The following is a 144,179-nucleotide window of genomic DNA, read 5'->3' as shown; positions in this document are numbered from 1 at the left end:
TGCACAGTATGTATTACAAAATTGAGAACCATTAAAACTGGAACCCCCTTCCGTCACCTATCAGATAAAAATCACAACTGTTATGATTCGAATTGATGACTGGTTTTTGAATAATGCAAAATATTGAAAAAACAATGCAGTATAGTATTAAAAAATATTTTATAAGCAATAATATTAATTAAAATGTTAAATTTGCTGCGAAATTTTAACAGTTGATATTTGTAAACAGTAAAATAACGTTAGTATAACTCGAAACGGTATGGCTTCCTAGGAAAACCATGTAAACTGAAAACAGCTCAATTCCAATTACCAGAAGCCAAAAAGGACCATCGTTTCGAGATTTATTAATGTTATTTTAGTGTACACAAATATCAACTGTTACAATTTCACTGCTAACTTAACATTTTAATTAAAGTTATTGCTTATAAAATATTCATTAATGATATACTGTTGTTTTTTTCTCATGTTGTGCCTTAGTTAAAAACCAGTCATCAATTCGAATCATAATAGTTATGATTTTTATTCGATAGGTGGCAGTAGTTTCAGTTTTAATGATATTTCTCAATTTTACAATACTTACTGTAGTCGAGGGCATGTTTCGGCTGATAAAAAAAAAAAAAAATTTCACCCCATTTCTTGGTTATGGACAAAAACGACTAAGAAAAGCGTCATTTTTTTCATAATGAATAAAATCGCAAAATATGGACGTTTAGAGTCTGAGATTCAGTGTTGCTCATTGATTATTTTTGTTGCACCACGGTCATTTTCTGCACACGAGGGCTAACCTACAATTTATTGTCGATTCCGAATGATTAATACCCACCGAGAGGTTGGTGCGCTAACACCTCGATTTGCGACGGACTCTCTGCATTAGAAATCCTCGTCTGTGGTCATGTCGCCATTTCTGTTGCGCCCCTGTGTCAGAAAAGTTTCTGACAAGGACGAACCGGGTATCGTATCGAACTCCCAAACTCTATATAACAGCTTTAAACATTACTTTAGACGAGTATCCTATCGAGCTGGGATACCACGCCCGAACCAATGTCGTCCGAAAAGATAATTTTATAAAGAGGGATTTCTCATTCTTCTCCAAAATTTTAAGGTGTAGTTTTATGAAAAGAGGGATTCTTTATTCTCAAAAAACAGAGAAATTAAAAATGAAAATTATAATGGACATAAAAATGAATATTATGATGATGAATATTATAATAATGAATATCAAAAATTAAATGAACTAAAATTTGAAGGAGTATTTTTACTCAACAAAATTTGGGGAAGTAAAATTGAATTTTGATGCGTGAATATATCGCATCAAGATACGTATTGGTGAACACTGCTGAGAGGGTGCGTACAGGCTATAGCCTGTATATCTGGAGAATAAACAGCATCCTTGGTACCAGCGAAATAAAACCTTCAGCGGCATTCAGCTCATCTTCTGCAGGGGGCCCCCAATGTAACGATATCACCTATTATTTATCTACTCAATATCCGAATGAAAGCTTTCAAAAATGAATGAAAGCTTAGGATTACCAGAAATTTTCTCAAACTTGGAAATGAGGGTGCATGCTCGCGCATCTTTGGCTTGTGTTCCTTATACATGCGCCAACTACATCAACAATTGTTTTCTAACCAAAACGAAATCACATCAGAATGCTTTTGAACGGAGGGGTATTTATTAATTATTTTACTCATGTGCACGGTAGCCAAGACCGATAAGATAATCGCCTAAAGTACCAAAGCATGTTCAGAGGTGTCGCGAGTTCGATCGGCATTCGGTTCCTCCTTGTCAGAAACTTTTCTGACGCAGGGATATGACAAACGGTGACATGACAACAGAAAAAGTACCACACCGAGAGCTTAATGCACCAACCTTCCCCATGATTCTAATATTATGCTGCCCTTCGGAACCGACGATGAATTGTAGGTCACGGCCTAATTAGCTCTCGGGTGCAGAAAATGACCGTGGTGTGACAAAAAATTATCAGTCTCATTCATTTTGTTTGTGTCTGAATTGAAAAAAAGGGAGATATTACCTGATTCTTTAATAAACTACCCCAGGGCAGTCTTAACTCATGGGTCCCGTCAAATACGACTCGCAAGGCATTCTCGGGTACATGGGGGCACACCACAGTGATTGGATCAAGTGCTGTGGTAAATAACAGTTGCTGCTTGGGCAAATGCCTCATTTTTCCCCGCGGAAATTCGAGCAATTGACAAGGGCCACATAGTTTTTGGGCCCTTTCTGGGGGTTGATTTATTGTATTGTGATTTTTGGGCTATACAAATTTTTCCGTCCTTCACCCATTTCTTGCCTAGTTTTCTTGAATACTCATTTCCCCCAAATTAGCTGCTCTGGACTATAGCCTGTATAATTAGTTCTCTCCCTCACCGTAAATATGCCTCTGTGTCTAAGTAACTATTACGGTCGCTCACATGCTTTCACACCCTCTAGGTCACTGTTTTCGTTTCTCCTCGCTCTCCTCGTCGTTCTTTTTTCTTTTGGTTCCTCAGATGCTTGCACACTCTGTTAGTTTGCCATGCAAGTCATTTGGGCTTTTTTACACACACACACACACACACACACACACACAAAGTAGAGGTTTACGAGTATCAGTTCCGTGGGGTTTGATCCTCCGGAGAAGCAGAAATGATGTCATGGAGCCCCAGGTTTCCGGAAGCAACAGTTCGAAACCCGTGAACTATAAAACCACTTGCAACACGAATGACATATCTGAGTACTATTTGGCATTTTGGGTAATTTTCTAATTGAAAGTATGCCTCTAGGACAGCGGTACCCAACCGGTGCTTCGAGTGCACTTCCCAGGGGCTCCGCGCCCACTCGAGAATAATAAAATAAATCAGAGTAAATTTGATAAACAAACAAAAAAAGAGGCCTAAAGGGTACCCTCATATAAATAATATACTAAAAAGGGCTCCTCCAGTTATACAGGGCTCCGCCAGAGAAATTATTCACTGAAAAGGGTTCCGCGAGTCAGAAAAAGTTGAGAACCGCTGCTCTAGGACATAGTTTTCCGAACTTTTTATTCCATCGCCCCCCCCCCCAACTCAAGTGAATCCATAGGATCCTATGTTAAATCCGCAGCTTCTGTCGCCCCTTTGGACCACCGTCGTTATGTTGTTACCGTTCAAGAGAATTTGGTCCAGCTTTGTTATCCTGCGTCCTCCGGGAGTGCTCTCGTATTCAGTAACGTCCTCCAGCACCATATTTACGAAATCATCGAGCCCAAGTAACGTTCCGACGATTTCTTTATCGTTCTTCATTATTATATGAATTTTCGAACCGATACACTTGTCTATCAATTCTAGCGGCAGCAGCGTTGACGGGTTAGGCCAGTACCCCTTTGGACCATTCCTTCGCACGCTAGTGGGCGATATTGCCCACTTTGGGAAACACTGCTCTAGGATCAACGGTTCACCCGTAAGCTACCATAGGTCCTTTTTACCTGTGCACCATGGATATTCCAGAATCGATGGAATTTTTTTTCCAGAATCAAATCAGAGTGGAATCTCAGAAACATTTGCTTACTACAACTTTTAATATGCATGTATTGTTTTTTCACTTCTTTTCCGTAAGTGCGGGGCCTGTTGCGACCGCACCCGTCGCACACTCCTATGGGCTGCTCTAATACCCTGGGGGGAAAACAGGCATTACAGAGGCTATCCCTTCCCAAGCGTGCTCTCCTCCCCTCGAGAAAAAAAAAACGAATCCTGAGAAAATGTCCATATTATTCATTCAGGAATCGGGCTCAACCTCTATAGTAGTGGTTCTCAACCTGGGGCCATATGGCTCCCTTGTGGTCCTGGGATATTCTAGGGAGGCCACGAGAGAAAATCAGGAGAAAGGTCGTCCACGACAGGTGGTGAAGGGAGTCATAGAGAGCTGTGAAGAGAAAAGCTTTAAAAGTGAAACATTGGTTGAAAAATATTACTTCTTTCAGAATCTATCAGATCCGTTCATAGAACCAGGGGCATCTTAACCCTTGGGTCTATGTGGGCATGACCCGGGTCTTCATGTCTATAATGAAGGGAGGGGGACTGCACTATATGGGATTTGGTACTAGGATTTTCATACGTAAGCAGTTATTTCCAACTAAGTATGGAGGGCCGCCAGAGCAACGGTTGATGTGTTGAGAGGGTCGATTTATCGTGCATGTTCGTTGAATCGTCCCGTATTTTACACAGATCGTTTTTACCATATAATTTGACGCCTGGAAGGGATGATAATCCACCATTTGAATCCGTGCCTAGCCAGGATTCCAGAGATTGATCTGATTTACTAAAAATTTCATTCATAATGAAAAAATAGAAAGTATATCACTCTTGAATGAGGGTAGGTGGGGCCCTGGACATAGGACAGGGGGCCACGAGCTGAAAAAGGTTAAGAAACACTGCTCTATAGCCATCTCACTTACAATCTCCCCCAACCAGCATATTTTAAAATTCGCCAAACATAACATAAACCGCCAAGTTGGAAGCTATATTGTTTGTTGATATTGGCGGTGGGTTCCCACAAGGGGGGAAAAAAATGGTATCCTTGACGAAGAAGAAAGTCCGTTTACAAGCCATAGGAAATCGTTTAACCCCTGTTATTTGGAGGCAATTGCGCAAAAACTGCCACAGTGCCACCATTATGATGAGCCGTCACCATTGCTCACCCACCTCACCTTTCTAAAAGTAACAGGTGAATTATCATCGTATCTTATTACGTGGTGCGAGGAAGGCACCACGAGGGAAACTTCCTCTCGCTCTCACCCTCGCAACATCCGCCGTGGCCCCCTGTGTATGGCCGTCTCGTAGAAAAAGAAGACTCAAATCAGCATCAATCACACGCACCCATGGCTGGTCAATTAACATTTCCGGAATCGGCTAATTGCATCACCAGCGGGACGGTTGCGGGGGGGGGGGAAGAGCAACCACTACACAACCTGACTCTTTTTTTACGCCGTGTATGTTCGTATATGATTATGACCCTCTTAACGAGCTTTGAATTTTGTACTCCTATAAAAGCAAACCACCATGAAATACATAGAGGGCGTAGTCACCATCTTGAAATGCATAGAAGACTTTTTTACATATCTAAAAATACGCAAGAAGCTTTCATACCGCTACGTATGCACTTGCGTACGCCTTCCACACACGTAAAAGTGTATGAGGCTTCCCGTGCCGCCGCCCCCTCCCCTCCTTACGGAGTACGTAGAACATATATGCTCAACCCGCGGGCCAAATGCGGCCTTCAGAGTCATCTGATATGGATCACGACCTTAAAGGTAATTTTGAAAAATCAACTAAGCGCATGAGTTAAACAGATTCGTTATGTGACCACAGGTGCAGTTTCACGCCCAATTAAGAAGTGACAATGTAGCTCTATATCACTTAAGTGATCAGTGACACATTTATATCATTTGAATAACGTACGGCACATTTCCAGATAGCTTGAGTGACCTGAGGTACGGTTCCAGATCCGCATGCGGTACATTCGTATTTCACCTAAGCGACTAGGCGTGGCCGCGGCACATTTCCAGGTAACTTGAGTGACCTGCTGTTCATTTTCAGATAAATTAACGGAGCCGTGGCACATTTACAAAATACTTGAGTGACCCGCGGCACAGATGTCTAAGCGGCCAATGGTGCAGTTCCATATCATTTAAGTTACCCACCTGCGGCACAGGTCCACATCACTCAACCGGCCCACGGCACATTTCCACATGACAAGTTACCCGTGAGGAGTTTTCAAACCGATGAAGTGGCCCTTCACTATCGTGAAAGGTTGAGCACCCTTGGTAAAGGCTATACAACGTAGCAACTATGCTCAGTATCAACTACACGTAATTGTGGGGGGGGGGGGGTTCCGAAATCGGGGGCCCGTTTTAACGAATACCGTCAAAGCGAGATTCTCGTTTTAAAGAACACTTTTCTAATCCCCCCAAATATGTTTACTTAGGGAAAATGCAAAAACCTGGAACTCCCGTATAACGAAGTGATTTCTCCGGTCTCTTGGACTTTGTTGTAACGAGATTCGACTGTATCTTCACTTCTATAACATTATCCCAGGGATACCAAAAACAAGAAAAATACGGGATCTTCCTGAATCAATATTAACAATATTTGTTAATATTTCTCATATCGATAATTTCATTGAGTTAATTACTATTTATTTTGCAGAATATTGTTCTCTACAAAATTTATTAACTATAAGTACTAAATTTTTTTTAACAAATCGCTACTTAATCAACATTATTCATTAAAAAAAAAATTCTTAATTTAAAATTAATCGAAATTGAAATTAATGAATTTCCCGGAAACTAAATGAAAATTTTGGTAATTTTTTTTCTACATGTTGTATTTTCTATCTAATTCTGAAATTATTCGTTTGAAAAATTCAAAAATTATTTCTTTCAGTAATTCTGAGTTTTCATTAATTTGCTTCAGAAGAATTTCTTCCAGAATTTATGTCTTTCATTAATTTCGTAATCATTTATTACGTTAATTCAGTGATTGTTTACTGAATTAATTCCTTATTATTTCTTTCATTAATTCCTTATTATTTTTTTCACTTATTCTTAGAATTATTTCTTTCACTTATTCTTAGAATTATTTCTTTCACTTATTCTTAGAATTATTTCTTTCACTTATTCTTAGAATTATTTCTTTCACTTATTCTTAGAATTATTTCTTTCACTTATTCTTAGAATTATTTCTTTCACTTATTCTTAGAATTATTTCTTTCACTTATTCTTAGAATTATTTCTTTCACTTATTCTTAGAATTATTTCTTTCATTAATTCCTTATTATTTCTTTCATTAATTCCTTATTATTTCTTTCATTAATTCCTTTCATTAATTCCTTATTATTTCTTTCATTAATTCCTTTCATTAATTCCTTTCATTAATTCCTTATTATTTCTTTCATTAATTCCTTTCATTAATTCCTTTTATTAATTCCTTTCATTAATTCCTTATTATTTCTTTCATTAATTCCTTATTATTTTTTTCACTTATTCTTAGAATTATTTCTTCCATTAATTCCTTATTATTTCTCTCATTAATTCCTTATTATTTCTTTCATTAATTCCTTATTATTTCTTTCATTAATTCCTTATTATTTTTTTCACTTATTCTTAGAATTATTTCTTCCATTAATTCCTTATTATTTCTCTCATTAATTCCTTATTATTTCTTTCATTAATTCCTTATTATTTCTTTCATTAATTCCTTATTATTTCTTTCATTAATTCCTTATTATTTCTTTCATTAATTCCTTATTATTTTTTCACTTATTCTCAGAATTATTTCTTCCATTAATTCCTTATTACTTCTTTCATTAATTTCGAATCTATTTCTTTAAATCCGAAATTATATTTCTTTCATTAATTCTAGAATTAATCTTTTTTTTTCAATGTTTTCAACCGTTTCATGAAAATGATCGACGGGCCATCTCTGGGGGAGACGGGCCATCTCTCCCGTCTCCACGACGGGAATCTCTGGAAACCAAATTTCTCCCGCGGGACATTTACGTTGAAGGAACCCCCCCCCCCCCCTCCGCCGCCTCGGCCTATGCGAATTCTGAATTCCAGAAAATCTAAGAAGAGATCGAAGATTTTAAGAGACAGAAAAACGGCAATGAGAGAAAAGAGAAATCTCTCTCTCGACATAATAATCTCATGGGATTCTTTCTCTCCGTGATGGAATTCCTAAAGAAAAACCAACATATTTTTCATGTTTCATTTTTTGTTTCCTTCTATGGGAATAATCTCATCACGATCATGATGATCGTTGGGGGGGGGGAATCTTTTCTTCTGTTTCCTTTTCTGTTCGTCGTTTTCTTGAGAATTGCCTTTTTAGCCATTTCCCTGAGAGAAAGATCGGACATACTTGGGTGACCATCGACGGTGTTTGAGAGAGAGAGAGAGAGACGAACGAGATCCTTCGTGATCGACAGTCGGCAGCGGAACTACGCACCTTTTCAAGTCCAGCTCCAATGATTCCAACGAAAAATGAAAACAAGAAAAAACAATCATTTTCACTTTTCCTGGCTTTTTTCACGTAGTTTTTCCACGAGCCTTGGGTTACCATAAACGGCCACTTATCCCGCAGTCGGATAGTGCATGCAGAGAGGCGAACAGTTATCTTGCTTCGGTGACGAATCGGTTATTATGCGTGATAAACAATTGCCGTTGGTAAATTTGATAAATTCCCCCTATAAATTAATCTAGGGGAATTCTATCTTTTACCTGAGAGAGGCTACTACTGCCTCTACTTCAAACTCCTCGCGCCACAGTGCGTGGAGAATAAGGAAGGTAGGGCCGTGTCTTCAGTGGTGTAGATCAGTGTTTCGTAACCTTTTTCAGCTCATGGCCCAACCCAATGATCACATTTTTTTCTCGTGCCCCCCCCCCCTGTCTTATCCAGAGCCACCCTCTACCCTCATCCAAGAGTGAGATACTTCCTATTTTTTTAATTATGAATGCAATTTTAATAAATCAGATCAATCTCCGTGATCCTGGCTAGGAACGGATTCAAATGGCGGATTATCATCTCTCCCAGGAGTCAAATTATACGGTAAAAAACGGTCCCAAGAGAGATAAGGTAAAGATTTTGGTAAAGATCCAACGAACCTGCATGATAAATCGACTGTCATTGTGACTGCCCAACTCATCAACCGTTGCTCAGGCGGCCCTCCATACTTAGCTGGAAATAACAGCTTACATATGAAAATCATAGTACCAGATCCCATACAGTGCAGTCCCCCCTCCCTCCATTATAGACATGAAGACCCGGGTCATGCCCACATAGACCCAAGGGTTAAGATGCCCCTGGTTCTATGGACGGATCTGATGGATTCTGAAAGTAGTAATATTTTTCAACCATGTTTCATTTTTAAAGCTTCTCTCCTCTTTACAGCTCTCTATGACTCCCTTCACCACCTGTCGTGGATCACCTTTCTTCTGATTTTCTCCCGTGGCTCCCCTAGAATATCCCAGAACCACAGGGGGGGGGGGGGCCCATATGGCCCCAGGTTGAGAACCGCTGGTGTAGATGATAGGACGCTTACCCCGGTATGCAAGAAGGCCTTGGTTCGAGTCCTGGCGAAGACGAGATGGCTTTTCTTTCCGAGTTCACCCCAGCATAATATCCAGAAAATATGTGTTTCCGTAATCACTTTTACCGGCGAGTATGCATAATACCCAAGAGTCGAATCGTTGGTAAACACGATAAATAGTAATATATGATATATGCGGTATATTCAAGTTCTATAAAAAAAACTTTTATAGTGTAATCTCGGCCTTATATTGTCACGTTTTTATGATCCCTTATTATGAGTGTGATTCTCTAATAATTTTCCAAAAATTATTTCCCCGAGCGCTCCATGTGCTCTAATGAATAAAATTAATTAATTAATTAATTTCATATGTTTATACAGAGCACGCAAGATCGAACTTTGAGGGGGGGGGACACAATAAGCTTGGGGAGGGAGAAGAAGGAGCCCAAAAGTTTTCTTCCCGAGGAATTTTGAGTTACCATCACCATTCAAAAATCATCTGAATTCACTGAAATTGGTTTACATAGCATATAAAGGGTATTTGTTATGGGTATTTCAATCTTTTGACCGAAATATTTCATTTTTTCCCACAAATTTCTGTTCGATTTGGCGGGGGAAGGGGGGGGGGGACACCCTGAGCACCCCCGCCCATCCTGCGTGTGACCTCTGGTCAGTGCCGTCTTAAGGCATGGGTCCACCCGGGCTTGGTCCGGGGGGGGGGGGCTCAGGAGAAGAGAGGGCCTCGCAAAACAGACATGTGGTGGAAATTTTTAAGAATTTTTTTTTGGCATGGCCTCAGAAAAATCACTTGGCCCGGGGGCCCCATGATGCTCTTAAGACGGCCCTGCCTCTGGTTCAACATATTAATACAATTTGGCAATACTCTTATGATTCTTCGATTTACATAATTTTTGACTTCCTTGCACTATATGTAATCTTTGATGTATCAATAAATTTTGGTTTTGCTGAAGATGCCCTGGTCTCCCCCCCCCCCGGGGGCCGGGTGCGTACGTTGCTTCTTGCGACGGAGCCTGGGGTGTCTCGAATGATATTGTGGAACCATACTTTACAAGAGTGCTACCTTTAGGATACCTTTGGGAGAGTGCGGGCCACTTCATCGATTTGAAAGTGTGTCGCGGAACACTTATATTAAGTGATTTGGAACTGTACCGCGGGTCACCTAAGTGATCTGCAAATGTGTCGTGGACCACTTGAGTGATCTGGAACTGTGCCGCAGATCACTCAAATTATCTGTAAATATGCCACGGATCAGTTAAGTTGTTATGAAATTTCAAACTTCCGACCCCTCTGGTCCGTCGCCGGGGCACCAGTTCCACATCTCCCCTTCAATCACGGCCCTGTCTGGAACTGTGCTGCGATGATCTGTAAATATGCCGCGGATCACAGAAACGATCTAGAAATGTGTTGCTTATTTTTTTTTTTTACACAAAATTAGTCATGAGGTCGTGAGCAACGTCAGATAACTCTCAGATTTTGGCCCGCGGTACATGGGCTGAGCATGCATGTATGCTTTACGCACTATACATATTCAACCAATCGCCCGTGGGGTCATATGCGGCCCTCGAAGTCATCTGATATCGCCTACGACCTGGAACTTAATTTTGTAAAAACTAAATAGGCGGGACAATTATATATCGCTTATGTGGCCCGCGGCACTTTTGCAGAAAACTCAAGTGGCCCGTAGCATATTTACAGATTGCTTGAATGACCCGCGTCACATTTCTAGAACTTTTAAGCCGCCCGCGTTGCAGTTCCACTTCATCCAATCTCCCACGCCACATTGACACATTACTTCAGTGGCCGGAGACGCATTCACGGATGACTCGAGTGAACAGCGGCACAGTCCCAGAACACCGGAGTAACCCGCGGCACATTAATCGGACACTCAAATGGCCCGTTTTCACACCAATTAAGTTGCCCCCGCACTGTCTTGCTTCACATCGAATGTGTAGAATATATGTGATTAGTGAATTAGGTAATTACTAATTAGCAATCATATCAGATGATCGGGGGTACGGTAATCAGGGACTATGTTTATGATTGTTAATACCCACAAACTGGCCCCGAAACTGTTAAAGGCTCAATTACGTACATATGAAAAAAAAATTTATTATTTTATGAATTCTTAATTTCTAATAATTCTGTAATTTTGGACAATCTTGTATTTTTGAATCATCAAAATTTTTAATAAATCTAAATTTATTTGTTTTTTTAATTCGCTGTGAATTATGTATCCCTAATAATTATTCTGGATATTCTACAATTACGTATCTCCAATTATTCTGGATACTCTGCAATTACGTATCTCCAATTATTCTGGATACTCTGCAATTACCTATCTCCAATTATTCTGGATACTCTGCAATTACGTATCTCCAATTATTCTGGATACTCTACAATTACGTATCTCCAATTATTCTGGATATTCTACAATTACGTATCTCCAATTATTCTGGATATTCTACAATTTCGTATCTCCAATTATTCTGGATATTCTACAATTACGTATCTCCAATTATTCTGGATATTCTACAATTACGTATCTCCAATTATTCTGGATATTCTACAATTACGTATCTCCAATTATTCTGGATATTCTACAATTACGTATCTCCGATTATTCTGGATATTCTACAATTACGTATCTCCAATTATTCTGGATACTCTACAATTACGTATCTCCAATTATTCTAGATACTCTGCAATTACGTATCTCCAATTATTCTGGATACTCTACAATTACGTATCTCCAATTATTCTGGATGCTCTGCAATTACGTATCTCCAATTATTCTGGATACTCTGCAATTACGTATCTCCAATTATTCTGGATACTCTGCAATTACGTATCTCCAATTATTCTGGATATTCATTTGTTCGAAAATTAATATTCACTCCTTATTTACATCTGGATATCCTATTAGTTTGAAAATTGTTTTGGTCACGGGAATCATTTCTTTAATTAATTCTGAATTTTTTTCGTTCATTCTGATTTTTTATCCCGTTAGTCTTTATAATAATGGATTGTTTTTTCTCATTTACTAAAAATTTTCGTAAATTCTGAATTTTTGCGCATTCATTCTGACAACATTGCTTGCAATAATTCTGAATTTTCAGGAAATCTGAAATAATTTTTCTCATTAGTGTTCCTTGTTAATTCTGAAATTATGTATCTTTATTTGTTCTTAAACTACTTACGTTTAGTTGTTTTGAAACAATTTCAAACTACTTACCATTATTTGTTTTGAAATTATTTATCTAATTTTTTCTTAAATTATTTATCTTATTTACTTTTTTTGATTATTTATCTTATTTTTTTTAAATTATTTACCTTATTTGTTCTGAAATTATTTTTATCGTATTTTCTCTGACATCATTTATCTTATTTGTTCCAAAAATGACATTTTACCTTATTACTTATTAATTCTGAAATTATTCCTTTCATTGATTGTGAAATTATTCTTTTCATTGATTGTGAAATTATTCTTTTCATTGATTGTGAAATTATTCCTTTCATTTATTGTGAAATTATTCCTTTCATTGATTCTGAAATTATTCCTTTCATTGATTCTGAAATTATTCCTTTCATTGATTCTGAAATTATTCCTTTCATTGATTCTGAAGTTATTCTTTTCATTGATTCTGAAATTATTCCTTTCATTTATTGTGAAATTATTCCTTTCATTGATTGTGAAATTATTCCTTTCATTGATTGTGAAATTATTCCTTTCATTGATTGTGAAATTATTCCTTTCATTGATTCTGAAGTTATTCTTTTCATTGATTCTGAAATTATTCCTTTCATTGATTGTGAAATTATTCCTTTCATTTATTGTGAAATTATTCCTTTCATTGATTGTGAAATTATTCCTTTCATTTATTGTGAAATTATTCCTTTCATTGATTGTGAAATTATTCCTTTCATTTATTGTGAAATTATTCCTTTCATTGATTCTGAAGTTATTCCTTTCATTGATTGTGAAATTATTCCTTTCATTTATTGTGAAATTATTCCTTTCATTGATTGTGAAATTATTCCTTTCATTGATTGTGAAATTATTCCTTTCATTGATTGTGAAATTATTCCTTTCATTGATTCTGAAGTTATTCTTTTCATTGATTCTGAAATTATTCCTTTCATTGATTGTGAAATTATTCCTTTCATTTATTGTGAAATTATTCCTTTCATTGATTGTGAAATTATTCCTTTCATTGATTGTGAAATTATTCCTTTCATTGATTCTGAAGTTATTCTTTTCATTGATTCTGAAATTATTCCTTTCATTGATTGTGAAATTATTCCTTTCATTTATTGTGAAATTATTCCTTTCATTGATTGTGAAATTATTCCTTTCATTTATTGTGAAATTATTCCTTTCATTGATTGTGAAATTATTCCTTTCATTTATTGTGAAATTATTCCTTTCATTGATTCTGAAGTTATTCCTTTCATTGATTGTGAAATTATTCCTTTCATTTATTGTGAAATTATTCCTTTCATTGATTGTGAAATTATTCCTTTCATTGATTGTGAAATTATTCCTTTCATTGATTGTGAAATTATTCCTTTCATTGATTCTGAAGTTATTCTTTTCATTGATTCTGAAATTATTCCTTTCATTGATTGTGAAATTATTCCTTTCATTTATTGTGAAATTATTCCTTTCATTGATTGTGAAATTATTCCTTTCATTTATTGTGAAATTATTCCTTTCATTGATTGTGAAATTATTCCTTTCATTGATTGTGAAATTATTCCTTTCATTGATTCTGAAATTATTCCTTTCATTGATTGTGAAATTATTCCTTTCATTGATTGTGAAATTATTCCTTTCATTGATTGTGAAATTATTCCTTTCATTGATTGTGAAATTATTCCTTTCATTGATTGTGAAATTATTCCTTTCATTGATTCTGAAATTATTCCTTTCATTGATTCTGAAGTTATTCCTTTCATTGATTGTGAAATTATTCTTTTCATTGATTCTGAAATTATTCCTTTCATTGATTGTGAAATTATTCTTTTCATTGATTCTGAAATTATTCCTTTCATTGATTCTGAAATTATTCCTTTCATTGCTTCTGAAATTATTCCTTTCATTGATTCTGAAATTATTAGGGCTTCAGAAAAAAAGTCAACGGGCCTCCTGACTATTTGGGACGGGCCTGTGTGTGCCACGATTGGTCACAGAAATATCCGGGACGGAAAATTCTGACAATAATATAATCAGTGTCAGAAATATGAAACCAACATTTGGCGACTTAATTCCTCGCCAAAGTAGTAAACACGCGAAATAGCAAGCGTTCGATTTCCCAAATGCAACCCTGTTCCATTTCATAGCGATCACTTCTTTCCTACCCATCGGCCATTATCGTACCACGTAAGCAAGGTTGCGTGTCCACTTGTTTCCCATCTTTGTCTCCGAAATATCCACTAGATTTTATACGTGGACGCCAAGGTAAAACCACAATATTGCGTGCTGGTGGGTGTTGGTTGCCACCGGAAAAAAAAAAAAAAATTACGGTTTTTTTTATTTTTTCTCACAGCCCTCACCATCAAAAGAACCTGATCTTTATCAAGACATTATTTTACCTCATAATCCCCTGTTTCTTTCTAAAAATAAATAAATACATAAACCGCGTTCACACAGAGGAATACGATCCGGGTAACGAGCGCGTCAAAGAATTTCTGCCCTATGGGAAATTGCCCCCCATGAGATAGATAGGGTAGATCCATGTGGGACCATCAAAATCGGTGACGCTTATTATAATTTCCCAGGAGAATAAAATATTCTCATGCTGATTTTCGGCTAATTGCACGAGAAAGAGAAAAAGCTTCTAGGGAATTCGAACGCATCCTGTGCACGTTGAGCTGTGGGTGACTTATTTCATTATGGAAATTATACCAGAGAAATGGATTCGTGGGGGGATCCCACAGACACATTGGGAATCTTTCACTTGAATCGAGTGTTGGATTATTAGGCATTATGTGTTCTCGTGAGATCCGTACGTGTTGAGAACCCTGATACTAATAATGTGGCCTTTTGGATTCGAAAAGTTGTGACGTGTTTCTGCTTCGGTAAATGTGATAAATCGGTTATTATGCATGATAAACAAGAGTCGTGTTGGTAAATTTGATAAAGTCCCCTAAATTCATCATTTTTATCGGCGATTATGCATAGTTACCCAAGCGTCGTTCGTAAATTTAATAAGTACAGTAGGATTCGAACTATCTGAATATTATCCGGAAGGACGACCCGGATAACTGAAAAGCCGGATAGGCAAGAGTTGTATTCATAGAGCTCATTTCTTACCCCAACCATACCATCAAAAACACGATTTTAATGCCAAAAACTGGTCCTGTTCATATTTTGTGACCTCTTGGTACAAGTCAGTACTTTATACATACTGTACATGTAATGTACTTTATACATACTGTACATGTAATGTACTTCATACACAAATGCATGCATAATGTAAATGTTTGTTCTGAACTGTACGCTTTAAAAATTTATTACAGAAATAGTAAGTCGTCCAAGATTGTTACAAAACGTATATTGTTACAAAAATTATGTAAATAGTTCTTATCATTTATTATGACATTTTTTTGCGTGTGGATAGTCATTATGCTATGTAAAAATGAAAATTAACGCATTCCTCTGTAAATATTGCCAAATTGGCAACAAACTTAGCGAAGTTTGGCAACAGCTCCGATGATTTGGCGACGTCACGGCACCAAGAGACGCGATAGTACGGAGGTCGGATAGTCGCTAACCGGATAGCCGAGATTCTACAGTAATAAAAAAAGTAACATTTTTTATAGGCGATTATGCATAATATCCAAGCATGGAGTCATTGGTAAACATGATAAATCTCACTACATAATATACGCATTTTTGAAGCTTTATAAAAACTTTTGTAAAACTTTTATAATGCAATCTTGGCCTTAGTGCCATTTATTTATTATTTATGATTAATTATCACTTATATTGTGAGCGCGATTCTCCGAAAAAAGTATTATTTTCCAAAATATTTCATATGCCGGCGCTTTATAATGAATAAAATTAATTAATTACATGTTTGCAAACAAGCAATTCATCGAATTTTATGTTGGTAAGCATTTTTTTTTGTCGTATGTGACAATGAAAATGGTTTCTCTTTTCTACCGCAGTGAGCACTGAGTGCTGGCATCGCCACTGTCAAACCACCTGAGGGTGTTGCATCATCCATTTTAATTTCAGTGTGACAAGAGCTCCCAGAGAGGTAGGAAAGCAAGTTTCCTGATGGTATTTCGTCTCACTCTCAGAGTAGTTTTTTAATCTGTGAAGCCCATGAATATTATGAGACGTTTTCATGAGTTCTGATGGGTAAATCGGTCGATAACTATTTCATTCAAGTGCTGGAATGCTTCATAAAAATCTCGTGGAGCAGTGAGGCAGCCCTCTTGGGTAAAGTGTCATGTTGGGGCAAGAGTTGGCATCCCAGCTGAGAGGCAGGTTGGCATAGAGCACTTCTCACATGCCAACTTACCCATTTGGTATAATCGAGTTGAATTACAACCACCAGTTCAAGTGAAGGATCGACCTACTTTCTTGGTGGACATGAAGTTGTGAATGATGTAACTTTTCTTTTTGCACACATTCATATTACAGTCGAATCCCGTTATAACGAACTACAAGAGACCGGAGAAATCACTTCGCTATAACGAAATTTCGTTATAAAGGAATTCCAGGTTTTTTGCATTGTTCCTATATGAAAACTTATCTATGGGATTAGAAAGTGTGCGTTAAAACGAGATTTTTTCGCTATAACGGTATTGGTTGAAACGGAATTCGACTGTATTATAACAAAATATTGAGTGCTTCTTAAGCACATCATTTCTTTTTTGGGCATTTTTGCATTACAATAAAAGTTTTGTAGTTACTCACTTACGTTTTTACCTCAGATTCTATTAACCACCATGTTATGACAACTTACCCAGAGGTTTTGCCTCACATCTGGGGTAAGTTGGCATGAATGAATGAACGCCAGAACTTTGCCACTGGACTTATCCCAGCCCAGCTTCGTGGCAGAGTCTGGAACACTTTATTTAGTGTCAAAAAAAAAACAAAAAAACATACAAACTTTTTTACAACATATTTTCCCCGGACAATTGTGTACTGTCGCGATTAACAAATTTTGTGGTGATTACAGACGAGATGGGATTGGGAGTTGGAGAAGTTTCGGGGTTTAGTTAAGACGAATGTACACATATTAGGATGGAGGTATGTTTTAAAAGCAATTGAGCGCCCCCCCCCCCATGCCATCTCATCTGTTATCTTACACTTGCCATATTATATACACAGTATACAAAAAGAAAAATAAATTAGAATCTTATTGTGAAATAATATATATATATATCCATCGGAGCGAGTCATCTCGCTTAACACCTTATTGGTGAGCAAATGGGTTTGATAACTTGCGACTAGAAGCCAGCGTCAGTTTTATTGGGTTGAGTTCACTCGCTCCGGCGGATTTAATGAAAATATACAAAATAATTTCAACTCGTTTTTCTGTTGCAGAGAAAATAGCAGGTCGGGGGGAATCGCAGTCTTTGTACGGAAAAATCTTATTTTTAATCAGATTGATATTCATTTCACTACGGCTGAATGTATCCTATTATTCAGTAGGGAATTTAATATTGCACTCTTATCTCACCAATTCACAATAGCTGAATTTAATAATGAGCTCCAATCTGTTTTATCCAACCTTAATTTCGATAATATTATAATTATTGGGGATTTAAATATAGACATTTTCACAAACAGTATTGACGTCCTTGATTACCTGAACTGTCTAAGCCAATATGGTTTTAAGTGTCTGATAAATAAGCCTACTAGAGTGAGAGATACATCCACTTGCAACGATCATATTTTTTTTAAATCACAAAATAACCCATCCACTATTTCTTCTGGAATAATTATTAATAATCTAACTGATCATTTTCCCATAGTTATGAAACTGAGCCATAATACAGTTCCAAGCTCAAAAATTTCTGATTGTAGGTATTTTACAGTAATCGACAAAAATATGCTTTCTAATTTTCTAAATAATTATAAATACAATTGGAGGGATAATGTTGATATCGATACGCAATATAAAACTTTTGCATTTGCATTGAATTCTATTAAAAATAATTTCAAATATCGCACTAGGAGAACGCATAAATTTAATAATAACTGGATGACAAACGAATTGTTACGTATGGTTCGTAGAAAAGAAAAACTGTATAAAAAAATTGCGGAACTATCAATTTGACAGAATCTGCAGAACAATGTATCAATGCACAGCCAATGAGCTTAAAATCCGTATTCAATTAGTTAAAAATGAATATTACAAGCAACAGTTTATGAAATGCGATACTAATAAAAAGAAATGGGAATTTATTAACAGTATTGTGGAAAAACAAAATAAAGCTATTGTGTTGCCAGATTCTACTGATACTCTAGAACTTGCAAATCAATTCAACACCCACTTTGATCATATAAGCCACAATACGTCTTTATTTGGTAACAATGATGATTTTAAAAAATACCTTGCGCCTACCATAAATTCCTTTGCCTTTTTTGATGTAGTCGATCTTGAGGTACATAGCACTTTAAATTCTTTTTCTAAAACTAATTCGTATGATTACGATGGAATTAATATTTACTTGATTAAAGAGTTTGCTGCAAATAATGTCGCATTTATCACAAAGTTCATAAATACCTCATTTCAACTTACTGTATTTCCTGAGTCACTGAAACGAGCCACTATCACTCCTGTTTTTAAAGCTGGCGATAAAAATTCCCTGCTGAATTATAGGCCTATCTCAATTGTACCGATTTTTTCTAAACTTATTGAAAAAATTCTTTCAATTAGAATATATAATTTTTTGTATTCTGTGAATTTTTTTGCTGAAAACCAATTTGGTTTTCTAAAGAGACGAGGTGCTGAAAATGCCCTTTTGGCCTTTTCGAAATTTATTTATAATGGCATTGACAAGAGCAAATTTACTGTTGCAATATTTTTAGATATTTCAAAGGCTTTTGACAATGTGAACCATTATATTCTCATTCAAAAACTTAATTCAGCTGGTATTCGGGGTCATATTTTAAATTGGTCCACTTCATATTTATATAATAGAGAACGAAGAGTCAAAATACAGGATAATTTCAGTAATTATGTCCATATAAATAGAGGAGTCCCACAAGGATCTATATTGGGTCTTTTACTTTTTCTGATTTTCATTAATGATCTTTGTAATTTAGAATTTGACGGTTCCATGATCACTTATGCCGATGATTCTGTTTTAATGTATTCATGTGATGATCTTGACAGCCTTAAGAATCATATCAACCACGATCTAATATTAATTCAAAAATGGTTCTATGCTAATGATTTAAAATTAAATTTACAGAAGACAAAATACGTTAATTTCAATCTTATGCAATCTGATTTACATCTTAATCTAAAATTTCATACCCTCGCTTGTGATTTTCAACCTCATTGTCATTGCGATGCAATTCAAGAAGAAAAGAGTATTAAATACTTGGGTTGCCGCTGTGGTGGTCGAGTGGTTATAGTGCCGGACTCGTGATGCGAGGATCCGGGTTCGAACCCCACAGTGGTGGTCGGCTGAAGTTGGTTTTCTGTGGTTCCCAACTTCAAGGCGCAAATGCGAGCCGATCTCCCCGTTAAAAAGTCTCGCCACAGAGAGCAACAGTCCTACAACGGTAAATCATTCAACCATAACACTTCACTCATAGTTAGTAAAACTGGGGGCAGATGACAGCACTACACATAACAAGCATTACACAGAAACAAACTTTACGTCAGGTTGCACTACACGTACACGCACATTCCCGCATGTACCGATTCGTTGGGGGGTTCCGCGGGGGGGGGGTGCATGTGTGGTGTAGCAGTAGTAGGTAGGGGATCGGGGATCCATGGTGTTCTTAAGTCAGCCACCTCGTTGGGCAATTTGCCTGTTGTGGCGTTGTATTTGTATTTGTATTTGTATTTAAATGTAGACAGCAATTTAAAATGGAAATCTCATGTTCATGAACTACTTAAAAAACTTCGTTTTGTTTTATATAATTTTTATTATATAAGTAAGAAAGTTTCCGCTAATTTCTTAAAAGACCTTTACTATGCTTGGTTTTATTCACTTATAAATTATGGTGTAATTATATGGGGTGGTGATTATAAAACTAATTTATTGCCTTTATTTTCAATACAAAAAAGAGTTTTCAGAACTTTGAATCGGGGTCAGCCTCATTCCTCTACAATTTTTAGAAATCTTAATCTACTTCCTTTACGCCATAATGCTATTTTTCGTATTATTCTGTTCTTAAATCGTAATAAAGGCTTATGCAGTTTAAAAGATAATGTTTCCGAGCGTAGACCTCATATGATTTACCGTATTCCCAATTTTAGGAAAGAAATTTTTCGTAAACATTTTTATTATTTAGCTCCGAAATTATATAATTCACTACCGCTAGAAATACAAAATGTGCCCACACACGCGGCATTTAAAAAATCATTATTCAAATTATTAATTTCAATAGACGATGTAGACTCTTATTTTGACCTTTAGGAGGAGCAATAAAATTTATTCAATTTAGCTTTGCCACTTTAATTATGCATATTTTTTCAATAAAAAAAATTTGTTCTTGTTTGTGTTTGTCTATGTATGTGCGAGTTTAATTTTTTTCCTCATATATTTTTTATCTATAATGTTTTGTTTTATTTTACATTTCTCGCCATGCATTAAGAACTTTGTCTTTTTTTGTGTTGTGTACGTTTTTTCGTTCTTGATTTTTTTTTATCTTTACGTATTTTTTTATTTGACAGTGATAATTTTGTCCCTTTTATGTTGTATATCTATCTCTTTTTTTTTTAATGTTTCTGTTCATGTCGTATGTTTTTAGATATTTTATTCATTAATTATGTAAATTTTCAATCATCCGTACAGGCATCACAGCCTCTGGATGATAAATATGTTTTGTTTTGTTTAAACTAATCTAAATCTCTGTATGTTGTAAATGAATAAATTGATTTGATTTGATTTGAAATAGAAGTATTGTGTGGGGGAATATATACAATTAGGGAGCACCCGTGGCATCTCGCTTAGCACCTTATTCGGTGAGCAACATGAATCCGATAATATGAGTACGCACGTGTGTTGTGGACATGAAATGCATGGACAACTTGAATGGAGGAAAGAGAAATACACACATTTATATATATATATAACTGCCAGGTCAAGTCGTCTCGTCCTAAACCTATTTTGGTGAGCAATGTGGGCTTGATTTAAATGGGGGATTGTCTGGAGAGAGCCTTAGCTAAGGATCAGCTTCGGTCTTGGTGTTTTGGTTGACTCGATCTAGCTGGTTATATTTATATTTAAAAAGAAAAGAATATATATATAATATAAACTACATGTGTAGTGGTTATTATGAAACCATTCGTGTCGTCCCGCCTAGCACCCTAGCTAGAATAGCGGCATGAAGGACACTTGCGGTTATCACATTTACATCATTGTAACGGGAATGTCATAAAAATTCTTGTTCGGGTCCCCTTAGTACATGCTATATCATGTATTAGTAGTGGCAGTCATGTGGATATGATTTTTGTTGTTGTTTTTATCCATTTCTGTTTTTTCTCCCACTTATTTTTGTAATATTTAAAATATTATTTTATAAATCTGGTGGACAGATTTCTTGTTTTTCGTTGGCGTGTATATATCTGACAAGGCTTGTAATCCTTGCTGCTGTGTTTTTGTTTTTGATTATTTGGGTGAACCATTGTTTTCTATTGTTTTCGGAATATTTGTACATGTGTAGATGTTTTGTAAATTTGCACTTTGTTGCATAGTGAACAGGAGTACCCACCATACCGCAAGCACATTTGTCTGTTCGGCGGCGTTTCCGTTCGTGTAGATATATAGGGAATGGGCCGTGTCCTGTTATGAAGATAGTCACCTCCCTATTCCAGTTTAGTGTGTTGTATGTGACTCGAGGGACAATTTCGTGCACTTTCCAAGCTGTTGTTCCTTGGTCCCAAATTTGCTGCCATTTCTGGAGGGTTGCTTGTTTAAGTTGTCGCTTCAGGAGCGTTAGTGGGAAAGGGTTATCAAGTTTATTGTCACAGTTGATTGTGACAATAAAGTTTTTAACAATTTTTCAAACATATTTGACGAAATTAGCATACAATTGCAAGTGTTACTTTCATCATTCATTTGTAGCCAAGGAATAACGCTATCCTTTCTTTCTTTCAAACTGAGCACAACTCAGTCTATCGCTATCTATGAGCAATTAGCTACCAAGTGAGTTGTTCAGAAAATGTAAGTGTGCGTGTGAAAAGTGTAAATATTGTGTCTGATTTTTCAATGCTGCCATCTATATTTCAGAAGTGAATTGAGTGAAGTGTGATTGAATGTTTGCACCGTTTGCAGGCCCGTCGCTCTCTGTGGCGAGACTTTCTAACGGGGAGATCAGCTCGCATTTTTCTACGGCTTGACGCTGGGAACCACAGAAAACCAACTTCAGGTGATCACCACTGTGGAGTTCGAACTCGCGAGTCAGTCACTACAACGGACCACTCGAACACCACAACGGCAATACCGTTATCAGCTGGATCAGTCACATTTTCTTCAAGTATTTACAGGAAAAAATAGAAACATCAGAAAGTAAAAACTATGTCAACTGTTCCCAGTCTCCCGATTGTTTCCCCTTTCTCCAGCATGGTGCAGGTCCTCGACTACCTGCTCATATCTTTTCGTTGATACAGAGCGGCGGGGCCACACATGTTCTGGTTAGGAGGAGGAATCTCCCTACTGTCTCTCTAAAACGACAAATTTTCTTTCCAGGTGTAACTATAGGAACTAGGGGAACAGTTAATAAAGTGAAACCTCGTAATTTGTTCAAAGATCGATTTTGAACAAATTACGAGGCATTTTGTTTCGGGATTTTTTAGAAAATATCTGAACGATTCGTTTAGAAATTTTACTTGGTGTCACCAACGACCCACGGTACTCCGATTGAGAAGCAATGATTAACAGAATCTTTGCGGACGATTGCAGCCGTCTTCGGGACAGCGTGAATTGAAACTTTCCCCCATGTTCTTTTGCGCCATCTATTTTTTTAAGAAAGATGAAGCGGAGCTAAAGAACAAGAAAGGGGGATTCAAAATGCTTCAGTAGACAAAGTACATGTAACAGTAAATGTAATAAAAAAAAACGCGCGGTTACTATGCATAATCGCCAATCTTCTCTGTAAGTTTGATAACTTTATCACTTACCGGTGATTATACGTAACACCCAAGCATCGTTGGTAATTTTGATAAGCAATGAAAAAAAAATCATTTTTATGGGTGATTATACACATAGTATTTTTAGGGGTGATTATACATAATCATAGACAGTATTAGAGAAATTCGACGTCCCCCCATAGACGCTTCTATGCACGGCTTAGAAACGCACATTTCTCTACTACTCATAATACCGAAGCATGACTTGTTAATTCAATAAGTACTTGAAATTTATTGCTTTTACTAGTAATTATGCATAATTGACTTCAGGGGTTGTGGCAACCCCTTAAATCGGAGTAAGTCAATCCTACTGGATTGATTTGGAGTTTTTTTTCATATTTATCGAATTCATCAATTACAATTGGTTATTATTCATAATCAACGCTAAAAGCGATAAATTTGAACTATTTATGAAATTAACCTGGTAGTCTGGGGTATTATGTACAATCACTCGCAAAAATGATAATTTTTTTAGTGTTTATCAAACTAACCAGCGATGCTGGGTATTATACATAATCACCGGTAAAAGTGATAAATTTATCAAACTTATTAGGCAAAAACAGATTTAGCACATTACAAAAGCATTTTAAACCCCTTGCATCTTTAGCCCATCAAGCCTTGTCTTTTAGTGACGTAACAATGATCTTGGCCAATGAGCGTAACCCCATGCTAAAATCCTTTGTATAGGATAGAATAACGCAGCCAGGACCGTCTTAAACGCATCGGCCCACTCGAGCAGTTCCCGGGGCATCAAGTGTATGAAGAGTTTCATGATAATGAAATTTAATAGCAAAATAATTATAGAATTCCTCTCAAGGACGTACACGGGATCGACCTTTGAAGGGGGCATAAACATCTTATAGGGGATCTTGTCCCCGAAAAATGTTGACTTTCCACCGTTGAAAAATCATTTAAATTGTCAAAAATTGGTTAATACAGCATGTAAAGGGTATAAAGAAAATATTTTCTTTCGATCTTCTAATTTTTTGACCGAAATATTACTTTGTTTCTCTAATTGTTTGGTCGACTTGAAGGGGGGGGGGCAGCACGGGTCCCCTTAAGCAACTCCCGCATATGCCTCTGATTCCACTTATTTAGTGAACCACAAACAAGTGACAAATGATTGACACCAAACGAGGGCAAAACCACTTCTAGTTATTTATATTTTTTTGCAATGACCCTCCTCGATGACAGCTAAAACGATGGCTTCCAATAACCAAGTATTGAAGATATCGCAAACTTTGAAATTTAATGCCTCGCTTAATATTGTTGTATGGCCAGTGAGATTTACTTCGTTTGCCATATTACTGCAAGGACAAACTTGTTTTGAGGTGGGGGAAATACAAGTCGATTCTTTTCATAGTGAACAGTATCGTTTTCGTATTCGGGATATATAAGCCCCCCCCCCCCCCCCAGTACCATTTGAGAGCATTTTTGTAAGAAAAAGGAAGTGATATGAAGATCGGAAGTAGTTTCGAAATCAGTGACTATCCTAAAATGATTGATTTTCTAAAAAAACAAGATCCTAGTGAAGAAATTCCATCCGATAAAGATGGAGCCTTAATTTTTCTATTGTATTTTATATCTAGCGAATAGGGGAGTGAGTTGTTAAAGTTTATTGTTAAATACCGCCTGGCAGTCCAGTGGTTAGGGAGCCAACTTCTGACTGTGCAGGACTTGGTTCGAATCCCGGTTCGGGCATGGATGTCTACTAGCACACACACTAACAAATTCCCTGGACAGATCGTAAATATCTTCTGGGAATACGTAGTGATTACATTATTTAAAAAAAAAAATTCTGGATACGTATTCTCTCAAAATCTCTAGACTTCAACTCGTTCATTGAATCAAAATTTAACTGGGCCTCAGACGTCAAACTGTTACTTGAAAAACTTGGCTATGGGTTTGTCTGGTTTGCTCCAGGATCTATGCTCCAAGCTCCATGTTAAGTTTCTGCCACAGATTCTGCAAACATATGTAGACCAAAATAGTAATGACCACCCTCATTATAAGTTTCACAAATCGCACACATTTGTTGAGGATTTCATGACATCAAAAATTGACATCACAGTGAAAAGAGTCCTTTTTCAATTTAGAATGAAACACAATTCAATCTTTTTTCATGTCAAAATTTTTGCAATATCTTCCCATAGTTTCTGCAACATGTGTAATCTGAACGAACTCGAAACCTGGCACCGTTTTTTTTTTCAATTGCTCAATCTATCGCTCCGTATAGACGGAAATATCTGTCTAACCTCATAAGTCATTTTGAAATTTGAATGTGGTCTATTAAAATTATCTCATTTAAGAACATCATTCAATTTTCAACTTCATTGTAGCTGCTCAAGGACTTAAAAGTTTTATTCTCGCGGGAAGTGAGTATGCGAATGAATCCTAGACATAAATATATTTTGATACACTCTTTCATATATATATGTCGGCCTGTTTGATTATTCTATTTTAATTACTATTATTCTATTACTTTTATTTTATTACTATTATTTTATTTACTTTTATTCTATTTTATTACTCTGTTTGATTATTCCCGTTGCAGTGCAGGCTCTGTGTGAATTCTGTGTGTGTATATTGCATATTCTGCAATAGGACAGGCAAAACTGCTCAGCACTGTGGACGGAGGCTTCGTTTCTTCGTTTCCCGTCACAGTCGAGGCGCTGTATATATGTAATTTGTATACATTGTGTATTGTGTATTTTGATCATTCTCAAAGCTCTCTCACTTCAACTTGCCAACTTCTTCCTCTTCTTTCTTGCACACAAGTCTTTTCCACATTTCTTTCGGCTGCGGTCTCCGGCCCTTATGTGCCACTGGGCGCACGTGCAATTTTTCTCCCTAGTCATTGGATTCAGTCACCCATTTTTGTCAAATGGCTTGTACGTTGCATTGGTTGATGGCTGTCTTCCTGGGGAGAACGACGCGAGTAATTCGAAACTTGCGGGCACGGGGCAAGGGGAGCCACCACTATAAATCTTTGCTAACTTTTCCGACACAACTCTGCCTCTTTTGAGGGAACGGACGTAAGGTGCTTTGCATCAGTCCGGGGTTGTGAGCTGTTCTATCTATCTATCTATATATGTAGGCCTATATATGTGTATATATATATATATATATATATATATGTATGTTTTTTTTTTCTATTTAAAGTATTTTCTAATGTTCCTATTCAATGCGTTTTTTTTAACATTTTATGTGTATATAAATATATTTTTCTTACTTTATTCAATATATTGTTTATGATGTATGTGTCACGAATGTATTTAACTCAGTGCAATCCCCTTTCCCCCAATCTCAAATTGATGTATTGTCTCATTCACTCTTCAGTGTATTCAAATGCCACCAAATTGCAGATAGATAGATAGATACAACCGCTCACAGCCCCGGACTGATGCAAAGCACCTTGCTTCCGTTACCTCGAAAGAGGCAGAGTTGTGTCGGAAAAGTTAGCAAAGATTTATAGTGGTGGTTCCCCTTGCTCGCGAGTTTCCCACCAAATTGTAATAGGCTCACGGCCTAACAATAAAGTTTGTCTTGAATAGGGGAGGGAGAGAGAAATGAGAACAAAATATATTTTTGTAGCACATCAATTAATACAATGAAGTTGTCTAATAAGTGTTATAAACTAATAAATACTATACGCTCCATGTAGGGGGGGGGGTGCTACTTAAAAAGTATTGGATTAAAATTGAATTCATCGGTCGATTAAGGCTGATATACGTTGAGAACGTTATATTGAAAGAAAATATCAATTTTTTATGAAATCCCTGTTTTTTGTTATTCCAAAACACGCCGTGTTTCGTTTATATGACGCTCACAGAACCGGAAGTTACGTTCACTTTAGTGTTGCGTTTAGTGCATTTGATGAATACGAAAAGGATTTTCTGATTTAGACTGGATTAGCGTATACCATTTTTTCAATGTAAAGTTCTCACTTTGATCTTTTTTGTTGCCGAGTTATACTGTAAATTTTAATAATACGTACTACAATTTTTTTTAAATTTATGTCATATACTGATTTTTTACGAAAATATGTAAACTTTTGTTCGTGATAGCATGTGTGTAGCAGTGCACATAAAATATATGTTAATATCTAATACATGGTTACAATGCATAAAATCGACTGAAATATAACTTGTAGTACAGTGTTCTTCGATCTCGTGCAAAATTAGCTGATTGACGGACTGATTTGCTTCGTGTATTTCAGCTGACCTGATGTGTGTATAGGTTTTTTTTTTTTTTTTTCTTTCTTTCTTTTTCTCTTTTTTTATGTTGAAAGATCAAATGATTGTCGGACTCATGTGTGATATGTGAATGTGTATCTACAGTGTGATAATTACAATGTAAAATATAATACTTAAGTGAAGCAATTATTATAAACCCCAGGGACACTAAATTGCTGCTCGCGAGTTGTTAATGGTTGCTCCCTGGGGCAAGATGTAAAGTTGATTTTTTTTTTTTTTTTTTTTTTTTTTTTTGTGGAGAAAATAAATGCTCCCTTCGGGGAACCCCGTATGGCGAACTATGTTTGCCGGGCCGGGGGTTAGTATCTCTTAGTGTTGCGTTTGTACATGCAAGTAAACCGTAACTGAAAACTTCAAACATGTTTTATGAAGAATGATATTTTTTTCACATTTTACTCGAGTTTGCGGCATTATTTCTAAAAATTTATCCATTGCATCATTACGAAATTTTAATATGATATTCTGCTGAATATTGTTGAGGTTATGAACCAAAATGTATGGTCTATCACATATATTTTTTGAATTACAGTGTTTTATAGATGAAATTTCAAAATATTCACATGTTCATTAACGTATTTGAGTGTAAGTTATGAGCATATCATGCGATCCTTTAAAATTTTGTTCATAACCTGCAAAATAACTAGCTAAATGTACTGTAAAATAATCACAAAACATTTCAATAACAAATTTTATTTCTAATCGTGGTTCGAGTATTACGTGAATTTTGACTAAAATTTGACATAAAAAAATTACTTTTCATAAAAAAATTACAGGTAGGCCGAAACTGGTCAGTTTTCACCATTTTGAGGCACTTTCTATCGAAAAATGCTGTTAAGGTTCACTCCGGTACCATTTTGTAGAAAAGTGCTCTCGGTCGTAGCAGGGCCGTCTTAAGAGCATCACGGACCCCCGCGCCAAAGTAGTTTTTCTGGGGCCTACCAGGTAAATTCTAGAAAATTTCAACCAAATCTAATTTTTGTGAGGCCTCTTTTCTCTTGAGGCCCCCGGTCCCATGCGTTAAGACGGCACTGGGTCGTAGTCGGATAACAGACTGTGTTTTTGATTAACCAGTTAAAAATTTAAAACAGATTCCCAGCCAAACCCGACTCCGCATAAAGAGGAAAAAATACTAGTGCTGCTATCTGTCTGACAAAAACAAAACTAAAGTTGTCCGTCGAGAGTAAAAAAGATTCCGAAACTAATGCACTTTCTTGCCGCTAGATGGCAGATGAACGGAATCACACAGGCGGTGAAAACAAGACGCCGTACGCCGTGTTGCCTAGCAACGAAGGAGAGTTAATACGTATATATATATGCGTGTGTGTATGAATGGTGCTGGGAGGATGTGGTGCTTAAAAAATTTGCCGACTTCACTTTTCCGCTTTATCCATAAATAAATTTTGATCTCGGGAGAAGAGATGCCGCTACTCTACAGGCGATACCTGCATCACAAATGGGCCGCAAGGTAAATTTTATTTACTTAAACAATATCTATATAATATATCATCCATGATTGTCGCTTTCAGTAATGTATATCAAGTACCGGTATTAATTTAAATATGTCAAAAGATTAACTACGATGAAACCTCACTACAGCGATACTCGGCATAACGCTAAATCCCTCTACAACGATATTTTTTCAAATCTTATTTGGAATCGCCCATAGTCTGATGTTAAACCCCTCTCGATACGACGATACGCTTTTTACGGTAAACCGCTGTATAACGATATTTTTTGACGATATTTCGAAATCGGCTACAACGACATTAATTGTATTTCATTCAAAATCATCTTCGATATATTTTTAGAAATTCCTGACTGAATGTTTTTCGCGGGTGTTTAATAACATCGGTGTGTTTTGAACTATTTTTCCCCCCGAAAGGTAAACAAAGTTGCCATGAAAAGCTAGTTTCTGTGTATTACACAGAATTCTTGTGCGGCAAAACACTTTGCTGCGTGGAATTAACCAACTGCATTTAATTAAGCAATTATTTTAAACTTTATGCTGCGGATAAATGCATTACGGTGGTATCAACAACACCAATTCAGAAGAGATTTAAATTTGATAGTGACTGAGATGGCAATGCCACCTCTCGATATGACTGCGGCGATAAATCCAATAACCGGTTATTATGCATAATTGCCTAGCATTTTTGCAAGTTTGATAAATTTCCCTAAATTTATAACATTCGCCTTCAATTATGCATAGTACCCAAGTGTCGTTGGGTAAATTGGATAAATTTCCCCCCTAAATTAATCACTTTCATCTGCGATTATGCATAATATTAGAGAATTGTGTCGTTGGTAAACATGATAAATCGGACTATGTATATGATACACTATACATGATAATTCATACGTGTGTTGTATCATTATATCGGGGTATGATCGTAAAATTTTTCATTATTATATCGGAGTCCGACTATATTCATCACACATACCAGACTCATTTGGATTTTTTTTTTTCACATTTATCATATTCACCAATTACACTAGAATATTTTCCGTAATCACAGATTAAGACGATAAATTTCAAGTATTTATAAAATTTACCAACGACACTTTGGGTATTATGCATATTCGCCTGTGAAATTGACAAATATATCAAATTTACCAAGATGATTGATAAGTATGCATAACAACCGATTTATCACATATTCACCATATCGTAACTGTACAACGATATTTTTTCTTGATCGTTAGAGAATCGTTATATCGAGGTCTCACTGCCTTTGTATACCACTATTTCGAACTTCTAGATCTTGAAAGTTGGTTGCCAGTCTCGAATTCCCATAATCGAAATTTATCAGGTTTTTTATTGGATAATATTGTTCGGGTCTGCAGTGGATTTCATCAACTTCACCATCGGGCCGAATTAGAATGAATTTTTCAATTGACATGGTTATTATTGATGGCGGAATACACAATTTTTGGCTTTATTTTACTGTTACTTTTAAACTGTTAAAATCTTGCTTAGCAAAATCACCTATACTGATATATCGATTGAAACACGATAATTTTTGTTTTCTTTCAGCTGTTTTGTTAACGGTAATATATGACGATGCTTCAGAAGCATCATAAAGACTTACTGTGTATGTGTACCGTATGCAGAGAGACATATACCTCTCCAAATGCTTACAATGCATTTTTTCCCACCCTCTGGGAATAACGGGAGAAAAAAATTCTGAAAGGACATATGGCCGTCAAAACAACTGAAATCCGTGACTTTGGGGGTCGCCGCGTCTAGCGTATTCTCAGGAACAAGCAATGAACAAATCACTTGAGTGTTCATTCGAAATGGCCATCAGCCAGCTCACTGGGTATTTCCGTAATACTTATTTCAACAATTACCCTAAAAGTTACGGCTTTTGCGGTGACATTATGCAGGAAGAACTGTTGCACCAATGCGTTTTCACTGCATTCACAAAAAGTGTACGCATTTGATGGATATCAATGACGTTTTTTTTTTTTTTTTGCACAAGATTCGGAGTGAGAATTGAAAGTGAAAACGTCGAATAATTGAGGTTTTGCGTTGAATAGATAAACTATTCTAACATTAAAACGTATAGGAACCAATTGTGACCTAACCCAAACCAAACATCTAATAAAAGTGAAAGTCGTACAACTGAGCGACGTATAAACGCGATATTCCACTGCAAAACAAATAATTAAAATTAATACGAACAATTTTTTCCTCATTATAATGAGATACGGTCGGCCATAAAACAAAAAAACATCACAGTGTTGAGATAAACCAAGTTTTAACTCATAATTCAAGCATTACAACAATTTTTCTACCCTTAATTACCAAACACAAACCATTATAAATATCAAATCTTAAATATAATTTGAACACAAAATCATTAAAAAAACAATATAAACCTGGAAAATAACGTATAACGAGCTATATATATATACAATTAATCCACTTCAAAGAACGAATTTCGAAATCAAAGCACTCAAACTTAATCTCAACACATAAATATATTAATACTCGAACGTTCCCTATTTCAGGCAATAAACAAGATGTAACTAATTAAGCAATTATGTGGGTTTTTTTTTAATTATATTTTTTACAAACGCCATCTTGAAAGTCGTTATCGTATCATTTTTTTTTTTTCTTTAAATGAAAAGTATATAACGTAATAATAAAATTTTAATCGGAAATAAGCGATGCGAGGGGCTCTTTTACCCGAAACAAATTTCACACTCCAATGGAACGCTATTGATAAAATTCTAAAAACAAAAATTATCCCTTATTCGTGAAGTACTTACTTACTTGTTCGCTCTCCACTTGCGTTAAACTATCTTTTTTTACGAGTATAAAGGAGCCTTATTAAATATATATATATTCCAATACTCAATCCTATAAACTTGAAAGAAACAATATCAATTTGTTTTTATAATGTTTCGCAATGTTTTTCAAAAAAAAAAAAATGTTTTCTGTGTTTCCTAAATGGAACGTGAAAATAGATTCTTGTGGGTGAACAATTGTAATGAAATAACTTTAATGTTTAACGGAGGAAACTCTCTCGAAAGAAGAGGTTTTTTTTTCCTCATTTTTTTTTCATTTTCATTTCTTTTTCATTTTTTTCTCATTTTTTTTTCATTTTCATTTCTTTTTCATTTTTTCCTCATTTTTTTTTTGTAATGGAGGGAAATATTTTTATTTCGGATGCTGGAAATACTTTCCTGTTATATTTAAAACGTGGTATCAATTTGGCGTTCAGTTAAATTTATTTGAAAGTTTTCATTCGATATCACTCTTTGTTAAGGAGTATCATAGTGTTTGTTTGTTTGTTTGTTTGTTTTTTCCAAGTTTTATAACTAATTTTATTGTTGTTGTGTATTGAACTCAATAGAAATTAATGTTTATTTGGGAAATTTTGCGAGTTTTTACTTTTTAGGTATGTTCGTGGTGTTCGGTATCGAGGTTTGCCATGCTATGTTTGTGGAGCCGAAGTCCTTGGGTAATGCCAACGACCATTTTTTTGGGGAGTCATACTTGCTAAACCAAGGCTGTTCATGTTTTGGGATGGTGCGGGACATTTGATACGAAAACATGTCGTGAGTGACTTAATTGAGCGATCTGTAAATATGATGTCACCTGGTAAAATGAAAGGATGACGTTACTTTCCGCCATACATACGAAGGTTTTTAACAACTGGCTGTTGCGAAGATGAGGAAAGAGAGAAAATCCAACTGCTTTTTTGCGGGGAATCGAACCCACGTCCTTTCACTTGCCCTAGACTACAATGGCAGCGAATCTCTCAATCTTTCCTCGGAACTCGTGTTGCACTGAAAGGGACCGTACATGGACGGCCGGACCGGACTCAGGCCAAGCTCACGACTGCTGACGCTGCCACCATATATATGAGTGCACAAGAGCTCCAAGGAAAGATTGAGAGATTCGTTGCCTTTGTAGTTTAGTGGTCTAGGGCAGTGGTTCTTAACCGGGGGCCACGATTGAAAATCTCGCAAAAGGGGAGCCACGGCTGCTGATAAGGGGGCCACGAAGAAATTTGTAGAAAAGAGTGATAAAAAAAATTAATTTCAAACAATGCATAGAATATTTTTTTCGCAATTTTTACCTATTTCAGTAACATTAACAAGAGGGAGGGATAAAACAGCATTGCATGTACTATGGGTGATATTTCGAGTTAATACTTTTGCGATGTAACGTTGTAGGGCAGGCAGAATAGGCCATTACACAAACTAAATAAGAAGCTTCAACAAAACTGGAGCAACTGGAAACTGTGTGTGTGTTTCAAGACTTTTCGTACGAAGAGGCTGCCATTGAAAAAGCAGACAGAGATTTATTGACCATTTATCGACATTCTTTTGAGTGCTAGTTATAGTGATGGTAAATTTCCCGCATAGTACAAATTATTTTCATGGTTCCAATTAATTCTCAGCAAGATTTCCCGTTTGAAGCGTTTTCTCACTTACAATGCTTTTCATGACATTTTTTTTTTAAAAAAAACGTTATAAGTGGGATCCACACACTGTATCTCAATGAAATTGTCACAAAAATACAATTATTTTAATTACATCTTAAACTCGCGATATAAAAACAATACATGAGAAAAAACCCTAAAAATTAATATTTTTTAAACTAAGCTCGAATCCCGTTTTAACGAATACCGTTGTAGCGAAAATATCGTTTTAACGAACACTTTTCTAATTAAATAAGTTTACATAGAAACAATGCGGAAAACCTGGAATTCCTTTATAACGAAATTTCGTTACAACGAAGTAATTTCTCCGGTCTCTTGAAGCTCGTTATAACGGGATTCGACTGTATATTGCCGCATAATTTAAGAAACTGTGACATGAAATTAATTTCAACTATTCGTACGCTATTCTATACAATTTAACAGGAAAAAATAATTTTAAACATATTTTAGAAAGTCTTATCATTTAGTTTGCTGATTGGTTTCTTTATTTAATCGAAGCAGCTAATGTATCGAGACTTACTTTGAGATTCTCACTAGCACTTCGAAGGTTTTTTAACCGATATTGTGTGTACATATTTTCCATTCACAGGTCTGCAGAATCCAAAATAATTTCAGTGCTCTTTTCGTCCTCTGTAACAACAATGCTGTGAGCATTAAAAAAAAAAAACTCTGAAAGGGCGTATGGCCACTTTTCAAACTATTTAACCCTTAACCCTCTTAACGATCGCGTAATTTTCAAGAAAACATTAATAAAAGTGCCTATTTTTTTTTATCCAAGAAAATTGTATATAAATAAGTGTATGGACAATATATGTATTCATTTTTAATTTTTGGAAATTTTTTTTCAATTTGAAATCAAGAAAATTTAAATTTTCAAGAAAAACCAACAATCAGGGTTATTGTGACTGAATGTTGGTTTTTCATGAAGTAGGAAAAAATGAAAAATATGTGTTTTAAACATTAAAAGGAAATTTTATGAAACTTACACATAATACAAAATGAATATCAATAGTTTTTTCTTGTATGATAAATTTCAGAGCATTAGATGCAAAGTCCAACGTCACAATCTGGACACAGTAGTACCGAGTTTCCTTCCTACATCTCTTACTGCTTGCATCTCTTCTCGAACAACAAACTTTGCATTCTCTTGATGGTTGCCTTTTCTTTATCAGATGGAGATTATTTGTCTAAGAAAATGCCTTTCAATCAAACGGTTAGGGTTATCCTCCAAGCATGGAATGGTGTCTGATGACCGATACGTTTCAATAAGTTCATCTACTAAAGACAAACGAAAAATCAAATGAGATTTTTCCCCACCTTGTAAATAAGATAGGAATGCAAAATTATTTGATCTAACAGATGAAAAAATATTTTCTTATAGTATTTCTTTCCCATTTTTCGAGCAGTAAAGTAATCTCCAAGATATTGGTCTAAAATATCTACTGCTCCCATATTTTTGCTGTAATCTGTTACAACTGTAGGTTTTTGTCACAACTTTGCCATGGCACTGTACAATGCACATACATCTACCATGCCATTTGTTTGGACAGTAGATAACATTATAAATAGTCTGGCATGTAAAATAAGAAGTACAAAATTTTCCGGGTATAAGAAATGGGTTGTTTTTAATCTTTTCGGTGCGTTACTTTGAATACTCCAGCCCGGAAATATCACGGGCACGAGAAATAAAGGGCGAAACCTCAGCCCGTCAATTTGACGGACGCGAGAGGGATGGGGTTAAAGAGCGCAATCCCGAGATATCTCGTCAGACTTGATTTGCTACATTTTGGTCACCCCGAAATATCTCGGGTTCTTAACACGCTTTTATTTACAATGTGGCAGTCATAATGCCGATCAGGAAAATTAAAAAAAAAAAACGGCTTAAAGGGTTAAATCCGTTCATTTGATATTCGTTGCTTCCGCTTATTTCTCAGAAAAATGCAATAAATTGTCACTTTCAGAGAGAAATGCCCATAAATAGCTGAATGTTCCTCTTCGCATCAGTCACATTATAGTTGTAGTTTATGATTTTTGCATTGATAACACGCTTGCAGAACTAGTTCAGTGATGTGTTTTCAAAATCTTCAAATATTGTGTGGATTTGATTGTTAGGAATGATGTTTATAGATTCCAAAGATTTGGAGTTCGAGTCGAATTGAAAATGTCAAATAATTGAAATCGTGAGTCGCATAAATGAAATATTTTAACGTTGAAAGGTATAGGAATGAATCGCGTCCGAAGTCAAATCTCATAAATGTGAAAGTCGTGTAAGCAGGGGACTTATAAATAGGGTCTCACTGTGGCACGGATCCTCCTGCGCACAACTGGAATTTATTGGCATTTCTGCACAACTGAGCACCTCTTGGCCATTCTTCCCCCCCCCCCCCACACCTTTAATTTATTTCCTTGCTAAAGTTATGAGGGACTATGCTCACATTAAATTATTGAAATTCAACTAATTTAGCGCAAAAATGTAGTTTATTTCCTTGGAATATTTCATCTCAAACTATTTCTTACGTGTGTATATAGGGTGCATAGGTAACAGGGCGTATGGTATTTTCCTGGTGAACCGTTGGCAACAACTTTGTAATTGGATTTTATTCTCGAGCACAGGGTGTCCATATAAAAAAATTAAAATTTTTATTTTGATAACGTTACAACCCCTTGCAACATGAATGACATGTCTGATTAGTACACGTTATTCTGATACTTTTTCCTAATTGGAACTATGCCTCTAGGATCAACCATTCACCAGCAAAATACCATACGCCCTGTTACCTATGTACCCTGTATATCAAATGTAGTACGAACTCGGTTTTGTGAAATATTGTGTTGTGTTTAAGCCAACTCCTCCACTTGGAGGCTGCTTGTCATCCAACGAAACATCATATTTTCACGATAAATGCAAATCTCACCGTGTTGAAATTAAAGTCAACAAACCAATAATATTATTTGAAAACTGATTATTTACAATTTCGGATGGATTAAAATTCTGGTAATGAATCATTATATGCATATAGAAACGTCCTCTCCACTTGTCAATACAAGATTCATCGAAAGACTGGTTATTTGTGGAGATGAAGATTACAAGCAAGAAAATATGCATATGGCCATCTGGTTGGCCTTTGTCATTCACGAGCTATTAGTTGATTGTTGACGCCGTCCATGTACGGTGCCTTTCAACACATATATACTCTCCAAGGTTGAAATATTCTATCTGCTTCCATAGATGGTAGAGCACTCGTCCGGCAAGCGAGAGACCGGGGTTCGAGTCCCCGTGGGGGCAGTGATGAATTTTCTTCCTTGTAATCTTCATCTTGTAAATTCTGGAATTATTTCTTTTCTAAATTCTGGAATTATTTCTTTTGTAAATTCTGAAATTATTTCTTTTGTAAATTCTGGAATTATTTCTTTTGTAAATTCTGGAAAACTATTTCTTTTGTAAATTCTCGAACTATTTCTTTTGTAAATTCTCGAACTATTTCTTTTGTAAATTCTCGAACTATTTCTTTTGTAAATTCTCGAACTATTTCTTTTGTAAATTCTCGAACTATTTCTTTTGTAAATTCTCGAACTATTTCTTTTGTAAATTCTCGAACTATTTCTTTTGTAAATTCTGGAATTATTTCTTTTGTAAATTCTGGAATTATTTCTTTTGTAAATTCTGGAAAACTATTTCTTTTGTAAATTCTCGAACTATTTCTTTTGTAAATTCTCGAACTATTTCTTTTGTAAATTCTCGAACTATTTCTTTTGTAAATTCTCGAACTATTTCTTTTGTAAATTCTCGAACTATTTCTTTTGTAAATTCTCGAACTATTTCTTTTGTAAATTCTGGAATTATTTCTTTTGTAAATTCTGGAATTATTTCTTTTGTAAATTCTGGAAAACTATTTCTTTTGTAAATTCTCGAACTATTTCTTTTGTAAATTCTCGAACTATTTCTTTTGTAAATTCTCGAACTATTTCTTTTTTAAATTCTGGAATTATTTCTTTTTTAAATTCTGGAATTATTTCTTTTGTAAATTCTGGAATTATTTCTTTTTTAAATTCTGGAATTATTTCTTTTGTAAATTCTGGAAAACTATTTCTTTTGTAAACTCTGGAATTATTTCTTTTGTAAATTCTGGAAAACTATTTCTTTTGTAAACTCTGGAACACTATTTCTTTCATAAATTCTGGAACTATTTCTTTTGTAAATTCTGGAATTATTTCTTTTGTAAATTCTGGAAAACTATTTCTTTTGTAAACTCTGGAACACTATTTCTTTCATAAATTCTGGAACTATTTCTTTTGTAAATTCTGGAATTATTTCTTTTGTAAATTCTGGAAAACTATTTCTTTTGTAAACTCTGGAATTATTTCTTTTGTAAATTCTGGAAAACTATTTCTTTTGTAAACTCTGGAACACTATTTCTTTCATAAATTCTGGAACTATTTCTTTTGTAAATTCTGGAATTATTTCTTTTGTAAATTCTGGAAAACTATTTCTTTTGTAAACTCTGGAACACTATTTCTTTCATAAATTCTGGAACTATTTCTTTTGTAAATTCTGGAATTATTTCTTTTGTAAATTCTGGAAAACTATTTCTTTTGTAAACTCTGGAATTATTTCTTTTGTAAATTCTGGAAAACTATTTCTTTTGTAAACTCTGGAACACTATTTCTTTCATAAATTCTGGAACTATTTCTTTTGTAAATTCTGGAATTATTTCTTTTGTAAATTCTGGAAAACTATTTCTTTTGTAAACTCTGGAATTATTTCTTTTGTAAATTCTGGAAAACTATTTCTTTTGTAAACTCTGGAACACTATTTCTTTCATAAATTCTGGAACTATTTCTTTTGTAAATTCTGGAATTATTTCTTTTGTAAATTCTGGAATTATTTCTTTTGTAAATTCTGGAAAACTATTTCTTTTGTAAATTCTCGAACTATTTCTTTTGTAAATTCTCGAACTATTTCTTTTGTAAATTCTGGAAAACTATTTCTTCAGCTGTTAAAACCTTCGTACGGATAGCGGAGAGTGACATGATCCTCGTATAAGTCGCCATCTGGTGGTAGTGTCAGCAACTGTGAGCTTTGGTTTGAGTTTGTTCGACCATCCATGTACGGCCCCCGTTCAGCGCACACGAGCTCCAAGGAAACTTCGAGGCATTCGTGGCGTTGTAGTCTAGGCTTTTGGGCGTTCACCCGCAAAGTGAATGGACGTGGGTTCGATTCCCCGCAAGGGCATTTGAATTTCTTCTCTTTCCTTAATATATCTTCGCATCAGCCAGCTGTTAAAACCTTCGTACACATTTAAATATACCGAATCCTTCAGGTCTTATGCAATTTTAGATCATTTACGAATTTTCGGGGCATCTTGTAAATAATCACCGTTGAAAGTAATATATAAATGTTATGAAATTTACTAATCGATGATTACGAATAATTACAGATTTATCATTTTTACTGTAACATATACAATTTTCATTTAAAACCACTAACGAGAATAAACAAAAAGTTTTAATTCGACAACAATGAACTTAATATAGTGAGTATACATTATCGGCGAGTAGCTTGTGTTGAATATCGATTATCATTATGTCTTTATTGTTTTACCTGAAATGACCATCATTTAAGAAAAACGGTTATTGGTGATGTTCAAACACAGTTATCGCCGCAGGAGAAATTCACTCATTAAAGGATATTGAACATGATAAAATGTAAATAGGTTGAGGCGACATGAAAAGCGACATGATTTCTATCTATAATTAATGTAAGGTTGTCTCGGTATATTTACAGCTGGTTGAGTTGAGTAAACCTTTATTTTCAATATTTATTTTGAATAATATGTTTTTTAAATTACACTGCTGGCCACCGTAAATGCAACACCCTGAAGGAAGCATGCAAATAATATGAAATTTACAACATGCATTAGCGGAGGTGAGATATGCAAATGATTAGAATTTCAGCGCAGACGCACATCACGCGCGCCTGTGGCGCCACTTCAAAGCGCTATTTAAGGCTTGGAGATTTCGACGATTTGAAGTACGGCAATTGTGTTTTTCTTGTGGTTTTTTCAAAAAAACGATCATCTTTTGATCAAGTATCCGAGTTCGACAGAGGAAGGATAGTGGCCTACCGAGATTGTGGATTATCTTTCAGGGAAATCGGTAGTCGTGTTGGACGAAACCAAACAACTGTAATGTGGATATGTGATCGTTGGATGCAGGAGGGTACGACGGACCGACGTGTTCGATCGCATCCACCTCAGTGCACCACTTCACGTGATGACTGGCGTATTGTGCGTATGGCAGTGACGGATCGCTCAGCCACATCACGAACCATACCACAGCACATTCAGTCTGTACCGCATCATCCAGTGTCTGCGCGTACCATTCGACGCCGTTTACAGCAGAGCGGTCTGTCCGCAAGACGCCCATTGCTTCGTCTACCCTTGACGCAGAACCACAGACGTCTCCTCCGCCAATGGTGCGATGAAAGAAGGATGTGGACGGCACAATGGAATGAAATTTTCTTTACTGACGAGTCACGCTTCTGTCTGCAACACCACGATGGTCGGATTCGAGTCTGGAGACACCGTGGAGAGAGGATGCTGAACAGCTACGTTATGCACCGCCACACTAGTCCTGCACCGGGTATTATGGTATGGGGCGGTATTGGATATCACTCTCGCACTCCTCTAGTACGCATTGCCGGTACTTTAAAAAGCCAGCGCTACATCTCCGAGATGTTGGAGCCAGTTGTCCTTCCTTACCTTCAGGGCTTGCCCACAGCCACATTTCAACAGGATAATGCGCGATCACACGTGACACGCATTGTCCAAAGGTTCTTCGTCAATCGCCAGATTGAATTGCTTCCCTGGCCAGCTCGCTCTCCGGATCTTTCGCCGATAGAAAACATGTGGTCCATGGTTGCTCAACGATTGACCCAGATTACATCCCCAGCTGCCACACCAGATCAACTTTGGCAACGCGTGGAAGCTGCTTGGTCTGCTGTACCCCAAGAACACATGCAAAGTCTCTTTGAATCAATGCCGAGGCGTGTGGCAGCGGTGATCTCCAACAATGGCGGCTACTCTGGCTACTGATTTTGGCAGGAACCACACTTCACAGAAGTCTATAAATTTAATCATTTGATGCTTGGTCAACATGTTATCTACAAAATAAATATTGTTGCGATATCTCTTGTCTTTCTTGGTGTTGCAATTTGGGTGGCCAGCAGTGTATTTCAAAACATTTCTATCGTGATTGATAGAGCCATATGCAATTGCATATTTTAAAATTTTTTTTTTTTAGTTCTTGCATTCCGAAATTTTAGAACAAGTGCATATTTTTGGAATTTTTTTTTTCTATTAATCGCATTGCACTGATGTTTTCAAGATAAATTCCATCTTTTTATTCTTCAAATTTAATTAATTCCTTTTTTATCACGAAAATATTTTTAATATATTTAAATTTAATATATTTTTATTTGTAAATTATTTGTGATCGCTACTAAATTCATTTTAAGGCACATTTTCAGGCATTTTTAAATGAATATTTGTGAACTGATAAATACGTGTTTTGTCATTTCTTGAGCATGTTTTTTCAGTTTTTACTGCATATTTTTCTTTTCTCTTAAAATTTCATGCATCAGTGCTTTTAGTATACTTTTTTTTTCATTTTCCTGCATTTTTTTACAAGTATTTTTATAGTTATTTTGGTGAAATTTCTACATTTCCAAAAATCCACGGTTATTCTTTTATATTTTTACGCATATTTTTCAACTTTAGGGAAGCCAGTATTTTTAACGCATTTTCTTTTCATTTAATGTATATTTTTCATTATTCCCATGGGATATATTGAATAATTTTTAGACCAAATTTTTTTACTTTATGCATATTTCGGTACTTTTAAATCATATTTTAACAATTTTTATGAAAGTTTTTCATATTTTAGTACTTTCACATGCATTTTGTTTTCATTTTTGCGCATATTTATTTAATTTTTAGTCCCCATATTTTGGCATTATTAGATGAACTTGTTTCCGTACATATTTTTGATTTCATATCACATCTCGGCAATTTTACATAAAGATTTACTTTAATTTTTAGTGCATATTTCACGAATTTTCTAGTGCTAATAATCCAGGCTCTAGTGATTGAAAATAATTTAAGCATTTTTTTTTTTGCAAATTTTTCTTTTCATCATTTTTTAAAGAAAATCAAAACATATGTTAAAATATTTTGTCAAAAATTTTATACACATTCTTTATAAGACTATTTAAAAATATAAAAAAAACAGATAAATATACTTTTATTGCATTGGAACAACTTTGATAAATGCTTCAGTCAGTACACTATTACAACCATAAAATGCATTTAAAAAAAAAAAATCGCTGTATCCGAATTTTATCGCGTAGAAAGCAATATAATTTATTGTTATTAAGTTACATTGCGCGAATACAAATAAACCATTATTCTCGAGCGGTTTATTTCCGCGACCGCGTAAACCGTCGCTATATAACAAAACGTTAAAAAAACATCAAAATTGACTTTTATAGCGATGACGTGCCCATTTCCTCTTCCATACTTCTTAACGTGTTGCGATTTATTCCGCATTTGAACATGATTATACCTGCGGTTGTGGAGGGTTTTAAAACATGACTGAATTACCTCCAGTGTGAGAATAAAAGAAATTAAGTAGTACCGTGCTGAAGTATTTATTGCTTGAAAACGAAGATATTTACGACAGAATTTACTCGGTGTTTTTCTTTAGAATGAATGTATTTAGGACCGTAATTTTTGAAACATGTAGCGTAAAAAAAAAAAAAAAAAACCTCCAGGGAAACACGGGAACTTTTACGCAAAATTCGGAATTTATCCCCGGGTACTAAATTATGTAAGAATAACGGCAAATAAATGTAATACACCGGAAAGAACCGTACTGCGATGTTCTCGTTGAATATTCCAGTCGTTTTATCGCAACATTATTTTTACATTTATTATTTTTCTGTGGGAAGAAACGCTCTGTATTTATTTACTTAGTTGTGGAAAGATTCAATAAACGAATGCTTGTGTGGTATTTTAATAATAACCGAGATATACAGATTGAAACTAGAAATCTCGTGTATGTACTTGAAGTATGAGGAATACCGTATTTTTCCCGGATTCCGGGGAGAAATGATTTTAATGGAAAAGGCGTGCTTTTTTGAATTTTGAACAAATTTTCTGTTTTATTTTTATCATTTCAAGTTATAAGATATTCACCGATGCACTAATTATACAAATATGTACGAGTGTATACGGAAAAATGAGAACTATTTGTATGGGACTTCTATATTTTTGAGATAAATTATACTTGAAATGTTTTGAGGGGGGTTTTTACTTATTTTCGTTTCAAACTTATTTGTTTTTCTAGATTTTAATCTCTATGAGATTTTCCATGCAAATTTATATCTTCTCAATTTAATACATATTTTAAAGATTTATATGCTGTTTGTTATATACAAGGTTGTCTTTAAATTTTATCATGATTATTGTTTCTCTATTGCTGTTATTAAGTTGCTGTATTTTTGATGTAATTTAGATTTGTACTGGACTTCTCAGCATTTTTCAGCCATCTCGTTGGGCATTTTGTCTGCTGTGCCCTTTGTATTTGTATGAGGGGTCATTCAAGTATTACGTCAGCATCGAGGGGGTTTCGGATTTGCTGACTTTTGATGACAAGAGGGGATGGGTGGTGGTTTGAAGGTTGATTACGTCATCAACCACCCCTTTTTGAAGATATGAAATATTCTAAGCTGCTGACGAAGTTTTGCTGACGGGGGGAGGGGGGGGGCGTCAGTGTTTTGCTGACTTTTGCTGACAAGGGGGGGATCAAAAATGGTTAAAAATTTACTTACGTAATACTTGCACGGCCCCTAAGCGCTAATGCGGACTCTATCTCGTCAACCGTTTGTCGTAGAGGTATGCTTTCAATCTAAAAACTGCTCAAAATGTGTTAAGAAATCATCCAGTTCTGAGAGTTGAAATACAGTGTGTCACTGAATATAAAATTTTTATACAGTCCCCCCCCCCCCCTATCTTTTAACTACCAGTTAGAAACTTGTTGCCTTGGCTTTTATGAGTCCAAAAACAGTTTCCCATGTTTTTAACTGCAATATTCGCAGAGATATTCGAATTCCAAAACCAGAGAAAGTTGCGAAAAGACAGCATAAATGAGGGGAACGAGCGTTGTCCGTTAGTTTTACTGTTATTTCTAACTTTTCTCCGATTTTTGAATTAAAATATCTCAATGAATATTGCAGTCCCTTTTTTTTGTTTTCTGGGCTCACAAAACACAGGGCAACAACGTTTCAATTTGAAGTTAGAGGACGGGGCACATTGTATAAGCCGTCTATCTCTCTCTCTAAACTGTGAAATGTTCTTATTTTTCATCGTCTTAGACTCATTATTTATTTACAATAATTTACAATAACCCCAGAAGGCATGAAATGCACTTATTGGAAGGAAAGGAAAAAAAAAATAATAAATAATAATAATAATAATAGTCAGTACGGGAAGCACTTCGCATACGGAGCCAGGTCGAAATCCCCAATATTGGAAGCAAATCTTGCGTAGGAGGCACATACAAGTTCTGATGGAAGACTGTTCCATATTCTTGCCACACGGCATCTATATCCGTGGAAAAAACAATCCCTTCTAGCCATTGGTACTCTTATTTGGAAGCGATGCCTACGTAGGTTAACTCGCCTGTCTATGATCTCAAAGAAAGGCTCTCTCGATGGTAGATAAACATTTTGGTGAACTAGTTTGTAGCACATCTTCAGATCCGCAGCGATTCTACGCCATTCCAGCGAGTGTAAACCCAGAAATTGAAGTCTCTGGCAATAAGATAGACCGCTCATGCCAGGTATTCGTTTAGTAAACGACCTCTGTGGCTTTTCGAGGAGCTGTATGTCCTTGATTTTGTAAGGGCTCCATACTTGCGAACAGAACTCCAGGGTCGGGCGAACGTACACACAGAAAGCATATGACAACGTATGCGCATCACACTTACGGTATGCCGTACGTAACATATATGAAATTCTATTAGCTTTGCAGACTATGCCATGATAATGATCAGTGAAATCCAGAATGCGGCTCATTGCAATACCTAAATCCACGCATGTATCCAATTGCTGTAACGTTTCATTACCTAGTTGGTAATATTCAGGATCGGTGCGTCTACCTAAATGCATTGATCCACTTTTTGATGATGAAATAGGTAGCTTATACTGACAACTCCACTGGAAAAGTTGTTGGCATGCAATTCTTAAGCCCCTAGTGTTTTCCACTGGAGAGAACAACTTCACGTCATCAGCGAATTGCAATAGAGAGATGGGTGACACAGCCTGAGTAATATCGTAAGTGTACAAAGTAAATAAGATCGGGCCTAACACCGATCCCTGGACAACTCCGCTTGGCACCTGACATTCTCTAGACATGACGCTGGCTACGCGAACCTGATGAACTCTGTCTGACAGCAGTTCTTGAATTATCCTCACAACTTTATCCGGAACCCCCATGCAAGCTAGCTTCCTCAGTAGTAGCAATCTGTCTACTTTATCAAATGCCTTTTGGAAATCGACGTAAATTACATCAATCTCTTGTCCAGAGTCTATAGCACTCTCCCATATATCATGACAAATCAACTGCTGCACTGGTAAGGAGCGGCCAGGAATGAAGCCAAACTGAACTGAGGGGATTAAGCCCATATCGTCGGCAAATGGAAGTAACTGATTGACGATGCATCTCTCGAAAATTTTGCAGGATATATCGGTTAACGATATCGGGCGATAATTATTCGGATCTGCCCTGGAGCCTTTATTCTTATAAATTGGACTAATAACTGCAGATTTCCAAGAGCATGGGATAGACCCGTAGTCATAGAAGGATGTGAAGATGGAGCTAAGCAGAGAAGATATCGGGTCTGAAAGACGTTTGTAGAAACAACTGGGTATTCCGTCAGGACCCGGAGATGATCGACCAGGAAGAGAAGCAATAATGGCTTTTATCGTCTGAGTGCTGAACATGTCACGAAAGAAGGGATGATCATTCATAAGGCCTTGATAACGATAGTCGTAACCGGAACAACTGAAATTATATGAACCAGAAAATATGTCCGCAAAAACGTTTGCTTTCTCATAATCTTCCGTTATCGTGGTGCCATTCACAGTTAGCGTTGGTATGTCCCGGGATACACGAAGTCTACTGCGGACATCTCGGTGGAAAAAGTTCCGATCACGATTTTTACAGAGGTTGAGGAGATGTAAACTCTCTTTCTCTTGGACGTAATTTGCATAGTTCCTAGCCATGACCTTGTATTGTTCTTTAGTGGTTTGACTAGGTATTGATCTATATTGACGCCAAGCATGCAATTTCCTATTGTTTAGCATTCGTAAAACCTTATCTTTTTTTCTAAATCTCATTTGACGGGGAACATGTTCACGAGACCGCAGAAATAGAGCTGGCAAAGCATCCGCAGCTGAGATAGTTCCAGCCAGTACTTGGTTCTGCAGATCTTTTACAATAGCTGATAATCTTGGATAATCTGCATTGTGATAGTTTAGTGTTGATCGGCAATCTAATCCTGTTGTAATATGCAATGAGAAGTGTATCGGCAAGTGCGGTGGATTATCGCTGTTGCAGAAGGGTGGAAGTGCATATACGTCGTAGACCACCGAAGGATCGGTAGCAAACATAAGATCTAAGAAGTTTTCCCCTTTCGTGGGAAAATCGACCAACTGAACAAGGCCTAGTTCTGCTGATATTGACATGAACTGTGACTCCAATTCAGACGAGAATCTCCCGTTTATCCAATCGATTCCCCGCATGTTAAAGTCCCCGACCAAAATCACCGGAAAGCGCGCAGAGCAGTAATGCCTTAGTTCTCTCCAAAACTCACACCAATGATCTAAATTACATGCTTTATTTGGTGGAACGTACGCCGTAATAAGCCTGCACTTCCTATTTCCGCTTTTTATATCCACCGATATTATCTCAACATCTTGATTTCCATTATGCACGTTCACCAGCTTAGGTTTCAGGCTGCTTCGAATAATAATGCATACACCTCCTCCCGCAGTAGTTTCTCTGTCGTATCGGAAAATATCGTATCCTGGTAGACATATCAAGGAAGACGAAACTGATTGATGTAACCAAGTCTCTGCTATACACAGAATGTCGACCTCGTATGACTGAATGCAGCAACGCAAATCGTCAATTTTATTCACAATACTTCTGGGGTTCATGAATATACCTATAACTCTTGATTCAGAATCGGATGCGTGTTCATTTGTTGAAGTAATTGACGATGACTCTTCTCCGTACAGTCATTGTTGATTAGAGGTGTCCCTCTGACCGGGCAATGCTTCCGTTATAGTACAATCTCCAGCCGGATCCTCCAGAAGATATCTGGGAATACCAAAAAACTCTCTGATGTGTATACCAGATGGCCAGTGGAATGGATCACTCAATGAATCCCAATTACTATCGACAGTGGTTAGTACAAAAGATGCATAGTTGTTTGAGTTCCTTGTATTCAGCTTAACGCAGTCGTACTCGAGTTGCGTGTCTTGCAGTATGCGACGTACGTCCGAGATAGATGTCTCTGGAGCAAATCTGTTCACCAGCAACCGACGTCTGCGAACCGTCGGCACTACACGCACCTGCGACGTCGTAGACATTCCCACTCTGAATTCATTACGCCGATCAGACCCAGTTGCGACGTTGGATCGCTGTAAACGGTCAGGTGGTACTTGATTAATATCATCCACTTTCAAGCGAGGGTGGACTGCCCGAAACGTGTTGTTATTTGACAAATTTTCCTTTCCCCTCAAAGTATCAGTCAATATTTGGGCATACGAAGCGGTAGCAACAGGCTCTGGCAATGATTCACAATTGTTTGCTCTAGATGAGTTCACGTTTGAGCGCATAGCATTTGACAAGTTAGCTATCTCTGACTGCATTCCGGGAATGATCTGGGCAATGCTCTCTAGTCTACTAAAACGTTCCTCAAACTTCTGAAAGTTTATCTCAATAATCTTTGAAATATTAGCAGTTTCATGGATACTAGGCGGCGGCTCAGTGATAGCAACCTCCGACAAAGAACGTTCATTTCCTACGACATGGACTTCATCATACAGCTTCATCATTTCATTCCTCAGCACGAGAAACCGGTCTCTCTCGGCTGCCTCTGCCCTTTTCCCATCACAGACTCTTGTGAACAGGAGGGTCATTTCATCCAAATGCTTGTAGAACTCACCATTGAAGACCTTGCTTCCAATAGGTGACAAAGGGCACTCGTCTGTCATCTCGATCTTAACCCTAACTATTCCAGTATTTGTATATTAAACACTACTTTACGCTGCAATTGCAAGCTAGGCTTAAATAAAAACAGAACAATTTGCTCCCAGTTTCATATGTAAAAAGACCGTATTAGTTCGAAGTATATCACAATTTACTTCCAAACTCAAAAAAAACGAACGTGAAACCACAAAAACAACAGCAAAAAGTATATAAATTAATTAAAATTATAGCGCTCAAGAACAAAATGGTTAAATGTTGTTTTTGATCAATTCCAATAATTTTTCTTAAATTTGAACACTTACTTCATATTTACCCGAAAATTCATAAAAATTACTCCAAAAAATATAATTTTCCTATAAATGTATTTTTTTTCGGAAATGATATTTAATTTTAATTACCATGCAGTTATCAATTGGACGACAAGAACCCAAATTTTATAAAACAATTCTGGTTCAAATTTCTACTATTTTTCAAATTGGAATTACGTAAAAAACAAAAGTTGTTTTCCATAAATACAGTACAAAGCAGTTAAGAATAACGATATCTCACAATCACTGGAAAATTTGTTGTTATAGCAGACTCTCATTATAAACGGATGCTTGTTTATAACATTTTGACAATCACCTTCAAATCACTGGTTATATATGGAGATTGCCGTTATAATCCACATCCGTTATAACGGACTTTAACTGTATTTGCACTGCCTATAGGGGAAAGGATAGTAGAAAGACGCACCTACTGAGTTTTTGACGGGAAAAAAACGGAACTTGAAGAGATAAAGCGGGCAAAACTGTTTTTCCGCATTTAAGGTTGCTCTTTCCCAAATTTCTGTTTTTCGAATTAGAATATCTCTGTGAATATTGAACTCAGAAACACGGAATTGTTTTTGTTGGCATCAAGAGAGATAGGGCAACAACTTTGTAACAGGGACCGTATAAAAATTGAGTTTTTTAACACTGTATTCTCACTCTCACTCCGGGAATTATTTCTTTCGTAAATTCTCGAACTATTTCTTTGGTAAATTCTGGAATTATTTCTTTTTTAAATTCTGAAATTATTTCTTTCATAAATTCTGGATCTTTTCCTCGTTCTGGAATTATTTATTTCATTTATTTTCGATTTCCTGGATGCTGGAACTACTTCTTTCATTTAATCTGAATTTTCGGGGATGCTGGAATTATCTCTGTCATTATCTCTGTCATTATCTCTGTTTTCCTTATCTTCGATTTCTCGATTCTAAATTTTCATCAGTTCTCCGATAATTTCTTTCATTATGTTATAATTTTAGTTCGTTTATTAATTTGTATCTTTCATCATTTTAAAATTTCCTCCATTTCGTAATTTTCATCCAATTTTTGTCTCTGCTGTTAATTTACACTTTATTATGCCTATATTTTTCGTATCGATGCCTTTCAACATTCCTATATATTTCGTAACAAAGTATGGATTTTTGGATGCTGGATTCCTCTCTGCCTCAAAATTTATAAATTCTTTTCTGAGGCCAGGATTACACTGTAAAAGTTTTGTAAAAGATCTTTGATAAAACGTGAAAAATTTAACTATTAAGATCACCGGTTGCATTTGCTTGAATGCGACAGATGTGCCTATTGGTTGAATTTTTCAGCTTTTATGAAAGATATTTTATAAAACTTTATAGTGTAATCCCGGTCTAAGGCATACGAAAATATTAAGACCCCTCTGGGCTCCCGCTAATATTTATACACTGGGCCCTCGTGTGGTAAGAGCGGCCTTGTTTCTAGATGGTCATTTATCGTTTCATACTGCACCGATAACAGCACAATGCATAAAAGTTAGTGTTATCATTCGAGATTTTTGAAATTTCGTTGCTGTAACAATAACAGCGAGAAATCTGAGGTTTTTGTTTTTCTTTGCATTCTCGAGCGCATACACTTGAAATACTTATATCTCGAATTCGCAATTGTTGACTTCTGCTGGGGGGGCTCGTATATCGGCCAAGTTATTTTATGAGCACCCTGCATATCGTTAATCCATCTTTTCTTTTGCAAATTTTCAAGCATTAAGGGCAAATGTATAATTCAATATTACATCAACATCTAGCGCATTGCTTGAATTGCTTCAATACACGTAGGCCTAACTGAATAAAAATTTGGTTGAAAAGAAAGGAAAGTGTCCAAATGTGTGTGTGAAGCCAAAGATTGAAATTGCATTGGCACAAACGTATTTCAATTCAAATTACTTTTTCTTCATCAAATTTTTTACTTTTTTTTACAAATTTACGAACGGGTTTTAAATATTTTTCTGCCGGTGATAAAGTAAAAATACTGTGTTTTCTTGATTTTTAATCAATTTTTATTCAATGGCGTCATGTTATTTTATCAATCGTGGCAATCTATTACATTATCAAACATTACATTATCTTTCTTTCATTTGCAGGCACTATTTTCAAGCGTTCTCTCCTTCATTTTCAAGCATTACAGTAACTTTCTTATTGTTTAAAAATTTGCAAAAAAATTTTAGTACTAGAAATATGCAAAAGTCTATGTTTTAATAGCAAAGTATATGCGATCAAAAATATGTGTACCGAATTCAAAGTAAAAATCAGTGGATTACTATTGCTTTTACTACCTCTACTGAAGCAGTTTCTGGAGGTTTTGATCGAGAGACCCCTTTAATTTAATTTCCTATAATTTACATCTAAAATTTCTTGTAAACGTATTAATTAGAACTTATTCTTCTAAATCCATTTAGATTTAAAATTTTGTACATTTTTTTTCTAACAGTATTCAAACCCGTTATTCAAATCGATAGTGTATTATAAAAAATATGAATACAAAATTAATATATTGCATACATTTAAAATTTTTCAGCTGTTTTGAAAGATGGGGATTACGGACCTGGACATCAACGAATTAACTAATCAAAGACGAAAATTACGGAATTTTAAAACAGTTCGGGACATTAAAATAAAACTATAAATTTCCAGGGCGAGAAACATGTCCCCCAATGAAAAAAAAAACGGTTTTATGACATAAAAGCTCACTAGGGGATCGAAATTGCTAAGAAATATGCAAATATACAGGAAAAAATAAATTACGCAAATTTAAATTTTTTTTTGGGAACTTTCTATTTTCCTCTCACATTGTCTTCTGATGATGTTTTTAAGGGACAGCTCATACTCTGAAAGCCTTTCATAACGCCATATAATTCTCTACTCTTGAGAGCCTTAATGATATGCGAGTGTAATTAAAGCAAGGTCATTAATTAAAGGAAGTTAAGTTGAAGGGAAAAACAAATGAGGAAATGCCAGGGAAATAAATAATCTAGTAAAAAAAACTCGAGAAAGAGAATATATTTTTTACTCGTATTTCTCTAGTTTGATTTTGTGGCTTTCGTGATGGAATTCTTTTCTCTTCTTTGCGCGGCGGGTATTGACCATTATTCCCATAATGATTGTTTCGGTTATTAATATGTGATTAGCTGAGAAAAATGAAAGTGATTTATTACACGAAAATTAGACTTTTCAGACTGCTTTAATAATTTAATTAGTTGTTTTTTTTTTCTTCTAAATTATTTTTAATGTTTGTATTACAGTGCACACGACGCTTACGTTTTTGACGGACTTTGCGTTAGCGCAGGGGTTCTTAACCTCCTTCAGCCGCGACCCAAAATCAACAACCAGATCAGCTTCGTGGCCCATGTGACGGTTTTTCGAAGTTTGGTGAAGCAAAAAAGTTCATTTTATAACAGGACTGTAAGTGAATTTGTACGACTTGCACTATATTGGCAGAAGACTGTGTCCTCTTCACGTTTTTTAGACATTTTTTTCTCGAATTCCTAGAAAAATACTGCCACTTCTAAACTATACATGCACTTCGTCAACATTCCTCTGCGGAACTTGGCGCGAATTGGCGCATGCTGGAATGTACGCGTGCGTGTAGTGAGCCTGGCGTGAAGTTTGTTTCTGCGTAATTCTTGTTGCTGTAGGCCACTGCCATCTGCCATCATTTTCTCTAACTATGAGTGATGTGTAATGATTGAATAATTGTATCGTTGCAGGCCTATTACTCTCTGTGGCGAGACTTTTAAACGACAACAGAGAGTAACAGCTCCACAACGATACAATTATTCAACCATTACACTTCACTCATAGTTGGAAAAAAAAAGATGGCAGATGGTGGCACAACACATAGCAAGCATTAGGCAGAAACAAACTTCACGTCAGGCTCACTACACGTGCGAGCACATTGCAACATGTACCAATTCGCTATAAGTTCCGCAGGGGGATGTTGACGAAGTGCATATGTGATTTAGTAGTAGTAGCATTTTTCGTACAAATTCACTTACAGTCCAGTAATAAATGAAAAATACTAAATGAATCGCTTTGATATTTCGGTCATATAGACCCTATGTTGACCCTAACTCACCATTTCCAGTTGGAATGTAGTCACTACTGCATTCGATTGCATTTCGTTTCGAACTGTAATCAGGGTCGTCAGATTACTCCGAGGGCTACATTTGTCCCGCCGGCCACAGGGTGAAGGTCTTAAATGATTACTCGCTTGAAAGAGCAGCTGTTGAATGATTACTTGGGCCAAAAAATCCGAGGGCATATGAACACCAGGGAGCAAAATGCGAATCAGGCGAATGAGACTTGGATGAATGATTACTGGACAAAAGAACGGAAGTCAACAATCACTAGGGCATAGTAACAGAAGGAAAAAAGATCCGAGGGTAAATGATCACATGACATGGGAGCAACGGATGAATATTCGCCATAGTAGTGAGAAAAAGGTGTAAAAATGGAGAATGGTCAATGAGATATCATGCTGAATAAAAGAATCACGTTCCCATCATCAGGGCTTAGGGTTCCTTGAAATACAAGGCTTCCCCATACTTTATCGCCCATTAATTCCAGTCATACCGCTAGACAGCACTTTACTACCTATCGATTTGAGTCGGAAATTAAGGCGCCATCTATTGGTGGTTGCCTCATTTTCGGTACGGAAGGAATTTTATATTCCTGTTCTTCCTCGAGATCGCACCCGCGGACCCGACGGAAATATTTGTGGTGACAGAGCAACATCGTACCATTGCACCACTGGAGCGCTAAATAATAGGCTGGCCCAATCCGCCAAATTTTAGTAAGAGTGTGACGTCAGTGTTACCGCTATAGCCAATCCTCGATTTCATTAGGGGCCACACCACTGGGGCGCTAAATAATAGGCTGGCCCAATCCGCCAAATTTTAGTAAGAGTGTGACGTCAGTGTTACCGCTATAGCCAATCCTCGATTTCATTAGGGGCCAGCTAAACTCTGACCCCCCTTGTCAGCAAAAAATTTCGTCAGCACTTCTTCCTACCTCTTAACGCATATTGGAATCAGAGATGTACGCGGGATGTGTGGGGGACACGAGGCCCGCTATGTCCCCTGGGTATTTTTTTTTTTGATGCAAAAAATATTAAAATCGAACTGAAATTTCATAAGAAAATACCTTTATATGTTATTGTAATAAATTTCTGTTAATTTCAATGCTATTTGAGGGTGGCATGTGGCACAGTTTTGGAGCACTTAGGTGGTCCGCAGTGCAGTTTTACATCACTCAAGTTACCCGCGGGGCATTCCCAGATTATTTAAAGGATCCGCGGCGTGCTTACAGATCATTTGAGCGACGCGCGACACAGTTCCAGAGCACTTAAGCGACCCGGTGCACATTTCTAGACTCTTCAGCACTCGGACACACTTTCAGATCATTTGAAGGATCAGCGGGACATTTGGAGATCGCTGAAGTGGCTCCGTATTTGTATTTATCAATAGCGAGAATGTTAGTTCAGGTGCCCACGAACTAGGGAAAGGTTTGTCTCGTTTTTGGTACAACCAGTAAGAATATCTCATATTCTTATGAAGGGTGGTTGATGACGTAAGCATCATCCAAACCCCCACCCTCTTGTCATCAAAAGTCAACACACCCGAATCCCCCACCCCCATCGATGCTGACGTAATACTTAAATTACCCCTTACCCACAATCCGATTTCCGTGACGTCACTAGGCACTTCAGCCTCGTCATTAGTTCAAATATTGGCTCGGTGCTCGCTCTACTTTGATTAGCTAAGCCCCGCCTTTCCATTCACGAATAGCACTGAAGCCACCTGACGGAAAATGCAGCACGTGCGCTATGCCTGAAAGTAAGGCGCCTATAAAGGGGAGTGTTCTCATTGTCAATATTTTAGTAAAGAACATGTTTTTTCGCTCTAAATTATATCTCATAAATCGTTGAAAAAAAAATGAGTGACCAAGAGCGTGGGACTATGAAAAACCAGTGAGCGACTAAATGAGTTGGACATTCAGCTTCGATTATTTCACACCAAGGATAAATTTCGCCCCCAAGGATAAATATTATGGTCTTGTATAATTACATGGTTATTCAACTAATCATACAGTCACTCACTTGATCACTCATACAGTCACTTACTTCGCAACTCACCACTTACTTCGTCACTCACATGATCAGTGCAGGTGAAATTTAAAGGTCGAAATTTCCGTCAGCGAAATGTACTTGTGGACGAAACGTAGCAAAACGGAGCGAGATATCGGGGACAAAACATCGGGGGGGGGGGGGATTTCCGGATCCCCGATAATACTAACGTCACAAATTCACTGAAACATAGCGGATGAGCCAATATTTAATGCAACTAACTACGCGAGGGGTACTATTTTGAAAAACACTATGAGATTTTCACAAAACAAGTGGGGTTTGAATCAAATAAGGAAATGCAGTGAAATTTCTGAAATATCTCTAAAACTTTGTGATATTTTACATTATGTCCTCAAAATTGGCTCATTTTCAGTATTTACACCAAACTCTTTTTAATTCAAACAGCTGTAAAATATTGAATTCTTAACATATGGCCTAGTTCATTGTACAGCTAACTTTATCTGGAACACTTTCGCAAAAGAATTTCATGATAATATCTTTCATAGTTTTTGAAAAATTCGGTTTCGCGTGGAACAAAGTAACGAAAACAAATGAATCTTCAAAAAACGCGTTTGAAAATTGCTAGTTGCCTTCGAAACCATTGTTGTGCGGATGATTTAAATCAGCCATAACTTTGTTGGCTAACTTATTGCATGTACAAGAATGAAATAGTTTCGGATTCTGCGCAAAACACTCTCCCAAATGATAAACAATTTTCCACAATTATCGATGAAATCGTCATTTGAACGCAGTCAGTTGCCCGAAAAGAAAGCTCTACCCGAAATAAGATAATGGAATCGTCGGAAATTGCATTGGAGGTAAGCCGCATTCTTATTGTGAGTACGAAAAATAATTCACCCAAAAATTTGAGACTCCGTCATACCCATAATAATAAATGGAACATGTTCCCGATGAATATTAATTATCTCACGATAAACAAAGTAAATTGTTTACAGAGAAAAATTATTTACTAATTAACGCGCCGTAATTTTAATTAGAAAAGGAAAACGGATCCTTAGTGTCTAAAATAATGCTGGGTATAGAGTCCTCCTAAATCGTATTTGACGTTGAAAATCAATATACAGTGTTTATTACCTACCAGCGGGACTCATTTAATTAATGATCGAAAAATGTTCTCTTAATTATAATAAGAATCGAAATTCCGGATTATAATTTAATATATATATATATATAACTCGGAATAATCACTCACGGAACAAGAGAGTGATTTTTAACATGAAACGGGACACTTGATTTATTCAAATACCCGATAATATGATTAGATTCGACCTTAATTACATTCATTAATAAGTAATCACTTGTTAAACTTAGGATATTCCGTTGTATCTTCGTAAAACTATGAATAAATCATCAGAAAATTTCCCCTATTAAAGGGATTTTAATCTGAAGAATCTTTTTTTTTTCACGATCTTTTTTCTTTCTTCACCGTTTTACTTCCGATCGATTGATTGATCTTTTCAAGAACTATCAATCATTCAACCAATTATTGGAGAGATATGACCATGGATTTTTGAGATTTATTATATCTTAGTCACGATCGGGGAAGGGGCGGGGGGGGATGTCATTTCTTCGTTTTTTTTCTTCGTTTTATTGGAATTTGAACTTTTATAATTTTATATCATTTGAGAAATACACCGCCTGTCCGAAAGTAGTAGAGAAGAGTCTCGAAAGTGTTCAAGGTTCTGCATAACCCGTGGTGCTAGAGTTGTTAGAATATCCCTGGAGGGACAGAGCCTGGGCCGTGACTGGTTTGTCGGAGTTGTTAGAATCCATCGCGGTCATTTTTTGGAACAATTTCGGTTGCTTTGAGGCACTTAAATTTTTCTTCGAAAAAATGGACACGGCCGCGAGCTTTGACGTTCTTTGTGCCTTGAATCGCGTGGAACGTAATGAAATTGGTATCAGCAGATTTGTCTTTGAAATGTCTAACTAGACGACACTATTGCCTTTTATTTGCGTTGCGAAGCTTCAGAGATTTATCGTAAAACGATTTAGTTACGAAAGCGGGCCGCTAGCCTGGTGACCAGACCGGAATAGTTGTTGAGACCCGGTCTCAGACCAGTTGGAGTATTAAAGCCAAACTGATGTCATTAGATATGAATCGGAAATACCTATCGGACGACGCTATTGGCTTTTAATTGCGTTGAGAACCACTCGAGGTATAGTGGAAAACTATTTCAATACGAAAGCGCGAGATGCGATCCTGTTCCCCAGACCGGGAAAAGTATTAAATTCAGAATGATATCATTACATTTGTCTTAACGAGATGTACCCGAAGACATTAACCCTTAACTGGCGTCGTGGTGCTATTTTGATCCCCAGCATTACTAATGCATTTTAAAAATCAACAAAAGAAATGTTCATAAAAGTGATTTGGGTGTTTTTACATGATTTCATTCATCTGTCAATTAATTCACTAAATATTTTATCAAATTCCTTTAATTATTTTCCCAAAAATTTTCTTTCATTAAGACACACATTCCAAAAAAAGGGGGGAGATACGTGACTTTTGAAACAATTTTTTTAAATATTTATTAAATTTTTTGAGCGCAATTTCCATGATTAAAAAACGAACAGATGTGATTGAAATATACTCAGAAAATAAAATTTAGAAATTAAAATAATATTTACTATATTTTCCACAAGCACCAAAAGTAGTCTTATTCAAAGTCGGAGAAACACAATACTTGCAAACAACACCCTGACATGTTGATCACACACATCTTACGTACATTTCCTTAACAACATTATCCTCATGCTCACATCGGATATCCGATGTTTCACGACTAATTTGAAACCGTCATCGAGAAAACTGGTGCTCTTCCGGTACGCCATTTCGATCTGAACACTCCTGCCGTCAGACAAAAAGACTTAACGCAAGTGGTGTCGTGGGCCCACGGTAACTTTGATCAGTGATAAGAGGGAAAAAAAAGTCGAATAACATCATAAATTTGTCACACACGTGTAAACAACTAGCAAACAAATAAGATGGTCCAGACGCATTCCTTTCTCAAGGGGGTGGCAAGATGAAGAATGCGTGGGGTCAAAATGACCCCTCCACGACAGTTAAGGGTTAAAAAAACCACTGATATGACAGACTCCCAAAAGCATTGTAACGATTCTTTCACCAAATATTGACAGAAGATTGTAGCTTATTCTTAGTATTTTAGTAACTATAGCTGTGGTTGATTACGCCAGATTCTCGATTTCTTTGCCAGCTATCGTTGGGTGACTATAGATTCCAGATTTTTTTGCTGACTGTTGTTTTAATATTGCAACAGATTTTCGATTCCTTCACCAAGTATTTCCAGAAGATTGCGCCATATTCTCGGTCTCTTCGCCAACCATTGCTGGTCGATTACACCGGATTCTCACCGCACGATTACATTAAATTCTAGCCGGATGGTAATGCCAGGTCCTCGATTTCTTCGCCAACAATTGCCTAACGACTACTCCAGATTCTCGATTTTCTCACCAACAATTGCCGGACGATTATACAAGATTATCCATTATTTGGCTAAGTATTAGATGATTACAAGAGAGAGAGTTTGGAAATAATTGTGCTATATTGATGATTGTACTAGTTGAAGAAGAAAAGAAAAGAGCGCGGAGAGACTATATTCCCAGACACATTTATTCCTACGGGCACGTCGATATTACCATGATGTGATACCTGTCGATGTAAGGTTGGATTTATCCGGTCTTTCAGGTTCAAGTCATGCGATAAGATGAGGTCGTCAGTCAGGTATCGTGGAATGTTCCAGAAATTGGTAGCGCGGTAGCTGTAACATGGATAAACTCTCGATTTCCTTTTTGGCGTCTTTTTTCTAAATTTTTACATCAATCATCAATGAAGTTTCAGTGGTGTATCTCCCCCCCCCCCCCCATGTTCTTCAGACATGACCAGTAATATTTTTTCTTGTTTATCGAGGTTCTGCATAATTTTTATTTTACGTTCATGTTTCAGTCGTGGAATGGCAATATGCCGTACACACTGATGTTGCATGTGAGTTTGCGTACTCCTCGAAAGCATTTTCTCCACCAAGTTCCGCTGCATACGTGAACACTTTGGACAGGGAATAATGCTAAGGTACATCGAGGATGTAGTGTAGTTTGTGTGAAAAATGCGACATTGACTCATTTGAGCGTCTGTGCATCGAAAAAGTATAGGTGATCACTTGCCACAGCGGATTCACCGTATGGTTCATCGCCTTCAAAAGACACAAATTTGTAGAGGGAAATATATTCGGTAATATCACATGGATTTCTGACACGTTCGATACAGGAATGTAGGATAAATATGATTTATTATAATATATTTTAATTTTTTCTATGCATTTTTAGTTGAAAAACAATCCTCTATCACGTGATTTAACACTCTCACGGGCAATGACGAGATATGTCGCCTTCTTGAAAACATTTTATTTTGCCACACACACGCACACAATGGCCGGCCAAGATACTCTGTAAAGCTGATTTCTCAATCGAACACATTTTCCTGCGGCCCTTACTTTGCACCTACCTACGTTCTTTCTTACTATCGAACCGAACTCGTCCCAGGCTGTATCGACTTTAGCCAATTTTAGTCATTGCCCTTGTCCAGGAGCGCGACCGTGTAGGAGAAAAATTTATTACACACAATTTTAAATGTACATACATAGAATTTATATTTATACAAATACAAATACAGCACCACAACAGGCAAAGTGCCCAACGAGGTGGCTAACAAAAAGATGCCCATAAAAAATATGGATGCCATCCCATTGAAAATTTTGAACACTTCGATGTCTTATTCTAAGTATGGATAGAGCTTCTCGATTTACCCCAACATGTTTACCGTATTTCTTTTTAAACGTGTCAATTGTGTTACAATTTACTACCTCCGGGGGTAAGCTATTCCATTTGTTAACAACCCTATTAGAGAAAAATTCCCTGCGACACCATAGCCTTGCATTGTCCCTCACCAATCGATACTGATGTCCCCTTGTAAAAGCAGTCGATTAGCGGTGTACTAAAAGTTCATGGTCCATCCTATCCATCCCATTGACAATTTTGAACACTTCGATCATATCTCCTCGACACCTGCGCAAACATATTCAAAAAATGAAGTCTCTCTTCATAACTCAAGCCCCGTGTACCAATAAGGACACGCGTTGCTCTTCTCTGCACCCCTTCAACCAAATCTATGTCCCTCTGTAGGTATGGTCTCCAAAACCTAACAGCATACTCCAATCCAGGGCGAAATAAGCCTCGAAAAAGCGGAAGAATGACTTTAGGAGAACGCGAAGAGAATTTTTGAAAGGTCTACCTTCCAAGGTCGACTTTTTTGAAATTACACTATAATACAAAGTATTATAGCGTAAAGGAAGTATGTATAACTAAAAATACGTAAAATTCCAAAAAACAATGGCGAAATGCAAAAAAAAAAAATGATATGTAGATTAAATGCTTAAGCGGGTTCGTGCACACAAATTTTCCAAAAGCTACATTTTCTAATTTTTAAATGCTATGAAATTTTCTGCATCCGTGCTCAAGTTTTTGTTTACCTGTATTGCAAATATTTTAATATAAACTGCTGTCAGGCGTCATGCATGCTAATGTCTTCACTAAAATGCGTTTTTCTTAAAACAAAGTTTTTGTGTTATATTAAGAACATTTTTTCGAACACCTTTCATGAAATTTTGTGCCCCTCAACTCTATGGAGAGAGAGAGAGAGAGAGAGAAATTAAAATCTTAAAAGCTGCTAGCACCATAGTGTTGAGAGACATAAATTTTCAAGACATTTCAATGATTGGTGTTCGAAAAAATGTTCCTTATCTAACCCAAAAAACGTAGTTTTGAGAAAAACGCATTTTAGTGAAAAAAATTCGCATGTGTAATGCCTGCCAGCAGTTTATATTTAAATATTTTAGAAATATTTTTAGTACAGGTAGACGCAGAAAATTTCATAGTATTTAAAAATTGAAAAATTAGAAAATGTGGTTTTTGGAAAATCTGCGTGCACCAACACCCTTAAAACATATAGCACAATTTGAGAAGTACACAAAAGGGGGGAAAGTACAAAAAATAATAATACAAAAACATATAACATATAAATACACTGTATACACACTAGAGTTCGTTATCGAAGAGGGAAGTAAAATTGACGAGGGATACGATAGCGATGCAAACCACGAATTCCTATATTGAACTCAATTTTTCGAGACTTTTTTTCAGTAATTTTTCAATTCAACTTTGCACGTGCTGAAGATCGGAAGAAAGCTTACATACAAAAATATATGGCTATTTTTACAAAGGTTTCATTGCTTTCTGCTCTAACGTTTAAACGGTTGACGCTTATATTTTATAATAGAACCATTCAATGCATTTCTTGAATTGTGTGTGTGCGCAAAACACTCCGTATCGATTCGGCTGTTGGTAACAGCAGCAGCAGCAGAATAACCGAGACAGTCGTCCAACTTATTTTATGCTCACCTCGTATATTATTTAAACATTCCCATTCGCTCAATAATTTACAAAGAAAAAAAAAGCGTTCAGGAATTCCGAGGCGAACCAATAAAATCACGAGGAAAGAATCAGTGATCAATACAGTGTCTTATATATCGTTGAATATTTTCTTATTTGAATTCCATTTCTCCGAATACCGAATAAGTAGAGTCCAAGAAATCCGACGACACCGAAAAATTCCAGATCATTCTCATCAAGACTCTGTTGTTCTCATTTTGACACGTTTTCTCTCTCGATTCTGTTTTATTTTTCCCTCCTGCATCTATCTATATTGGAGCTGAGAAGAAAAAAAAAAAAAAATGAAACACACGGAACTGCATCAAGGATTGCGGACGTGACTGGCTCAAGAATAAAGCCATGGACAATCGCGTTTGGTTCGACGTATCGGGAATATGGGAAATGTGACGAGACACCGAAAACCGTCACTTATTATGCGTGTCTCGTCTCTTAGAGACAGTTTCGACACATTTCTACTGTTCGTCGAGTTTATACTTAGGGATGACGGACGCATTTTATGGGCAAACGTTTACTTTCATAACTTTCGATATTACCTTCATGTGTACACAGGAAAAAAATATCTGATATTGGATCGTCGGTGTCCCGAGACATGGTTGTCAAGTGAATGTCTACGGTCTATAATAATTGAATTTTTATTGGCAAAATAGACGTTATGTGATGGTGAGTTTGAGTTGTAGCGCACATGGAGTCTTCACTTAAAGTTTTCGGATTCATACGATTTACTCATTGATTTACTCATTCTTCTGCGAAAAGCAAATTTACTAATCCACGGAACTACCCAAAAAAAAAAAAAAAAATCATTCATGTCCCAAAAGGAAATTTTAACGAGTTTAGGGTATATTTGGGGCTGCCGAGTTTTAAACTAATGTTAGTTTTACCGAATTAGCTCTAGATTTTCAGATAATGCATACTCTCAACATTTAACCCTTTGAGGTGACTCTCGATCACCACTCGGTATGACGCGATAATTCGAGCGGTAACGATGTCTATTTATGTTTGGTTTGGGCAATATCGCTTCATGAGTGTATTTAACAATACGTGCGTGTAACTCAACTGCCAATCTTTAAAATTAAATACGTTTTTTTAGATTTATTGTTATATTCGCGCATATAGTTCGAATTCGACAGTCGTGGCAGTAGGAATATTTTCAAAGTTACGGAGCCCAATAAGCATGAAATACGATGAAGGAATCAGTTCAAGTGAAGATGAGTTCCATTTTTCGTTGATGAAGAACGAAATTACGTCTATGAATAGACTAGTTGACGATAGAAAGGAGGAAAGCAGCGATGAAGTGAGAGGTGTAAGAAGGCGGAAAATCAGGATAATAGATAGTGAATGTGGAAGCGACAGAGTGATTCTGCAGAAGAGACAAACTTCAGAATGGATAACGTGGACAGAATCCGAAGAAATACCGCAAACAATACCGTTTGTATCCGGCGAAAGAGCCACAGGACCGCAAGTATCTTCAGACATGAAAGAACCATTAGATTTCTCTCTCTTTAAGTTATTTTTTAATTATTTATTTGAAGTATAAAGATGTATAAAATATAAAAGTTTTTTTAAACGTTAAATTGCGTGTGAAATCATTTTAACTTATGTTAGCTGTAAAAAATTCACCAAATATGCGGAAAATCGTCTCGAGTTGGTGGTTCGCCCGAGCGAAAAAGGCCTGCAAAGAGTTAAATAAAGTCTGCAGTCACTGATTTTTGTGTCGAATTTCCAATATCAATTCTTTATTTACTTTCCTATTTTATTAAATATATTATTGTATTTATATCGTGATTAGACAGCACTGGTCTTTGTTTGTTGATATTAAGTTGATTACTGACGCACTCTTTCAACACTTGGAATGTGATTTGAACGTTTCGCACGTAATATTATTGAAATTTAATTTTATCTTAAAAACTAGAGCCCACGGCCAAAATCATCGCCGGATTGGGCATTACCAGACCAGACCAGAATTAGAGTTTTTCCCCCATTCCCAGCTCCATGTGTGCTGACTGTGGGATTACAAACGGGCCGTGAAGGGCCTATGAAGAACGAAAGAAATTGTAGTGTAGTTGTGCGTGTGTATGTACAGTGGAAGAAAGAAGAGAAACAAACGTGACAAATATTGGGAGGAATGGTCCTGGTCGGTCACTGCTAAAAAACAAAATTAAGCCCAGGGATTTGGTCGTGTAAAATGCCGTCACAACTCTTCTACCTACGGAGAAAGAAATCCAGCATACATGGCAATGGGCAGTGGTCAAGTACATGCGAATGCAATTTTTATTTGACAAGCTCCATTAAACATCATTCTACATTAAGCAGTCCATTGACATATTATACAAATAATTTTCACAAGAAACCCTCGAAAAACCAGATCACAGAAGAAAGCAGGTCGCACAAATACACACCTCAAACCAGCTCAGTTCGCCAGTATGGAGAAATTTTTTTTTTTTTTTTCCTTTTTTGATTTTGATTTAAATGCGGTTAGATATGGTTAAATAGGTGCCAAGTACAAGTTAAATAGGTGCCACAATCAAAACAATCATATGCAATTATCAAAGGGTGAAAAACATAAAGGAGAAAGATAAATATTAAAAAATAAATAGATGCCAAATTGTCAGAATTATGTGCATAGTATTTTACTTTTCTTTTTTTTTTTATTATCTCTCATTCTCCCATTGGAGATGAAAGATTTGTTGAGGCCTACGATAGGCCTTCCTCCTTGCCGAAATACGTGGAGTTGGGTCACGATGGTAGTCAACAATGTCGCGTATATGCTGGTACTCCGAATCAGCCATGTTGTCAAATTGTGTTTTATTGAGTTCTTTGGGGAGTCCAACAGATATAACAATATTATCAACTGATTATAATTATATTTATTTTTATTTAGTAGCGAATGATTCGAAGGTCCTTGAAATATCTACTTTCTTAAAATATAAATGTCGAAAACAAAATAAGCGTCATACATAGAGAGGTTTACTGAGAAAAATATCCCATACGAGCAGTTTTACGAATGCCCGCTAGATGGCGAACTTGTCTTAAAAAATTATATTTATCTTGAATTCGCAAACTTACGATGGAAAATGTTATGGACGAAATTGTATGACTCTTTTCTGAGTCAAGGATAAAATAAACATGGCCAGGTCTCTGGTGATTAACTCAGAGATGCCGCCCACTTGAAATGCATACAGGGTGTCCCTGAACTCTTGGGCCAAACTTTGAGGGAAGGTAAAATGCACATAAAGAAGCACTTTTTTGTATCGCAATATGGGGTCGGAAATGAAAAGTGCTGGCAGGAAAACACGTGCTGTGGAAATGAAAAAAAGCTTTTTATTTACATTAATAGTTGCAGTAAGTGTTCAAATGTGCCAGCACCAACATCGATACAGGCCTTCCAGCGTCTAGCAAGTGATTGTCGTACCCTTTCGAAGATGCCAGGTGTTTCACGAACAGTTTCAGCAGCGACTGAATGTTTTGCAATGAGATCTCCTTATCAGAGTTTTTCCGCCAACACTTTTTTGATTTCCGACTCCACATTGCTATACCAAAAATGATTCTTCGTGCGTTTTACCTTCCTTACCTACCAACGTGTGTTTTACCTTCCCTTAAAGTTTGGCCATGAGTTCAGGGACGCCCTGTAGAAGGCTTGCTCCATTGGAAAGGGAAGGGAGGCTTGCTTTTTTCACTGGAAAGAAGATTGAGGCTTGCTGATACACTAATAATGTGCAGATGGCTTACGTACCCTCTCGTATATTTCGCCATTTTTTATTTTTTGCAAGTAGTTTTATTTTCTGCACCACAGCTAATTATCGAAATGGCCCATCATGCGTACTATATGTTGGGAACCATTGTTCCAGAATTAACACTTCAATGCAGAGGTTCCTTAGAACACGAGTATTATTATTTCAAACGTAATACCATTTTATAAGAGTAAAATATTAGAAACGTGGCTTATGAAGAGTTATTCCGGTAAGACTATTTCCACAGCGTGGGGCAACATAACAGTAAAATAACATTCCCAGACTGAAACGAAGCAATTCACGAGTCCCTTCAGGATTTGGAGCCTACGCACAGCAAAATTGTCACATTATAAGAATCTAAATAACATCGGCGATAATAATAACAGTATGAGCCATTATAACCCACGTACCATGATTCGTTTTAAAATTCAATTCATAATAGCGTAATAGCACTGAATAGTAACATAAGTGGATCATTTACACACGAGTTCGAAAATACAGTTCTAAACTGTTTCTATCGGGTATAAAATTCCAAATAATAATTCATACCGTCACCAAATGATAAATTAAAGAATTTAATCTCTCTTTCTTTGCTTCTAATAGTTTCATTCCCGTTAAAATAAATGAATATTTGAGAGACGTAAATTACGTGATTCTCCCGAAATTAAAGTTATTTCTGCAGCAATACCATTCCTTCCATTAAATATATTTGGAGAAAATAACATTTTTTTGTTTTTAAATTCAAATCATTTAAAAAAAAACGAATAATTTTCTCATTTGAAAAATAATATACATTTTATTTTTAATTCAAGGCCTCATTTTATAATCGCTTTCCATGTGCATATATATATATGTTTTGTAAATAATGAGAGAAAAAAATAACATCGAAACGAATGAGCGTCCGAATAATGAACTTAATGGCGGAGATTCTCCAATTAAGAAACCTTAGAAAAAAAATAATAATGAGTTTTGTTTAATGATTTATTTACGGTTTTGATGAAAGGAACCGGATATTGCATTTTTTTTTAATTGAGTTTTATACAATTATTTTGAGCATTTGCTACTCGTAGAAATGTACTTGATAATATTTACGGACATGAGATAGATCTCCCGATTCATTAGAATTTAGAATTCATTTTGCAATGAAATCGCTAAAAAAAAAAAGAGAGTTTTTTTTTTTTCAGTTTGACGTTCATTTAATATATTAATGGGAATTATTTTTTTTAAAATTAATTTTGTTTTGGAAAAAACCGTTTCGCGCACAAGCGATTGGCAAGAAATTCGGAGGATGAGCTCCTGTTTGACGAATCGGCGATAAATACGATGCAAGTTGTGATAAGGGGGGCCGTTCAAGTATTACGTAAGCAAATTTTTAGCCATTTTTGACCCCCCTCCCCCCCTTGTCAGCAAAATTTCGTCATCAGCTCTGCCCCTCTGAATCCTAACGCATATTGGTGGGATAAGAGACGTACACGGGGGGGGGCATAGGGGGCACGTGCCTTCTCCCCACGATCAAAAATATATTTTTTAATTGAAATTTCGGAAGAAAATACCTTTGTATGTGATTATAATCAATTTCCGTTAATTTCAATGTTATTTGAAGGCTATGAACGCAAAATTTATACTTAATAAATTCATTGCGACCCACTCTCTAAGCCATACAATGATAAATCGCATAAAGGCCCCTGACACGTGGATCAAATATGGCCCTGGGGGTTACTTGATGCGGCCTGCCCTCTTCAAACCTAATTTTGTAAAAATGAACTAAACGGCACATTTACAGATCGCTTAAGCGTCCCATGGTACAATTCCAGAACATTTAAGCGGCCCGTGACACATTTTGAAATCCCTTGAGTGACATATGACGTAGTTTTAGAACACTTAAGTGGCCCCCAGTGTGGTTCTACATCACTCAAATTACCGCGGCACATTCTCAGATTATTTAAGTGATGCGTGGCACAGTTCCAGAGCACTTAAGCGGCCCGGACACATTTCCAGATCACTTGAATCTGCGAAACATTTAAAGATCACTAAAGTGGCTCTGTAGTTCACTTATCAATAGGCGGGATGTTACTTCAATTGCCAACAAACTATCGAAAGGTTTTTCTCGTTTTTGGCGCACCGAGTAAGTTGCCATTAAAAATATTTCAAAAGGTGGTTGATGACGTAAGCATTATCCAAACCCCTCCTCCCCCTTGTCATCAAAAGTCAACAAATCGGAAACCCCCTTCCTCCCCCCATCGATGATGACGTAATACTTGAACGGCCCCCAAACCTTGTTCTAAAGTCGGCATGATTGAATAAGGAAAGGAAAAAAGGTAGAAAAGCAAGGAAGAAAATGAAAGGAAAAACAGTATATTACTATACTCCCTCTTTCATCTGTAATACTTACAGAGAGAAGAGATAGGTAGGTGTCAAGTTTATAATTTTTCCCTTTTCACCCTCACCTACCAGTTTCCTTCCCCTCTAATGTGCATGCATATAGTAGAACCTATATTTAACCCTAGAATAGAATCTTTTTACCTCCTCATCACCGAGATGAAAGGAACTACTTTTTTTTCATAGGGTCGTTTCGGTGATGATTAGAGAGGAAAGTAAATATATAATGTACACTTGTTTAAATTTATTCCACTGGCGTTTGATCGTAACAAAAGTAAAAGCTTACTCAAATCGGCTGATAATCGAATAACAAATGAATTGACATCATCAGAAATTCCAATCTTAGGCAATTTTATTCACAAATAGAGAAATACAATGGAATATAAGTTAAAAAAAAATGGTCAAGAAGCTGACGTGGCTCTTACTATCAAAAACAAATTTTCAACATTAGATGTATACCGTCAAACCTCGTTAATGAGTTACTCTTGGGAGAGCAAAAATATAACTTAGTAAGCGGAGTGACTCGTTAAACGGAGTGAGCCATAGCTGTGCCAATTCCTACAAGAGGACAATTGGGACTTCCAAAAAAGTGACCCGGTAAGCGGAGTGACGTGTTAACCGGGTGACGCACTAACGAGGTTTGACTGTAGTTTATAATTCAGTGAAAATACAAAAAAAAAAAATGAAAGAAAAAGACAAAATACAGAAATTTTAATAGTGGCAGTTGCGATGTAGAGACAATAGTATTGGATACAAATACAACATATATATATATTTAATATATTTATTGAATTAAACCAAAATGAAAGTGTTTTATTATGAAGGTAATCGAAATTAATTGAAGAAATGACTTGTGGTAATTAGAACGTAACTTAATATAGACAAAGGGTATTGAATATGAATATTTTAAAAAGAACTGTTCAATGTTAGTTATAATCAGAAGGAATTTTCTCAAAGGTGGATGTAGACATGCTTTATTACGTTCATTTGGTTAATTATATTAAACATTTTAAACCAGATAGGTTAATTCAACGGGTTTTTGTTTATTAATTTGCTCAGAATTTCCTGCATAAAAGTTCATTTGAGGTCAAACTGAAAACGCCACGAGTTTAAAACACTTTTTAAGCCAACAGTACCTCTCTTAAAGCATAATAAGAAATTTATATGTTCTGAGACGTGAGCGGGAAGACCTAATACAGGGTGGGCAAAAAGTCCGCGTTGAAAATGGAAAAATTGATAAATACCGGAAAATAAACGAAATAAGAAATGGTTTGGAGGGTTAGTGCTCCTCTACCCACCCCCCCCCCCGGACGGAAAAAAAATTGAATGCAAAAAATGTGTTTAAAAAATTAAAATTCCGAAAGAAAATACCTTTATATGTTATTATACTCAATTTCTGTTAGTTCCAATGCGACTTGAAGGCTAAGACCTCCAAATTTCTTTTTATGCAATTCATTGCGACCCACCCTCTAAGTCATATATGGTATGCCCTTGGCCGACGCACGAAATGTGGCCCTGGGGGTTACCTGATGTAGCACGCAACCTCAAACTTAATTTTGTAAAAATGAACTAAATGACACATTTGCAGATCGCTTAGGTGACTCGTGGCACATTCATAGATCACTTTAGTGACCCGCGACAGATTACTTAAATCATCCGCGGCATAACTACGGATTGGTTGAGTGACCCGCGACACATTTCTAGAGCACTTGAGCGTCCTGGACATATTTCCACATCACTTGAAGGATCCGTGGCAGATTTGGGCATCACTAAAGTGGCTCTGTAGGGGAACTTTTAAATAGGAAGAATGTTAGTTCAGGTGCTAGAGAAGGAAAAACTAGCGAAGGTTTTTCTCGTTTTTTGGTGCACCGAGTAAGATGCCATTAAGAATATTTCATATTTTTATAAAGGGTGGTTAATGACGTAAGCATCATCCAAATCATCATCAGAAGTCAGCAAATCGGCAACCCCCTCGATGCTGACGCAATACTTGAATGATCCCTTTGTAAAAAAAACCAACCTGGACACACCCCCATGCTTTTCTGCCCGAACAAAGCTCAATGTTTGCGATTTAGACGTAAACAGCAAATCGTCACTCTGAAATCTGTGGTGTTTGGTCAGAACATGACAACTCCAAAATCACATTTTTGATATAAAATCATTGTCATAGCCATTCAAAAATCAAAAATAAAGCATACACTCAAGTAAAAATGAAAATATCATACATCAGCATGTTTTTCAGCTTCACGCACACGTATTTGTGCATTTATCTCACTTCTAATTAGTTATAACTGGCAAGATGTACTTTTAAATCAAAAAGCCATTTTTTTGGAGATTTCATGTTCTGACCAAACACCACAGAAATATAAAATCTGCCTTACAACTGAAACGCTCACGGCAAACAATTCCAAGAGTTCCAAGTTCTACAAGTAGCATCGAAATCATGAAAATCAATGAAATACCACCACTAACTTTGAAACACGAACAGGATCGTTTGACTTTCGCGAAAGTAACATGCGTTGGCCTCATCGGAGGGTTTCTGTTATGTTCTTGGATGAAAAAGAAAAAAATTCTTGATTGTCCAAATGATTTGCATTTCATGATGAGAGGTTTGCATCGCAGCAGTTAATGGGCCGTCAAATGGCTTGTAATTCAGTGACGGTCTCTGGAGGAATTCTTCTCAAACATAAAACTGATGGAGATTTCCTGCCCTCAAGGATAAACTCAAAAAACTATTTAGAACTTTTGCAGGAGCAGCAATATGGTACGTATATATAAAGAGGTTCTATATATGGCGAGAAGATCGCACATTCCTACCAGATAATGCGTCAATTCATGTGTCCAGGGCCGGTCCTAGAAATACCGCCGCCTGAGGAGGATAATATTTGGCTGCCCTTAACTTAGGACTATCTGAAAAGAGTTTTCTTTTTTCACAACTGTTACCGTGATACAAGAGATCCCAAAGTGTTAGTCACGACTTGCTTAAGGGAGGGGTTTTAACGTTGATTATATATTTAAGATGCCGCGAGAGAATTTTCTAAATAAAAATGTTCTGATGAGCGTAAATATATCAAATCAACGTAATAACTCTTTTTTGAAGGTGGAGGGTTGTCCGATAGTGTGTGAACGCACCTGCGTAATTTTTTTTCTATGGGTTTTGGAAAAACGACTGCCTTTCAAAGGATTAATTGAGCTATTTAGTGCATACATACGCATTAAAATTCTACATAAAACTTATTCAATCAAGTGTCACAAATGAGCTTTTGCGCACTTTTATAAGAAAACATGAAAATTTATAAATTAATATTTATTCTGAATCCAAAGACAACATTTATTTGGTGAAAGGTCTAAGAATCTTGTACTTCATTCCCTAGTTTTTGAAATCATGCTTCTCCGCGTTATGTTGCTTACAAACGCGTGGCGCAAAGATACGTTTCTTGTACCTTTCTATTTACACGTTGCTGCGAAATTTTCTAGCGAAGTAGCAGCCCTGAGTTCAGAAGTTTGTGACCAGAGGCGGAGTATGCAGGAGAGAGCGCGGTGCCCCCGAAGTTGCATATATGCACCCTCGAATGGTTGATAGCACATACCACAGCAAATCCGTCTGAAACATATATTATTTGTGAAGTGCTGCTGTACACTCTCCAAAAACACCCTCTACCGCCTTCGCTATTACAATTCGACAGCACATTCTATGATTAAAAATGCTTGTTCAGATGTCTATATCACCTTTTAAAGTCTTTCTCATGAATTTATATTCGCCCTGTATTGCATGTGAGAAACATCAATGAACTAGAATTAATTCCGCCACTTATGAAGTAAAACTTGCAATTTTTTGATTAAAATCAGCGACCGGATTCTGATTGATGTACCGCATGAAAAAAAAGCAATATATGATATTAAGTAATACTTTACAAGCAATAATATTAGTTAAATTATCAAGTTTGTCCCGAAATTTCATAAGTTCTTATTTGTGTGTGGTAAAGACACATTAGTAAAGCTCGCAAAATTCAATCATTCTAGCCATCTTTGTGATTAGAATCAAAACAATATGAAAGCCAAAGTCGGCTATATTTTAGACCGTATTCACTAACACAGTTTAAACTACAATCGCCGGTTAAAGGATTAGCGACCGGCACGGATTAATTATAATCCACAATTTAACCAATCCGTTTCGATCTTCAGGTGGATACGGCCATTACCGATGTAGATTTACAATACACAAATGGCAACTGTTAAAATTTTGAAGCAAACTTAATAGCATAACAAATATCATTGCTTATAAAAGCTTTGCTAATATACAAATACAACGCCACAACAGGCAAATTGCCCAACGAGGTGGCTGACTTAAGAACATCATGGATCCCCGAGCCCCTACCTACTACTGCTACACCACACATGAACCCCCCCAACGAATAGGTACATGCGGGAATGTGCGTGTACGTGTAGTGCAACCTGACGTAAAGTTTGTTTCTGTGTAATGCCTGTTATGTGTAGTGCTGTCATCTGCCCCCAGTTTTACTAACTATGAGTGAAGTGTTATGGTTGAATGATTTACCGTTGTAGGACTGTTGCTCTCTGTGGCGAGACTTTTTAACGGGGAGATCGGCTCGCATTTGCGCCTTGAAGTTGGGAACCACAGAAAACCAACTTCAGCCGACCACCACTGTGGGGTTCGAACCCGGATCCTCGCATCACGAGTCCGGCACTATAACCACTCGACCACCACAGCGGCAATTATATCATATTGTTTTCTTCCATGCGACACATTGATAAGAATCCAATTTCATTCGAAGAATTGTAACAGTTTCATTTGATAGGTGGCGGAAGGGGTTCTACTTCATTAATGTCTTGCTTACGTAATATACTGTAATAATGTGTACTCTGTGTAATTGTTTTCAATACTTTTTAGAAGGCGTATTTTTTCTGATGATATTTCATTTTTACCCGTTCACTGGTTATGAACAAAAGTCCATTTTTTTATAATGAATAAGTCTACAAAATATGGATGTTTACAGTCTGAGAATACTACCCTGTGCACAGAGTTTTTTGCGGCGCAGAAAAAAATTCTCTACATTGTACAAAAGGCCGCGATTTATATATTTTTTTATTCCGCACAGAGGTAATCGAAATTCTGTGCGCAAAGAAACAGTCGTACTTAACCACTTAAACACACTTAAACCATTGAGGATAGAGATGCTCAATTTCATACTCGGGAAATATTCACTGACAACCCAGATGAGCACCCTATGATTCGAATGATAAGCATCATGATTATTTCAGTCAAAGCCAATATGTTCGTGTTCTTGTGCGGGTGCTTTTCTTCTGGTGATGGTTATGACCAAAGCTCTCGATTTGTGAATATGCCTCCCATTCGGCTGACAGCGCTCCAACCTCATGGATCCCAACTATGAGTTCAACCGAGCACGGCACGGAGACCCATGACCTCACATCCGCAGTAGGGCTCCCATGCTGAGATCTTTGGTGGGCCAAAGGTCAGACTCTTCATTTGCCCACTCTAATATGAATCTGTAGTGTGAAAAAACAAAACTAGAATCACATCTGATGAGAATTGTATCGAGCCTTGCCAGACCCCCCCCCCCTTTTATGGGGGCACGAAGGGACCTCAGTTGAATAGGAGCTTCCACGATAAGATATGACACAATGATTTATGACAATAAATATGTAAGGGGTCATTCAAGTATTACGTCTATGCCCGATATTATGCTTGCCCGATATGCAAGAAGGCCTGGGTTCGAGAGTCCCGGCGGAGACAAGATGACTTTTCGTTCCGAGTTCACCTCAGCATAATATCCAAAAAATAAATGTTTCCTTGATAGCTTGGAATTTTATTTACATTTTTGACATTGTGTGCTCTTTGTGCTTTCACTAAAATTTAAGAATGTAGATAATTACGTCTCGCACTTTATTGCTTGCCTCTTGTTTTATTGAAAAATAACACCGAATTTCAGTTATATCAGTTGATTTTATTTTACTTGTTGAATGAGATGGGTTGCACTTTTGTGAATTTTGGTCATTATTTCCATTCAAAACAAAAATATCTAATTCCTCACAAATGCCCGTGGTGCTATGTGGTGACTCCATAAATTTGAAGTGGGTCAACAGTGCTCTAAAGCAGCGTTTCTTAACATTTTTGTGCCTGTGACTCCCTTTGAATCATATTTTTTTCCTACCCAGATTCTTCGACCCTCATCTACAAATAAATACAAATACAACGCTACAACAGGCAAATTGCCCAACGAGGTGGCTGACTTAAGAACATCATGGATCCCCGAGCCATTTTTTGGAGGCCCTAACTACTACGGCTACACCACACATGCACCCCGCGGAACCCCCAACGAATCAGTACATTCGGGAGTGTGCGTGTAGTGAAACCTGACGTGAAGTTTTTTGTTTCTCTGTAATGCTTGTTATGTGTAGTGCTGCCATCTGCCACCAGTTTTTCTAACTATGAGTGAAGTGTTATGATTGAATGATTTATCGTTATAGGACTGTTGCTCTCTGTGGCGAGACTTTTTAACGGGGAGATCGGCTCGCATTTGCGCCTTGAAGTTGGGAACCACAGGAAACCAACTTCAGCCGACCACCACTGTGGGGTTCGAACCCGGATCCTCGCATCGCGAGTCCGTCACTATAACCACTCGACCACCACAGCGGCGATCTAGAAGCGAGATCCTTTATGCGTATTGAATGGATTTTTTTCAGTGAATTTATACTGAATGAAAATTTTTCAAATAAGATTGGCCTCCAGACCCCTAGCCTAGAATTTATTGAGCTCCCCGCTAATCCGAGTTCCATTCAGGACCGTCTCAATATCATGGGTCCCCTAGGCAAAGTGATGCTATGGTAGTCCCATACTTAGCTGGAAATAAACAGCCTGCATATTTCCTACTTATTTTCAAAATTTATTGTACTATACAAAATATCGTGAGGTGGGGTCACTCATGGATCCCCGGGCATGACCCCTCACAAGAGTGGGACTGACAGAGCTGCAGCCCGGGACCTGATATGGTTTTCATCATTTTTTGTTTTTTACACTGTAAGTTTAATATAGAGGAGGGTTCTGTGAAAAATCTAGCCGGGGATCTGCGAAAAATACCATCCTAGGGAACCTGCTTTAAAATGTAGGTGATGAGACCCGGGTGGGTCTATGCCCTAAAACGGCCCTGGTTTTGTGGGTGGTTTTGTTGGATTCTGCGTCACTAATATAAAGCATTATTTCTTCACGCCTTAATTTTTCTTCTCGGCTCTCTGCGGCCCTCCAAACCACTTGCCATGGCCCCTTTCTAAATTTTCTTCCGTGGCCCCCTTGAAGTATCCCAGTACCACTAGGGAGCCATGTGGCACCCGGTTGAGAACCATTGCTCTAAAGCATTGTCTTGCTAATAATTAATCAATATACATACATGGTAGTGCAAAGTAACCCATAGGAGCGTGGTGGTAAAAAATAATGCTATGGCTTTTTATGGGAGCAGAGCTGGGTGTTCTTACATTATCTTAGAATATGCCAACATCATTTTCAAAAACCATTTTACATATTTGCTATGCGTAACACAAGGAGTGTTGGAGTGTTTTTCCTAATAAACTCTCACAAGAAAACGGTGTTCCGTGTTACGATATCTATTGCAGTTCCCTTAATAAAGGTGAATTAATGCAGGTGTAAAAGTTCTGGAACAAAACTTAAAGAAAGACCCTATTCGTTAGCGGTTCTTTTATAGAGATGTTATTCAACCCTCTCGCCGGCATTGAAGTGATATCTCCCTTTCTTGAAAGCATTTTATTTATTTTAGCAATCAGTAGCACACATACAGCAAAAGTCCGATATAACGAGTACGGAATAAAACGAGAATCCTGCTATAACGAGTGATTCGTAAGTGATTGTCAAATAGCTAATGTGTTAAAGATACAAATAATATTTGGTTATAGCGAGTTTTTTTTAAATTGAAAAGCATTCGCTATAACGTCATAAAGCAGTTCCAAAAATGCCATTTTATCCTTCCTCTCTTCAACAATTGAACATGATGACTCTTATCATGGTACATACTCCTTGTGGCAATTACTCTGAGGTACTTATGACAAAGTAAAAAATTTTAATTTCCCCTTGTTATTTTTGTGTTTTCCCACTATAAACATGGACTGTTTATTGGACTAAGTAACTAAGCAGAATATATCTCTAAACTATTAAGCTTTGTCTCACCCAGTGAAGTTCAAAGTCGTTTTTCCGAATGACTGGTGCTAAAAAACTTACTGGTTAGCGTAAAAATGTTAATGAGTCCATGAAACCAGTTGAAATTCAGTTGATCGATTAAATTGCTCTAATACCGAAACTCTATGCAAAACTGTCAGAATCAACAGCAGCTGTGACACCAAAAATGAATTTTACGACTAATAGAGATAGTTCTCTGATCATTCGTTAATATCAGAACAAAAAGGTATAAAAAGCCGTTTTTTAATGCTTGTTATAAGCATTTTTTTTACACTTTTATAACCTGATGGAGCATCAACTGGAAATTCACTTACAATGAGGAGTCCGCTATGACGACAATTTTCCTCGTCATTGTGAACTGTCGTTACAACTGACTCTCACTGTACTTTTTAATCACTGATTCTTCAATGGAACACATTTTCCTTATCTCCCTCTGTTTCTTTGCATCTACTAGAAATTGAAACATATCCTACTTCATATCAAATAGGATTTAGTAATTCCTGCTATGCCGGTGATTGATGCTGGCCAATTGTTGATACTTAACGTAATAAAATATTTTGTTAATATTTGAAAATATATTTATTTAAAATGAAACCTCATGTTTATTTATTTATTTACAATAAAAATTTTGTAACAATAAAAATTAGCACAGAATAGAAAATACGACTACATGATAAAGTACACAAAAGACAAGTAAAAAGTAACAAAAATTACGTAAAATACAACAATTCTATACAAAAAAAATATATATAACGCAATCGCAGCAAAAATCGTCTAAAGTCGGTAACAGGCGAATGAGAAATATCCAGATGTCGAGGAAGCTCATTATAAAATACGGAAAATCTGTTTACACAGCGCAGTAATTACCAATGATATTTACCAATGAATCGCAATTACCAATGATATCCTCCGCAGCTCGTGTCTTATTGTGGAGTAGATGTAGGTTGCGGTCCAGGAATCGAATCAACCTCTGCAAACGTTGAAAGTTCAGAGGGCTATCTAGAATTCTCATTTTCCAAGCAAGCATTCTGGACTCTGGCAGTTGGCCAAAGTGGAAGTCTCTCGTCTGGGGACACGTGGTTATATAGTGCCATAGGGAACCATTTGAACCGCAGATGCATACGCTGCTACTGGAACGTTTAAAACGCAGAAGATACACCGGAAAAGGGCCATGCTCGGTGATAGCGATTGTTTTCTCTCTAGGCCATACGTTCAAACGCCAATGAACTCGTCGTTGTATCTTGTATGCGTCCTTTGCTGCACATGTATTCCAATTGGTCTGCCACTCCTGCAACACGCCCTCTTTAAGCACCCGATGGACACATTATAGGATACATACAACATTCTATTGGATAAGTAGGAAATGAACCAATTCACTAAGTCAGAGTTAAAACCGATTTTACTAATTTTGCTAATAAGAATTACATGATCAATATGATCAAAAGCTTTTGAAAAATCAGAATATATGACATCAAGTTGTCGTTTGTTATGTATAGCGTCGATAATACAGGCATTGGTACTCAGAAGATTGGTGACATTAGACCGACCTACCATTGACAAAACTATGTTGATTAGCGGAAATACGAGACTTGATCTATTGAAAATATTTTTGTGTAATATCGATTCGAAGATTTTAGTGAACGGAGATAAAATAGCAACAGGTCTATAGTTCTCGATACAAGATTTGTCACCTTTTTTGAAGAGATGGGAACAACAAAGGGGGTATCAAATTTAGGGGGTGCACTTGTTGCACCTGCCTAGTTACGGCACTGCAAACATGTTAAAAATATTCCTTTGTTTAACCGTTACATGTCAATGAAACAACAAATGAACATTTTCTCACTGTGCTTAGTTCTAATTACATTAATTTAATGGTGCGGGGCGGGGAAACGCCATAAAAGTGTCGTTATATCAGACCGCTGCATTCTATCGATGTTAGGATAGGGTAGCACAGGAAATACCAGCCAAGGTTCGGGATTGCAAGCTCTTCATACATGTATTGCTAAATGCGGAATTTGATCCCTTAATCGACGTTATAAGAAAGGTTCGTCAACATTATTGTCCACAAGGGATCAGTCGAAAGCGCCAATAACACGTTATAGAGTTATAGAGGAGTTGTCGTTGCAACAGAGGTCGTTATAATCGAGTTTGACTGCACATTTATTCATGCAACATATCAAATATAGATAAAAGAGAGAACTTTAATAAGTCACCCATAGAATTTCATCGATAATTAAAGTAAATTAATCTATATAATAAACAAATTAATTAAAGTTTACTCTCTCTCTCTCTCAAACATTCCAAGTCTAATCTCAATTCTATGTCTTTTAAATTTTTCAATAATAGAAGCCTAGAAAATGCATTTCATACTCGAAATTTGCATAATCATGCAATCATGCATCTGGTAAATTTTTCCCGAGAAAAACGAGAAATATATTAAAACATATTGATACGTATTAATAAACGTGATAAAGAAAGATTTATCCACAGATTTTTAATATCGTTTTATTGTACGATGGAAATTTTAATGTATTCCTTAAATAATTCGTTTCGGGTCTGGTTTTTGATTCTATTTTGTTTTGTGGTGAGAGAGATATTCCCGGTGTCAGGTAATTTCCAGAAAATGGGGGAAAAAAAGGAATAAATTCCTCTTGAAGGAAGAATTCTTCTTCATAAAGGAATTTCCTTTTTTTTGAATGTGTGTGGGGGGGGGGGGGGGAAAGGGATCAATTTCTTTTCCCCGATTTCTATGGCGAAAAATTACAATTATCTCGCACAAGGGCGCATTCAGGCTGGAGATATTTTTTTGGGGTTTTTTTCCCCCTTCACCGGATTTTTTGAATAAATGAATAAATAAATTTCTTAAATATGTAATTATATGAGGAATAATGAAAATTGTATTCGTATATACGTCCTCCCCCCTGAAAAAATTCACGCAATTGAAAAAGTCCATAGAAAATTGAAAATAAAAATATCGAAAAACTTTTGAGAATAAAGTAGGAAGGGGGGACTAATATATACAGTGTGTCCTGCAAGTACTGATGCGGCCTTTATCTCATCAACCGTCCCTCGTATGATTCCAATATCAAAAATGCTCAAAGGCCGTTCAAAAATTAAACTGTACCAGTTTTGTGAGTGAAAATACAGTGTGGCACAAAATGAAAAAATCGTTTGTCGCCTCTAATTTCTAATCAGAAAGCTTTTGACATGACTCTTCTGAATCCAACGAAAAAGTATACCATGTTTTTAAGGTAAAGGTATTTTTTGGTAGAGGTATGGTTCCAATTTAAGAAATGTTCAAAAGGCGTTCTAAAATTACCTGAAAACAGTTTTGAGAGTGAATTACCGTGTGTCGCAAAATAAAAATAAAAACCTAAATTTTTATATGGTCCCCTTCTCCTCTATCTTTCCAATTAGAAAGTTGTTGTTATAACAGAAAACATTCCACGTTTTTAAGTGCAATATTCGCTAAGCTATTTGAATTCAAAACTAGGAGAAAAGTTATGAAAAAGAACAGCAAAAGCTAACGGACAACGCTCCTTTCCGTCATTCATGCGGTCTTTTCCCTACTTTTCTCCGATTTTGTATATGAAGGATATTCTCTCCATCCATCAAAAAAGATCCATCTCCAAGTACCTTTGAATGCTACAAAATTGATACTGGAAAAATTCAAATACCCCGGTAGAACTCTCCAATCTTAATCTCCATTATTGATGTTCGCATAAGAGAATACTATCAACTTGCGTGTTTTGCAATCATATACAAATACAACGCCACAACAGGCAAAATGCCCAACGAGATGGCTGAGTTAGACATCTCTATAGCGGTAAAAATGTCCGCTGCCACCGTTCTATGTGGAACTTAATTTTTCCACTAAATTAAGAAATCTAGGCCATTCATATTTTAGGAACTTCAGAGCCTTAATAAGATGAAAAAAGTTATGCAATTTCAACAACCTATGATAAACCGTTTGGATATAATCGCATGTCAAAGTAGTCTTGCGGTCAAAATAACCTCTTTGAAGTATGAATCATATCAAGCAATTGTGTCGTGCCGTGTTGAGGATATTGATGGGCAGCATTGCGATCAGAAGGAATTAGAATTTACTCGACTATTTGGACGACTATTACAACCCTGAGATCATCATGAGTAAACGTCCCCTACCATTCGAGTAAGGGACCCTAGGGTATATGAATGCTGCTGGAATAAGGAACCCACGAGTGTATCAGTGCTAGTACAGTTAAACTAGGTTATAACGACCTTGATTTTAACGACACTTCGGTTATAACGTCAATAATTGGTGGTCTGGCCTGATCCCCCCCCCCCATAGATAATAATGTTAATGAACTTTGCCTCTAACGTCGATGAAAATTCAACTAACTCGGATATCACGACACAGTTTCTGTCGTTGTATAGTGTTTTCGGCATTAAACGACGGGAAAAAAGGGTTTTTAAGGAGTTTGGTTCTCTCCGATGTGTGCTCCTAATTAACATGACCCGTGTACGGGATACTATTCTTTCGTAAATTTACCTTTTCTTATTAACAAAGTGCCCCGTTTTCGCAGTTTTTTTTTTCTTTTGCTCGAAGTTAAATTCTTAATCTTTAATTCTTATGATGCAATCCTTGTGGTCCTAAAAAGGTAAAGCAACAAGCGATCTCACTACTTGACTATATCAGGCAAAAATAATTATTTACTTCCCTACGTTAACCAGAGCCGGATTAAGATGTTTGAAGGCCCTAAGCACTTAAATGATTTTGGTGCCCCCCCCCCCCCGCTTATACGTATATGTTACACAATGTTGAATCTACCAATAGAAAAAAAAAACATTGAATGAAACTTTGTATTTCGGAAGTAACTAATCTAAGACCAGCAGTGGATACAGAAAGAGGGTAGGGAGTAATGGCCCCTCCCAAAATCCGGATGATATGGTAAGACTTGGCCTGTCCCGTAAAATACAGGACAATCATACACAATTAGCCACCCCTCCTGACTCATCGCTGTGGATCCGTGACTGTGTCTAAGGTTAAATATACGATCTGGATATTTCTGAGCACTCACTTTATATTTAAGCTTCCTCCTACTTTTTCTAGTTCAAAGTCTTTGATAGCATCTTTAAAACTAATGCTACTTGCCACATTCGTGTCTATACTTAGTAGAGATGAGCCATCATATACTTTTACATACATTTCTTTAATGGAGGAAATGGACCCTCAATCAAACAGATTTTTTCCCGATTATTTGCTTCTTAACTCAACGCGTCTTAAATTTTCCTCGAAGTGTTTTGATTCTGGCTTTGAAATTACGATGTTAAATTTTATTGGTTTTTCCATCCCCAAATTTAGCTTGATATCTCTCTATACTTTCCTTGATTAAATATTCTTATGAAAAATTTGTTAAAAGATTAATTTTTAAAATTATGCAAGATAGAGACACAGGCATGTTAATATTACCTTTCTTTTGAATTGCCAAAATTCACGTTTTCGAACTTTTTTTGATTTTTTTTTATAGATAGAACATGGATTTACTATATAGGGTGGCCTCTGTTAATTCGCCCTTCATGTCACTAACTATTTGTCGTAGAGGTAAGGTTCCAATTTGAAAAATTCTAAAAATGTGTCCAGAAACCACTCTATTTCAGTTTTGAGAATGAAAATACAGTGTGTCACACAAAATAAAATAAAAAATTGGTTTTACATGGACACCCTGTCATAAAATACCCAATTACAAAGTTGTTGCAAATACAAAAATCTGCGAAAAGTTGGGAAAGAACATCGTAAACACTAAGGCACAACGCCTCTTTCCCTTATTTATGCTGTTCTTTCCCAACTTGTATCCGATCGGGACTAGACTGAGGGGGGTGCGAAAGGTGCGGTCGCACCACCCCCGTTTAAAAAAACATGCTTAGAGCGTCAAACGAAAAGGGAGACTAGAAAAGATATCTAGCAATTTTTTCCCTTTGAAAACCTCTCCTCTCGTTGGAGTTACCATCTGGTCTGGAGGTACCAATAGTGCGCGCAAGTTGAATGTTTGTAGTTTCATTCGGCGATGCTTCCATTATTGATGTTCCATAGTAGACAGTAGCATGGATATCTCTAGATGATGATTGCCCCGGGGCGAGGCAACATCAACCGTCGTTCGGAGTGTTAAATGCATGCCTTCCTGGGAACCTCTGAACTGTAATGTCATGATATTTTTTACAGGGAGGATTGAGAACTTCTTCGAAATTTTGATTCATAAACACTACCCCCATTCTCCGAATTATTCTCTCATATATTCTGGAAGACGGACATAAAATATATAAATTCTAAATTTTGATAACTTTTACTACTGAACTTCCGAAAACGTTTCTCTCTGACTTTTTTTTTCAATCTGATTATTAACCTAGTACAGTACCAACATTAGAGATATTTTGTTTCATGAACAGAAGCCGGATCTTGAATCCTGAGAACTACGCGGCCGCAAAAGGCGCCAACTGAAAGGGGTGATTTTATTTTTATCACCAAAACATCGTTCGCTTACACTTGAAAAATGTCCAAACCCGACCCTGTTCGTGAATAGAGAGTTCACGCATAAAAACATTTAAGAGCACAAATTTCCGAACATTTAGGGTATAGGCTACGTTGCTTACAGCCCCTGTAGTTCATTGCCTACTATTAAGTAGATTATTCTAAGATTTAGGCTGATTGCAGCTAGTGTTGTTAATATTCGACACAACCTATTCTAGAGCGTATTCTTGAATTTCGAATTTGAATATTCAAATATTGAGATTGAAATCTTGGATTTTGTTTGTGGCGAGAAACTCTTGGTTTTAAACAAGTAATAACATTGAAGAACTAATATACAGTGAACCCCCACTTATGGCGTTTTCCGAAAACTCATGATAAACGTTGTTGACGGGAAAACGTTTTAAACGGGAAATTTCAATAAGTGTTAGTGAAAGTTGAGAGATCACGAAACTAAGTCGTACTAAGCGAGAAAACTTTTTAACTAGGAACGTGTTAAGCGGAATATGCTGTCGTAATTTTATATTAATCTACATTTTCAAATGTAGTTCTAACGTGTTTCAGAATATTTTCCTTCATTTTTGTGAATTCCACATCCCCCCCCCCCACATCCTGGAGCGGGGCCCCTAGGCTGAGATCTTTAGCGGGTCCCAAGCCAGACTTTTCACTGATCCTTCTGTAATGAATATATTGCACGAAAAAAAAAAAAATGATGGTTATTGTTCCGGATCCCAGGGCTGGACCCTGTCAGCAGTGCCGTCTTAACGCATGGACTCACCCGGGCACGGCCCGCGAGGCCTCAAGAGAAAAGAGAGCCTCACAAAAATGAGATATAGTTGAAATTTTCGAGGACCATACATGTAAATTGGCCTGTTAGGGCCTCAGAAAAATCACTTGTCCCGGGGCCCATAGTGCTCTTAAGATGGCCCTGGCAACCGAACAAAGTGATATATCTGAGCCCCCTTCCTTCTGGCTGGAACCTAACCCTGGACCACCTAATAATTTGTATGAGAAATGCTCCGAAAAAAATTTCTCCAAATCCTATTATTCTGAGGCCCCCCCCCCGCGGTGGACCCTGGCCCGTAAGAGGGCTGGGGCAACCAGAGCCCTGCCTCGAGCAAATTGGGGGGGGGCTTACAAAAGAAATATACGCTTATTTTGCATGATAATAAATCTTTTCAAGAGGCACCAAGAAAGTCTGCCCGGGGACACGAGAAGACACGCTACGTCCCTGGGTGGACCCCCATAGGCTTCTTCCCACAAACAGGGTCGCAACAGGGTCGATGCTTGGTCGGCCAGACAAGATCACATTTTGGCGCCATTTGTAATGTTTGGTGCCCTCTCTGGTCCGCTGCCACGGGCAGTGGACCCGCTTGCCCACCCCCACTAAGTGCGGCCCTTCCCACAAGAGGAGGCAGGACTGCAAAGACTGCATCTAAATGCTTAGTCAACCGGGGCAAGGACGCATTTTGGTGCCCACCCCCTCTGATCCGACGCCCGGGTCACAAGACACGCTGCTCCCGAGGGCCGCAACTAGAGGAGAGCAGACCCGGGACGATAATTATCATTTTTTTGTGTATTTTCCCACATTATAAACTTACTACAGGGGGGCTGGGGCATGAAAAGTTTGGCCTGGAGGCGTACCAGAGATCCCAGCCTAGGAGCCATGCTGTAGGATATGGGATCCATATGGTTTTTTATAAATTCATTCAGAGTAATGAATATCCGGTAAAAAAATCTGACAAAGCGGCTCTGCTTCTGGAAGGTGGAGGGGACCTGATGCACCAATATGAGTTAAGAATAGGGGTGACTGGAGAAAAAATCTGTAGTTGTGCAGAACCTACTTTTGGTGTCCCCTGCCCACGTTTTTTTTTTGTCTACGAAGCTTCTCACTTTTTCAACTCGAATTTCTCACTCCTCTTAGCGCAGTGCCCAAGTGCGGATCCAGACGGGGGGGGGGGGGGGGCGATCGCCCCTCCCAAGAGCTGAATAAATATGGTAGAAATTTGTCTGTCCCGTGAAATACGGATGATCCAATGCACCTACATAGGAAGTCGCTTCTCCGGCAAATCGCACTGTATCAGCCTACCTTCACTCCATTCGCAGCTGAATATTTCTACCTCCACTCATTTCAGAGCTGAATATTTCTGCCTTTGCTCCACTCACAGCGGAAGATATTCTCCTCTGCCCCATTCGCAGCAACTGAAAATGTCTGCCTTTGTTCAGGAACGGATCCATGGGTGGGTGCGATAGGTAAGAACCGAATAATATTGGAAAATTTTCCTGTCCCGTAAAATACGGGACGATCCAACGAACTTGCACAATTCGTTTCTCCCGACACATCGACCTGGTCTCGATGATCCTCGTGATCCAGGTCGATGGATCCGCACCTGGCGGTGCTCCATACAGCTGCGCAGGTCGCACGGCCAAAGAACAGTCCCTAGTTAAGAACACCGATTATGGTTTCTTTCTGAATTGTTTTCAACTCTGCTTCAACATTACGAGACGGTGCCAAAATCCTTGCTTGACACAGCTGACCAAATCTGTAGTTGTGGTCTCGGGTCAACGGTGGTCTTAAGGTGGCCTTGATGTACAAATGGGTAGGGGCAGAAAAGAGAAAGGAATCTCTGCCCGTGCGGGATCTATTTTTAGTGCCTCCGATGACGTTTCTCAGCTCAAAAATTTTTTTTTTTACCTTCCAACTCGGATTTGACACCCTTTCCTATAGACGTGCCCCATGTGGCTGCACAGCTCGCGTGGCCTCTGTGGGGGCTGAAAGGCTTCAGCCTAGTTTCTTATAATTTTTTTTCATACTATATATGTAAATTATAATTATAAATTATAAAATATCTCCATGGGCCAGTGAAAAATCTGGACTCTAAGGCCCCAACAATGATCCGAGCCTAGCGACCTCTGCTGCAGGATGTGGGTGCGATAAATGTATCCAGTCTTCCCGTTAGGCCAGTACGTCCTATAGATATTGTACCTAGGAAGTAATGAGTTCCGTGTATACCAGGTGACTCGAAACGTTACTCCGTCCGCCAATAGCAGTCTTTTTTTTTTTTTTTTTGCCTTGCAGCATTTGCCGTGAATTCACAATGGCACTAACGATTTCAAGGGATTTAAAATTAATTTAATATTCTAGAACAGTGGTTCTCAACCGGGGGCCATATGGCCCCCTAGTGGTACTGGGATACTTCAGGGGGGGGGGCCACAAAAGAAAATGGAGAAAGGGGCCATGACAGGTGGTTTGGAGGACTGCAGAGAGCTGAGATGGAAAATTAAGAGGTGTGAAAAAATAGAGCTTTTATGTTAGTGACTATACACTTACAGAATCCAACAAAACCACCCATAACACCAGGGTCGTCTTAGGGCATGGACCCACTCGGGTCTCACCGCCTACAATTTGCAGCAAGTTCCCTAGGATGGAGTTTTTCGCAGGCCCCCGGCTAAAATTTTTCACAGACCCCTCCTCTATATTAAATTTATAGTGTGAAAAACAAAAATGATGAAACTATATCACGCCCCGGACTGCAGCACTGTCAGTCCCACTATTGTGAGGGGTCATGCCCGGGGGGACTCATGTCCATAAGTGACCCCACCGTATCATATTTTGTATAGTACAATAAATTTTTAAAATAAGTACGAAATATGTGGGCTGCTTATTTCCAGCTAAGTATGGGACTACCATAGCAGTACTTTGCCTAGGGTGCCCATGATGTTGAGACTGTCCTAAATAGAACTCGGACTAGCGAGAAGCTCAATAAATTCTAGGCCAGTGGTCTGGAGGCCAATCTTATTTGCAAATTTTCGCTCAGTATAATTTCACTGAAAAAATCAATTCAATACGTATAAAGGATCTTGCTTCTATATGAGGGTCGTAAACTCTGGGTAAGACAGGGGAGCCACGAGAAAAATATATAGTTCAAAGGGGGGCCACTGGAAAAAAAAGGTCAAGAAACACCGCTGTAGAATACACACCACACACTTTAAGACATTTTTTTTTAATTGAAAATATTTCTGGTGCTGCTATCTACTTTCAAAATCAGAAGTGCCTTATGTGATGATAACGAAGCTCGGGTATAAAAAACTAAATACTTCATTCAGCTTTGCTCCTTAAAAAAACCTATAAACTCACCTTGAAAGATCAAACTTCCAATTCAGTCATTTTTTCAACACATCCAAAACAAAGGACACAAGCATCGGACAGGTAAGATCGTAAAAAATGAATTTTTCGGCACTCCACTTTATAGTAATGTGCTGCCATCTAACCTCAAATTTGAAAGTGACTCACGTGGTGAAGATGAAGTTAAAAGTGAAAAAACGATATTCTTTTATTCCGCTGAGTTCCTTATAAACGAAGCTCATAAACTGAACTGGGAATTCAAACTGAAAGTTCGGTTATTTTATTTGAGCATAAGGAGACGTCCAAAACGAAGAACCTCTTAATGAGCAGACGACAGAGAAGTCGGTTCCCTACAAGCTGAACTCACAAACAGAACTGGAAGTTCGAACTGCCAGTTCAGTTATTTTTTCAGGACACAAGGAGACGTCCAAAACAAGGAACCTGGAGAGAAGCAGACGACAGAGAATCTGAGGCTTGCATCCAGCTTATATTACTGGAGGGAGCATCCAGCCTCCGCGACTGCAGCGACATCAAATGTGAGGCGTGACTCGGTGAAAACAAAGCTCGTTTGCCCATAGAAATGTACAGTTCGGTCTCTAAATATTGGGTTTTAAAGATTAAAAAAAGGATTGGGAACTCATCTAAAGGTGAAAAAAGATTAAATTATTTCTTTCATTAATGCTGGAATTACTTTTTTCATTGATTCTGAAATTGTCCTTTCATTAATTTTGGTATTATCTATTTTTAATTAATTTTGGAATTATCTCTTTCCTTAATTCTGGAATTATCTTCCATTAATTTTATTACTTCCATTTATTTCTTTCATTAATGCTGAAATTATTTCTTTCATTAATGCTGAAATTATTTCTTTTATTTACGCTAGAATTATTTATTTCATTGATTCTGAAATTATATCTCATTAATTCTGAAATTGTTTCTTTCATTAATTTTGGAATTATCTCTTTCCTTCATTCTGGAATTTTCTTTCCTTCATTCTGGAATTATCTTTCATTAATTTTATTATTATCTTTCATTAATTTTATTATTATCTCTTTCATTAATTTTAGTATTATCTCTTTCATTAATTTTTGAATTATCACTATCAATGCTGAAATTATCTCTTTTACATTAACTCTAGAATATTTTCTTTCATTAATTCAGGAATTTTTCTCCATTAATTCTGGAATTTTTCTTCATTATGTCTTGAATTTTCTTTCAGTAATTCTGGAATCATTTCCTTTATTAATTATTATTTCTTTCATTACTTGTGGAATAATTGCTTTCATCAATTCTGGATTTGTTTCTTTTATCAATACTGGAATTATTTCTTTCATTGATTCTGAAATAATATCTCATTAATTTTGGAATTGTCTCTTTCCTTCATTCTGGAATTATCTTTCATTAATTTTATTATCATCTCTTTCATTAATTTTATTATCATCTCTTTCATTAATTTTATTATCATCTCTTTCATTAATTTTATTATCATCTCTTTCATTAATTTTATTATCATCTCTTTCATTAATGCTTAAATTCTCTCTTTTATTAATTTTGAAATTATCACTTTTATCAATCCGGAAATTATCTCTTTCTGGAATTATCACTTTCATTAATTCTGGAATTATCTCTTCGATGCTGAAATTATTTCTTTCAATTATTGTTTTAAATTCCTGTGGACGCCATAAGAAAATAACGAGGGATTGTGTTTGTTTATACCGAGTCACATGATGTTCGGACGAAAGATGTTGGCGAACACCGTTCTCAGCACTGCCAAGTATAGCCACTATAATAAAGGGGGGGGGGCAGAGATAAATCCTTATCAAGTCGCCTTACTGCCAAGGTGGATGCCGCTGACGTCATACTCTCTCCAGTAATATAATCTCGATGGAGGCTTGATTTATATACTGCTGTGATAGCCCTGAGGGCAGGACTCGGCGTAACACACACATTTCTCGCATTCCGCATTTATATACTGTTGTTGCTGCCTTCTAGGGTTACCAGATTCAAAACTGAAAAAGTAGGACGCCTGGTGCGAACCTTAGACAGTGCCGTCTTAAGAAGGGGTCTCACTACTCTTTCGACTTGGAAAAATGCGAATTTTCAAAAATGACTTCAAAAAATATTTCATTCGATTGCAAATAAAATGCAAAAAATTCCGTGCCAATCCGTTGATTTGTTCTTTCATAATTAAAGAAAGAAATACGCCTTCGAAAATTCGCCTTGTTTCAAGTCGAAAGAGTAACGAGACCCCCCACTTGCATGCCTCCCCCATCCCGGGCCGTGCCAGAAGGGCCTCAAAAGAAAAGGTGCCTCAGAAAAACGAGACGTAGTTGAAGTTTTCGAGAATTTTTCAGGTAGGGCCTCCAAAAAATCCCTTGGCTCTGGGGCCCATGATGTATTAAGCCCATGACATATTAAGACGATCCTGCCTGTCGCCCCACCCTTGTGAGGGGTCATGAAATTCCAGTACTTGATTCCTTTACTTCTATTAATTTTCATTAATTAAACAAAAACAACAATAACTAATTCGAAAATGATCAAAGTTATCGAATTGCAACGTACATTTGATAAAGAGATGATGAAGCGCTTTGAAAGTATGACAAAAATTTATGTCTGTTCAGTATGATTCGAGCAACGATGAAGTGACAGCAGGTGGACCATGATAATTATTATTAATAATTTATGAATTTTGTAAAATTAATTTAAATGCAATGGATCGTGTTTGATTACGATCCAGACTATCAACGCGTTCCTGAAAGAATGAAAAAAATGTGTGCAATAAAATGCGTTCTTTGTGAAAAAAAATTTTTCCTTCAAGATTTACGTTCGTAACTCGAAAAGTCGGGGAGCAATTACATAAAATTTTTTTAGAGGGGGCCGCAAAATTTTTTTTTGCATTGGACCGCGAAATTCTCCCATGCCCGGCCCTGTCGCCGATTTTTGAATTTAAATATCTCAGGAAATAATGCAGTTAAAAACATGTAATTTGTTTGTTGGGCTCAAAAGAGAAAGAGCAACAACCGTCTAATTGGAAGTTACAGGACGCGGAGGAGGGACTGTATAAAAATTTACATTTTTTATTTTGTGTACACTATGTTTTCATCCTCAAAACTGGTACAGGGTGATTTCTTGTCACATTTTGAGAATTTTTAAAATTAAAACCACTACGACGAACGGTTGATGAGATAAAGGCTGTAACAACACTCCAAGGAGAAACCATTGAATCTTAAAATGGCCATAACAGTAGGCAGGGCCGCAAGTAATGGGCGGAGGGGGAGAAGCCGGCGGGTCTGGTGCCCCGCACGCATCACAAAAGGGGACGCACATTTCACCATTCAACGTATACTTCAGCATTACGAGGGGGTGCCTAAATGAGTGGTTGCCCTGGCTAACCAAGTATCCAGTTGCGGCCCTACCAGTAGGTATCTTATTTCTGATGAATCACCATTATATTGCGTATTCGAGATGATGGCTGTCATCATGGGGAGAACGACGCGAGTGATTCGAAACTTGCGAGCACGGGGCAAGGGGAACTTTTCCGACACAACTCTGCCTCTTTTGAGGTAACGGAAGTAAGGTGCTTTGCATCAGTCCGGGGTTGTGAGCGGTTCTATCTATCTATCTATATTGCGTATTTCTTCTTTTAGATATTCTCAAATTTGTAATTTACACCTGGTAGCATTTCTTTTACTTCTATAGATCAAACTACACAGTTGATCCACTAATGACCCACAAAAATCATGCCCTCATTGTGTTGGTTTACTACATGGGTCCATCTGCATGGACGGAGCCGCCCCCCCCCCCCAGCGTCAAAGGTGGAGTCGACTGATCTAATGTATATATGAATTGACATCGTCATCATCCTGCCCCCCAAGCAATAATGGACGTGCCCCCCAGACTTCCAAGTCTATCTCCGCCTATGTCCATCTGGACACTTCTGGCACCGGGGTGTCAAGTGACAATTAGATCTATTATTAGTTTCTCATCTTTTGTGCCATCCAATATGTGATAATGATCTTCAACTATACAATCGAGTGTTCTTAAAATTTTAGGATCTTCTATAGGATGATCGTTGATGAAAAAAAATTTTACATTAAAAAACCATTTGATATCTTTTTGTGGGGCCCCTTTAGTACTGATGTCCTAAGCACGTGCTTATTTTGCTTAATGGTTAATCCGGGCCTGACGTAATGCTGACTACTAGCTTAACGAAGCTGTGTAGATTGCTTCAATTCTTTAACGCAGCCCGTTCAGTGTAATCTAAATGGTCAGTAAATTAATGTGTGGGGAGAGTGGTACTCACTCTCTCTCTTCCTCACGTACACACTCGTTTTTATTCAGAATCAACCGCCATCATAAATATAATCATCTCTAGGGGCAGATGGTGTCAAATTCCGATAACACCCTCCGAGGAGTATATCTCAGCCCAGTAGGAGAATATTGCATGAAACAGCGCGCATATCTTACTCTGTGTGTACACGCGGGATCTTCTAAACTAAAAATTGGCCCCTCTGCAGATGGCAAATGGATATTAACATCAATGGTAATTGCGGTGTTTGGTCTGCCGAGGCTTGATTCAATGATAATGCCTCACCAGTGTTCGATAATAATTTGAAGCACTCATTCCCAGTCGCTGAAACACCTTTGTCAGATATTTAGCCCAAAGGTGCTCAACTTTTTGGAAGGTGTGGGCCACTTCATTGTTTTGAAATATTTCGCCGGCTTCTTAAGTTATCCAGAAATGAGCCTCGATCCTCCAAAATTATCTAAAAAGAAGTGTCACATGCCGCTTAAGTGATCTGCAAGCGTGCCGCGGGGTCACTCGAGAGATCTGGAAATGTGCCGCTAACCACTCAATAGGATAATCTGCAAATATATCACGATCCACTCAAGTGAACTGGAGGTGTGCCGCTAGTCGCTCAAGTGGTTTCGAAATGTGTTTGAGAGGTTTGTTTTGTTTTTTGTTGTCACGGGCCACATCAAATGCTTCCGAGGGCCACATTTGGAGCACAGGACATGGGTTAAGCATTTATGGCTTAACATGTTGCATCTGATGTGAGTACCAAATTTAAAATGTCTCCTATATTTTCACATAAGAAAAACCCAAAAATTTTCGAACCGTTTTCTATTTAATTTATGTTCAAACCAAAACAATGATTCATTTATAGAGCATCGGAAACTAAACCCAGTTAGTTTTCCAAGTTTACTTTATTATTTTAACAAAAATCTCCCCGAAAAAATTTCGTTATATGCAATGAAAAATAATTTTAAACATTGTTTTCCCATCAAAGTTGAGAAAATGCTTATCCATATGTTTTCTACATATTACGCTAGTGCCACAAAAACCGGGACTAGGTGCGTCTAAACAATTTCGGGGCACGAAAAATGTTTAGAACACTCCTTCCCTTTAACAAGATTTCATATATTTTGTGGGGAAGAGGGAATCGGCATACTGAATATACACGAACGCTAAGAAATACCCCCCATACAAAAGAAAAATAATAACTACACAAATGTGAATTATTTAACACAAAAATTAATGGAGGTAATTTTAAACTAATGTGAGAAACCGTTTCCGAAATTAATGAAAACTTTAGAATCGATGGATTAAAAATAATTGAAAGAAATTATTTCAGTACCAATGAAAAATTAGAATTAACAAAAGAAATAATTTCGGAATTATTGAAAATTCAGAATTAATGAAAATCAAGAAATTAATATAATTAATAATTGATGGAAATTGAGAAGCGAAACAAAATAAATGAACTATTTTATAAAAAATATATCTCTCCCGAGACCGCACCACCCCCCCCCCCCCGTCACCGTAAAAGTATAAAATAAACTACTCGGTGACGGTAACTTTAGTAGTTTGAAAAATCAATGGCAGATGGCAGCGTTATACAAGCATTACACATAAACGAACTTCGCGTAAGGTTCGCATCACATACACGCGTATTTTCCCTCATGTCCCAGGTCTTCGTCGACCACCAGCTTATGTCTCCTCATTAAGACAAAAACGGCAGGCCATGATCTGATTATGAGGAGGAGATGACGTCACTGTCATTTTTGAAAATATATGTGGCTATTTAGAAGACATCAACGAATATATAAGGCAAATACATGTATTTGCCTAAATACGTGTAGTATTTGCCTTATTCGTTGGTGTCTTCTAAATATTCTTGGGCAAAGTGGATCAACTCTTCTATATGTGGCTGGTCGTCGTCGTGTTTATCCCTGGTCCCGATGGGGTTTGTCTGCGATTGTCTTTCAACCACGGCCCAGGACGGGGGATGGGGCATGGTTGTTGTTTTAATTAAAGTACTAATTGATCATCTATGAAATAAAACATAACAAACTCCACATATTCTCATTTGCTGACATCGAAAAATCTGTTTTAGATTTTTTTCTATTACTCATGTTGCTTCCGAATAATGCAGCAACAGTTGAATTTTATTTACGTGTTGCATACTTTGTTGATTTTTTGCAACGTACTGAACTGAAAATACATTCAAAATGTGAGTTTTGTAGAGTAGTGTGAATGTGAATAGCATAATACAATATGTGAGTTTTTGTACAAATTGCACTCCTCTGTTCCTGTGGAAACTTTATATTTATGCAAAGTTAATCGGTGATAGCCAACACCTTCTATAGCAGAAAGCCTCCCCGCGCGAAGCTTTGATGTCACTGAAGTCGTCCGTTTCACCTGTAGCCATTGGATACAGCAGGCCAACGTGTACTAAATCTTCACCTTTTTTTTTTTTTGCAGTATATCCAATGACTATAGGTGAAACGGGTGACTTCAGTGACGTCACGAGCTTCGCGCGGGGGCTTTCTGCTACAGACTGTGTTGTGACAGCTCAGCTAACAAACGCCTTGGCTTACGAATTTTTCGGCTACCGAATATTTTTTTTAGCGGTTTTTGTGCATCGAGTAATGAATATTTTAGTTCATTTGGGTGTCCGTCATAAAACAGCCACGTTGCGAGCTAAAAGGTGGGTACACACTACTCTACCATGTCACTTTAACGACATGGTGGATTCTAATCTGTGGGAATGTCAGTCTCACGTCACAGAATTGTCGTCATACGCGAACCGTCACATTGGAACCACGTCACGTCAGAGTAGTGTGAAAGGCACCTTTGCCCAGCCAGATAAATTATTTATGTTTGACAATTATGTCATTGGAATCCCTTTTTCCTAAGTTGTACCCGTTTTTTTATTTCGAGCTGTTTTATGTAAAATGAATAATTAAGCTAAGAGGAAAATACATTAAAAAGCCTTACACTGGAATGATTTCAGTGCATACGAATACAGTGAGATTCTTAAAATATCAAACTGGACATCTCAGGAACTTATCTTTTCTATCTGAATGTGTTAGAGAAACGAGTCTGTTGTATCATAAGCTATCACAAGCTTATTATACACTATGGCTTAGGAACAGGACTGTATAGCGTACATCATAAATGCTCAACCCATAGTCCGCAGACCAAATGTGGCTCTCTGATTCAACTGATGCAGCCCGTGACCTCAAACTTAATTTTGTAAAAGTGAACTAAACACATTTCCAGATAACTAAAGTGACCCGCGATGTCAGTTCCACACAACTTAGGTGGCCCTTGCCACATCATCAGATCATTCAAGCAGCACGCGACACATTTCCCGGTAAATTAAGTAACCCACGGACAGCGGTGCAGTTTCACATCACTCAAATGTCCGGTGGCACATTCATAGCTCCTTGACTGACCCACGGCTTATTCTCAGATCATCAACATGAGTCGTGGCATATTCCCAGATCCTCGATTGATCCACGGCGTATTCACAATTATCAATGTGGAACAGTTCCAGAGCACTAAAGCGACCAGTGCGGTATATTTACAGATCTTTTAAATGTCTCTCAGTTTCAGATCATGCAGGCATCCCGTGGCACATTTAAAAATCACTTTAGTGGCCCGCGGTGCTGTTCCAGATCACTTCATTAAGTGACCCGCGACACGTTTTAAAATAAATGGAGTGCGGCCCGCGCTTCCCTAAAGGTTGAACACCCTTGACGTACATGGTGTAAAATATGTTCAGTTCTTTTTTTCATTCCCTTTAAATTCTCATTCATATAATTGTGGACATGTTTATCTCAGCATTCGGTCAGTATACTTGTTTCTTTTGTAATGTTTCTTAATGTTTTATGAAAGATACTTAGAAATTCTAGGACATACCTGGAACGAATTGAATGATTTCTCATGGAAACCTATGGGAAATCGGCTAACGAATGTGATTCCGCCTGTAATCACCGTAACGAATTTTATCTGTTTGCTGTATTTTGATGTCCATGCTAATTTTATCACCATTCACCCCCACGGGCGACTCATTTCCTTTGTTCCTTGGTAAATTACATTTTTGTCTTATCTCGTATTATCATAACAATAAACTAAGTTATTTATTTATTCTAATACAAATACAACGCCACAGCAAGCAAAATGTCCAACGACGTGGCTGAGAAAAAGCTGCCCGTAACAAATATGGATGTCATGCATTTCTAAAATGCAGCAACACAATTCAATCCAATTCAATCCACACAAACCAATCGATACTACCATTACTGAACCACACATGCACCTCGTCCATATTCTTCTGCGGAACTTATAATGAATTGGTACATAGAAATGAATTATCTTTTGGGTGAGACAATACAAGGGAAAGACCAACGTGTGTAGACCCAAAATTGCAAAAAGGAACCACTAGACGTGGTTCCTAGTATTGAATTGGTACATGTTGAAACGTGAGGTATATATGTGTAGCGAATCTGATGTGAAGATTGTTTCTGTGTAATGCTTGTTGTGTGTAGTGCCATCTGCTATCAATTTTTCTAACTATCAGTGAAATGTAATGATTGGATGATTGTATTGTTGTAGGCCTGTTGCTCTTTGCGGCGAGACTTTTTAACAAGGGGGATCGACTCGAATTCGTGCTTTGAAGTTGGGAACCACAGGAAACCAAATTCATCCGACTAATCGATACTTGTGTCCCCTTGTCAAAACAAAATCGATTGACGGCGTATTAATAATTCATGGTCCATCCTATCCATCCCGTTGAAAGTTTTGAAGCTTCGATCATATCTCCCCAACATCTGCGTCCATCCAATATAAACATATTAAAAAATGAAGTCTCTTTTCGTAACTCAAGTTCCGTGCGCCAACAAGCACACGCGCAGCTCTTCTCTGCACCCTTTCAATCAAGTCTATGACTCTGCGTAGGTATGGTCTCCAAAACCTTACAGCATACTCCAGTCCAGGACGAACTAAGCCTCGGAAAAGCGGAAGAATGACTTTAGGAGAACGCGAAGACCTTTTTGAAAATGAAACCGAGCATTCTATTCACTCTTTTGACCACCGCTGAACAATGTTCAGAAAACCTAAGCCACTCGTCAATGAGGATTCTCAAATCGGTGACCCTAGTTGCATCCGGGATACTGACACCATTCAATTCGTAAGAGAGACGACGATTGTTCGAACCAAAATGAGCGACTATGCACTTATCTACGCTAAACGTCATGCTCCATTCATTTGCCCATGCTGCAATCTTGTTTAAGTTGGTCTGGAGCAACTCCCTATCGCTTTCATTCCCGATTACCCCCATTAGCTTCACATCATCTGCGAATTTGCTAGTAATTCCATCGATACAATCAATCAAAAGAATCAATCAAAATTTCATTAAAGCATTTCCAAATGTAGGCAAACGAAAGTGAGGAACACTTGGATTGAAATAATGAAGGTTAAGAAAGGTGTCTGCCATCGTGCATTCATGAAATTCGAAGCCGATGGACTGGGTGTTAACACTCCACGTATAGGCCGTGATCGGCATTTCAATTCAGCTAACGTAAGAATACTTTACACCAAATGCTTTAATTGTCCTCCGCAATCAGAAATAGCATTGTTCGAGATAACCGAAAACATGATAGACAAAAATTGGGAACGATACGGCATATATTGTTGATATTGCGAAAGTATCGAACCTTGGGAATACGTGAGGATCACGTTATTATTAAAAAAAAAATAATAATAATAATGTGCTCATTTGTGGATCATTGCACTCAAATATTTAGTCCCATTGCTCATAATCTCATTTTATACCCTCCCTTATCCAGCTTTCATCATCTACAGGTGCAAGTGTGCTGTTTAAGTCACGATTTTTATGTAGATTTATGAATTGCTCATAATAGAGATATGACTTCTTTTCATAGGGTTTCACACACATTCGTTCAATCATTACACTTCACTCATTGGTAGAAATATTGTTGGCTGATTGCAGCACACACATTATGTGCATAATGCCATCATTGTACACATAACAAGCATTATACAAACAATCTTCACGTTAGGCTCACAACACATACACGCACATTCCGGCATGTACCAGTTCGTTTGAAATTCCATACAGGCACGTGTACGAGGTGCATGTACGGTTTAGTAGTAGTAGTAGTAGTAGTAGGGATTCGTTCGCTATGCTAGAAAATAGCGTTTAGTTTTTTTTTAGGTTTTTTCAGTGCTCCGCAGAAAAGAGCCCCCAGCAGAGTGTTTTTAATAATTTCACAGAGATTTTTCACACTCTTTGAATATTTAATGCAGTGAAACCTACCACTCTTGGAGGAGCCACTCTTGAGAAAGCATATGACCCCCGTAAGCGGAGTGACCCATATAAACGGAGTAAGCCACATGCCGTCGTTACTCCCTGGCTCTCATTCACGCCTTTTTCAAACCAATTTTTCATTATTGAAATGAGTTCATAGGCCTGGAAATTTCAAATGAAATCAAATTCATTCATTTTCACACACACACAAATTTAAATTAGTTTAAAAAGAAGCATATTTACCATCCAGAGACTAATGATGCCTGTGCATGTGATTGAAAACTGACATGATAATCAAGTAATAAAATAAAAAATACGACATGAACAGAAACATTAAAAGACACACAACATAAACAACACCAAATTATTGTCGAAGAAAAAAATGTAATGGTAAAAGTAAACAATGAAAAAACATGCACATACAACATGCACATGCACAAAAAAATGTATGACGAGGAATGTGAAACAAACGGAAACATTAAATAAAAATTATACGGGAAGAAAATTAAATTCATACACGGCATGTAAAACGCAGCACAAACAAGAGAAATTTTACATACATAATTATACTAGCAATGAAATTGTGGTTATAGATCCTTGCTCCTCCTAAATGCCAAAATAAGAGTCTACATCGTCTGTTGCAAATAATAATTTGAATAATGCTTTTTAAAAGCACACATACTGCGCGTGTGTTCTGTATTCCTAGTGGTGATGAATTATAAAATTTCGACGCTAAGTAATAAAAAATGTTTACGAAAACTTTCTTTCCTAAAATTAGGAATACGGTAAATTATATGAGGTATTCTGTCGGAAATAAATTTAGTTAAACTTACTTAAAGATCGTAGAATTTCGCAAAACTTCGAAACAGAGTCATTTCGACTGCATTAGACTTTGTATAGTTTTCATGCCAAAAATTACTCTCGTAATTAATAATAGAATTCAAGGCCATCAAAATGTGTCGAAATTAATAAAAATAATATTTATTCGATGAGAGTAATTTATTAATTAAAAGTGCAATTAAAACAGATATATCCACTTTTACTGAAAAAGCACAGAAAGAATTTAGCATCTGTTTTGCTCCCGTTTTTGAAAGATTTTGAATTTTTTTTTTCACACTTTTGTAATCGTTTTTGATGATGAAGACATTATAGATTGCAATAACTACTAGAAAGTTGTCGGTAATATATTACTACTAGCTATAATACCCGGCGTTGCCCGGGGTTTTCTTCAATGAAGCTTTTTGGATCACGTGCTATCTCTATCTTTCTTTGAGGGGCAAGCAAACCGCGTCTAAGTTAACCAATATAGCGACTTCCTGCGCGACTCATGAAATAAACAAATCTAAATTTAAGGAAACGTAGAAATGAATATGTATATTTTTCTTTTTTTTGATGGGCGCTAGGTATTTCGATTCCCCCTCCCCCTGACCTTCAAGTTATCTATTTCTGCCTGTTTTAGCTTCCAAAAATGCTTCGTTAAAGCTGTGGAATTTCTTAAATGTACTTTACGGGCCCATAATTAATTTTGAAATTTCATAACCCACATGAATTTATGCAATTGAATATTAAAAGACAATACGGAGGCTTTAATTTCCATGATTGAGAAGACGTAAATAAAAAGTTGAAATCACTGTTATTGCATGGATATCCAACTCGAAAGTAGGTCCGGCTAATTATTTCATGTTTAATCTCTTGGGCTTCGTATATCTCTAAGCGAACTAACCAATATTTCAAAAAAAAATCGAGAATTCAATACAATTTTTAAAATTATTGATGTGACAGAAAACCCCCACCAAATTTCCTTATTTCTACATTAAAATCGGCAATTTTAACACTGATTACTATGAGGATCACCCTTTTCCTGACCCTCAAAGCGATGCTGATGATGATTACGACGTCATTCAAAAAAACCTCATTACTGGAAGTATTGAAAATGTGGCCAACCATTATAAAGAAGGCATAAATATTATACATATACTGACAGCGTTGAAGAAATGACAAACCATTGTAAAGGCATATGAATGTCTGAAACGCATTGCTAGGGATCCATGGTAACCAAAGTAAACATTCCGAAAGTGATTGTTGAGGCCGAGAAACCATTGTTGCCCTACGGTTTTTTGCCCATTTGGGGCATTTGCCCTGCTCTGACGAAATTTTGAAGTAGCCTAGTCGGGTCCCATTTGGTATGTATGCAAAATTTGGTGACGGTAGATCTAAAATTGTAGATTTGTATAGAGAACATAAACACACACAGACAGGCAGACAGACAGAAAATGAATTTTATGAAGAAATATTTTTCATCTATATATATAACTTTCACGTGAATGCCTAATTAATATTTTTCGGGGGGGGGGGGGGGAAACGACAGAAAACATGTTGTAAAATCTCCAAAATTATGAGATAGCGGAAAATTAGCGAAGGATTACTGTCACAAAAGTGACCCCTTAAGCGAAGTGAGGAAACCAAATATCAGTAATTCAATAACATAAGAACTCCATAAAGGGCAATCAATATTTCAAAAAAATATTTCTCCGTTTTTTTTTTAACTAATCATAAGTTATGCTCCGAAAATCAGTATGGTTTCCTGACAAATAAAAACATTGAATCTGGCTTCCTTAAATTAACTCCCTCTGTTGTTCATAGTCTTGATGCATCAAGAAAATCTCTTGCAGTTTTGGATACAAAAAAAATGGGGGGTTTGATAGTGTAAATCATGAAATCCTTCTGCACAAACTTAAAAAACTCGGTATTACAGGTAATGCACTTGATCTTTTGAAATCTTATTTGGACAATAGAACATCAATCTGTTAAATGTAATTAGTGATCCCAAGCATTAGTGATCCCATGAACATAATAAAAGGTATTACTCAGGGCTCAGTATTCGGTCCGCTTCTTTTTACTACTTTTATTAATGACTTTTGTAAACTCGATGTTGAAGGTGAAATAATTGCGTTCTTCTCTTTTTTTGTTTCTGATTTTAAATATCTCCAAAATACTGTAATAGTGACCTTTTACGAGTAGGAAATTGGTTCCCCTCTAACAACCTCCAAATTACCGTTACTAATACCAAATTTATAAATTTTTCGTTAAATCCCACCAATCAATCTGACTTAAGCATTGTTTTCCCTGACATTAACTGCAACAAGGATTCATCTTGTACTTGTCAAGATCTAGAGCAAGTCAGTACAATATCGGAGTTTGTCAAATACTTATTAAATAAACATATAGGCCTATAGATTTATACTTTATAAATTCCATTACTTTGAACAATAATCAACTAACACCTCTTTATTTATACCATGCTTCTTTTCACATTTAATGTACGTACGTCCCCTGCCTGTTGGGACAACGACCACTTTACTAATCTTTAACCAACCATTTCCATTCAAAATAGAATTTTACGATTTATTACCAAAGATTATCAATCGCCTACATTTAACCTTTATAGCCGCCTACAGCTATCGCCATTCCGGCATCTTTATTTTTAATAATAAACCACTTTTGCTCATTCGCAAAAATCAATTTTCCTTCAGCCTTAATACCACTCGTTCGTCTTCAAGAATAAATAGTGCTTACACGTGCCACTAATTCACTTTCTATTCTTAAAAGAATAGCTGCAAAACACTTTACATATATTATTCCAAAGTTCTATTATCCACATTTTCTTTAAATTTTAAAATTCCTACTGACAAAAAATTAATTAAACTCTATCTGTTATCTGAGACTGACACTTTTGAAGTGTTTTTTTTAATCGATTACGTGTTATATATACAGGGTGATTATAAAAAAAACTATCCCGACATATGGGCCCCTAACTATCATACCATTCACAGAAACTGAATGAAATTTTGGCATAAGGTATTTTGATGTATGCGCTCAAGAATGATATGGAAAACAACAGCGTCACTCTAACAGTTACGGTTACAGTGAGAAAATTTCGAAAATATCAAATGGCAACACCAAGTTTTTTTGTATTGGAATGTGATCTCCATTGTGAAAAACCCTAAATAGCGTTCGAATGGCAACTGTAGCATGAAAATCACCGGCGGTAGATAGGATAAAAGTGAGGACAACCAATAAGGACAGAGAAGCAGCATAAAATAAAGCATTTTATTGTGTTTTCCACATGACCTTGTGGAGGACTAATCAGGCCTTGTGGGATCGAAGAAACGGTGTGACGAATGAAACGAACATTAATGCTCTAGTGCACGGCAAAGTCCTTTTTTACTTTTTCCTTGCCTAGCTCCGGGGATTTTCGTGCTACAGGTGCCATTCCAACGCTATTTAGTGTTTTTCAGTATGGAGATCGCATTCCAATACAAAAAACTTGGCGTTGCCATTTGATATTTTCGAAATTTTCTCACTGTAACCGTAACTGTTAGAGTGACACTGTTGCTTTCCATATCATTCTTGAGCGCATACCTTAAAATACCTTATGCCAAAATTTCATTCAGTTTCTGTGAATGGTATGACAGTTAGGGGCCCATATGTCGGGATAGTTTTTTTATAATCACCCCGTATACGCGTGTGTGTGTGTGTGTGTGTGTGTGTGTGTGTGTAATTTTACCCAATGAATTTATTTTTGTGTACATATGTATACATTTTTTTCCCTTCACCTAGAGCTTACACGTCTTCAGCACATTTTATACCTTTCATTTTTTTCCCCATGTTAACTACTCAAATCACCAAAAGCATCACCAACATGGTTGTCACAGTTTAGGGATATATTTTGTTTATCCCCTTTTTTTTCTTCTTTCGTTTTCTTTCCTATAATTATTTTATTGTTTGTGCATAATTTATACTTTATGTATTAATAGATTTGCTTATGTATTAAATATCCAGTATGAACCTTTCCTGGCTCCTTGGGTATAATTCCTTCAATAGAATATGCACTTTTTATGCTTGAATAAATAAATAAATTAATAATTAATTAAACCAGTGGTAAGCGTTATCCGGAAGACCAGCTAACAAGGCTGTAAGACCAGAGATTTGATTGTATAAAATAGTTGTGTTGATCTGGTTTGAGCTTTATGGTTCTCTGTGTAGGCCAAGATCAGTTTCGACCATCTTGTACACATCATCTAGAGACCAAGAAATGTGTCTCCACTTTCATAAAGTCCGTGGATTTTGTATAGAAAACAGTACAATATTTTTCTAGTGGCAGGATATTCATGTACTACTTAGTGCCAGTGTGTGCACGACCCATAAGAGGGCCATAACGGCGTTCAAAGGTAGCATAGAGGAATTACACCGAGCAAAAACTGCTGAAGCTACATTCATGAAATTTATCAGAAGTATTATTTCATGGCGAAAAGACTAACTAAGAAGGAGATATTCGAAATTTAGCCCGACTCTTCGTATGTCAAGAAAATTTAGAATTACAAATTATAATTGATATTTTGTTTTAATTATTGCAATAAATTAGTGTTTAAAAATGAAACGTAATATGCAAAATTTAGAGTTTCTCATCATGTTATACTATCGTGTTCAAAAAGTTATTCGAGGGCCCTCAATCGCAATTATCCGGGATCCAATTCCCATACTTTTAGTGCCCTAGACTGGCTTTATCTCGAGATTCCACTGTTGCAAATTTCACAATATTAAACAACAAAAATCATTGAGATTCCTCCAGCCTCCTTCCCCCCCCCCCGAAATGAAACCCATCTACTTTTCCATCTGGGCCCCGACCTGGAGGCTTGTCAGACATCCCCCCCCCCAATCTATAAATGTGCCACGGGCCGTTTAAGTGACCAGTAAATGTGTCGCGCTGGCCACTTAAGTGATCTTGCAATATGTCACGGGTCACTCAATTGACGCGGAATCGCACCGATGGCCACGTAAAATGAGTTGGAAATGTGCCTCACGCATTTCAAGCACCCGAGTTGTGCAGTGGTAAGATGCTCGCCCACCACCATGAAGGTTTCTGTCGGGTTCGATCCTGGGTATAGAACATAATATAACAAGTTCTTTCCCTAAACTGACCCGAGGCTTTCATAAAGTCCGTGGATTTTGACTAATTTACATCTTGCAATGTGTGGGTGATTTATAAGAATGCAAAACCTGATCAAAACTGATATTAAAAACGCCTGCGGCTTTTCCTAACTAAGTCTGTTTCCCAACTAAAATCTCCCAAAATCCTACTCACATTCAGTTTTAACCGTGAATATGGATCTTTTAATAAATGAAGTCAACAAAGTCCTTGGAAAGAGACTAATAAATGTGAACGGATCAATAATATACTTCCACAAAGAACCCTTTTGATATTTCTCAAAGCCGTTACTTAATCCTGTCGTGAAACATGAATGAAGTCTACATCCGCTTCCGTATTTCCAAAAACACGAGAATCGATTCAATTCCGTCCAGTCATTCAGTTCCGTCCGTAATTAATTGGCTATATTCAGCCATGTACAACATTGAAATTCAAGGAAGCTACAACTTTCCAGTTTAAAAAAAAAAAGTACAGGGTCTCCCGTAAATGCGTTAATAGTTTAAAAATTCACAGAAATCGAAGGAATTGGGAAATTTGTACGCGATGTTTGTGAAAAGGCTGTTCTCACGAAAGATTTATTTTTATACAGAAAATAATTTGATTAAAACTTTTGTTGCCAGGGGGGCGCTGCACGAAAGCAGATCACATAATTCCTTTTCCCGTAACCTTTCTTTAACATGTTCTGTGTTTGGAACGCTAAGTAAAGCTTCAGCAGGTGATACGTGACTGAGGTGAAGCAATTTCACCAACAGAACTTCATACACCAATGTCAACATCGCAGTAGAAACCCTACGTAAGCTCCAGAAATGAGCTTGAATCGTGCAACGAGCGGAAAATTCAGAAATGAGCTTCTAATGGTACACCCTGCATTTTATATAGGACTGATTCGCATAATTCCACACATTTGGTGAAGCGCCTTCTATCGACCAAAAATATGGCCATTTTGGTACCGAAAAAAATACGCCCCCCCCCCTTCGTGAGTATAACTTTTTCGCAAACCGCATTCAAGTACATCGATTTCTTCAATTTTTGTGATTTTTTTATACAAATACAAGGTTACAACAGGCAAAATGCCCAATGAGGTGGGCCAAGAGTAGTGAGGGACCCTGAATGCCAGTTTATTAAAGGCATGGCCCGTGGGCCACATGTGACTTTCACAGCTTCTTTTATGTGGCTAGACACTGAAAGTCTATTGGATTAAAAAAAAAGAAAGATATATATAAACCAGTTTTCCCCATATAGCAGAACCTCCCTTAACGGACATTCCCTGTTAGTGGACACCTCCCAATAACGGAAACTTTTTGGAACCCCGGTCCCATGCACTAGGGCTTTAATGTATTTCACTTCCCGTCAGCGGACACTCTCGATAGCGGACAGTAAAATTAAGCAAACTCTAATTTGTGAATTTTTGTTCATAAATTCAGAATTTATCATGATTATGTATAATCCCAAGCTCATATTGATAAATATGGTAGTCCGTCAGTTTAATTACTTGATTAGCTGAACATGACTATGAGGCAGGATACTGATTCCGAATGGCAATGTTGGTTTTGTTTGCATGTGAAGGAAGCCAACATTACAAGGCTGATAATGTTGTTATGAAAAAATGTTTTTATCTTCTCTCTTCGCACTTATTTTAATTTAATTTTTATTGCAAAATACCATGTACGGGTAAAAATAACTAATTGGTTGGATGAAGAAAAGAAAAATTATAAACTTTTCCATATTTATCAGACTTTCCAACTTTATTTGAGAATTATGCATAATCACTGGTAAAAGGAATGAATGTAGCGAAATTGAATCAAACTTTCTTTATCGAGACGAAGATTATGCATAACCACCGGTGTATCACTTTTACACTTAGTAACATATAGGAACCAATTGCGACCGAAGCCAAGCGTCGTGTGAATGTGAAAGCAAGTCGTAGAAACGATGTTCTGCTGTACACCGTACCTGTCGCTGTGGTGGTCCAGTGGTCGTAGTGACGGACTCGCATCGCGAGGATCCGGGTTCGAACCTCCACCGGCGCCACAGTGGTGGTCGGCTGAAGTTGGTTTTCTGTAGTTTCCAACTTCAAGGCGCCGATCTCCCCGTTAAAAAGTCTCGCCACAGAGAGCAGCAGGCCTACAACGTAACAAATATGCAATCATTACACTTCACTCACAATTTGAAGTATAGATGGCAGCACTGAAATATCAAGCACAACACTAGCTACACACTCAAACTGTTAGATGCACTCACTTTGTTCCAGACTCTGCCACGAAGCTGGGCTGGAAGAGATCTCGGCAACGGGATAAGTCCGGTGGCAGAGCCGCTGGCGTTCATTCATTCATTGTACACCGTACCTCCCCAATAACGGACACTTCCAGTTAGCGGACCAGTTTTGGTCCCATGTACGATATTCGTCCGTTCCGTACTTAGCAAAAGCGATACCAATATAAAAGTGTAACCCAAATTTATTTTTGACCACATTATTCGTGATTCCAATAAACAGCTTGTGCTGTATATAATTCGACGCAATTAAGTTATTCCGTTGTAAAAGAAAGTAGAAGATCGTCTTAATAAGGATACGCCATTATTTCTAGGGATGAGAAAATCAAAACAAAAAGTGATAAATCAACCAAAAAACACGATCATCCTCCCAAAAAAAAAAACCTGAACAAACGACCAAAAAAACTCATCCGATTTTCGAATCGACTCACGTTTTAGCAAGAACACAGCGACGAATATCCTAATCAGTGATTTCATTATTCGTAATTGAAATAAAGGAAGAGAATCAGATAAGGAAAATACAAATTTTTACTATACACATTTTGGTCACATATTTTTTCAAAACTAAATTTGTTCTATGAAATGGGAAAAGTCAAAAACAAATACGAACAGAAATAAGGTTAAAAAAAAAAAGTTAACTTACATTATGAAGGCTAATCACGATCCCATTCCTGTAAGATTGATAACAAAACATCGCCCTATATCCGAAAGGAATTCAATAATAAGTATAGAGGGAAAAAATTGTTATATCAAGCTCATTTGCATACATCGCGATTTCTCCCTTTTTGGTTTTTTTCGTGTAGGAATTTTTCCCCCAGATTTCAAATTCAGGAATTATTTTTTTCCCCTTTTTTTTTTCGATCCCTTAACTAGAATCTTGATTAATGATTTCTAGAAAATTCGATATTTTATTTATTTTTTTCTCATATCTGCTTTCATTACTCATTTTTTTTGTGTGTGAAATTCCTTTATAACGAATCGTATTAATTAGGAGATTACTGTCTCATTATGAGAGAGGGCTTTGAATAATTTGTTTTCACCAATTTATTTCTATAATAATAATGATTCTTATTATATTTTGGAAATCACAAAAATATACGATGACTATATTTTTAGGGATGATTTATTTCTTAATGAATATGTGTGCCTTTTGCTCTTTTTTTTTTTTTTGTTGTTGAAATTATACAGTATTTGTACGATGCTATTTAGTGTTTTACTCTAGAAAGACGGATGGGGTCTCTGTGACCCTGCGTGCTCTTTTTACTCCCATATCTGAAGTAGGAATGAACCAAAAGCATATCAATTTCTCGAATGTCCCTGAATTACCATGTTCTTATTGTACAGCAAATATTTTTTAATTATCTTTCTTACCAATGGAGATACGAATGGATATACCTAAAAAGACAGAAGGGGGCCACACTGACCCTCCTACATATTTTAGAACACGTTCGCCGTATAGTACTACCTACATTGTCACAATTGATTTTTGTATGGTCGAAATGTTTCTGATAGGCTCTTTGTGCATCTAATATGGTGTGTGTGTAATCCCCATTCCTGAGACTTTATTCACCTTCATTCTTATCTGCAGCTGTCGGTCAGCATGTGTCTCAGCTTTCGTTCTCAAGTATTCTTGTCATTTTCTCCGATAAATTGTTTGTTCTGCAAAGTAAAAATATCCAAGCGCAAATAATCGCTGTAAAAATGGCAAAAAGGCGCAGATTGACCGAAGAGAAAACGTTTCAGAAGTTGGCAAATATTGGGTAAGAAATACCCCAGAAGCAGTGGTGATAATGATGAGAATTCGGAACAGAATGAAAACTACCCCAAGAAAAACCTTTATGAAGTACGCAACAGTATTGAAGATGGATGCGTGAATCAAAATGACATCATACGTCCAACCATGCCTCGGCTGATGCAAAATTAAGTAATACTAGATACAATAGACACAAACCACAATTAAGCACCTATGGAAACCTTGTCCTACACCCAAACGCCAACTGATTTACATAAAAATTAGATAATTCAATAACATCCCGACAATCGGTAGCGAAAAAACTACTGCAGATGAAAGTGTATGGAATATCGTGGGACACTTCCTCGTCAATAGGACGTCAAGGATTCCGAATTCTTCTGCAAGAAACTCATTGTTTACAGATACTGATCTCACATCACTGGAATTAATGTGAAGTTTTTCAAATCTAAATCGACAAGATTGGCCGAAAGCTTCCGGAAAGAACATTGTCAGGTGCTTCCAACTGCGAAATAAATAAAGCGAGACCACATTCGTTGATACTATTCAAAACCTAGAAGTGGTGGGACATTGGGAGAATTGAAAATGCAAATTTCCCAGTCTCGAGCTTCCTCAACACTGACGCAGAAGCGTCGTTTGCACAGAATGTTTTAAAAACTATAAATAATAATAAAAATATCTTAATGGATATCTCAATGGTTTCACCCGCTAATTCCTTGTGTTATAACTCTATTCTGTCATAAAAGTATTATACCGTAAATATTCAAATGTTCAAAAATTGCTGCCCGTCTCCTCCCCGTCTTTCTAGTTTTAAAATTGATAATTTGTAAATAGATGATTATAGTCCTCCTACCACGAGATGAGATTTGGCTACGGCACGTCATGTCACGTCAAACGATTCTATTTTATCCTAGAAGGACATGCCAATCGTGAAAGCTCAGTCACTGATGAACTTTTCTCGATGTGCAATCGTTTTACCAAAAAAAAAAATTGAATAAAATCATCCGACGTGACGTGACATGACGCAGCGAAAATTCATCTCGTGGTCGGAGGACTATATATATATCAATGCTTTCTGTAATAAGATTTACTACATATCTACAATAAAAGTTATCAGCGAGGAAAAGTTAGAGGAACTTGTCCTAATATACAGTTGAACCCCATTATAGTGAACCGTCTGCTGACCCAATGAAAAGTTCACTGTAACCCAAGGTTCACTATATTCAAATTTGTTGAAATATTGATATTTCTTAGCATTTGATGGTAGTTTTGTAGGCAACATTCACTGCTACAACGCACAATTTGATAATAAATTATTAACCGCTTAAACACACAATCATCATTACAAAGGAAGGATTTTGTGAAGTATTATTTACTTTCATTTTTACATCCTATATGGAAAATATGTCTAATTTTTGGTTGATTTTAAGTAAAGTTCATCAATTTTCTTATCGACGGTTAGAAAAGAGTCCAAAGTTATTTAAAAAAGTATTCGGAATGTTTGCAGCCGCTTTCACTTCAGAGATATACAAAGTACCGGCATTTCACCATCTTTTTCTGAGGGTAAAGAATCTCCTTCGTCAGTTTCGTTCTTTTGCTTTACTTCGTATACACGGTGTCATCATCGGTAGGAATATCTGAAGTACACACCTCATTATCACAAGATTCGAAGCGTTCAATTTCATCTCTAGCAAAAAGATTTACACCATACTGTTCCAGCCACATAGCGATCGGTAGGTTTTCATCTTCTTCGTCCGCAATACTGTCTCTTCCTTGCCTTGATACATTCTTAGAAAGCAGTGTCGAAGCAGATTGCGGATTGTTGCATCTGTTACTTACCTCCACGACTTCTCCAACAAAACGATTGCTTCGAAATGAGAGATGTTATACCAACACTATCTATAGAACATACAGAACATATATTCTATAGGTGGTGTTGGTTATACTGTAGAGAGATTTAAAGCTACGAATAACGCCCTTATCGCCTGAAAAACTGGGAGAAGAATCTGCGGGAGGGACATTTCAATTCACTACAAGCGGACTTCCATTTTCTCAGCTGTTCACTATTAGCGTTTAAACTAACATCAGTTAAATAGGTGTTCAGTTGGGACCACTGAAAAAGTTCACTATGTCCCGAGTTCATTATAGCGAGGTTCGACTGTATTTACATTTCTATTATTTATTTACATTTCACCGTTCCTCGAACTATTTTTCCCATTTACCTGTATGCACTTTTCGGCTGTCAGCAAATTATTTCTCGGATTTATTTTTCTTCCTGCCCCCGTCCGCAAGTTATTATTCTTATTTATTTGTCTTTTGCCTGTCTTCAGAGTATTTCTACTTTTTTGTTGTACCCCTTTTCCGATCCGCAAATTATAATTATTTTACTTTCCACCGGTCTGCAAGTGTAAAAACCCTGAAGAACACTGAGTTAGAATATCCGATAAATATACTAATAAATGTTTTATAAATTTTGTTCGAGTTTAGTATTGGTTGAAATTTTTGAAAATTTACTTCTTTGTGTTTGGTTACATACATATATCGTATATTCATTACTCCAGTATGTGAATCAATACAATAAATGGATTGAGGTACAGTATTCTCAGAGAAAGGCCACGTTAACTTATGACAGCCTTCTACAGTCAAACCTCGGCTAACGAAGATAATTCGTTCCGAAAACACATTCGTTAGAAGAAACTTGATTTCTGACAGGAAAATTGTGCGATTAGTTCCAAGTACGATCCAAAATTTGAAGATAAGTTTCATAAAACACGAAGAACACCACAGAAATTGAATGAAGAACAGCTTCACTATTGAATGTTGGACATAACGACCAATAGGATAAGTCCCATAAGACCACCTGATGTTTCGTTCGTTTATGACGGAACGAAGGAAGGGTCGTTATACAGTCGCATCCCGTTTAACGAATACCGTTATATAGCGAAAATCTCGTTTTAACGAAAACTTTCCTAATCCCCCGTCACCAAATAAGTTTACGTTGGAATAATGTTAGAACTTGGAATTCCTTTATAACGAAATTATTACACCAGCCTCTTCGAGTTCGAAAAAAAGGGATTCGGCTGTAGTTATAACGGGAGTCGACGGTAATTCGGAGGTGGACATAAATCAACCGGGCTTGACATAGATTTATTCTGATAATGATGATAGAGGCAAAACGTGGGTGCGTCATGTAAGCACGTGCATCTACATCAACAAAACGTCCGTTAACCACATCAAATGACTCTGAGGGTCACAATTGGCCATGGGATGAGCTTGTATGGCCCCTTTGCTAGGGGTTCCTAAACTGTGCACTGTGTCACCCTGGTGCGCAGTCATCTTTTGCCAGGAACGCTGTGGAGTGGCGGTCTGACAAACGTTTTCCGAAGAAATCATTTGTTAAGCTGCTCTAGGGAGCTGCGGATATGCGTTGATTAGGGTAAGCGACGCCGCGAGTGGGAAAAGTTTGAGAACCTCTGGCCTATGCCTAATTCGCTGATTATATGTTGAAAATATATCAACATTTTTTGACACGGATTATATGCCAGTACTACTTAACCGAACATGCACCTCGTACACATTCCTCTAGGAATTTCTAACGAATCGGCACGTGCCGGAATGTGTGTTGTGAGTGTATGCTTGGCTTGGGCCTAACGTATTTATGTTGTCGAGTTGTGCTTGTTTCGTGTTCATGCTGCCGGAATCTGGCTTTCATTTTCAAAAGTAAAGATGGAAATGCTTGAATTTTCATGTTTGTCAGTATCGTGTTGTAGGCCTGCGTGCTCTCTGCGGGGAAACTTTTTCAAATGGGAGACCGGCTCACATTCGTGTTGTGTCTTGAGGCTGGAAAACCGCAGAAAACCAACTTCAGCCGACCACCAATGTGTCGTCAACGGGGTTTGAACCTGGATCCTCAGGACGAGAGTCCAGCACGATGCCCACACGACCGCACAGCGGCGATTACATGCCACTGCGTTTTCGTAGTTTGTGGTAGAAATAACTGTTTTCAAAATTAATTTTTAAAAAATAATAATTTTTTCACGATTTTTAGATAAGAAAAATATTTTCCGTAGTCCTGCAGAACGGGAAGGGAGGAGGCAGAGCGTACTGGATTAGGAAAATCGGCAGTTTTGCACAAAAAACGCCCTGCAATGCTTATAATTTCCTTATTGATGAAGTCTCTGCAAATTATATGCAAGAAAATACAGTAAATAGAACAAGACAAAATTTTCAAATACAAAAAAAGTTGAAAAAACCGAGACTAATACATCAGTAATAGTTCAGAGATGGTAATAGACCGTTAGCTTTTCGAGACCATACTTGCAGAGGGACAGTAACTTGGTCGACGGAGTGTAGAGAAGAGTCGCGCGTGCTCTTGATGGCACACGGCGCTTGCGCTATGAAGGGAGACTTGATTTTTGAAAATGTTTTCATTGGAAGAGCGCAGGTGTCGAGGGGATATGATCGAAGTGTTTGAAATTTTCAACGGAATTGATGAAATTTACCATAATCTATTAATACATCGTCAGGAACTAGCTATAGGAATACAGTGGATACCGTTTGTACGACGTTCTTGAATATCTCCATTATGGGAATCTTAAATTTATACGACGTTTGGCTTCGTTCACAATCAGTGTTCTCCAATACGCTTCTATATGCGTGATTCGCGCATTAAAATTCAATTTTACTCCTTCAAAGGAAGAATGAAAATACTTTCAAATTTTAGGTTGTTTTTTAAATAGAGTTATTTCTCTGTTTTCCATTAAAAAATATTCCCCTCTTTACAAACTCATACTAGAACGGCCCGATCAGTCATTTGACTGTTTTTGATTTTGAAAATACTATAATCTTGACAGTTTTTGAAGTAAATGCGCAATTTTTGGTTAATTTCGATTATTTCCAAGTTTGAACTAAATTAGGTCTCTTGAAAAAATTCGAATTTGCAAATAATTCGACAGAGACAAATAGCAATCTATTATAATGCTACGATATGAGGGATGGTTTCTTGTTGTGAAAATGAACAATAGAAAAGAATTTTGTCGCACAGTGCACGATTGTTCCCTGGTCACTCAGCGCACGGTCGCACAGAGGCACGTAACCGTATTTTTGATATAGTTCAGATATATATTCGGCATCCATATTTTTTTATGTGCTCATCTTTTCTCAACTGCCTCAATGGGCGTTTCGTCTGTTGCTGCCAATATTAAATTAGAGAAAATGTTTCAAATGTACATGATAAGTAAAAAAGTTCTGTAATACACGGGTATTGTTTTGAAATAATGTAAAAATACTTCTCGTATCCGGACAAAAGTATTTTTCCCATTCGCAAAATAAAATTGTAGGAGAAAAGTCTTCTTTTGGAGAGTTTTCGCTCTCCCCGTAACGTCGTCTCATTTTATTTTATTATTTACCCCACAAGCATCTGTTTCACGTTCCATTTAGGGAAACAGAAACTTTAAAAAACACCCGAAACTTTAGAAAAAAACCAATTGTTATTGTTTCGAACATCGCGAAACAACATACTTTATAACATTGAGTATTGGATGCATTTTTATTTTTAGCATTGCCGTAGGGAAGACTTCTTCGTAAAATAACGTCAGTATATAGAGAGCGCGAAAGAGTGGTACGAATGGAGGCCAAAAATTCAATTTTTGTTTTAGAATTTTTTCGATAACATTCCATTCGAGGGTGAAATTTGTTTCGGGGGAAATAGCCTCGCACCGTTTATTTTCGATTAAAAACTTATTAATTCATATTAACTAAAAGAAGGATACGTTTCTCGAAAACAACTTGAAAGATGTTATAGTCTGTAGCAAATAAATAATTAAGCTTTTTTTTTTGAAGCAGAATAATTGGTTAATTAGTTACATGCAAGTTATTAGCTGGAAGAGAGAAGCTTCGGGGTCTAAATGCATTTTATATTTTATGGGACACAATTTAGGTGATGTTGTTACAAACTCATTATAAGGTATTTATGACTTTAATACGATTTTTGTAATGGTTAGTATTCAAATAATACTTAGAAAATTCGTTTATCAATAGTTTGTGTTAAGTGACAGGGAATAATTATTTTTAATTATTTTAAACCATAATGTCTGTTTCAAGAGTAATTATTATTAGTCATAATACTCAACTAAATGCAGCCATACGGATATGGTGCACCATACGCTCACCAATGATCTTCAGCCTAGGGCCCTGTGATACGCAAAAATGGCCTTGGGCGAAAACAAATTGAAAAGAGAGCTGCAATCTGCAATCATTTGAGCCGCTGTGGTGGTCGAGTGGTCATAGTGACGGACTCGAATCGAGAGGATCCGAGTTCAAACCCCACCGTCGCCGCAGTGGTGATCGGCTGAAGTTGGTTTTCTTCTGCGGTTTCCAACTTCGAGGCGCGAATGCAAGCCGATCTCCCCGTTAAAAAGTCTCGCCGCAGAGGGCAACAAGCCTACAACGGTATAATAATTCGTTAGACGTTCTGCAGAGAAATGTGGAGGAGGTGTGGAGTCTGGTTTAGTAGTAGTAGTCATTTGAGATCAGTAAAAACTTCTTTTGCTGAGTACAAAGTGGCTTGCTCTTGGATGTAAGGATCAGAGAAATAAAACACAGACAGTATATAAAACCTACAATGTCGGGTTTTCAGGTGTGTGGGATGCCTATAAGCTCATAGAAGGTGCTAAAGCAAAAGTTTAAGAGAGCTTAAGGTTAAGTTTCATGATGCTTTTTGAATACGTAATCATTATCATCAGTATCAGTTTGATGAACAGGCACAGGATGATCCCCGTAGAAATCAATGTTAAAACTGCCGATTTTACTATGGAAATGCGAAAGTTTAGTGGAGGTGTTTTCCGCCACATTAATAATTTAAAAAATTTTGTTGAACTCTCGGTTTTCTAAGTACTCAGTTCACTTACGAATACGAAGCCCATAATAATGAATATAAAATAATTAGCCGGACGTATTCTTGAGTTGGACATCCATGCAATTACATTGAATTCGACTTTTTTACTTAAATCTTCTCAAGCACGAAATTTAAAATTATTGTCTTTTAATATCCAACTGCATCAATCCATACAAGTTTAGGATGCTTCAAAATTAATTATGAGCTCATGAAGGAGATTGAAGTAATTCCGCAACTTTAATTAAGATTTTTTTGAAGCAAAAACAGGCAGATCGATAACTTGAAGTTCAAGAAAAATTTCGAAATATCCAGCGCCCGTCAAAAAGGAAAAAAAAAACAACGATTCATTTCTACGCGTTTCTTCAATCTAGATTTATTTCTTTCATCAGCTGCGGAAGAAGTCGCCATGTTGATTACCTTGGATACGGTTTGTATGTCCCTCAAAGAAAGAGAGAGATATCACGTGATCCAAAAAAAAAGCCTCATTGTAGGTATGAAAGGTCTAAAAGTCCTTTCTCTCGAATGTCTTGAAAGGTTTAAAACGGCCTGAAATGTTTGAAACTGCTATTGAAAAAGTCCTATTTGTAATACTTTCACATGTTCGTAAAACCCACTTTACGGTTCCGTTCTCAGTAGAAAAGCTGCAAATTAAAAAGTAATAAGAGTTTGTTTTTTTCCATTATACTCTATATAAAAAATTTGAACCTTACCAAATAAGAAGTAGACTCGTATTTGCTTATCAAAAAGATTAAAAAATTCACTGAAATTTCCAGCCGAACGCACTTCATCCTTAGTGTGCATTTACGAATTGAGAAAGGTATGACGTGAAGGTACCAGAATGTCAATTCAACCAATCGTGGTTTGTTATAAAACGCTGGAGTGCAACAACGATTGTTTTCAACCTTTGTCGTGTTATTAAAACACAACAGTGAATTATATGAATATACAGGGAGTATAATTAAAGTATCTGGAATATATCTCTCACGGTTTGTCGGTGGCATCGAAGAAGACCCCATTACCACGCTTAGGTAGTGCCAGTAAACGGCTGTGAAGGGTACAAATTGTGGGTAGGGAAGTGTGTGTGTAAAAAGAAAAAGCGGGAAAAAGAATATTATATAAAGTCCCGGAAAAAAGAGACAATTATATTTTCAGTAAGCTCTTTGCAACATGACTCAACATGGCCATTACAACATGAGCCCAATAACAATCACTCAGTTTGGTGGGGGGCAAATAAAAACCTCTAGATCATAGTCTTCCAAACTTTTTGTTCCATCGCCCCCTTCATCAGAAATTTTTTTCCTCCCATCGCCCCCCAACTCACGTAAACCCATAAGATCCTATGTTAAATCAGTAGGTTCTACCGCCCCCTTGGACCATTCCATTACCCACCAGGGGGCGATATTGCCCACTTTGGAAAACACTGCTCTAGATGAATCTTGAGGAAAACAAACCCTAACTAACAATTGTCCGTCAGTTACTGATCAACACTCTTAGACTCTACAGTCTTTATGCTGGTATTTCTACTGCGAATTAGATTTATCTTATAAGCAAATAAATCTCCTTATACATGCATGCATAATACACTTACGCCAATAATAATAATAATAATAATAATCTGTTATAAATTTACATTATGATACTGTATTTCTTTACAGTGATTTGAAATCTTCTATATATATAAAATTGATTTTCTGTGTGTGTGTGTGTGTGTGTGTGTGTATGTTCTCTATACAAATCTACAATTTTCGATCGATCGTCGCCAAATTTTGCATATATACCAAATGGGACCCGACTTGAACGATAGGCTACTTTAAAATTTCGTCAGACCAGGGCAAATGCCCCAAATGGGCAAAAAACTGTCCGGCAACAATGGTTTTTGGGCCTCAACAATCACTTTCCGAACGTTTACTTTGGTTACCGTGGTTCCCTAGCAATGCGTTTCAGACGTGTATATGCCTTTACAACGGTTTGTCACTTCTTTAATCCTGTTAGTATATGTATAATAGTTTATGCCTTTATAATGGTTTGCCACATTTTCAATATACTCTCAGTAACGAGGCTTTTTGAATAGACGTCATAATCATCATCAGCATCGCTTTGAGAGTCAGGAAAAGGGTGATCCTCATAGAAATCAGTGCTAAAATTGTCGATTTTACTGTAGAAATGCGGAAATCAGTGGGATTTTCCGCCTCATCAATAATTTTAAAAATTGTATTGAATTCTCGATTTTTGAAATATTGAGTTCGCTTAGAGATATACGAAGCCCAGGAGATTAAATACGAAGTAATTAGCCAAACCTATACTTTTGAGTTGGATATTCGAGCAAAATCATTGATTTCATTTATATCTTCTCAAGTATGAAAATTAATGTCTCCATATTGTCTCTTTTGATATTTATTTGCATAAATTCATGTGGGTTAGGATACTTTAAAATTAGTTATGAGCCCGTGAAAAGTGCATCGAAAAAATTCCACAGCTTTAACTAAGGATTTTTGGAAGCTGGAACAGACAGATGGATAACTTGAAGTTCAGGGGGGGGGGGGAGAGATCGAAATACCTAGCGCCCCTTAAAAAAAGAAAAATATGTATTCATTTCTACGTTTCTGTGTAAATCTAGATTCGTTTATTTCAGGAATCGCGCAGGTCGCCATATTGGTTAACTTGGACACGGTTTGTATGTCCCTCAAGAAAAAGAGAGGGAGATATCACGTGATCCAAAAAAGCCTCATTGAAGAAAACCCGGGCAGCGCCGGGTATTATAGCTAGTTTTTAAATAAAAACCTAATGCTCTAGTATGGTAATCCTAAGCCGGCATTGCAGCTTTTACAACCCATCATTATGCATGCAACTTATATATACAGTATTATAGAGATAAAAATTGCATGCATAATGATGCATGCATATACTAGACACAATTCAGAATAATATGAAAACAAATAATATAATTAAAATAAAAGTATTTAAATAAAGTAGTTTATATTTAAATACAAATCTATATAATAAATATTTACTTTTAAAATACAACCACCATTAATAAGTATATTTATGTAAAACATATTTTGAGTGAATATAAGATAAATGACAAATAAAATGTCAAAAATTCACTTTTAATCTGAAAATTACGTTACACAACTGATTGCATATCATCAGTAACTTCCTGAAGAGACAGAACATAAGAGACATAACGAATTGTCACTGCTATTTTTCTCATTTTCTGACCATGGGCAACTAACTCCCCCATTCCGGAACTTCTAAATGATCAGGTGATGTTTACTGAAAGAATATTATAAGGTATGTTAGCGTTCCTTCTTTATTTTAGTTAATTTGTTAGAGTATGGTAATGAGGCTTCTCCAACTTTTCTGCACGTAAAGAACGTGCCATATAGAAAGGTCTACGTAATGGAGACAATTCACCGCCGATTTATACTTACGAAGCCTTTGCGCTATGTTGGAGATCTTGTCTTCTATTTCTTAGTTTTGATCATCTCCATGAAGTATCGCTTCGGTTTCAGGAAAAGTCAGCTCAATTAATCCTTCCTCCGTCGATTTTTGAATTGCTGTTAATTAATTCCCCCAATTTCTTCTATGCCTACATGTTGGAAATTTTCTCCACCCTCCTGCTTCGTCAACGTTGCAATGACTTTTAAAACCTTTTTTGTCTGGCTCTGTAGACATGACTGCATCCTCTGTTCTGGCACGCATTATGGCCAAAAGTTCTTCCAACACGAGATGATTGTTCCGATCTTCGTAGCTCCCATGGCTTTAGTGATGGCACTAATGGCATCGGTGAAGTTCATCCATGACTTTTCCTGCAGTTGCGTCTTCTTCGATCGCCTGCATAATCATCATTGAGTAATGTAAATAGCGAGCCATAAACGTTCGCATAACATCCGATCTAGTAGTTGAGTCGGTAGGCATAACTCCTTATGCATCCGACACATTCCTCTGAAGACGATACCCATAGCGTGTCGAAATGCATAAGGAGTTTTAGTATTTCCTGGTATTTGCCTCAATCGTTGGTGATTTTTGAGCATAACCCTGCATCCAAACAACTTTCTTTACTGTCAAGGCACTTTCCGTCATCCAGAACGAAACAACGTTTAAACCAGGAAAAAAAAAACTTTCTTAGTTCAAGCTTTTTTCTATTGCTCATAATTAATATTTTGTTCCGATAGTAAAATTAGCACAGTAACGGTGCTTTGCAAAAAACTGGGGAAGAGACCGCGAATATGAAATCCGCAAATACCAACGGCCGACTGTACTTTTCAATGAGGGTAAGTACAGCCACGGCCGACTAAGACATTGTAATTGTTTAGTGGGCTATGGTACAGCCCTGGGTTTCCTTAAAGAGTGAAACTATGCAAGTATACACCAACACTGATGAAACTTCCTTTATCCAGAGGGTTTCTATCTGGGGGGGAAATCCGGAACCCTGAAAACGTGGAAATAACATGGGATAGCAGCACTTGACGCAATCTCAAAAATACAGATGTGTTCGAAACCTATACATAATTACCATTTTTATTGTTTTTGTCATATTCATTAATTCGTGATTCAAACAGTCAACGTGAAAAAGACAGATGCTGTTACCAACAATATTTTAATTCTAAAAAAACTTCCGACTTCTCTTTCGGACCGTCCTTATTTTGTACCGCATGCAACTCCAGGTGGCGCCACGGACAACTAGATGATCATTAAAGCGTTGTCGTTTTCTCGTTGAACTAACTGTAATGGCTAGGTCGTTAAAGAGTCTTGTGCTCGCTGAGTTTTATGGCCCCGTTTTCTATGTAATATTGAGGGAAAAATATTTTTACACTATAAAAAAGGGGGCACGTGCCTTTTGTTCGCGCGCGTTTCCTCCTGGACGCCTTTTCTATAACACTTTTTAATAACGATAAATTCTCTCATTTCCTTCATAACCATTGATGCGGAAGCTATAGGGAAGAGCCATTTTCTTTTCTCGTGTTATAATCCTCCCGTAGAGTTGATCCGGGAAATCATTATTATTTTTATTATTAATCTTTGGAAGAAAGATTCCGAACAGCATTAAAAACTGTTTTTCTTTTATTATAATAGTAAAGTCGCTGCTTTTTTAATGTAAAGCTAGCTTTTATGAGCAACAATGGATTCGAGTTGTTTGGAGTCGTAATGTTTGAGTTTAGGCTCTGGTTCGCACTGTTTGCAACGACTGTAATCCTGATGGCTTTGCATGCTGCGGATGGGAGGGGCTAGGCCAAATACATCTACTCTTTGACTAATAAACTGACTGGTTCCATTCCAAGTGTTCATTCTAGTTCGTAAGTCGAGATAGTGTCGATTCGGTGAGAATTGACGATTTTATCACCGATATTTCAAATTGACTGATTTCTATAAGGCGTTCCAAATCATTTCCAGATGTTTCGAATGCATGCAATAAATACCATACAAATACCGTATTTTCCGAATAATTCAAAAACTCAAATTATCCAAGAATTTTTGATTTTTTTAAATCCAATTTTCTTAAATCTATGTGCCACAAAAATTCCCAGACAATATTCGAAACTCCTTTGGAAAAATATACTGATAACTATAAGCTAGAACTCTTTTATAAGTACCCGAAACTATTCAAATGAACTCAACATCACAACCAATACCGGCAATAATAATAATGGAATAAAACAAAAATTTCTATTAGCAAAAACTATCGGAAAGTCATCTATTGCTGCCTTTTCCCGGTGTAAGATCATCATCGACATCATCACTATCGTCATCAACAGCCCGGACATATTTCATCCTTGAATCCTGCCCAAAAAAATTAAAATGGATACATCCGTCATTAACTTCTGCCATTCATCTGACAAGGAGTATGTTGAGTGACTTCATACTCTTTGTCACGCAAAAGCATACTCCTTGTCAGAAGGAGTATTTTGCGTGACTTCATTTTACTCATCGAGTAAGGTTAACTTGCTGGAAAATCCATCTCATTTTCATCATCATCAAGTAGTGTCGAATTCTTGAGACCAATCTTTTATACCATAGTCTCCCAACCTTTTTTGTCCCATCACCCCCTTCTTCAGTAATTTTTTCTCCTATCGCCCCCCAAAGCAATTTAACCCATAGGATCCTATGTTAAACCCGTAGCTTCTACCGCCCCCTATAACATTCCATCGCCCACGTTGGGAATCACTGTTTTATACTCTCATCAAATGTTGCCAAATACTTGAAATCAACCTTACTTTAATCTTCAACTGATGATTAATTCATGGAATCACAACATGCCTTTACTCATCAGGTAATGTCAACTGAGATTACCCAAGAATTTAGTTTGTCTAAGAATTCCAATTTTCCTAAATCTATGTGCCACAAGAACTCAGAGAATATTATTTATTCATTTATACAATATTGCTTGGCCGAGGCCTATACAAGGGAATGCGGTGGTGAAGTTTGACAGAGACGATTCATGTTACAAAGGAAATCAGAAACTTTTGAACAACAATCAATAATGCTTGACGGCAGGTTGTTCCAATCGGTTATTGTTCGAGGAAAGAAACCAAATTTGAAACAATCTGTGGATGCAAAGATGGGTTTCAGTTTTTGTGAATGGTTAATTCTTTTTGAAAAGTGATGAAGCCGGAGTTAGGAAATTGGAAGTGTTTCGATATGAAAATGGCCGTGAACGATTCTGAACGGGAAAGTTAACCGAGAGATATGTCTACGGGTGAAAAGCGGTTGCATATTAAGTTGGCGCTTGAGTTCAGTTAAGGAGGATGATCAATATTCAAGACTGAAACGAGCGGATTTATTTTGGATAGATTCTAATTTGTCTATGTTTGAGAGAGTATGAGGGTCCCAGATTTCACAGGCATATGAAAGTCCAGGAAGGATGTAGGTTTCGAAGCGGAGATGTCTGATCTGACGGATGGAGTTTTGGAAGTTTCGACGAAGAAAAAAAAGAGTTTTTGGAAACACATGGAAAGAGGTAATCAACATGGAGATTCTAACGGAGGTGGGCAGAAATAATTACACCCAGATATTTATAATTAGACAATTCGGTGATTAAAGAGATATTGACAGTGTTAAAAGAATCGAGGGGAAGTCTTTTGCGAGTAATTTACATAATAACTGTTTTTAAAGAACTAAGGGGTAATTACCAGAACGAGCACCATTCCGATACAATGCTGAGGTCATTTTGGAGAGATGCTTGGTCGGATATGTTGTGCACTGTTTGGTCGATGACGCAATCATCTGCAAAGAGTCAGATATGGCAATTGATGGAATTAGGAAAATCATTTATATAAATCAAAAATAGTAATGGGGGAGAGGACCGAGTCCTGGGGAGTGCCAGACTTAACCTGGAGAAATCGGGAGTTCTGGTCCTTGAAGGAGACAAACTGACTGCGGTTGGTGAGGAAGGCTTCCACCCATTTAAGTAGTTGAACGCAGGCCAGGGTTTTGGAGTTTAAGTAGGAATTTTTATTGTGGGGCACCCTGTCAAAAGCTTTAGAGAAATACAAAAAAATTATAGAGTGTGGACGCTTTTGTCGATACTGCTTGATAAATCGTGTATGAAAAGAGATAATTGGGTAGTTACTTATAAATATAAGTATGATCGAAAGCCAGGTTAATTTGAGAAAAAGCAGTTCATTGAATCAAGGTGTGAGCGGATTTCCTTGGCAACTATGTGCTCAAAAAGCTCGCAACAAGTAGAGGTGATAGCAACTGGTCTGAAATTAAGGGGATTTAAAAGAGATCCCGTGTGTGTGATTTATGAATTGGGATAATCTTATTAATTTTCCAGTCAGAGGGCAAGTTAGATGAGTTTAATCAGACGTTGAAGATAATTAAAAGATAATTATAGAAATTTCGTCAGCGCAAAATTTGAGAATATGATTTGGGATCCCATCGGGGCCAGTGGAGTGGGGCTTCAGTTTTTTAAAATGTACAGAAGACTTGCATTAGTAAAGAAGACAGGGCTAGAGTTGAATCGGAAAAGTAGTACTGAGAAAGAGTGGGGTCAGAGGAAAAAGCCCGGTTAAATTCTGTAAAGATATCAAGATAAGAAGTAAGGTCAATGTTATCAATTTTAGGAAAGACGGGCCAGCTGATTTTGGGCGAAGAAAATTCCAAAGTATTGAGGTAAAGAGTTAGTTAATTTGTTTGTTGGTGAAAGATGAAATCTTTAAGGTCACGTGTAGAGACTGAGACCTTATTTCTGAAAGAAAGGGAGTTATTTAATTGAAGTTTGGAGACATTTCGGCGAATTTTTCTTTTTAAATGGATAATATCACGATTGATCCATGGGTGAAAGATACACTGGTGTAAGAAATGAAGAGAATTTGCAGACTTGGTCAATTATCTCTAGAACTATTGTACCGATTTTAATTAAATTTGATATGTACATACATTGATACAATATAAAACAAATAACCATTCAATAATTGTAATACACACGCATGATCGTGCGTAACACTCGTTGGAGTCGGAAGGTATGAAACAGCGATTGCAGAATAAACAAAAAAATGGGTTAATGGGGGGCATGGTCCCCTCTTACAGATATACAGGTCTCGCAGCGTGATTTCATACTTGAAATAAGGCAGTTTATCATTTCCTGTGGCAATTGGTCCCACTCGTTCAGCAACGCTGTTTTCGTTCCCTGGATGGTTCCCGGAGGTGGGGTTGCGAGTTGCAATTGCCCTCCCCAGAGCGTCCCAGACATGCTGTATAGGGTTAAGGTCTGGAGATCTGGCTGGCCAATCCATCCGACGAATATCCTCACTCTCTAGAAAATCGTCGAGCAGAAGAGCTCCATGTTGCCTCGCATTATCGTCCATTAAAATGAACTCAGGGCCAACTGCACCCCTGAAAAGGCGAACATAGGGCTCCAAGACCTCACACCAGTCACAGTGCCTCTTTCAAAGACATGGAGAGGTGTGCGGCCATCCAACATGATGCCTGCCCAGACCATTAAACCTCCTCCGCCATAAGGGTCGATTTCGCGGGCATTGGAGGGTAGGTAGCGGGTCCCTGGTTCTCTCCATATGAACGCACGGCGAGAATCGGTGCTTAGGCTGAACCGGGACTCATCAGTGAAGAGAACGGTCGCCCATTGATCCATACTCCAATCTCTATGCTCTCTGCACCATGATAAACGGATTCTCCTGTCCGTAGAAGTGAGCGGGACGCAAACAGCAGGTCTCGGGTCTTCTTGCAAACAACCCTCTCTCATGAAGTCTTTTGGAAACAGTCACCCTTGATACACGGGTTCCTGTGGCTGCATACAAGTCACGAGAGAGCTGAGAAGCTGTAGCACTCCTGTTACGCCTCGCTATAATTGACAAATGGCGATCTTCTCTGGCCGTCGTGGCTCTTGGACGACCTTGCCCAGGCTTTCTCTCGATGGATCCGGTATCCTGGAACTGTTTCCATAAGTTACACACGACGCTGGGTGTTAAATTGAACTCTCTACAAATCTGGACTTGAGATTGGCCTACTTCTAGCCTCCCCACAATTCGCCACCTCATTACATCATCTAAACGTTGGTGGTTACTCATTTTTACTGTTACAATTTGAAATTAACCGATTGCTGCAAAATAACACCAAGAAATTCGCCGAGGTGTGCTAGCGAACGAAATGAGTGCCCGAGTGGCATGGTGGTAAGATGCTCGTCTACCATCGTGAAGGTTGTTGTCAGGGTCCCGGGTTCGAACCCAAGGGAGGATATAGATAAGATATTTTCTCATACGAACTCGAGGCGACCACCGATAGACAGCACCTTCACTTCCAACCCATCTCATTAATGGCAGTAAATTGCGATATGGCCAGATTTGGTGTTTGGTGAAGTAGAGAACGAAATTCGTCTTAACTTACGCGCGCTTATAAAGCCTGTTTCTCTACTGGCTCCGCCTACACACACGTGTACGCTTACGTATTTGACGTACAAGATTTGCATTTTTGTCTAGAAGCAGTGGTTTTACATTCAGTTCAGTTCTTTTCATGAAATTCGATAAAATATGCAAATTCTCTTAATTTATTTCACCAGTGTACATTTTGAAGAAGTATTTTTGATGGGAACAGAGAGAGAGAGAGAGGCTTTGGATTTTTCGATAGCAGCTTTGAATTTACTCCAGAGAATATGAACATTATTTGGAGAAGATGATGAAACGAAATCGGGGAAATCGGAGCGAAGGATATTTTGCAAAAGGGAGAAGTCGGCCTTGTTAAACTTGAGTTTTCCAGCGTGTTTAAAGGAAGGGACATGTGATGGAGGGAAAGATTTACAAAAGGCATTCCAAGCTCCTTTGTAGAAATACGTTGATAACACTGGTAAACAAAATTTCACTTTTTTCGTGTTTCTTTGATCAAATATGGTCATTCTTATAGTATTTTCCTCACTGATTCCGAATCTGCTTTCAGAATTTGTGTGTCAGGCATAGTGTTTGAGTAACACGCGTTTAAACCTTTTAAAAACGTATATTTTTCGCATTTGCTTACAACTTAAAATAGCTTAAATTCTAATATTAATGGCAGTTCAAACGGTGTTTTTACATGATTTTCTCTTTTCAGGATATTCAGGAATATCTCTTTTTAATGTCACACAGTAATCGGCCAGCATGTTTGAGCTCGCTTGCCTTGATAATGCGATTACATGATGCATATGTCCTGGTGGAATCGCTCACCGTGCTCGTCGCTGACATCACCTAGGTTTTCTGGGAAAAAGTCCAAATGTTAATGAAGAAAATGTATCTTCAGTGACATATTGCAACCAAGAACTTTATACAGTTTTGAAGTAATTCCCCCACAAGGTTCCAAGGTTCTGGACTACTTTCTTGAATGACTCCCATGCAGGTGTTTCTTGCTCATTTAGGGTGGCATCGAACTCAGCATCGTTCATTAGTTCTCGAATTTGAGGGCCAACGAATATGCCTTCCTTGATTTTAGCGCCACTGACCCGAGGAAATTTGTTTTTTAGAAAGCTTAATCGTTTTCGAAACGCTAAAGCGTTTCAATTCATTCCTTTAACAAAATTTTTCATCAATCCCAGTTTAATGTGTAGAGGTGGCAGATAGACTTTCTGGAGATCAGCCAGGGGCTGACTGACGACATTTTTGGTTCCCGGAACGAGCTTTCTTCTTGGTGGCCATTGTTTTTTTTACATAATGGTTTTGTCTATCTCTGCTGTCCCACAAGCACAAGAAACAGCAAAATTTGGTATATCCTATTTGAAGACCGAGTACAAGGGCAATGACTTTCAAATCTCCGCAAAAGTGCCAGGCATGTCTTTCATACTGAACCAACCGTAATAAAACGCATGTCTCCTTCATGTGGACCCCGTAAGCGATGCGAATGGAAGGGTTTTCATTACCATTGTGCAAAAGTACTGCTTTCAAGCTGGTTTTAGAGGAATCTATGAATAACCTCCACTCTAGCGGGTTATACTGATGCCTCAATGCAATTTACAGAGCATCGACATCATTGCAATAGACCAAGTCGTCTTCCTTCGGAAAAAGGTGCTCAAATTGCTTTTGTCGACGAGCAAACCTTGGACAGTTTGGTCAGGAATTCCCTAGAAAGGGTGAAAGGGACTCGTAATTCCCTTGTCCCCATGGCTAGCACATGATCAGAGGAATCTCAAAAGAATCTTGATGTACTGTTCCATAATATTTAGTCAGATGAGGCAAGTTTTAATATTCATAATGCCCATTATTAGGCTAAAAATGTTGATCTTCTAAGTATATAGTATTAAGGATGGTTAGGCTAACCCGCAACAATGGAAAATGCAATTCCGGAAAACTGGTGCCTGATGGACGATTTCCGACGACGGATTCAGAATCGGCATCGAAAAATACATAAAAAACAGTACTCAGCGTCCAAGAAACAAAAACCTTGTTTACCAGTGTAATTAAACCCCAGGGCTCTTATATAAGTACCCGAAACCAGTCAAATAAACTCAACCTCACAATCAACATCGGCAATAATAAAAATTAAATAAAACTAAAATTTCTTGTGGCAAAAACTATCAAAAAGTCATCCCTATTTCTGCTTTCTCTCGGTGTAAGATCACCACGACATCATCACTATCATCATCAACAAAACAGCCCGTACATATTTCATCCTTGAATCCTTCCCAAAGTGAATCTGTCATTAACTTTTGTCATTCATCGGAAAAGGAGTGCGTTGCGTGACTTCATTTTACTCATCGAGTAATATCAGTATGCTAGGAGATCAATCTCATTTTGATCATCATCAAGTAGTGTCGAATTCTTGAAATCTACCTTTTTTACTCTCATCAAATGATGCCATATTCATGGAATTAACCTTTCTTTAATCTCTAGTAATTTCTTGGAATTAACTTCGTTTTTGTAATTCCTAAGATTCAAATTAACGACTTCCGAAAAATTCAAAAAACTGAGATAACCAAAAATTTGGTTTGTCTAAGAATCCCAATTTTCCTAATTTTATTTGTACCCCGAACCCATTCAAAGGAACACAACCTTTGCAAACAATAGTGAACAAAATTTTTTTTAGTGGCAAAACTATCGAAAAGTCATCTTTTGCGGCTTTCTCCAGTTGTAAGATCATCATCGACATCATCAACAGCACAACCGGGACATATTTCATCCTCGAATCCTTCCCAAAAAAAAAAAAAAAAAAAATGGATGAATCTGTCATTAACTTCTGTCATTCATCTGACAAGGAGTATGTTGCGTCCGGGGGGGGAAAAAAAACGGGAAAAAAAATCGGAAAATAGCCGCCATTAAGAAGTGGATCAAAACTTTTTTCCCTTTAACCTTAAGGAAACCTTAACGGGAGGACGAACAAAAGCTGAAAAAGATTATCTTGGTTTTTCTTTTTTGTTTTTCCCTTTCGGTATCCTGATGCGAAACTGGATCATTCTGGAGCTCCACTAGAGCACGTTTCCCTGATTTTTTTTTTTTCCTCCTTTTCCTTATAAGTTAAAGAAAACGATCTTCGTGTGGAACTTTTTTTTTTGGTTGATTTTATATAAAAAACCGATTTCTTAACGACCCCAGAGCAAATTTTTTGTTCACCCATAAATAGAAACTGGGATGGGATATCCATGTCTTCATGTACTTAAGATGGAGGAGAACCATCTGTTGGTATTACCCTAGACGTTTTTACAATGTAATGAAGCTTTGAAGTAAGACTTTCGGTCAATGAAAGTATCAAAGTAAATAAAAATAAGTCGTAGGTCGGATAAAAGAAAATTATTAGATCGATAATAATGTTGATCTTTCGCTACGTCAGTTTTTATTCGAAGTATTTCCTTATTTATCCCGTTTTATGGACATAAAATTAAGGCGAAAAACTCTTTACGCCCTGAAAAAATGTATCTCTATAATCACCGAACTGTATAATCACCGAAGTTTTTAATTATAAATATCTGGGTGTAATTATTTCTGCAGTTGGAATCTCCATGTTGATTTCGTCTTTCATTTAAGTGTCTCCAAAAACTCTTTTCTTCTTCGTCGGAACCTCAAAAACTCCACCCTTCACCTCAGACATCTCTGCTTCGAAACCTACATGCTTCCTGTACTCTCATATGCATGTGAAATCTGGGATCCCCATACTCTATCAAACATAGACGAATTAGAACCTATTATAAAATCAAAAAAAAATTATCAAAATAAATTAGCTCGCTTTATTCTTAACTGTCGGTCATCCTCTGCCTCCGTCACTGAACTCCAGCGCTAACTGAATATGCAACCGCTTTTTACCCGTAGACATATCTCTCGATATTATCTTTCCTTTTCAAAATCGTTCACTGCCATTTTCATATCGACACACTTCCAATCTCTTAACTCCAGCTTCATCACTTTTCGAAAGAATTACCGTATATACTCGTGTATAAGCCGACTTCCCCCCCACACTTCAGGACCACCAAATCCGCAATAAATTGAAAACCCGTGTATAAGCCGACCCCCAAAAAATCCGTGCATTTTAGAGGAAAAAAAATTCTTATATTTTCATGCAAAATGAATAGCTTCTTACGGAAATTTACGATAGAAATTGATTCAAACTTTTTTAATCCGTTTCTTTTTAAGTCTCCAAGCTCATGGTAATCCATCAGATCATCATAGGGGGTGTGGCATCTTCGTTTTTATCTTCACCTGGGCTGTTATTGCCATTGTCCCTTTCAAAGAGGATATCATCTTCAGTTCCGTCCATCGCATCGCTGATGTAACACTTTTTGAAGGATCGGGTGATAATTTCGGTGGAAACAGAATTCCACGCCTCATTGTAGCCTACCCAATTGGCACACTAGGCCAATGCCAGGTTTCTTCTAGGCACCACTTTTTGTAGTTTCTTTATCATCGGAACTCATCCATTCGATCCACAAATTCTTCAAATAGTCTTTGAGAGACTTGTTGATGCTGACATCTAAAGTCTTCACAATCGACGTTAGCCCACCTGGTATCAAAGCCAATGATGTTTTCGATTTCTTTGCCTCGTCTTTGACATTTTCGGGGGTTTGAACATATCCCATAATACCAATAATGCCGGTTTCTCGAACACTGCTACAAAAATTACTACTGATTGCGGGGGGGTCAATATTTTCTCACCAAAACTGACCCGAGTATAAGCCGACCCCCCCCCCCCCAACTTGAGGAAGGAATTTTTCCACAAAAAAACTCGGCTTATACACGAGTATATACGGTAACCATTCACAAAAACTGAAACCCATCTTTGCATCCACAGATTGTTTCAAATTTAGTTTCTTTTCTCGAACAATAACCGACTGAAACAACCTCCCGTCAAACATTATTGATTGTTGTTCAACAGTTTCTGATTTCCTTCGTAACATCAATCGTCTCCTCTGTCAAACTTCACCACCGCATTCTCTTGTATAGGCCTCCGCCAACCAATATTGAATAAATAAATAAATCTCCCTCAGTCAGTTAGTCAGTCAGTCAGACAATTAAGACGAATAAATATATATTTTGTTTTCAATTTTTTTTTTTTGGCACGACCATGCATGTCAGAGGATATGAGCTTATATTGCGTAAGCGACAGAGCTTGGTTGTGCCCAGTCCGTTCTGCTTCGTTCTGTCTTCCACATTCTGAAATGAAGATGGTAAATGCTTAAATTTTCATGTTATGTAATTTTCGTGTTGACGGTCTGCCTATTCCCTGCACAGAGAGACTTTTCCTTTTAATCAAATGGGAGACCGGCCGATATTCACCGCAAGAAAGTTGGAAAATCGCAGAAAAGCTACTTCAACAGTAGCTTCCTCTACTACGTAACCTCGTTAACGTTCCTCAGCGGAATTTCCGGAATTTCTCTACGGACTCGATCAGTATTTGTAGGAACGTCTTGTGCGAGTGTATGTATAAGCGGAGTACTATCGATTTTTTTTTTTTTTTTCACGTCCCAGTTGTGCTTGTTTCGTGCTCTCGATGGTGCTGCCATTCGTCCTCCACATTTTGAAGTAAAACAGTGTAACTATCACGGCACAACAAAGAAACATCTTAAAAATTGTTGCGCTAAGATATTGAGATACAAGGTGGCCTCTCCCTCTCTTTACTAGAATAAAGAGTTACTCGAGAGGCGGCTCTCGCCGCAGCTTGTAACGAAGTTCGAAATATTTAAGGATATACATTTTTCAAAAACACTGCGTATAAGAATTTCACGACACTAACATATTCACAGAGACACGTGAAAATCATTTACAGCCCGCTGAACAGTTACTATAACACACATATACCATGAAGTCTCTCCAAAGAAAACTTCCGAAATTAAAATCTAAATAATGAATTTGTAAAGTAGTGCATGTGCATGATAACCGATTCCAACTTCCTCCCCCATTGTCTGTACGTTCCCAGCAGGTGAGGAGCGTCTTCTTATTTCTCCAAAGCTTCTGTTGGGAAGACAAAAGCCTTCGGGGCGAGGATAAATTTTAACATGCAGACATATAGAGAATGAGAGGAACTCGCTCTGCTGGACTGGGCACGCGTTCTCCATTTCCTTCAGTCCTCCAGGAGGAGTAGGAGACATAAGAAAGATAGAGAGAGAGAGGAAAGAGACGCGGTGGAGATTCTGAATATTTCAAAAATTTCTCATTCATTCTTGAACCCTCTCTTTTGTTAGGATCACCACCCTCTTATCGTTGGCACCGATTCCTCCAATCCTCCTCTACCCCCCCCCCTTATGGAGGAATATTGTCTCGTTGAAAAGTCCCACTTATGGGAGGCAGGGCTTTTGAAATAATACCTCCTCCGCCTTTTCAAAGGTATTACGGCCGGCTAAAGTGATCTTCGGTTATATATATATATACAACGTTGGACAGGTTCAGCACTTTTCAAAAGGACCCTGCTGTCGAAGAATTCTAGGAATTCCAAGTGCAGATGGCGCTGGGAAGGATGGTGTTGGAGTTTGGGATGAGAGAGAGAGGGACCAAAAAAAAAACCGCTTGTTGAAAATGGATCTTCCTTTATTCTTTGGAAAAACAATAGAATCTGCTGAAGTTTCAAGAGGAGAAAAATGTAATATGGTGACCCTTTTTTTCGTACTATATAAGGGGCGTATTGATTTTTTTTCCTTTCGGCCATTTTTCTCTCTTTTTTTTCACCTGTCATTCTTATCCTTTTGTAATTAAGGGTATTATAATATCTAGTGGTATGTCCTGGAATTCCATGTATGCCAGCGAATAGGGAGGATAGAGAAATATGGTCGGAACGCAGTTTAGAAAACTGCATAAAATGTCCAACGTCAAAACATGATTGATTGATCTATGGATGGATGGTGTTCAGGGAATTATCCTCTGCCATTCACTGTCATTTCCATACCCGGAAGGGTGATTGTGTCCAAAGTTTTGGTCTGAATATTCAAACTCAGCGTTTCTCAACCTATGGGCCGCGAACCAGAGGTGGATCCACCGGAAGACTTATTGAATAATATTCAATTTCAACTGAGTGGAAAATTATTCGATTGTTTTAATTACTATCAGTAGTTTCTATTTGGGTTCAAATAAAAGTTGTATTATATATAGGTTCGCCATACCTCATCAAAGAAAATGCCACCCTAAGAAAAAGGATATCACTAACGGCAGCCAAAAATTGCAATTTGCAACCAATTTGTTGATTACTGCTAAAATGGGTAAAGGATGGAGAAATAAAGTGCTGCTAATAAAATCGCAGTTAACATTAATGTATTCAACGAAACAAAGTATTCAAATTATTACTTCTAAAACATACATGCACCTCGTCCGCATTTCTCTGTGGAATTTCTAACGAATTGGTACATGTTGGAATGTGCATATACGTGTTGTGAACCTAACGTAAAGTTCGTTACTGTGCTTGTTATGTGTAGTGTGCCGTCATCTACCATAAATTTTTCTAACTATCCGTGAATTGCAATGATTGATTAATTGTGTCGTTGTAGGCCTGTTGCTTTCGGTGACGATATTCAAATGAGAAAATAGGTTGGCATCTTAAACACAGTAAAATACGGAATGTCGCCATTCGCCATCAAAAACGTTGACAAAAGTCGGTGAAATCCCCCATTGCAGTTAGAAGTGCTGAAAAATCCAAATAACACTTTGAATCTGACAGATACTGTATGTAAGAGGAATATAGGTATTCGCAAATCAATAATTGTCATAATAAGTATGGAAATGCTGTTTATTAACGATTTCATTAAACATTAAAAATTTAAATAAGTATCGTTGGAACAACTAAAAACATAAGAATGTTCCGCAATACGGGACACAATTGGTCCACCGAATTATTTCAGACATTTTACTGGTTCTTAGTTTCAGAAAGCTTGAGAAACGCTGTTCCGAGACCACCACTGTGTTGCCGATGGGGTTCGAACCCAGAGTTTGTGGGGGCTCAGTATGCCTACTACAAGCCTGATGTTGCCAAGTTGTGAAACTGCAAGTACAGAGAGCATGGATTTTAGTGATGAGACTTTAGAGCTCAATTTGAATTTTTTACTTTCTACACGTGTTTTATTTCATGTAAAAAGAACTTTCCGACACCGTGAAAAATAGGGTAACAATCCTTACCTTACCGCGATTGGATGTAAAACATGTGCCTTGGGGCACCTGGTATAGCAAGACCTCTGCTGCGATTGTCGAGTGGTCATAGTAACGGACTCGCATCGTGAAGACTCGGGTTCGAACACTACCGTCGCTACAGTGGTGGTCGGTTGAAGTTGGTTTTCTGTCGCTCCCAACTTCGAGGTGCGAATGCAAGCCGATCCCCCCCGTTAAAAAGTCTCGCCACGGACAGCAACAGGCCTACAACAGTAAAATCTTCAATCATTACACTTCACTCACAGTTCGAAAAATATGTGGTAGATTGCAGCACTATATAACAAGCTCCACGTTAGGTTTACTACACGGACACGCACATTCCAACATGTACCAATTCGTTAGAAATTCCGCAGAGGATAGACGGAGATAGGGGGGGGGGGGGGCAGAGGTCGAAGGTGGAGTCGACTGATCTAATTAATGTATATGTGAATTGACATCATTATCGCCAGCAATAATGACCGAGCCTCTCCCCAGACTTTCATGTCCACCTCCGCCTATGCCGCAGAGGAATGTGGATGAGGTGCATGTGTGGTTTAGTAGCGTTTTTGTAATGGGAGTTTATGAAGCAAATAATCCCTGCTATACCCTCGAATGTACTAAAAACACTAATTATATTGAAAAAGAAAAATTTCTTCTTCAGAAGTGATTAGAAAAGTTTCTCTCGAGCGGTTTTTATATTGAGAACATGGACGCAAAATTGTAAAGAGAACAAGAGAGTGCAGAGGGAAGAATGAAAAAAATCTCGTTTGTGTTACGAGAAAACGCTTCAATAACGAATCGATATTTGAAGCGTGAAAGCTTTTCTTTGAAACACCAAACACGACGCCCATCTTCAGGTCAAATATTTACCCGACGAAACTCTCGCTCAGGTAAAATAACACTGAAGGAAAAAAAGAACTTAAGAAGAAAAAACGACACTTCCAACACAACTTTTCCTTAAAAAAATTCTTTCCTTCGTTGTACAATGTAAACAAATGTTTTTCGATTCTTTTTCTTTTCCCCCTTTCGATTCTAAAGCGATTCTTATATCGATAGATACCGAAAATCGATTACTACTTTGCAGCCGGCCATTGAATATTTATATTTCCACGTATATCAGATTTTTTCCTGAACTTTTTCAATCGCATAACTATTTTCAGAATAAGCTCGATTCGTGTTAGTTATGCGGCATCTACAAGAAATTCTTCGAAAGTCTAGTCAAAGAGATCAACAGACCCATAATATTGAAATTACATTTAGAAGGGAAAAAAAGTCATTCACTTCGGGTCTGGAATATAGATGGCGGCACTATATATTCAAATACTGTAAGGCCGGCGTCCATGGGTCAGATATGCAATATGTTTGCCGTTCGCTGGCCGGAAACTTGTATACATGTTGAACTTTGAATGTTTTGCCTAACGGAATGAGCTGGTAGATGAGCCCAAGTAGATCGTAACATATCCTACCAACCCTGTCCTATCTCGAATGTTTTCGAGTTATGATGATTAACGGATTATGAAAGAAAAATGGGTCGAGACTGAAGAAAACCGAAATTTTTGAAGTTTCTGAGAAATTTATACTCAGTGGACATTTTATAGATTTTGGCGATAGGTTGATTTTGCTCTTTGTCATTCTCTCAGCACTTGTAGCCCACCATTAAATCCGGATATCCTGTTAGAGGTGGGTGTCACCTTATAGCAATATTTCCCAAAAGGTGCATCGCCAACCATTGTCAGGGGTTGCGGTGAGTTGGAGATATTGATTTGTGCGCCTATTTATGCTTTGAAATGGTTCCTTTTACAAGAAAAATTATCTACTAAGCTCTTCTCTCGGGAGTCGCAGATGAACCATGAATTGGGAGAGGAAGCCACGGGTGGCAAAATTTTGAGAGCCACTGTGGTAGGTTATTTGCTGAGAAATAAAATTGTAAGCGCAACTCGACAACATAAATACCTTAGGGGCCAAGCATACACTCAGAACACACATTCCGCCATGTGCCGATTCGTTAGAGATTCCGTAGAGGAATGTGTACGAGGTGCATGTTCGGTTAAGTAGTAGTAGTGTGTCCCGTTGAGAGCACACAGAGATGAACTTTCCTTTCTTCAACATTGATATTTCCTCATACAGCTAATTTTCCGTATACAGGGTGTCCTGTAACTGCTAATGCGGCCTTTATCTCATCAACCGTCCATCGTAGAGGTATAGTTTCAATTTAAAAAAATGCTTTAAAGGAGTTCAAAAATTACTCGGTACCAGACTCGGGAGTGAAAATACAGTGTGTCGCAGAAAAAAATCTTAAGTTTTATTCGGACTTCCATTTAGAAAATATGTTGGCCTGTATATCCTGAGGCCAACATAAAAAATTCCATGCTTCAGAGTGCAATATTCTCTAAGATGTTTTTTAATTCAAAAATCGGAAAGAATCGGCTCCTCTCCCTCATTTCTGATGCTCTCTCCCAACCTTTCTCCGTTTTTTTTTAGCATTTTGTTAAATTTAAACTATGCTTCTACTGCGGAAAGTTAATGATATAAAAGCCGCATTAACTTTTACAGGACACCCTGTATATTATATTAACAAGTGGAGAGGACGTCTTTCTGTACATATTGCTGATAAACGGGGGGGGGGGGGTCTCTCTATTGACTGACATTTTCTGATTGTCTTCGTGACCACTATGTCGTTAAACACTTGGGGGGTCATAGCTTTACTAGGCTGCCGAATTACGATTGATTTACAAATACAACGCCACAACTGCCCAACGAGGTGGCTGACTTAAGAACATCATGGATCCCCGAGCCATTTTTTGGAGGCGCTACCTACTACACCACAACCCGCGAAACCCCCCAACGAATCGGTACATGCGGGAATGTGCGTGTACGTGTAGTGAAACCTGACGTGAAGTTTTTGTTGTTTCTCTGTAATGCTTGTTATGTGTAGTGCTGCCATCAGTTTTTCTAACTATGAGTGAAGTGTAACGATTGAATGATTTATCGTTTTAGGACTGTTGCTCTCTGTGGCGAGACTTTTTAACGGGGAGATCGGCTCGCATTTGTGCCTTGAAGTTGGGAACCACAGAAAACCAACTTCAACCGACCACCACTGTGGGGTTCGAACCCGGATCCTCGCATCGCGAGTCCGTCACTATAACCACTCGACCACCACAGCGACCTCTTACATACGGGTGTCTATATTATTGTGCACCCCACTCTGCACATAATAAGTTATAGTATAAATTGCCAGTCAAACTACTAAAATGTATTATCTAAAAATTTGTCTGTAAAATAAATACTCCATGAAATTCAGAAAACAAAAAGACGACATACTTTGGGATAAAGTGCCGACGGCTACGCGTTTATTTCTGTCTGGAGCACGTCGTAAAGAACGTCTCGACAAGTCTCGTTTTTTTCCCCCCCTTAACGGAACATATTGTGAGAAAGGGGGCAAAAAAGCGAAAAGCTCTAGATGATCTCATGGGAGAAAAAATAAGACACGCATTAAAAAATATATATATTTCATAGAAAAAACAAAACAAAATGGCGATGTGTTTGCTAGAAACCAGTTCAAAACTCATTAGGACGCCGTCGACACTCGCACGGGCTGCAGTTCTTTCTGAACGCATCCTCTCTCATTTGAAGTAGGTCTAAACATCGACGACATTCTCCTACAGTTATTCAAGACACATCGTTATCTTTTCATATATTTTTTTTTTTTTTGCTGTCGTATTAATTATACCGTTGAAGTACGTGTTCGAATTCACTCGATGATCTGTTGTTTAATTGATTACTCGACTGGTTACAAATTCAACAAGCGGATATTACGGATTGTATGCATGAGTGTGAGGTCTAATTGCAGAAAAATTGTCTATCACAGTGGCTTTCAACCGGGGCGCAAATGCCTCCCTCCCCTTGCAATTGCGTGACATTCTGGGGGAGCGGGGGGTCACAGGTGAAAATCAAGCAAAGTGGGAGACGTATCAGGTGATGGGGGGGGGGGGGTAGGAGGGGGTTTCCGATTCGCTGACTTTTGATGACAAGGGCGAGGGCGGGGGGTTTGGATAATGCTTACGTCATCGACCACCCTTTATGAAAATATGAGTTGGGATTCAGAGCGGCAGCGCTGATGACGAAATTTTGCTGACAAGGGGGGCGGTCAAAAATGTCTAAAAATTTTGCTTACGTAATACTTGAACGGCCCCCAAGTGCAAGAAGCAGGGACGTCTTAAGAGCATCGTGGGGCCCCCGGGCTAAGTGATTTTTTTTTATTTTTTTCTGAGGTCCTAGCTAGCGAATTCTCGAAAACTTCAACTGGTTCTGATTTTTCTGAGGCCTCATGGGCTGGCCCTTGCGTTAAGACGGCACTGACAACAAGTCACATGACCTCATATAAAAGTAAAGAGTCTACGAAGAATGAGAGAGAGAGAGAGAGAAAAACTCAATATTGCTTCCGATCCAATAAGCAAAAGCCTTTTGGTAAAGAATCCTTTATTCGTGTTCTTCACAGCATGTATACATGCTGGAACATGAAAGCAAACACAGTGTCATTATAACGTCACCTGGAGCGGATTTTTCGGCTTGTGTCATCATCTATAAGACAGCAAGAGAAAGAGACTCAATAGTGTACAGGAGGAACCTCTCTCTCTCTCTCTCTCCCTTTGTATAAAAATGTCAGTTCAAGCAATTTTCGTTGCTTTTCCGCCATTAAGCACGTATTCCTGGGAAAGGTGAAGGAATTTCGTGGCTGAATATTTGAACTATGCCGGGTATGAGCGGCGAGAAGGAGGCACACACAGTGGAATTGCGAATAAATGCTTGAAATTTCGGGCTCGAGAGAGAGATAGAGAAATACCAGAATATTAAGGCTCTGCCGTAAGGAGAAATGCCTTGTGATGTGTGTGAGGGAGCCCGAAACCCTCCCTTCGTTTCTCATTACAGCCGAAAGAACTTGAAAGGTACCCATCATCAAAGTGAAATTGGAATCATTCCGTTGGATGGCTGGTTGGTCATCATTTTGGCAGTTTAAGAGGAGGAGGAGGGGGTGGGGAAGCTAGCTCGAAGATGACAAAACGTCGATTCAAGAGAATATGGTCAAAGAGGCTCGACAGTCACTCATATGGGGATTATCTCGGGACATTCCTCAACCCATAATAGTGGTTGGTAAATTCCGAAATAAGCGGTCAAATTCAAAGAATGGCAAGAGGTTTTCGTGGGCGTTTATTGTTTTAGGGAGGGGGGGGGGAAGGTGCTCACCATTTTTTACAGTGTCATTATTTGGTTCACGTAAAATGTCTTTACATGTCTCATTTGGTTCAGGTTACTCGCTTTATCGGCTGTAAATACTCTGAGGGAACTGTTATAAAATGTATGATTTTCGAGAATAGGCGCGTGAATTGTTCGGCTGGCATATCGACATTGAAATTTCACTCATAAGAATATCCATTTATTGTCAGACGTTCCTTTAAAACATGGGGGAGGCAGCACTTGACCAAGAGGAAGACATTAATAATCTGGTGAAAGGGAGAACATAGACAGGCGATTAACATTCCGATGGTGGTGCCTCTGCAATAACACCATCGGATCTGCGAGATCCACTACCGAAAATCGATCGTATATTCAGAAATTCTTATCATATCGATCAGGAAAAGGTAGTCTGATGTATCAAAACTCCACAACACTAGAACCCCTCTCAACGGGCATCCCTGAGATGCGGTCAGCCCACTTTTACGACCGAATTATAATTTCCCCCCGTGTAATAAAAGTATACATTTCAAACCCCTGATTAACGGTCATCGCTCTCTTGCAGACAAATTTGTTCGTCCCACCGGTGTCCGCAAAAGCGAGGATTTACTGTATAGAGCCGCGTTGCCTTCACCATCCGTAAAGTTTGGAGCGGCGATAAGAAAGTCCCAGGCATCCAACATCGCAGTATTAAGATACCTGTAACAGAACTATACTTACTCGTTGAACCTCAGTCGAGGACTTAAGGGTACACACACTATGGTCCCCCGTTGACCAGCGTAAATGTAGATTACAGATTTTCAAAACCTGGTACACGCAGATCCTTGGGAAGGGGGAGAGGCAGTGTGTTTTCCAGGCAGTGTGTGTGTGTGTGAGAGAGAGAGAGAGAGAGAAAACGGTTCAAAAAGGAAAAAAATGTTCTGACCCCAGAGATGGGTGAAAGCGCATACATTTCTGTGTAGAGCGAGGTACACTGTAGTATCTAATATAACGAGCTATCAATTTGAGCAGGGCTGAACTAAATAATATGATAAATACAGTCGAATCCCGTTTTAACGAATACCGTTATAGCGAAAATCTCGCTTTAACGAACACTTTGCTAATCCATCGCATAAATTTACATAGTGACAATGGAAAACCTTGGAATTCCTTTATAACGAAATTTCGTTGTAACGAAGTGATTTCTCCGGTCTCTTGGAGTTCGCTATAACGGGATTCGACTGTATCCATAACTTATCCTTATAGTTTTGTTATTGATATTTTTTCCAATAATTATTTTTCGGATATTTCATGTAATGTATAATCGGACCATATTATTATAGCCTATAATATGTCTGGGAAATTATATTTTTACGTTTTTATGCACAAACTAAGGTCTTTCTTCCTTTTATACCCCATCAGGATATACCATTTTGCTGTTATGTTTGCCCACAGCATTCCAATTGGAGTATATGATTTCCAACGACCGCACCGGGCTTTCAAATGTTTACGACCGTGAAAATAGATCAAAATGCGTTTACTATACATTCGCATACACTCGCGACAAAGAGTGCATTTCTGTGTAATTTCACGCATGTGTATAGGAACCATCGTCCATGAGAAAAAATAAAACCGGGAGCTTTTTTCTTATATATACCCACGTCGGGCATATGGTCGAGAAAAATGCCATGCCTGGTCGACATTTTTACACGCCCCGGGCATGTGTCGGACAATAGTTCCATAGGACAATTTGCATGTCCAGCTATGATGTATAGCAGTGTTTCTCGACCTACGGTCATCAGTAGCGGTCTGTGAAAATGAAATGTGTCGCCCGCAAGACTCGAGAACTAAATATTGATCAATGATAACAAAAAAAAATTATCGATATTATATTCATAAAAACGTTTAAAGAAAAGAAAACATATTGTAAGTTAGTTGTTGGTCCGTCTCATTATTTCGCATATTTTACTGGTCCTTGGCTTAAGAAATGTTGAGAAACGCAACCATGTAGTATTTGTTATTGAAAGATATATTATTGATTATGATAATCAAATGGTAATTGTTTTTCTTTGAAGGTTTAACCAGTCGACTTCATGCAACTCGACGCATCAACCAAGAGCTTTACATACTCGAATGAATGGCAGCGTGGCATCCGAAGAGCATTTTGCACCTTTATACCCACGCCAGACTTCGGATGCTATATTGTACGCATCGGTAAGTAATTAGAAGGAAGCTTCACGTTTTTTTTCTTCACAGCTGTAAATAAACAAGTCATTTTGGTCGTTTTTTATAACGGGAATGAACACAGAGCTCCAGTTCACGTTTTTGTGTGGTTTTTCACAGCACATACCGGACACCTTGTATATTCAAATATACACTAGACCGTAGAGGATTAAGGGTGCAGATTCACCAAACTGAACATTGTTAGTCTGATATTCCCCCACACCTCATGTTTGTGTACAGGGGAATGTAACCTGTTCTTAGATTTAAAAAAAAAGTTTACTAGAAAAAGAAAATCCGACTCACGCACAAGGAGCCATTTTTGATATTCAAAGCATTGCCGTCAAAATCAGAAGGACGCGCGCAGAGTTGAACATCGAAGCAAGCAATCAATGTCATCCTCAGGTGCATTCCCATAATAGTCACAAGAAACAACCCAAAGAACGGCAATATGTTGTGTTCTCTCTCTATATATAAAACCTTCCTTTACTTAGGAAATATATTTTTTTCATTGGAGTCAAAGCAATAAATACCAACATTGCAAGGAAGCGCGTACGAGAGTGTCGTAATTCTTGAGAAGCTGTCACTTGTCAAACCTACTTGTAGGCTTACGGAACACATGCGACGTTTACAACACATTGGTGTGGATACTTTTTTTTTTTTATCGTTAGGTATTTATAAGACCCGGAGCTATTTGTTTCACGTGTATGTGGTATTTTTGTTTCAACGAGACAAAACGTACTTTTTTTGGGTGGAAAATATTTAGCTGCAACTGTGATTCAAAAAGCATCTGAAAAATTCCAGAAAAAGTCACTGTAGTTTATCGTGTCATTTGCGTCCTGTGTTTTCTTGACTTTTTCCAACGACGGCCCTTACGGACCGCGTTATTTTCTTGTGGCGCATTCCCTGTCTCCGCCAGGTAGAGCGAGGCTCTTCGTACTTATTGTGATGATTTTGGAATAATTTTATAGCTTACAAAGATTTAAGGCCGCTGTGGTGGTCGAGTGGTTATAGTGACGGACTCGCGATGCGAGGATCCGGGTTCGAACCCCACAGTGGTGGTCGGCTGAAGTTGTTTTTCTGTGGTTCCCAACTTCAAGGCGCAAATACGAGCCGATCTCCCCGTTAAAAAGTCTCGCCACAGAGAGCAACAGTCCTACAACGATAAATCATTCAATCATAACACTTCACTCATAGTTAGAAAAACTGGTGGCAGATGGCAGCACTACACATAACAAGCATTACAGAGAAACAAAAAAAACTTCGTCAGGTTTCACTACACGTACACGCACATTCCCGCATGTACCGATTCGTTGGGGGTTCCGCGGAGGGGGGGGTACATGTGTGGTGTAGCAGTAGTAGGTAGGTAGGGGCTCGGGAATCCATGATGTTCTTAAGTCAGCCACCCCGTTGGGCAATTTGCCTGTTGTGGAGTTGTATTTGTAATAGATGAGATAGATGCCTTTACCATTGAGCTTGATTGGCTCAGTTTCTCACCAACGTGCGATCAACAGATAATTGAATTCTAAATGTTTCTCTCTCCATTTTTCTCCCACTTTTTCCATTTGTACTTTTTTTCGCAAGTCTATGTGGCCCTCTTTATCACGTGCCGTGTCTTCCTTTAGAATAATGATGGGAAAACTGCGGCTTCTCGAGGGCCAGATGTGACTCTCCTCGCTTATTGAATCCACGTGGTATCTATTGCTCAGTAGTTTTCCTTTTATGGCCATTTCAAAAAGTGCGATTTTAATTATAAATACCCTGTATATTACATTGACGCTTGTTTTGTAGGAAAGGATTTATCACGTACAGTTAAAAAAAATATCTCTCTCTTCGGAAGACTTACCGAAATCTTTCATCAACATCTGCCATCCAGTTAATGCTGGGAAACATGGAGCAAAAATAATCGCCTGAATTTCAATATGAGCATTTGTTTTAGAAATTTTATAGCAATATGGAGAGCTGTCATATAATGTTAAGTTTCGCGTAAACAATAGCAATTTCCGCACGAACTTGGAAAATCTCTTGAAAACTGCAAGACATTACGAAAGCTGGAGGGAATTAAAGCGTGTATTTCCTTTTATGAAGAATATTATAACTAAATGAAGCTACTTTTTTTGACGATTATATTCCCCGGAAGTATTTGTATTGGCGAAATTTCGCTTCTTCAGCATTATCATTGATCGGAACCTATTTTACATTAACGGAAGCATAAGACGGAGTAATTTAAAGTTATCCTCGACACACCAAGATCCAAAAAATAGAAATTATTAGCGATATTTAAATCAAGTTCATTATAAACAGAGGATCGTTTTCTATGGTTACAAGGGCCTACGGTGATAACAAAGATAATGCTTACCACTTACTTATTACAGACTATTAACCGAATTACATCCAGTCTTGATCCCAATCTGGGTTTTGAATAAACATCGACTCTGTTCATCTAAAGATAAACCATTACTTCACATACAATGGCGTGATTTAAAATAAATGTAAAAAAATTTAATTTCAATTAAAATAATTTAAAGAAAATCCGGGCAGTGCCGAGTACCATATACCGAGTAAATTATATATTTATGTACAGGTTAATTAATTAGGTTCCGTCACTTTTTCTCCAAATTAGCTGTGAGTGAATGTAACGTCGAAGAGTATTTTTTGCATTTGTTCTAATGGTGTGTGTATATTCGTTTTTAATTCAAAAATACTTGTGGTTATTGCAGCTGGTCGCCATCTTCTACGCTGCCATCATCATCATCATAGTTGGTACGAACTGTCACAGGTTCCGTAGGAACAGCAAAAACGCAGATTCGTCGTCTTCGTCGTCCTCGTCGTCGTCGGCATCCAAGAAAGATCCGTCGGTACCAAAGATGAAGAAGACGAAGCACATCGTAACTTGCCTGGACGACAAATTTCGTATCGTGAGCGTCATGCTCAGAAACTATCGCTATTGGCCACCGGACAAAGACCAAATATCGATGGTCTGAATGTCAGTGTATTTATTCCCAAATATGTACCATCCTCGAATGACAAACAGCTTATTAAACATATTTTCTAATATTATGATGGATTCGATTTTCTTTTAGAAAAAAAAAAATTGCATTTACAGGTAAATGCACTCTTTTTGCGGAGATTTTTCAAACTGCATATAGTAGACTCCGGACTATCCGGTCAAATGTGACGGAAGGGCGGCCCGGATAACAAGAAAGCCAGATAGGCCCGAGCTCCATTAATATACTCATTTTCCATACCATTGAAAACATCTTTTTTATAACAAAACCTGATCTTATTCATATTTTCTGACCTCTAAGTCATTATCATCATCAACCATTTTCAATCCACTGCTGGATGAAGGTCCTCTAAATTTCTCCATTCTGCTCTGCCTGATGATTTAGCCATTCAGTTGACTCCAGCCACTTTCTCATCAATCCATCTTGCTTGGGGACCCCCTGCTCGGACGTTTAACACCACGGGGGTACCAATCTAGAACACTTGTGTCCCGTCTGTTGCAATACGTCCAGCCCATTTCCATTTTAAATATTTAATTCTTTCCATGATATCACATACCTTTGTGCGGTTCCTTATCCAAGTGATTCGTTTTCAGTCTCTCCTTGCGATTATTAGCATACATCTTTCCCTGCTTGCTCCTTTGTGTATTCTGTAGCTTTTGTATCATCTTGCTTGTGAGTGTCCATGTTTCAGTTCCGTAAATCAGTGCTGGTAGCACACACTGGTTAAACACTTTTCTTTTCAGACATAATGGCGCATGACTCTTCAGAATTACAGTTTTTTTCCAAAAGTGCTCCATCCAATCCTGATACTTGTGTTTATTTCATTAATATATGATTCCGTTGTCCATGGTAATTTCTTGTCCCAGAGTCAAACGCTTTCTCAAAAACAATGAAGGCCATACACAATGATATATAACTCGTATTCCTTGTGTCTCTCTATAAGTTCCCTGATTGTTTGGATGTGATCCATTGTACTGAATCCACTTCGAAATCCTGCTTGTTCTTTTGGTTGAGCTTCGTCCAATTTGGATTCAAGCCTATATGTCAGCACTTTGGTGAAGATTTTATAAATTACTGATAGGAGGTTTCCAATTGGGTTATTCTAATTTTCAGGCACATCCGATTTTGTGAGACAATTTGTGAACAAAGCAGCTAGCATACTGGCAAATTCTTCTCCTGCTTCTTTAATAATGTTTATTGAAATCCCATCTTCAGCTGGGCATTTGCCTTTTTTCATACATCTTATAGCCTTGTAGACTTCCTCTTTCAGCATAGAGCAGTATCCTTTATAGGATACTCCTCTTCTTGCCACCTCGTTGGGCATTTTGCCTGTTGTGGCGTTGTATTTGTATTTGTACAAGGTGACCATGTGTCCCATGTTCCCGGCGCATTCTTGTATTTTCGCGTAATATTGGCCATCCTGACTTTTTCCTGTGAAAAATGCTCCGTTTTTTCGCGTATTTTCAACGAAGCCTACTTGAGTTTTTATTCTTTACTGAAATCAAGGATTTAAATTACTATTAAAAATTATTATTGTACTTAAAACTATAAATATGAACATTGATCTCACATATTTGTCGTTTAAAAAAAGTGTTTTATTTCGTAGAATTCATTTTAATCGACTGGAATTTTCGGTAGTGCTTTATTTGCCACCTCCCGCGATCGTGCAGTGATTTTTGCAAAAATTGGCAACTGTGCCTACTTTTGTCATTATGTTGGCAATAAGTGGCAGTGTTTCGTATTTCCCCCATTTGACCCGCATTCTTTTGGTAGAGTGGAGGATCTCTCTGGATCTCTCTGCATCCACACTTGAATCCCAACATCAACATCTGCAAACATTGATTATATACAAGTTTGTATGTGTAAGGCCGGGATACATGAAAAATGCAACCAATAAGCGTATCGGTTACACATGATACGCTTATTGGTTGTTTTCTTTTTCTTCAAGTTTTGCAAAATATATTTTATCAACTTTTCGTAGTGTAATCCCGTCCTTAAGGTAAATGTGATAAATCGATTATTATACGATTATCGTGCCAACGACACCAATCGTGCCGTTAAGTTTCACATATCATCAATTTTACCGGCGAATATGCATAATATCTACGCGGCGTTGGTAAATTTGATAAATATTTGAACTTTATCACCTTTATCGGTGATTATACATATTATCCTAGTGTAATAGATGAATGTGATAAATATGGGGAAAAAATCCAAATGAATGAATAGAATTTTGTTAGACCCCTCCCCCTTTCGATATAATGATAGAAAATTT

The 144,179-nt window shown here is 37.5% G+C and overlaps 1 protein-coding gene and 1 pseudogene across 1 annotated transcript; one reads left to right on the top strand and one right to left on the bottom strand.

Annotated features, from left to right (window-relative positions):
* Positions 1-3,066: 3,066 nt before the first annotated feature.
* On the bottom strand, positions 3,067-3,475 carry LOC149083625 (U6 snRNA-associated Sm-like protein LSm5 pseudogene; annotated as a pseudogene).
* Positions 3,476-28,998: 25,523 nt separating this feature from the next.
* On the top strand, positions 28,999-141,956 carry LOC149083624 (uncharacterized). The gene is made up of 3 exons (XM_089235402.1): positions 28,999-29,133; positions 138,752-138,890; positions 141,617-141,956. The coding sequence occupies exons 1-3, from the start codon at positions 29,087-29,089 to the stop codon at positions 141,878-141,880; spliced, it is 450 nt and encodes a 149-aa protein (XP_089091528.1). The 5' UTR covers positions 28,999-29,086; the 3' UTR covers positions 141,881-141,956.
* Positions 141,957-144,179: the final 2,223 nt, after the last annotated feature.

The sequence above is a fragment of the Pholcus phalangioides genome, unplaced genomic scaffold (assembly GCF_987345545.1).
Source record: "Pholcus phalangioides strain wild (caught in Gottingen) unplaced genomic scaffold, Ppha-v1.0 ptg000008l_1, whole genome shotgun sequence".
NCBI lineage: Eukaryota > Metazoa > Arthropoda > Arachnida > Araneae > Pholcidae > Pholcus > Pholcus phalangioides.
The sequence above is the reverse complement of the archived record's forward strand: the minus strand, read 5'-3'. Positions and strand labels throughout refer to the sequence as shown.

Bases quoted from the DNA above. Each gene is read 5' to 3' on its own strand.
- LOC149083624 (XM_089235402.1), top strand. From the start codon at position 29,087: ATGCCGCTACTCTACAGGCGATACCTGCATCACAAATGGGCCGCAAG. The intron at 29,134-138,751 runs GTAAATTTTATT...TTTTCTTTGAAG, and splicing joins CATCACAAATGGGCCGCAAG to GTTTAACCAGTCGACTTCAT. The intron at 138,891-141,616 runs GTAAGTAATTAG...TGGTTATTGCAG, and splicing joins ATGCTATATTGTACGCATCG to CTGGTCGCCATCTTCTACGC.